At 39.1% G+C, this 144179-nt stretch overlaps 7 protein-coding genes across 20 annotated transcripts in view; 2 read left to right on the forward strand and 5 right to left on the reverse strand.

Annotated features, from left to right (window-relative positions):
• The first annotated feature begins 24186 nt into the window (after positions 1-24186).
• fz2 (frizzled 2) lies at positions 24187-81338 on the forward strand. 3 transcript variants are annotated; one of them, XM_066747279.1, is made up of 3 exons: positions 24682-24701; positions 25107-25208; positions 75717-81338. In XM_066747279.1, the coding sequence occupies exon 3, from the start codon at positions 75740-75742 to the stop codon at positions 78056-78058; it is 2319 nt and encodes a 772-aa protein (XP_066603376.1). In that variant the 5' UTR covers positions 24682-24701; positions 25107-25208; positions 75717-75739; the 3' UTR covers positions 78059-81338. The 3 variants fall into 3 exon arrangements, with proteins under 3 accessions (XP_066603375.1, XP_066603376.1, XP_066603374.1); XM_066747278.1 differs by lacking the exon at positions 25107-25208 and having other exon boundaries at positions 24187-24701; XM_066747277.1 differs by lacking the exons at positions 24682-24701; positions 25107-25208 and adding an exon at positions 52207-52666.
• Positions 55015-58155, reverse strand: LOC136785892 (uncharacterized). Of its 2 annotated transcripts, none has more exons than XM_066747230.1 (3): positions 58052-58155; positions 55372-55926; positions 55015-55240 (listed from the first exon to the last, which is right to left on the reverse strand). In XM_066747230.1, the coding sequence occupies exons 2-3, from the start codon at positions 55678-55680 to the stop codon at positions 55151-55153; spliced, it is 399 nt and encodes a 132-aa protein (XP_066603327.1). In that variant the 5' UTR covers positions 55681-55926; positions 58052-58155; the 3' UTR covers positions 55015-55150. The 2 variants fall into 2 exon arrangements, with proteins under 2 accessions (XP_066603327.1, XP_066603328.1); XM_066747231.1 differs by lacking the exon at positions 58052-58155 and adding an exon at positions 57537-58045.
• An 11912-nt stretch (positions 81339-93250) lies between the features above and the next one.
• On the reverse strand, positions 93251-101186 carry LOC136785048 (uncharacterized). Of its 3 annotated transcripts, none has more exons than XR_010824534.1 (8): positions 100822-101186; positions 98881-99024; positions 97935-98196; positions 97579-97861; positions 96477-96665; positions 96133-96251; positions 94208-96002; positions 93251-94134 (listed from the first exon to the last, which is right to left on the reverse strand). XR_010824534.1 is itself a non-coding variant. In XM_066746068.1 (7 exons), exons 2-7 carry the CDS (start codon positions 98941-98943, stop codon positions 94483-94485), a joined length of 2436 nt encoding a protein of 811 aa, XP_066602165.1. In that variant the 5' UTR covers positions 98944-99024; positions 100822-101186; the 3' UTR covers positions 94207-94482. The 3 variants fall into 3 exon arrangements, 1 of the variants encoding a protein (XP_066602165.1); XR_010824536.1 differs by having other exon boundaries at positions 100788-101186; XM_066746068.1 differs by lacking the exon at positions 93251-94134 and having other exon boundaries at positions 94207-96002.
• A 486-nt stretch (positions 101187-101672) lies between these two features.
• On the reverse strand, positions 101673-103838 carry LOC136785769 (uncharacterized). 4 transcript variants are annotated; one of them, XM_066747021.1, is made up of 4 exons: positions 103713-103794; positions 103216-103277; positions 102944-103111; positions 101673-102860 (listed from the first exon to the last, which is right to left on the reverse strand). In XM_066747021.1, the coding sequence occupies exons 2-4, from the start codon at positions 103232-103234 to the stop codon at positions 102601-102603; spliced, it is 447 nt and encodes a 148-aa protein (XP_066603118.1). In that variant the 5' UTR covers positions 103235-103277; positions 103713-103794; the 3' UTR covers positions 101673-102600. The 4 variants fall into 4 exon arrangements, with proteins under 4 accessions (XP_066603118.1, XP_066603117.1, XP_066603115.1 ...); XM_066747020.1 differs by having other exon boundaries at positions 101674-102860; positions 103216-103294; positions 103713-103828; XM_066747018.1 differs by having other exon boundaries at positions 101675-102860; positions 103216-103572; positions 103713-103838.
• A 4517-nt stretch (positions 103839-108355) lies between these two features.
• Snrk (SNF related kinase) lies at positions 108356-121269 on the forward strand. Its single transcript, XM_066724985.1, has 8 exons — positions 108356-109322; positions 114262-114464; positions 115223-115375; positions 115658-115904; positions 116009-116360; positions 116438-116566; positions 116659-116764; positions 116908-121269. The coding sequence occupies exons 2-8, from the start codon at positions 114270-114272 to the stop codon at positions 119020-119022; spliced, it is 3297 nt and encodes a 1098-aa protein (XP_066581082.1). The 5' UTR covers positions 108356-109322; positions 114262-114269; the 3' UTR covers positions 119023-121269.
• A 761-nt stretch (positions 121270-122030) lies between these two features.
• Positions 122031-139691, reverse strand: LOC136772192 (choline transporter-like protein 1). 6 transcript variants are annotated; one of them, XR_010822419.1, is made up of 18 exons: positions 138608-138678; positions 127193-127344; positions 125846-125959; positions 125605-125753; positions 125404-125496; positions 125236-125326; positions 124968-125031; positions 124780-124888; positions 124439-124547; positions 124235-124354; positions 124023-124148; positions 123818-123924; positions 123473-123729; positions 123218-123384; positions 123044-123136; positions 122882-122974; positions 122671-122807; positions 122031-122596 (listed from the first exon to the last, which is right to left on the reverse strand). XR_010822419.1 is itself a non-coding variant. In XM_066724986.1 (18 exons), exons 2-18 carry the CDS (start codon positions 138633-138635, stop codon positions 122748-122750), a joined length of 1932 nt encoding a protein of 643 aa, XP_066581083.1. In that variant the 5' UTR covers positions 138636-138680; positions 139656-139691; the 3' UTR covers positions 122034-122747. The 6 variants fall into 6 exon arrangements, 5 of the variants coding, with proteins under 5 accessions (XP_066581083.1, XP_066581085.1, XP_066581084.1 ...); XM_066724986.1 differs by adding an exon at positions 139656-139691 and having other exon boundaries at positions 122034-122807; positions 138608-138680; XM_066724988.1 differs by lacking the exon at positions 138608-138678 and adding an exon at positions 130462-131011 and having other exon boundaries at positions 122034-122807.
• A 1634-nt stretch (positions 139692-141325) lies between these two features.
• LOC136772194 (uncharacterized) overlaps positions 141326-144179 on the reverse strand; it is a 15699-nt gene continuing 12845 nt past the window's right edge. Inside the window, exon 6 of the mRNA XM_066724991.1 lies at positions 141326-143678. Within this exon, the coding sequence (XP_066581088.1) occupies positions 143593-143678 (86 nt within the window). The 3' untranslated portion in view covers positions 141326-143592. The remainder of the gene's footprint in view (positions 143679-144179) is intronic.

The following is a 144179-nucleotide window of genomic DNA, read 5'->3' on the forward strand; positions in this document are numbered from 1 at the left end:
AATTACGGCTTGGTGAGTGCAAGACACGAATTATGCTAGCTCGCCGAATCCTATACATTACTATAGAGTATATCATGGCATATGTATGCGTACACATAGACACGGAGTTGGCATGTACAACACATTATAGCGTTGATATACGCACACTTCAAGCACTAACGCTCCGCTGATTTGAGACTAGGTTGATTAAAATTTACTATGCAAATTAGATGGCTTGCCCCTTCTCCCCCCCCCCCTCTCTCTCTTACACATACACCCACCTACACACTCGATGCATTCCTCACTCGTAACGAACGAACAAGAGTTGAAAAAATGACGAAACCAGCTCAGTTGAGCGAAAATAAAATGAATCAAGCCAAGATAATGGACGAAGCATTGATAAATTTTCTCTAAGACTCTGGTGGCTCGGTAAAAATATACGGTCCGACATCCTAAGTAGCGTCACGTCTCGGCTAAATTGCTGCTCGTAAACGCCAGACGAGCATCCACTCTGGGCTACCCTTGGCCAGATCTTGATTCTTTCGCTCTACCTCGCCTCGCCTCGTCGCGCGGACACGCTGAATCTTACACAAGAGTTTACTCTCTTATGAAATTACCGAAAGCTCTGGATTTTCCCCAGCAAGTTTCGTATATATAGTATATATATATATATATGGAGTAAAGCATATCCGCAAAGGCGTACCCAAGAGGAGCCTCGACAATGATGGAAAACGAGTTGTGTATTGGTTATATAGAATTGGTCTTTCGTTTCGAGAGAAGGATGTTGCTTTTTTATAGCTTTGAAAGTGCGATTGGAGTATTGTAAGGTTTTTCTCGGTTTTTCTCAAGTAAGAAAGCCGCGCAAGTTTTGGACGAATCGCTAGCTGCAGGAAGCATTGCGATCTTCGTGGAATGGAACGAGCCCGAGGGTGAAATTCAGCCCCAAGCATGTGCGAGCGGGGTTAGGCGAATTGATCGCGTTGGGGTAGAATCATCCATCACCGAGTGACAGTGCCGAGCTAACCCCTGAAAGGTGGCCCTTCTCGCGAAGGGCCACTGCCACTGCCAGTTGCTATTGCCACTGGGCTGAGCCGAGGGGATAAGGGAAGGGATAGGAATGGGAGGTAAGAGGGTAAGAGGAAAACTGTGGCGCCCTCCAACGTCACGCAACGTACCAACCTACCCCGCAACAATGCTCGACAGATCCCAAGAGACCTTCTCTCTCTCTCTCTCCTGCTTTCCCTCCCCCTTTTTTCTAACCCACTACTACCACTTTTTTCTCCCATTCCGCTCTTCTTGAATTCCTCCACGGCCAACTGAAGGCATTGGATTCACCGTTTACACCTGACACATCACACGAAAGCTTCCTCTATTTTTCCATTACTCATGCTACCAACCTCCTTTCAATCTATACATTTTTACGCACAAAGCTTTATCAGCTCTCTATACCATACCTACAGCACATATACCCCGTCAGATATTTGCGAACAATTTTCCTATTATCTAACTGCTTTGCTGATGCAATAATAATGGCGAAATCACCAATGTCGAAGCTACCAATCCACTATATATGACTCACCAATCCTTGGGGATCAAAGTTTCTCTTGTCCACGTGTTTTCCTTAGTTTCAAGACGATCATTTTTTGCAAGCTTTTCTTTTCTTATCGAGTCCCAAGATGGTTAGGTAACGCAGACCGAGTATTCTTGGATCAAAGTAGATTATTCGTGAAACTTTATCAATCTTTCTAAAGTAGTAGTGAAAAAAATGTAAATTTTTATATTACATAGGGCTTTTGAGTTTTAATAGCTTTTATTGTAATTATATAGAGACTATGAATCTATGGACCATTATGACGATATATTATAACAGCATGCCTCTTGCTACAGTTCCCTTTCAGAGAGAGAGAGAGAGAGAGAGAGAGAGTGATAATAAAATTACTTACTTGCAGCAAGATTAGAAAATGCATTATAGTTTCTACTACAACTATGACTCAGTGAAATATCAGCCGATGCATATATTTTTCATTCTATGCGAATCCTGTAAAATTATAATATAATTAATCCAGTCAGAAAAGACTGTGCCACATGATACCTTTCTATGTAATTAAATACAATTTATAACATAATTTGCGAAAAAAGATAATAAACACTATACATAATGTTCTTCTTCGCGTTTAATTCAAACACATAATTGCACAATATAGTTTTGTCCAGTTTACAGATAACATTCTAGATAATCCAACAATGTAAAAAAACTATAGGAGGTCTTCCCTATACTGATTTAAATATCTGACGAAATTAGAAAATTTATCCATGAAAAGGAGGTATCTCAAGTCGTATCACAAATTTTACAAAAAACTAAAGTCTGTTTCTAATCTATTTAGCATTTGTACAAATAGAAATTAAAGTATACTCCGTGGAAATATACAATGAAAATGATTTTCGGTTCTTTCTCTCTTGCAAAGCAACAGCAATTGGACTATTTAAACGCATAAAATGGTAATCAATTTCGATAGGTTAGTATATATATAGTTGGTTTACATGGTTGACTCGGGAAATCGTGAAAAGGAGCGAATTGGTAGAGATCGACCTTGCGTAATAGAGTACGTACGTACTAGTCGATCCTTTCCTATTCCGAAGAAGAGGTATAATACTGTTACCATATTGTCGTCTGGGGGTGCATTACGTTCCCGGGTAATCACGCCAGAGCGCTCGTTACCTCCCTTACGGAGCTGCCTCACTTTTCCTCTACGGCAATTTTCTTGATCACGCTACACCATGGACGGAAATCAATAATGTTCTACGCTCGAAGAAAATGTGCCTTAAATTGAGCGACAACCTTCCTCCGAATTCTACGCTAGCGGAAATCTCCTCGCATTGTATAATCCATAATGGACCAATATTTGCTCGTACAACTAAAACTATAGTGCTTAACTTTTGTTAGCCATAAGTTTTAACGACTCTCATAATTATTGCAATCCCGTCGTGCACGCTTCCGTTTAATTATATACCAATTGAGACTCACCAACACACACACACACACACGTTCTAAGAAACGACCTTTCAAAAGTTTCTCTCTATTTATAGAAAAGTATTTTTCATCAAACTATTGATAATTGAGCATTCATTTATTTTTAAGGCATTCGGAAGATTCTGTTGATATTGTCCTTTTTCCTAAATAAATTTTTGGAAATCTTATAAGGCGAAGAAAACGCCACATGCTGTGGGTTAAAGAGGTTTGTTTAGGCTACTTTGGTCTTGAAATTAGGTTTACCTTAAGGCTGGTGTCGTCGCAGGAGGTTATTATCTGGCATGTCCTTTCTAAACAGGAACACTTAATGTTCCCTCAGTGTTGCTTATGATCGTCCTGGAATAGTCGTAGTGTGCAAGTTTCGTTCAATTACACCATAATGAGGGGTAACGAAGCAAATGATAGCATTGCAGTAAAAGCATTTGATTCATTTATTATTCGATATTAGTGCTATGGTAAATGTTTTCTTTATTACACTTTATTATAGATAACTGTAGCTTAATTATAATACTAAGATAATTATATCAAAAGGCACTTTCTACGTTAATAAATTCAATACATTGCAATGATGAAGTTTATAACGAACGCAAATGGTGGAGAATTTTCTGCTTACGGTGATCCTATCCAGCAGCTGTGTAGTCTCATACACTTAAGAAACCATACAGCGTATGCTCGCTGGCTGTCATTATCAAGCTCTCAGACTCAACGTGTAAAGAGCGAGTATCTTCTGTTTAACTGGATGAATGCTATAGCTATCAAAAAGCGTCTTTTTATCTCAAACGGATTACTCGCAAATTTATAATTAAATAAGTATAATAAGTAACTTCTCTAATAAACTCCGCAAGCTCGTCAGGCAGTTTCCATATAAATTCAACCGCGGCAAATGAACTTTTAATCCGAAACTTTCCCTTATTTTCCTCCGACGCGACGAAAGTATAGTAGCCTCGCTTCGTATTTATATAATATCTTCCCAGCGTACTCTGGTGTTTGGTGATACTAATGGGATTTTTATTTCTTAGAATATAACCATAAGCTAGGGACTCTAAGATTTATTAGTGACATGTGTTAACGATTTGGGGCTGCTGGTGCTTTTTCACGTGGCGAGCGGTGAGACAGAAGCGAAAAGAATAATATTTGAAGCAATGTGTCCTTCGCCAATGGGCCGCCTCACTTATGTTAAATTTTTCGTCGGGCCAAGTATTTTTTCTTTCGACGAGCACCAGTATGAGGGGGAGACGATTACACGACTCTTTGGAGTTTCTTGGTGGGTGGGCTTTCTGGTGGCTGACTGGCATTATGGGACTGGCAGGGGGTGAGGGAAAGAAGACGCAAAAGGCGAGACAAGGTGAAGCGGGATAAGACGAGGCAAGGCATAAGGGTTGAAAGGAGCGTTGGGTGCAATCGAGTAAACACAGCAGCCCTCATACGGATTCCTCTCGTGCTGCGGATGGTACGCGCAAGCTACGCGGGAATGCAAAGCCGTCGTCGCAGCTCCAACCGGAAACAGCCTCCACTTTAGCCACGACTCACCTCCTTTCTACCAGAGAAGCACGCTTTTCCCACTGTTTGTTCACTTTATTCTTCAGGATATTTGCGCGAGTCTGCATCAAAACGCACTAACGACCTTAAACACAATATTATATATATACAGAACACATAGATTATAAATCTAAGCAAATTAATTATTAAGTTATAATACTGGGAAAATAATTTTCTTAATATTTCAAATACTACATTTATTGTCTTCTTCCTTGAAACAGTTGATCAGCGTGTATAATTTCATCGTAAAATGTTTGAAATGACATGCATCATTATTCATTTAAGCGCAGCTTTGATTATTTGATTTCTTAAAAAAATAAAGTTATTATATATTATCAAATGACTGGGTTAATTTATACACTCTTTTAATTAACATGAGCTTATATTTCTTCCCCTTTAGGTAGGTTGGAACATTTATGTTACGATAAAAGTCGTTTTGCCATGAATGATCGTGGTCAGTTAGCCACTGACACAATCGATCGAACCTCCATGGGTTTTGAACGCGAGAGAGCAAGCACCGTCACCGAAATGGGCAGTTAGTGGAGTCGTTACGTCCTTAATTTACGATAGGTTTGCACATGCCAGGAAATGGGAGTTCAATTTGTGCCGAACAAGTGCACCACTGCATAGAATATGCACGTCGTATTACCCACCTTAATGTCTATACTAGGTGCTACTCATGCCACGACCTTAACTTGCTAACTTATCTCACCGTATCTGGATCTCTTTGGGAACTCTAATTTACCTTAACGACCTTGAATTTTCCTCTACCGCTTGAATCAACTATAGATACCAGATCAATGCTTTTCCTTAATGTTAAAAGCATTTTATATGAACAATTTGAGTTATATGTCTGTATTCGGGTTCCTATTTTCGCGTATCGAGAAAGATCCAAATATTTCAATTTCTAAACACGTAAATCTCTCTTTAACCAATAATACGATTCTTCGTACCACTTATTTGTATAAATCCATTCTGCACGTTTTAAAGAATAGTCAGTAAAATCTTGCGCTAGAGAGGTAAACTATCATAAAAATTAGAGATAATCAGTTTATCAAGTCAACGGTGTTACACGACTTAAACGCTTAATAGGACATCATTTTATTACTGACTGAAAGGTCGTAAAATAGAATAAAAGCTTCCTATTATGTTTCCTTTCACCACACGGAGGCGCGATGACTGCCCCCATACTACATATACCAATGTTGTACCCTCGACTGTACTCTAGACACCCCGTTGCGATATTAATTTCCCATGCCACATCAATAAAACGGAATACTCCGGATGCTTCACTTATTCAATCGCTAATCTAATCCCAATTTATCTTTATAGTAATAAGTAGAACGTGCGATGTTATTCACATATATATACAAATATAAAGTTTATGCCAAAGATGTAGCATTAATTTAATTTAATTTCTACGAAGAAAATTTCAACTAGCACGTAAATAAAAAAATAAGTATTATCGTAGATATCCTATTACGTACTGTTATAATAATTAAACGTATATAGCAATCTTAAATTAATCGCCTTCACTAATTTTCTTTTATCTTATTTGAAGGATTTTTTTACTTCTTTGTTAATTAGTCAAATTTGAGTGCATTACGATAAACTCGTAATGATGAGTCCTGGTAGACAACCCCCGAAAGAAACGTGGCGTGGTATGTACACTTTAGGGTGCGAGTTTTACGAGCTTTTAACAGCCGATTTATCGCCCGTTGAAGTTGAAGCTAGTCACGATGAAACTGACGCTTGCAGAGGATCGCCAACTACTTCTCGATGTTTTGACAGCCAAGACACGCTGTCACGTGTCACAATAGCTTTCACCGATCTCCGGCGGTAATTTATTGCTTCCGAGTTTCCAAAGGAGCTCTATACCCGCGCATATTTCTATACGTGCCGTGCATCTCCAACTCCGCGCGATTCCTCGAATCCCACGGGAGAATTTTTTCTTCCTTGTAACGACTTTAAGTAGCAGCCGTTAGCATCCGGTCATTCCAGATTTTCTACTTCACACCTCCCTACAAACCACACACCTCGTTTCCATATTCTACGAAAAATGTACCGCGCGTATCGACATTGGAAAATTAATATAATGACAGAATTACTGGACACCTATCTGTATACATATATGTATATATGTACGAACCAACGAGAAAGTGTAAATATTTATTCTAGTAATACAAGGGACCAAAGTACGACATCTCGCAACGGATAAAGTTTGCAGAATCGGTTTTGGCTCACGCTTCGCTATTCACTAGTCCCTGTCTCTAATCCGAGGCTTTTTTTGTCGACCGCGGCAACACGACGTGGAGGAATGCGTGTGTACAGAAGCACTTCGACCACTTGACAAAGCGCATTCGTTTCCTCGTAATGGCTTTCCATACCTGTCGGGATTCGTGAGTAGGAATAAATTTTGGTCATGTTCAGTCTTCCAGTATGAATTTCTTTTCCAAAAGTCAAGAGAGTGACATATACGATACATGAAGAATAAATTGTTCTCCTGTCACTTGATAATTTTATTTTACCTTGCATTGTGCATGTGTACAAAAATAATTGTAAAAATAGCATTACTGGGAGATGAAATGATCGAGTGTCACACGCGCTCACAAAAGTAGCAAGTGAAATTTCACATATGCCACTTTTAATTTCGCAACAATGGGTAGCATGAAAAATATGTTCCCATTACAGTTACAGACGGTAGATCCAGAATAGTCGAATCAAACGAAATAACATTGCACTCGAGAAAAGCACTGTTATACAAAATTAAATCATTCTTTGTATCAATAAAACTATATTTGTTAGGATGGTAGAAATGAAAAGATTCAAATGTAGTTTAGAAAATTTATGGAACGCAATGAATTTTTCTTTTGATAAAGTAAAATGAAAAAAGATCCTGGTATCTGAAAATTTAATTAACTATCTGGGGCAAATGAAGAATATCGAACCGGGAATGAAAGTATAAATAAAAGATTATAAATTAATGTAAACACGCAATTGATCTGTGGTCCCATGCGAATAAAATTCATAGCAGTTGTACTTTAGAGATTTTTGTCGTTTGTGCTGATCGAAAGCTGTCAAGTTGACGGCCAGGGCAGGCTTATGCGTGGGATGTCGTCCTCTCGCTAGGTCGGTGGGTCGAGGAACGCTATGAAGACGTAATTGGACTGGCTGACAGTTCCCGAGCACTCATTTGACGTGTGACATGATTCAGTAGCATCCAGTCGTTGTCACGTCTTCAATTGCCTACTGCCAGTGTTCTGTTCAGCCGAGAACAGTAATCATCGACTCGCGAGAGAATCCCCATAGACTTTGCCTGCAGCTTCCTTTTTTTCAACACGCACTTTTCACTTCCGCCAAGCTTTCGAATAGAATAATAATCCAGTGATGAATAAGCCACTGAATCGTTGATGCTGCTTGGTGCCTTTCTTGTACAGTCCTATAACGACTCATATCCGATCTAAATTGAAAAATGTATATCCATGGTAGCTGATCACACCGGTTACATTGGCAAGGTTTTGTAGTGTAACTATATCTCTGGAGGTGTTCGATATGATATGCAAATCTCTTAATGAGAGAGAGAGAGAGAGAACGGAATCCACGGATAGATGGAAAGGGCTAATATGTAAGCTCAAGCACAGCAACAGGGCTGTAAAGAGTTCTTCCAGTAGCATGTGATTCCCGTTTACTCAGTGATTATGTTAATCGTTAAATCCTTTCCAAGAATTGATAACGGGATGCAGAAGCTCGGATGTTACAGTTTGCAAGATTACACCTGTTTAATTCAATGCGAAAATACAAGGTTCGCTTGAAACTTTATCCCACTTATCGACCATTGGCATTCCTCACGGACTTATCTGTTTATCGTTGCAGTATTTAATTGTAAACGTTAGTTATAGTGCTATGCATTAATTGTAATCATAACCTGCACATAATTAAACGTTATTGGACCACGCTGTAAACTTAACCCTACAGTTAATAAATAATTACTAACGTTTCTTTCGCGATTCTGCCTATATATTTATATCATGATGACCATTGCATCATACATTTATTAGCAGAAAATTAGTTTAATAATTAATGGTTGATAAGTTATTATATGCAATCCATGCGTATAATAATTGTATAGGGGTGGTAAAGAATTTATGTAAGCTGATCTGTTATAGATGAAGAGCCGAGTCTCTGCTTGAGATTTCTTGTAGTGAATTCTAATTGAAGTATCAGTAACGTTTTTCATTGAAGCTCATGAGTCAATTGACCCTATAACCTTAATTATCAGTCTTTACGCTTGATAGACAAGCGTATCTGTTTACCTGAACGGAAGATAACACATCCGTCAATTGCAATTTGTCATGTGATTTGCTACTGCATGGTATATTAAAATTTAATTAGTGGAACTTAATTATCGCATAATCTTATTATGCATTTACGAATGCAGTACGAATTTTATCCTTTTCTCGTTAGCAGCGTATTTTTTGAAACTACATACTATACTCGGTTATAGTACAATAATACAGCTATACTATATACAGAAATAATTGGAGCTGATATCGACTGAGCGATACAATTTTTCATGCTTCGGTTGTTGCTGATGAGCTCTCGTATTTGTTATTCGTGCATGCAACCAGTTTGGCCACATTAACAGAAGCCAAAGTGGAGGTACTACATTTTGCGTTACATCGATATGCGCTGCACTGTTCGATGATCAGTAGAAAATCAATATTTGTAGTGATTCATAGTTAGCTGAATAAAAGTAAGCCAATTAGATTGTGATGAACGTCGACTTGGTGATATGAATCGTATAACAATAATAAATCTATGCAATTCAATAAAATATCATGGAACACAATAATGAGACCCATCCGATTGTGTTGGGAATACAAAAAATATAGGAGACAGATATTTTAAAAATGTAAATAATCTTTTACTTTTCTTTTGTTAGTTTTCTGCCTAGTTTCTTTAATAGCATATATATATATATAGATGTAAACTATCGATAAAGATCATTAAGAGTCTAAAATTGGGAAAATAAAAAAATTAAACTAATAAATAATAATATAGTGTGTGTAAAAGAGTGAACTCGAGATGTAAGTTAATTTTTCCTTTAATATAATATTTGCTTTTCTATGAATCAGGCTGATTGCATTCTATATATAGCGGTCGAAGAGAAGAGGGAATTACTCTCAGTCAGTCGTAACTCGATTACAGATTCTCGAGTGTCCTGGCTTCATGGAATATTTCGCGGGTACCTTTTCCCTTTAAATGAGTCGAGTGCGCCTGCGACAAATTAATTTTCTCTTTCCACTCAACAAAGTACATCTTTCTCGTTATGCAAGTTTCCCGATTCTCATGTACTATATAACTATATATAATGTAGTAGTATATACAACCGACTGAAAAGAAAGAACTTGGAGTCTGCAAAAATTGGCTGGCTCGAATAAAACGACGTATCGTCGTCTAGTCCGCTCGATAACAGATCTCCGCAGTGGAAAATTTTCATGGCAACACTCACACAACGAAGTATCATTAATGGGCTCCGGAAATGTACGAGGAATCTGATAAAAAATGCTGTTCCTTTTTAAAGACAAAGTAAAAGCACGAATAGGACACCTTAATTAACAGAATAAAGAAGAACGTACACTGAGAGAAAATGTTGTATTACCAAACCAAACGTAGCTGGCTCTCAACTATGCCGTCAAGTTAATAAATATTACGGCGAAATAAATGTGGTGCTTTACTTTACCAACAAATACAGTTCAGAGATTCCGTTGACTCAGCTACGTAAATAAAGTAGCAAAATTTATTACGATTTAAAAGATGTTTTAAATATTTGAAATGAAATTAAAATAATTTGATATTGCTTCATAAATAGTTCATTCCAATGCTATACTGTGTTATTAATTTAATTCTATACTTGAGCTTCTATCAATGTAGTACAGAACGTAATAGATGTCGAAAATGATAATGATTCTTTTCAACGTGCAAATTATTCTAAAAATTTCATTTATAATTTTCCCTATGCTGCTATGGGATTTATTGAATTTATGCCCTGAATATTTCCTTCAGATATATTTATATTTTGTTTATACAATCAAATCACACGTTTGATTCAATTGAAAGCAAGTTAATGAAGAAAAACTTGACATTATAATTGTAATTACATTTCATTTTGTGCAGCTACAAATAAGTCTCAATTTTTCACGTCGCATTTATAAAGTGATTCTTCTCACTTAAAGCTTCATTTAAAAAGACACAAACGAGTACAAGTTTCTTTTTACACAATATATACATCCAGCGTTAAACGAATGAGTTGATTCGAATTGGTTTTGCGTACAAGCAGTATAGCGGATCTAGTTGCTTTATTGGATTAGCGACTGGACGCTGAAAAATATTACAAGTGGACGTTAAACGGTGAGAGGAGGAGGGTTGACGACCAAGCCAAGGAGTCCGGTTGGGGATACGATCGATGGAGCTGCGGGGTGTACGCTGGCAACAAATCAGCATGACAAAGAGTGGAAGGAGGCGGCATAATACGGTATTGCGAGGCACAACGTGTGACAGCGTCCTGGTATACGTTGCAGTTCACGGCTAAAGGGGTGTGTGGCTAGCGAAATCTGTCACCCGGTTGTCAATCAATATTTCGAGGGGTTCGCGATCGCCCCCTAACTTGCTCCATCACCCCCCCCCCCCCCTCCTTTCTCCAACGTATTACCCCCTCGTAGCCGTCGTGCGACGGTTTTATGCACGCGTGCAACAACAGCGTCCAAGCCGCTGCTCCGCATCACGCAGATCCCTACCGGTCATTAATTTCCACTAGAAAATTAATCAAGAGGAAGAATTCGACGTATGCCAACGCACAATGCCATTGACCCGTTGACAGATGCGAAAATAACAACCGTCCATAATTACGCGATTTACTCGTCCTATATATATATACATCCATACTCGTCAACGAACATTCATTTCCATAAAATCGAACTCACGTTCAACACTTGTGCTTATTAATCGCAATAACGGCGATTAGCTCTAAATCGGCCTAAATTTCCAGCCTCTCCAAGTTCACCAATTATAATAACTCGCTATAGACGTAAAGCTTCGTATTTATGCCAGAGTTAAGAAAATTTTATGCTTTAATCAGCATTTACTGGTGCAGGAGGAAACTTTACGAGTCTGCTACAACGATACAAGCTGCTATGGTAATTAGAGAAGCAAGAAAATGCTAAATTAATGCTTCCGCGTGGCTTCCACTGAATTTATTTCATTTATATGCGCGCTGAGAAAGTTTTGCTACCAGAGGATTTCAATCCCTGCAGTAACGCTCGTTCAAGCGTCACGGCGTCGACACTTTCTTTCTTCACACGATCCAAAAGATCTAATATTTTCCTACGCCGCGTGTCGTTATTTCGCTCCGCTGTTTCATCGAGAGATTCGTGCAGAACTAATATTTATGGATCATCGAGTAAACGCAAAGCGTCTAATTGGTCCGGATAGAGTCTTTGGGAATCTATAGCGAATGGTAGAATATATGTATCCAGTCATTAGAGATCGCTCGACTTAAGCAATCAAACAACGAATAAATTAATTTCTAAGGAGAATTTTCTTAACCTTTTACTCTTTATATATATATATATATATCAGCTACAAAGCACAGCTACTTTGGCTCTGTAAATATAAACATTCTTAACAATTTTCTTATCATAGAGATCATTCATATCACAACTGAATATTCTTAGCAATAATACTTATTCAAATAATTAAAAAATATTTGTACTTTACATAAGCAGAAATCATAAGACGAGAATGAAAATAAGAGAGGAAAGTAGGGATTTAAGACGATTAATATTCAGCGGTAAAAGACAGTTTGGTTGCTGATAATTGCGATCACGTGCAGATGTTTCGTACGTTGAAGATTGGTAAGCGGAAAGAGGGGAGGGGGGGGGGGGATAATAGGGTTGATAATGGGGGTTACTGTAAACTGCAGATAGTAATATAGTGATAGTAATAGTATAATATATATACATAGTAGCGAGGAGAGTAGCAGCAGGTTCTGGCAGGAAGGAAAAGCTGGTTCTCGTGATGACGAGCGTCGTTATCTGTGCTGCTGTTGGAGGAATATTGCGAAAAGGGAACGGTTTGCGAAGGGGGTGTCACTCGGGCACGTCCCTCAAAATGGAGTTAGTAACAGTAACTACATTTGGGTGCATTAATGCTGTGGAGAAGTAGGATGGGGGTGGGTAGCGGCGGCCTCGTCGGAATTCACGCATCGGCGTGCTTCTAACGAATCGATCGCGACTACATCCTCTCACCAGGCCACAAGGCCGCCTTCTGCACAACCAGACTCCCTCTTTCGACCTCGAATAACCACTTTAAAATTCAAATCGACCTTTCATCGGACATAGTCGCGTACGTTACTTCTTTCTCAAAGTTTTTAACGCTTCAACAATTAGGACAAAATTGGATTACTCTCGACTCTAAAAGCCTCGTGATTAACGCAACTTTTTACCTTTCTCTCTCTCTCTCTCTCTCTCTCTCTCTCTCTCTCTCTCTTTTCCTATAACATCTTGCTAAAGACGACAGAGGATTAAGACTTATATAAAGGTCTTTGGCAAAAGTATATTTACATTCCTATGGATTTAGTAATTATAGATGGAGAGCTTGAGAATTAAACTTAATCTACGTGTAATCAATTAACGAGGAGTAGTGCGAAATAACGGAGAGCGTGTATAATTTCAGGGGAATTTTCCAACTCTTCTTTCTTGGCTTACAAAAGGTAGCACGAAACAAATTAAAAGTAAACAAGCTGAAAGGAGTCGGCAGTGACGGTGCAGCGTTAGTTTGCAAACAGCAGCCACCAAACGGATCTTTTTCAGGTATTCTGCACCCGAGCCTTACCATCGGCGTTTAGAATTTCGGATTACATTCTCTCCCGTTCATTTCCCTCGATCCGCTCCTAAGAGGATTATAATATTATTCCTTCTAGTAGCGAGTCATTGGCAGCTGGCTCTCTCTCTCTCTCTCTCTCTCTCTCTAACTTTATTTCAAGGGAATCCCTCTCGGCGATTGTTACAACAATTCCTCCTTTTCTCGGTCATGCGACTGAAAGTCCCTAGTGGTTCTCCTATGTATAATCGATATATCGGTTGGGCCCATTTTAAGATGGTACCTATACCTACAGGACTCTCCTCGATCTCTCCTCCCTTCCCACAAAAGAATCATAGATATATTGTACGTCGCGTCAAGGAAGCGTCGCCTGGCGTCGGCAACGTAGCTTTGAGGGTCGAGAGTGCCGCACTCGACGTCTCACACGACGCCCTCGGCACCGGCGTAGTGTCTCTTTCATGGCCAATTGAAAATGCCCGTTTTCACTTGACGACCCTCCACATCATCCAAAAGCTCCTTTCGCAAACATCCTATTTTTCATTAAATATACAATCAAGCTTCTCGCGGATCCACCAACTACGCGTACATCCATTACTAATAAATATTCCAATAATTCGCACCGTTGAAATACTCAGCGTGATATAAATTTCAGGCTTGTTTTCAAGAATGATATAATATAGAATTGATATCAGTTGTAACGGTGTGAGAGTACCGAACACTGTGTTAAACGGAGAAGAGAGGGATATATACATAAAAAGAATGAAGGTGCGTAATAAAGAGGGAAACATAAGAATTGCGACGCCTATGCGAGAGCGCGTGGCGTCGGTAGTGAGCGAAGTCGATGAAACGTCGGTCTTTTCCCCTACGGCCAACCCCGGTTCACCCTGGCTTGTGAACGCACCCCCATCCCCCATTCTCGTCCCTCTGCCCGACCCTAGCGGCCTCCAGAACGGCACTACTTTGATCGCCACTCAAACATTTTTGCTACTCACCCCCCCCCCCCCTTTCACCCCACCTGCGGTATACGTGGGCGGTATAGTGTGTAGGGTCGTGCAGCCTGCCACCAACTAATTACAGTGCGGATCAAAGAATTCATCGACATACGCGACAATGTCGTCACGGTACGAAGAATTATGCGTCTACACACATACGAGTCTCTTTTGCTCGGCTATATTATACTATATATAAAAAAAACTCTAGTACCCACCCACTGCCAGAAGGAGAGAATAGTCATAAATAATCAATTTGTATGATGTTAACGCAAAGCACTAATTAGAGGGTTTGCCCATTACGCGATAAATCATTCGGTTTTAATTCCAGCTCCGCCGCGAAAATGCCTATTGTCTTTATACTAATAGAATAAACGGATTGAAAGGAGTGTTGTTGATTTTAGGGAACGAATTTACTGCTGCAATCTGATCAGTGTTATGTGTATAGGATCTCGTCCCAAAACTATTTTAGGGAGTTGATTGATCGGTATATATACTGCAACGTGTAATGTCTCTTTATCCTACAGCGCGTATATACGGATAGGTAGTGTGTATACCTGTCCCTCCTTGCCCCTGGCTCTAAACAGCGAAACTGGGAAGTTGGGTTAGCATCAGTGAATACCAAGAGACACGCAAATCGCCCGTATGATGTACTTCAGCAGCTCGTGTATCCGCCTAACTTCCCATAACTCTTCCATATACATATATGCAACAATTTCAATATCTCGTTGACCATAGGTAGACGGCTTGGCGGTTGACGTAGGATCAGGATGCGATTATCAGTTTGCTGCCAGGATCGATCGATTTATCAATCGATGAATATTTCTTTAATATTTATCGATTATTACACGACGCTGTTTTGAATATATTTGATTTTAATGAAAACTTGTCAGTCTAACGAATAACTTCCCGTCAAGTGAAGCGAGGCCTGATTGGTATATACTCGATGAATTTATAAGAAGCTTGAAAACGCAGCACCGTGAGTAAAGTTGACCGACCGGTATACTTAGAGTTATGGCTTACTTTCGAATTATATCGGAAAATTCGTGTATACTTGGGTTGTTGGAAGCTTTGCACGTGTCTCCTGTTTGGAATAACCTGGGTGAGTGTAGCGAGGCAAACTCTGCCAAAGTCTGCCCAACTCTGCTCAGGTTTACGCGTATTGACAGTTGCCCGGCGTGTGTAATGCCTCTTAAACTTGTAGATGTATATCCTGAAAGTGCTGCGCAGCGATAGTTCTGAGTTATATATACCTATATGTGTACATCTGCAGGTGCATACGTTGTAAAACTTTGCGCTGTAAGTGCACGGATACGTAGACTATCCAGAAAAATATAAAGCCACCTGGCGTAGAGTTGTGATAGGAGCTTAAAGCTTAAATGAATTAAGGATAACAGGAGTGCAACGTTGCGTTTTTCGCAGAAAATTTCTTACTCGAGCCCGAATATTATGGCATTTCTCACGATGATTAATCGTTCCATCGAGTTTTTCACTTCACAGGGCGACCTTTTCCTACCGTGAAACGTTCTAGTGTTTCCAAAGGTTAACGATGAGTCGCTAGTATGCTGGGAGTTTCTGCTTTTTTGGCCAGACCAATTTTTTACCTCACGACCCAGATTCGTCTCGATCGTCAAGCCAAAGTTCCCTTGTCTCATCCAGCCATATATATAGTAATACAGAGGTCTCTCTATAGTTGGCTGGGAAAGCACGAACGAGAAAGTTTTCCGTCTATAACCGCCATCTTTTCCTTACAAAGAAACTCGCGATGCGCAAGACGCGCCGCGGATAAGACGACAGTGTCACCCTTGGGAAATTCTACAGCCCCACGGAGAGCCGACTATCGCTAAATTACACGTGTCGTCCTTAAAAGCGTCTCCCTACAGTCTCTACTCGCCTACCGAGTAAACGCCATTCGCCACCGATTCAACTTTCAGCAGACACACACATTCGCCTTTTTCAACCACACGCGCGATATTAACATGCTTCGCATATATATATAAATGCTGTAATATAAAGATTGAAAAATATAGAATTTCTGTATTCTAATTGAAAATAAAGGGTGGTATTTGAAAGGAAATGGACGTAAAGTGTTTATATTCATTAATCGACTCATCGAGTATTTTCATTATATTCGGGACCCTCGCGCTCGAGTAGTAACGCGTTATGGCGGGCCACTCGAGGATCTTTTGTTGACAAAGAGTTTTCGACCAAATCCCGCGGCGCAGCGGCCACTCGTTCTCATTCCCCACCACTCGCTCGCACTCAATTTCTTTGAGCCTCTCCAGTGACAAGCAAGGAGGACTTTGCTGGCGCTTCAGAAGCTTCCATGTATGGGCGGCAAGTTCCGGTGAGGGAAGTCAAAACCGACCGGAGGCCGCACAATTCTAAATCGTAATTGGATTCGACGATGGGGATAGGACATTCTCGCTGCTTTATTCCTATATATATATATATATGTGTGTGTGTGTGTACTGTGTACTGGCCGATTCTCTGTCTCTACGTGACATCACAAAGTATGATATACAAACTAATTACTACGACAAAGCAGTACTCGACACCGGCCTCTTGGGGACCACGATGAGTAGCCACTCCCGCCATATTTTCTGCATACGCGAAACTTCTCGTCAAGCGGAAAGTGCAAATCGCCGAGAGAGAGAGAGAGAGAGAGGATCGCTGCACTGCAAGAGAAGTACAACGAAAACGGAAAAGGAGTCTTTGAAGGAAGAGTATATACTCGGTTCTGGTTGATTAGCTTGGCTTACAAGAATGCTACGTGTGCAATTGCGCTATCGTATCGCAAAGTACAAAGCGGACATATACTTGAGAAGAAGCACGGGACGAAATCAAAGCAGGCACCATCGTCATCCAGTACGATGACCGTTGTGCAAAGGGTTCCATGGAGAAAGAGCTGTAATTAGTCACTCGACCTCTTACCATCCATTTCGGAAACAGAATAGCGCTTTGACTGCGTGCTTTGCCTTGTACCTTGAAGCTTTTCACTCTACGTAGACCTTACCTATACCTAAGTACCATTTTATACCAGAATATTTCATGCAAAAACCGATGCAGATATTGTCTTTGAAAATCTTCAAGATACTTCGAATGATCGAGGAAAGATGTGAGCGATACTTAGTCAACGATGATCAAAGGAATACTCGACCGAAATCAAAGCTTTGATATATATTACACCGTCATTAGTTTGCAACGACCATTCAAAAACAGCAATTAATGGAATATCATGATAATTATATATCTATATAATAGGTACTTGATTTTAAATCATAGTTTGTTGGTAGATCATAATTTCAAAAATGTTGAAATCATCTGCAGTTTCATGTAAGTTTTTCAAACTCATCGAAATGTTTTAATCTTGGAAAAAAAGATGTTTCTGCAATAATGCATTTTTATGATATCCATTGAAAGACAAGTGGTAGAATGGTGCAATATATAGCTACTTGATTATTTAAAATTTTTTAAACGAGTTGTTTAAATTTGATCGCTTATAGTAATTTCCTCATTATAACTAATATATTAAAAATCTTTAATTTTCAAGTTAAATAAAACGCAATATTTAAAAAACAACGATCAAAGGGATGATTGTGATAAGCCAAATCTGTCATTCGTATTCAATGCCCATTCGGAAAGAATAATTAATATAATAATGATCCTATTCGCTATGTGCACACCTACACGTTGGCAGTCAGGTAAGAATGTGTAGCAATATACATAAACAAAAAAAGTCCGGCAAAAATGACAAAATTTACCGATAGTCAGCGCTGATATTATGCATATGCATCACTACACATTCTTACCTGACTACCAATGTGTAGGTGTGCACATAGCGAATATATCAATGACTATACCTGATTTTTGATCACGGGCTGTTGGTAGCATAAAATTTGTACGAAGAACAGCATAAGTAGGTAAAGTAGGCTGATATGGCTTATTTCGGATGAAAACGTTGTGCTGCCTTCGAGATCATTGGGGATTAAAGGGTTGCAAAGGATTCTTGTATGGATCAAAGTAAAAGACGCAAGAGGCTAGACCCTTAATGATCCGACATACCGGTAAAGATCGATCTTCTTTGATGATGAATATCAAAGTGGATATCAAAGCTACGGTGTCACCGTCATGCATAGCGAAGATCGTCATCAACGTTTTTGAAAATGGAAAAGGCAGTAATTAGAAGCATTGCCATATGGATACACAAAGCTACGGAAGATGGTACAAGGATATCAAACACAAGATCGTCGAATTGGAGCGGAATAGTTAGACATGATACACCCCAGGATAAACAGGTCACTGATATCAAAAGAATGTTAAGAGTTCCATTGATATTCAATTGCTATCGCTCCAATTGCATAAAAAATAAATTGGGGAAGAAAAGCACAGAAATGTTGGAATAAAGGACGAATTGCAAATAATGGTAATAAAAAAGCCAATAATTAGCTACTTGGTTATTTACCAAATGCACGACTGTCGATGGATTCAAGCCTCGTATCATTGAAGCAACGTGTATACTCAAGTATCTCCTGATACTGACTCGCACTGGAATGCAACTGAGTACTCTCTGAACTCTGGCAACCGAGCATAATTGTATTACATTCCGAGAAGTCCTGTGCGTGAGTACGGGATCGGGCTTCCATGTTAACGAGTATGCTCAGATAGGTAATAGAGATTAATGTAACACAAAGCATTTGGAACGAAGAGCTGACAGGGAAATTATTACGTGTATGAGACGAGTGTATATACCACAGCATACACACAGTAGTATGCCCAGAACCACGAGAGTCCATTAGATAATTGACGAAACGTTTAAGGCATTCGTCATTGAAAGTTTTAGAGAAAATATGAAGAAAAGGAAGAAAAAAAAACACGGGCAGGATGGGAGTAGAGTGTAATAGCGAGAGAAATGTTGAATTGGGATTGAATGGCCTAACCAGGAGAGATGAAGGAGGGAAAATGGAGGCTGGAGGCTGGGTATGATTATATTCCTCATTGACGAGATGAGAAGGAACGGAAGGGAAAGAGCCTTGTCGCAGATTGTCCTCCTCGGTATTCGAGCTTGGCCATTGCAATTAGAGGGGGAGTGAGAGATCGGCAACGCAGAGACTCACGTGCGAACTGCGAAGGCGTGCAGCCGAGGCAACTTCAAAGCAACCGAAAGGATTGTTCGCCAACGCTCCCGTATGTTTCGCGTCTTCAAGAGTACCGGGGCGTTTCGAGCGGGCTAAAGTACCCACGAATATACGCACCTATCCCTTTGATTACCTCGCAAGCTACTCGCCGTTTCTGCTTTTTTCTTCCGGCAGATTCGAGAAAAGGGTGAAGCTGAAGCCAGGACCGCATACACGCGTCGTAGTAAAATGCTTTTGAGAGCAGAGGAGGTGGGAAGGGCAGAGGTCTCTGAAGCCGCGCGAGTATGTAGCCGAGCTGCTTGCTGCATGGGCTCTGTCGTAAAAGAGCTCATACCCTGCTTGCTCCCTCCCAGAGGATGCAGAAAAATTACATGGCATAGGTTGGATACAGAGGCGAACAACAATATATACTTTTACGTGTTGCAAATAATACGTAAAAGAACCTGACGTCTCGCTGATGTCGCTTTCTCAATATTCTCTTTTGTATATTTATGCATATAATGAAAAATATCCAGTATAGGAGAGAAATTGAAAATTATTACGTGTACTAGAGTGACGATAAACGTGATATTATATTCTTTGAACGTTACGATATTCAGCGAGCTATTCAGGATAGTCGTTTCGATATTTTCGTTGGATTCCAGTAAATTTTGCCACAATGCAGCTTCAATTGGCATTCATTGGCATTTGATTCATCTGGAAGTTTCTGAACCGAGCGTAAAACGTCTTTTCATTTGGCAGGAACGTCTTACTATTGATACGTTGAGTTTCAACTGGAATTCTTAGTGCCAATTCTAAAAGCATTGTGGAAAATGCCTGGCGTACCCGCACTTATCTCCCTTCATTGTCCGACCACGCGCTGTTCAAAGTGCATCGTGCTTGCTTGCAAGCTCCTCCATTACCCGGGATAGCTGCTACTCCCAAGATTCTTTATCAAATGGTAGCTAAGATGTGTCCTTTCGCCTAACGAAATCAAACTGAACAAATTCACGATTTACCTAACCTATTTTCCTATTTTATTTCTTTGATTACTTTTCCTTTCTCGGATTCTCTCATTTCCTTCGTTCGATCCTTTTATTACTGGTAATAATTGTTATTCAATTTATATGCACGGAGATAAATATTATCTAATATATCAATGAAAAGGTAGATAAATTAATTAAATGAAGGATTCATTTAGAACAAAATTGATATGTGATTACGATTATCAAATGTTAATGATTCAATACATGATGGCTTACTTAAGAAAATTTGATATTAATAAATTAAGACTAATATAATTTCTGGAGAATAAAGAAAAACTTAATACAATTCTTACCGTTTCCCCTTCTCTTGATACATTCGTGTTCTCAACATCTTTTCTTTTTCCCTTAAAAAACGTATTTTTACGATTTATGTTAAATAACTCGTAAATTCTAAAGAGTCTTATCAGTAATATTTCTTCGGCGAGTTTTTACGACAACGTAAGAATGGTCGGCTATCGGAGGACTTTTAAAAAGCATTCCCTTAAAAATTAAAGCGCAAGGAGGGCGTAGGTAATAAGGTATCGACTGGAAGGCAGTAACTCACTGATCTTCATTCTTTGGTCGAGAGAGAGACTCATGCTACAAAAGTGGAACAAACCGATAGAGCACGCAACGAAGCTAAAGAGACGAATCACTAGCTGGGAGTCCAATAATCACAGCCAACAGCAGCTAATCTCTTCTCGAGTACCGCATAAATAATGCGACTATACATATTCGACTTGGCTTTTCTTTCGAATATCTCTATGAGTATATACCTTCGAACAGTATATATACTTATATTAGGATCGTGGATACTAATACAGTGATAATGAAGTTAGAATCAGTAAATTTCATACGTAAATAAAATAATTTAATTAAAAATAACAATATTTACATATAAGATATCGTTGATAATATACACGTACACCGACCACTACACATTATATTAAGATAATGTTACTGTGTTGGTATGCACAGAACTAATATTTTGCTTTAATTAATATTTTCATATTATAGTTATTTAAAATATTGTAATAGTTCATTATTCTTTAGCACAATATTTGTAATTAGATCTTTCAATACTTTCCTCTTGTAATTATTGCTTACATAAGCCGAGTTATCGACAAATTGTGCTTCTTTGCAAATTTTGCGTTCCTTACGTCACCATGCTTCTCTCACCGATGTACTTGAGGACTGTTAAGTACTCATTCTCTGACGATATAATTCATTCGGTATCGGTATATACTCAGAAACGCTCTGCTCCCGCTCGCTATCGTCGAGAATTACGAGCATCATTACCATTAACCGTGCAGTATAATACAGGATACTGCGTTTCTTCTAAACAGATATGATTCGAAATTTGAATGCACGCACCATGCGTAACTTCAAAATCAATCTCAGTATTTGTATTAGTATTATTCATTAATTTCGTTTAAGGTTTCAAATATGCAGGTCCATTATCCAAATATATATAGTATATATTTCAATGATTAATTGCTCTTGCACTATTATAATTTATTCATTAGTATCAAGAACTTTATGTAAACAAAACAAACTAATATAATATTTTACACAAAGGCTGTCATTGAACAAATTCAATGATCGCGCGTAATCAAAAGTTTCATTGACTAGGCTCTTATAGTCCTCTTAAAAAGTTATAAATATCTTAATCACGAAGCAGCAGCAGTTTTTGCCAGGCCGTCTGCCGAATTGATCGCACCAAATACCAATAAGACTATAAGACACTACTCGAAGCTCTTATACCGGCCACTACCAGATGCACGCTGCTATACAAATCTATTATTCCAACCATATCCAACAACTTTCCTCGCGGATATTACCATAGCTTTTCAAAGTTGCGAAGAACGTATTTGAAATAAGTGAAAGATAAATCAAGCGAGACTCGGCGGGCCAGGGTGTAATAATTCTTTATACGTCGACGGTAACGCAGGAAACAAAAGATGGTAAGTGTCAACTTAGAAAACCGTACGTCTCATGACTGTAGCAGAAATTTATTGCACCACATGGGAAAAAGCTATAGGAAGATAGTGGAATGAAAGTGAGAAGGGACGATCAAAGCAGAATATTGTCAGCTGTATGAATATAGCTTCAAATGCACTTGTGTGAAATTCTGCAGAGAAGATATGGTATTTTGGCACGAATCAGTCGGGTTATTCTTTTGAAGGTGGGTATGTATATATATATATATATGAAGCATGAAATTGGAGGCACGTGTCGACGCGGGCCGAAGGACGATAAAATATGCAAGGTGAAGGGCTCGTAGGAGCGATTGCTGGTGTTTTCGTAGTCACGCGTTCGCAATTATTAGACGTGCCGGCAGTGTAAATCTCGTAGGCGGACCGAGAGTCAACTCGGCGAGATAGCGCGGCTTGTTTGTAGGTCGCCGCTGCCTGAAAAGAACAAAGCCTTCCGAATTCTCACCGCCGGCATTCCCTTTGAATTACGCCAACAGCCAGCGTTCACCTATCTTTGCATGGGCTTTACTTATGCTCGGCTTACATTCGCTTACTGCAGACTCTCTCCCAGAGCCTGTACCACCGCGTACCCCATCCCATCCCCTGCACACCCAACCACGCTGCATCCTTAATTACGTAGATGCCCCACCTCTCTCCCCCTCTCATGGATTATCGAGCCTCAAACATTTACCCACTTTTCGTGTACTTTTCGCACCCGCGACTGATTTATCATCCACGCCTGGCTACTTACTGTTTACTCAAACTACGCCACGACGAACCTCGACTAACGATAATGCCGCTTCATTTGCACTACGATTTTCTCGCACATATCCTTATGGATATTTCTATCCAACAATTGAATTTTTTTCATCTTTTTAATTATCTTCAGTTTTTTTATATTTACTCAACTTTCTTTCGTTTTGTCTGGAGAAGGAGCAAGGAAATATTGTATATGGCAATCTTTAAATTGCTCTTCGAGTGACTGCACTTGAAAGAGGGAGTTTTTTCAGGAATTCGCGGGTTATCATGGGTGAGTCTGCGCATCGCGCGTATTCAAGGAATGGCAGAGACAAGCATGGGGAAGTTTCGGAGTGGAGTATAGACAAAGAAGAGAGAGCCAGAAGCGATACGCGTGCGCGTGTGTACATACGCCGGTATGCAGGAGCGTCGATAAAAACGAGCGCCGCGACGTCAAACTTGCATTTCTCGCGCGTCTACGGTCTCGACTACCGGAGTCACGTGGCCATCTCAATTTTCCATGCTAATCACAACGAAATCTTGCCTCGTTTCTCTTTCATAGAGCACTCTATAAAAAAAACCTTGTTCTTCATATTATAATCAACTATAATTTCACTTAATCTTCCTAAAAACTCTAAATCTTGTACACTTTTCATTTAGTCATATATTTAACGTATATTCCTTACAAACTATATTTTGAAAGTAAGTGAAACCTTCTGTGAAGTGAAAATCACCATAATATTGGTTAATGAAATATTTGCAAATTTTAGTCATTAAACAACGTACGCGTGAAATAACAGCTGATTGAAATTGCATTAATTTAATCGACTATTAAAGTATAAATATATTGAGTAAAACGCTTGGTAAATGTGATCGATTTATTCAACACTGAACTACCATAAAGCTAAATGAATGAATAGCATAGCATTGTCGCGAATTTCATAAAGTGGAGTTTCTTAAGAGGGTGTAAGGAGGTGATGACCGAAGAGAAGTTAAATAACGTTGAAGAGAAAGAGAGGAGGAGAGAGTGATGAATCGGCACGCGTGATCTTGGCGAATGTTGGAAGTTTCCAGTGAAGAAAAATAGCGTCGATTTAGTCTGGACCAAATAATCGGTGAAAAGTTCGACGACGGGAACCACGCGGATAAATCAACGGGGAGTGAAAAGGGAGGAGGGAAACGATGTAGAAGAAGAAGAAGAAGAAGAAGAAAGGGAAGAGAGATCAAAGGAGGAAGATTCAAGTTTGTGGGATTCGAGTTCGAAGCACATGCACAACTAGCTGCTTATCGTTAGCGATAAATCCAGAATACTCCAGAGGACTATTGCATCTTAATAAACGAACAAACTCAAGTGCTGACAACTACTAGCGCATAATATACAGTTGTCATGCAGCTGTTGACGTAATTTGCTCGACGCTGATTACCAGGTAACTAATCGTCAATGTTACATTACCCCGGAAAACTGTTATAATCTAGTCTTGGCGCTAAATCACTTTCTTCAATTTGTTCGCAACTCTTGAAACGCTTCTCTCTGCTTCTATTTTGAGATACGCGAGTGTATCCCTTAATCCCCGTCGAGAATCGCAGTAATTGAATAAATAATTGAATTTTCTCGAAAGCTTACCTATTTTTCACTGCAGGTTTAACGAATAAAAATTTCTATTTTCCGACAAAATAATAACGGAGAGATTAATAATGTTTTGTTATACATTCTGTATATATATATATATATATATATATATAGTATATATTCATAAAAACATTGTGATAGGATAAGAAATGTTTAACGAAGAGCCTTGCCGGATCAAGTTTTATTTCTTTGTCGAGTATAGAAGAGGAAAGAAAAGGGCTTCCCTATTGGTTCGTGGGCTGTCCCTCGTAACGAGGCTTTCAATCGGACACACTGTCACGTAGGAGCACGACATCCGTAAGTGGTGGGTTCGCTTTATTAAATTCTGCTATACGCCGGCAGACCACATTGTCGGCTACGCTCGTGGACACCTGGCAACCAGAGCACAATTCTGACAATGGTCCCTGCACCACCCACAATTATTCCACAATTATACCTCATTTTCCGCACACGCGAGATCTGTCATTCGCCCCATCCTGACAAAATGGAAAGCCACGCACACAAACCCACATATATATGCATTTTTAACAACTCCTATTGTACCATATTCTACATTTGGGTTCATTCAAGCCCCTTGGAAATTATTATCCATTAAGGTTACCTTATATATATTCTTTACACTTTTATTTAAACAGCCCATTCCTCCGTGATCTTTTTCAAGAAAGAACATGTCAGTTGACGATAACTTTGGAACTTGGTTTCTTTAAATTATTGTGTATGTTAATTTGCTTATTTCCCACACTACAATGGACGATTGCGCGATGAATCGATAAACGCGAGAGCGAGTGAGAACCATGTATATATATAAGCGTCTTTGAATTTACAATCGCCCGACGACTATTACAGACTGTAAAGGGCAATTGGGTGGAGGCGCAAATTAGAAAGGGCAGCTTGGTATAGGTGAGAGAATTAACCTATGTAACTGCAATTATTCACGAAAGCTGCTACCGCTTTTGCATAACAATTTGTATCACTTATCCCAAGAAGGAAAATTGAATCTCTCGTTTGTTACAAGAATTCCATTATAACGTGTAAATGACGTAGAGCAATTATCAGGATGATATCTCGTCCAACTATTAATTGCCAAAGTCGAAAGTTTTAATTATATTCTGTTGCCCTACGTAATATGCCACGACTGTTTTATTATTGCTCTAGCTATATACAAGTCGTATACGAGATTTATTATATATTCATATTTGAAGAAATTAAAGTCTATAAATAAATACACAAAATAGATCAAATTGGAAAAAATTGAGTGACAATAATTCCAGATAAATATAAAGTAGATAAGGTGGTTTTAGCTTGTTGAAAGAGGGGTGAGTATAATGGAGTAAATTAAGGAGAGAATTAGAAAGCGCCATAGACGAAGGTGGGCGAAGGAAGAGTCGGTGATGCAATTAGCCTCGAGCAGTGTACGACGATTAATTAGTAATTATATGTTATGGTCGGTAGGCGTGACCGAAGCGGTAAGGTAGTCTATATCTCTAAAGTCTTTGGGTGGAGTGGACCAATGTGATGTTGACGACGGGCGAGAAACGCGTTGCAATGTCGGCCGCCTAGCTTGGTCGTATCGTCGAGCAAGCTGACAGCCGGAAATAAAGGGCTGGCCCTGCATTAACGTCAACGGTCAAAGGGTCGCTCCAATATCGACCGAGACGCTCGACAGCGTTAAATTGCCATTTGTCGGCCGGGGAATGCTCCTCGTTAATGCTCACAGTATCGTCCGATATCACTCGTGCATTCTCTTTCGACACAAAGGCACCAGCTGCTCCTCGCCTCCTCGGGACAAGCTCCAATCGCCTCACAATCAACACCCACACGCACTCGCATCTTGTTTGCTCAGATTCGCTACTCTCCTATTCAAATAACGCTCGTCTGAAATTACTTATTTCATTCTTTCCTCTAGCTCGTCTTTCAATCCTATTGTAGTATACATATATATATATATATATATATATATATATACCGTGGTATGTAGCTTATCGCAATTCATTTGGCTTCTATATATACATACATATGTAATATGCAATAGTAAAAAGCTCCGTCATTGTGAACCCTTTAACGCGGTAGAAGCATGCATGGTAAATGCACCACTTAATCTCAATTCCATTATCGCGAAAAATCTCCCTGTGGTAAACGGAGCGAATCGTCCGAAAATTACTTCTCGCAGTCCGAATCGTGTTTCCGATCGAGTTGCCGGCAGTACGAAAACTCGATACGAATTACCGCCCGAGGCTGCAATATCGGCTATTCGCAGCAACCCCCTGGAATCTACCCTTCTCTTCCCACTGGCCCCTAAGCTCATCCCCCCACCCACTTGGCAGCCCTTCGTTTCTTCTCCTTGCTTCTCGTACTGTGTATTAAGATCCTGAAAGACCGAAACTCCACCGAGAAAACGTATACCATGTGATCTTCTTCCATTTATATATATGACTGGAGTTTCCCCTTGCCCCCTCCTTCACCCCAAATTCCAGTCTGTCCGAAATATATTTCTCTCTTTCGTTTTTGTCCTTAGTACAAATATTTTCCGTAGACTGGACAGAGCGGCGATATCTTTCAATCGGAGTTTAGTATACCGAAATGGAGTATTCGGTAAAAGCATCATAGCAAATACACACAGGTATTATTTATTAGTGGTGTGTAGAAAGTATAGAAAGAGGAAATAATGTTTTATTTAAAAATAAAAAAAAAACAGAGAGAGAATTGGAGCTTTCACCACGCGGACGTAAAAGCTTCGAGAGACAAAATATACCATAAATTTTCATGGACTGGTGACAGTATGAGAAATGTTGGGCTATGGGAAAAGAGAGACAGCTGTATTTTACCGATGCATTAATAAATTATTGAGCGAGATATAGGCGATTCGGGAAGCAAAGCGCGTTTGAAAATTTCAGACCAGATCAAAGCTGTACATAGATCGATGTCAGCAAACGCGCCATTCTTAAGCCCACGCGGATCCGCTGTCTACATACCACAATAACGTGGTAACCCCATTGAGTTACGGTGGTCGAGCACGCGATACACCGCTATCAAAATACCCATGGAAATCCCTGCCACTGAAAGGGCCCGACGCCGGTTGTTCCGTTTCACTGGCCTTGCGAGAAAATGCTCGCTTCTACAATAATGACACCCATCCAAATATTGCTGTCTATCGTTATAATTGGATTTCCTCCTGCGATTCAAAGCCATTTTGCAAAGCGTCCAACAGACTGAAGCGACACCCCTTCCCCTTCCCACCTGCACAAAAAATAGAAGATTTTAATAGAACAAAAAATCAGACGTAACATATTTAACTCGATTGTTTAATAGTACGAAATTAGAAATCGTATATACACGTATGTACATGAGGTAAGGAAGAAAAAAAATCAATTGGCTCGAAACAGATAAAGCGAACGGCGTGGCTTACTGGCGAATGCGCCAGTTCGTGGGAAATAGGAAGGATTTGAAGCCCCATATTCATCAGTCTTACCTCGACGCTCCTCTTTCTTTAAATCCAAGACGAAACGAGCACATCCTCCTGGAGTTTAGCTCCCCTCGCAACGGGTGAAGAAAAATGAAATAAAGAACGCCGATAAATATCCTTCCAGCGCGATGTACGTGCTCGGGAAAACTCTCGGTCCTATTATCGAGGATCTTTAAACGTGCATTCCAAAAATCATTAATCATCCGTCACGATTCCTCATAAGTATACATTGGTAGAAAATTATAGCATTGAAAATTTATTTAGTCATATTATTTTCATCGTTTCTTTTAGCATATTCCGTCGATTTGGAGGAAAATTAAATTGTTCGCGTATATATATATTTATATTGTGTATATGTTTATGCAGAGGGGCATAAAAAGTATTAAAGCCACTTAAAAGTCCGTTATCCTGACGTTTCTTCTTATCTAAAAAGGAATTTCAGCCATTTCTCTGCAGATATCCTTAAGGCGCTCGGTTTTTCAAAGGGCTTCGAGTCGCACGCGAAGTCTCCTCATCGAAATATCGCGCGGGCGCGGGGGCCAATAGGAAAAGGAGCGAGCCATTGGAGCATGTGTCTCGCGAAGCGGGCTTTTACGATCGGATATTCTCGGGGGCACGAAGTAATATTACCGGTAGTGCTATATTACTGCTCCATGAAAATGGGCGCGTTTTCTCGCGTGGCCCCGGCAAATCCGCTTCGACTGAATTGCACACGAGCAGATATCTTGCAACGGCCTGGCGAACGCTTGTGCGTGGGGATATTGTTAAGTGTATGAGACTGGTTAGCGAGGCATATGCATCAAATGTATAATGTGAGGTGAGATCTAAAACTAAAATAGTGCGAGGGAGGGGGGGGGGGGCGCTCCAACGCTCGTTAAAAACGCGGATGAAGCAAGTTGGGGAAAGCTCTGAACTGAAGGCTTTCGCTTACAATGGATTCTCGCATGAAATGGCTAGTGGGGAGGGTCTCCTGCATGATGCTGACTTTCCACACACACACGTCGCATCGCGTCGCGTCGTCACCCACCAACCATCGGGCGAGGACAGAATTCAAGAGGGACGCAGCGAGAGCGAAGAGAGAGGATCCGAGCCTTCGAAACTTTGAGTATTTTCATGCAAATTCCCTCGACTCCTACATTCTCTCTCTTTCCCTCTCTTTGCGCGTGTATGTGTATGTGTTTATAAGAGTGGTCCCCCTCTCGCAGAGACCACCAACCAAATTAGTATTCGACTGTCGCGTCTTCGGACCTTTTTTCGTATGCCACACGGAAGCACGCCACCGAAATACCACGGTAGTCGGTAGTACTTGGACTTTTTCTACGATTTTCATGGTTCTGGCTGTCCGACAATAGGAACGCGCACCTGAATGTCCCTTTGCGTTCCCAACGTAAGGCATGTGTACGAAGGATGAATGCGAATCGCAGTATCTTCTCTCGCATTACTATTAATCACGCTTCCAGTTACATCAAATCCTTGTGCTCCCTATACTTTCCATACTCGAAAGATTTCAATCTGTCAGATATTGACAATATTTTGTTCTTTCGAATAATTAACCAAAGAGATCCATCTCCAAGATGAGACGAAACGAAAGAAAAGGATAAGGCTCATCCACTCTCGTTCTTTCAGGTGGTTAGCTTATTGGTCCCTAGTGGATCATTCGTAGATTACGCCTTTACTTTTCAAAAAGAAGATTAGTAACTATATCCTTCTTTGCTTCGAGCTTTTCTGAAGAGTGGTAATACTTAAAAAAAAAAAAAAGTTGATCCCCGATTATCCGCCGAATAGTTTCTACTTTTATTCCACTGTTTTATCGAGCTTGAGAAATCATCTCTTTCCTCCGGTGTTGAAGAGGAAAGGAAAGAAAGAAAACGAGGCGTGGAAAATGAGGGAAGATTAGGACGCGTCGAAAGTAGACAAATCCTTGTCAAAATGCGCTTATATAAATAAGGCAGGAGCGATTCTTTAGAAGTTTATGGGGCAGGTAAGCCTACGATGACAGTTTTGTCACGCATTTCGAAGATCGTGAAATCTCTCTTAAGAACCAGGCAACTGGCTTCGTAAAAACTGTCGTTCGTCGAAAGTTTTTCCAAATATAATCAATTTATTGTACAAAAATTCAAAACAGTATAGCATTTAACTGTCGAGTCATTCCGATAAAATAATATTTAATACTAACGAAGTAATAAAATTATGTTGAATTATGAAAGCAATTTGTCAAATTGATAATCGGTTTAGCAATAAATTACATACACCGCGAAAATATCTACGATCTTATCGGCCCGAATGAGCATGCAAGTACCTATACGGTATACGTGTCAGGTTGGATATTTGAGACGAGGACGGTGCAAAACAATTTGTATATAGTCAGCATATGGTTGCAATTCGTGCAAAGAATCTTAAAGCTTGTTGCATATGGGCCCGTTGGAAATTTGATAGAGAAAATGGCGACGGATGTTCCGATGCGAAGAGCATTCACCGATGACAATCACTAACCGAGGATAAATTGGCATTATTTATACTCCTGTCACGAGCCTCATTGTCTCGTTTGCCAGGCAGCTTGTCTACGGCGTTGGAATAAAATAATAAACCTGCCTGTATACTCCCCCCCCCCCCCCTCCCTCTTCACGTCGTTCCACAACACCCTTCCACTCTCATCGATTACCGGCCCCCCTCCCCCTCTGTTTCACTCCGCGACAGAACCTTTTAAATTCACAGATTGCCCTCGTAACATTTAAGTTACGACAGCTTTGTAGTTTTGGATCGCGAAGAGAATCGGATTTACGCATTTAACCGTGCCATAACAATAGTTGTAAAGGACTGAGAAATATCACTGAATAGTACTCGTTATACGAATTCATTCATTTACCGATAAAAATAAAGAACGTTTAAACGTTTATATGTCCCTTGAAAGAAATTTATATGTGACGTTATACCTTCATTTTTCTGCGTGTGTGTGTGCGTGTGTTTGAATGAAAGAAAATTCATGGGATCGCAAAGTTAAATTTATGTATCTTAGGTTTTTATAAAACCTTAAAATAAATAAGTAACCGATGAGCCATTGAGGTAAATCATGTAAAACGAGGCAATATAAGAATAAATAGGTTTCCATGAAGCTCATTTTTAGCACGCACTAAATGGCTCTAGACTTATATGATAAATCATAAAAGGAAGCTAAAGTCGCGTTATACTAGAGGGACAGTCATGTTCCTGCGAGATCATCCGGAGAGTCATATGGGAGTAATTTCTATGCACTCTGCTCTTCTTTCTTATTTGATCGAGTGTGCCTCGCAAGATCCACGAGTCTCCTGGAGGATTTATAGCACAGAAAAAGATTATAATGAGCGTAGAGAGGGAAGAAAAAAATACTGACAAAGGCAGGGAAGCAATGGCGGTGTGAAAAACAAGTGCGGCAAAGTTTTAATTGGAAGACATCGGAGTACGTAGCGATCACGCAAAACAGATCTGTAAATAACAATTTATACGAGGCTTGAATGTATATCCATTATTAATTAATAATTATTGATATTCGCTGATGAACCACGCAATTAAGTCACGCTTGACTTCGCATATTAAGCGGGAACTAATTTAAAGTGGTTGTGGAGAATAAGACTTGTTGGTCAGAATAAATTTCGTAACTATATAGAAGCTGAAGAAACGAGTGGAGGGGCTGGGGCGAAGGAGAGAGAAAGGACGCGTTTGCAGGCAATTTACATTTATAAAGTTTTGTTCCCGGGAGTACCGTATTTTTGCAAGTTTCGTCGAGTCATTGAATAGACACGCCGCACATCGCAGAAGGGTTTTCTTCGCGAAACTCCTGCGATTAAAAAGAAAAACTCGTAGAATCACGAGCAACGACCGTTTTTGAGTCTGATCAGGAATAAACTTAATAGATTCTTAAGGAAAAAATGGCAGAAAAGTTTATGTACGCATCAGGAAAAAGAATAATTGAATGTACCTACAAATTCCTTTATCACTGCTCCGACTTATTTATTCGCAGCTCTGAATTAATTCCGGAAGTGGCGACGAAAAACCGACTTGATTTACGATAAGAACTCAACTTACGTTATTACAGTGTACGTAGTACGCTCCTTTGCTATCCAGTGAAACTCTAGTTACTTTCATGATTCGTTTCCTTCCTAGGACTTTGTTGTTTCTTATTATACTTTATTAAGTCTACAAGGGGATCTTATCACGTTGATAAAAGTTTGTTTTTCTTTTACTCTTAATTCTAGACGAGAAGAGGTGTAGTATTATAACGATGGCGGAACGGTAGTCAGGATGTTTAGGGAAGGAGATGGGAGTAGGAGCGGAATGGAAATTCAAAGAGAAGAAGAAGAGAAGAAGTGGTGCAAGGCTTCGGAGGACCCGTAACTAACGCGCCGTGAAATCCACTGGGCACGCGCCATTTCACTTAGCCCACGGCACTCCTTTCCTCAAGACCACTTCCACTGCTTCTTCATCTTCTTCGTCTTCTTCTTCTTCTCTCCTTCTTTCATACTAGCGAAACGACTCCTCCTCTATACTTTAGACCCCCGGGTCATTGATTCTTCCTAGCCGAGAATACCGCTTTGCAATAGCCTTGATCTTATATCTTCATTATTTAACCCCAAAAGTATACCAATTCCTGCATTATGCCGTTACCATTTCGAATCACGAAATCCAAACATTAATTCCATTCCTGCATCTTCATCTTTTAGTTATTTCGAGTGCATTCCAATTCTGAGTAACCCTTCAAGCTGCGCAGATTGTACAGTTTATGTTACGTTTGTCACAGAATTTAAGCGTTTTATGAGGACGTCGTAACTCGGAATGCTGCATCTCGTTTCAAATTAATACTTATGTCTTAGATATACCGGGTGTTTCAGTAAACTATAATTTAAGGAATCGTAAACGATTTAGTTTTGATAAAAGTTATTATCAATTGATACGAGATTAAAAATAGTAATATTTTAGAGAAATTGTAAATTTGTTCTGAATTTTTTTATTCGTATGCTGCATTTGATATTCAAATTTATAATGATTTAAAATTGAAGATTCCTTTGTAATTTTAATTGGATGTTTGTGGCTCCACCTTTGTTAATAAAAGTTGAATAAAATAAAAAGAATAAATTGAAAGGTCTAAATAACAATGCAATGTGCTAGGTGCTTATACAAAAAAAAAATTCTTTGTGAACTACATCTAATAATACAGCGTTCTATAATTATTTTGTTTATATGTTACCATATCTATATACTTATCATTTTTTATACTTGCACTACTCAATGAAGCAGCTATTATGAATTGATTAAATATAGACTTTCTTATTTTATCCGTTAGTATACTAATTACTGTACCGCATCAAGAGTGTCGATGCATATTCTGAAACTCGTCCATCCAAAAATATATACAAAGCGACAGGTAAAGTCATGTCAAAGCTATAAATTCGTGTAAACCGAACATAATTAAGAATATAATTGTAAGAATTTATTTTATTCAGCTTTAATTAAAAATATTATTCAGGATTGAAAATTCCTTACTTCAAAGCATATCCTATTAGTCCCTAAATTAGCCAGTCGATTTATAATTAATAGAAGGCCATCAGATAGATCCACGACTGGAAAGTCCCGGATTAAAAAGAATTTGTAATCCACCATAATTGTTTAATTGAATGATTAATTGAAAAATGTCTAAAAGAGTTTTTAAAATTAATAAAATCACAATTACTTTAATTCGTGAATTTAGCTTTGACGCATGATTTAATCGGACACATTGTATAGGTATAGCCATCGCAAATCCGTTGGGTTAGATATTGGAAAACGTTAAGCCTGCTCGCGTGTTATGCACCAATCTTTACTGAGACAAAACATGGAGTACACCCGGGAGGTACGCATAACTAAACGAAGCTCCCGGGTTTCACGCATAACTTATCATCTTTACGAGGATCCGAGACTCGACCTCCGCGTGTACACACCGACGTTTGCCAACTAAAAACTTTTCACGATAGAAAGTCGCGCGGAAATAATGCCTGGAAATACACACGGTGTGCCCTTCGCGTACTTTTCAAGATGCCTCCGCGCATCGGCCAGTGAACTGCCGTTACAGTCAACCAAAGAGAGAAGTAGAATAGTGAGTGACTAGTGTATGTGCACACGTGTATGTGTGAGAGAAAGAAACTCCCGCTCAATGTTTTCTCAGGTCCGCGCGTGCTACAGAATTGTTTACCCGCGGTTGCATTAACTAGAGTCTCGTATAAGGGGAGAGGTGGAACAATACACACCATGCAGCAGAGTCTAAAATTTCATAGGAATATAGCGAACGATGAGCGCTCTCGATGGTCAAAAATACCTCTCTATATAGTAATACAAATATGGCCTCTGTTTTCTTTCGCTGCACTATCGAACTGCTGCAATTAGTTGAAATAAGACGAGTATATATTTTTGCATTCCAACCTATCGTACCAGAGTTGCGGGGTAAAAAAGAAGAGCTTTGCAGACTCTTTTAAAAGTTTTTCCTCGATTAATTGCACAAGAGACAAACTGCTCGATCACCTACACCCCAGCTCGTGTCGAATATCACTACAAAAGCTGCACCCTGAAATTGTAGAAACGCGTCATTAAAAACGTGTGTAATTTTCATTCATCGGTTTTTATTCAAGATTCTATGGAATGAATAATTTTTCTTCTCCCATATAATATGGTGGAATTATTATACTATCGAGGTATTGGAATGAAGGCTAGACTGCATGGTATGGGATTGAATGCGATGAATTCGCATTCTTTGTGCCGCTTAATTCTTCCGTCACTTTTGCCCGGCACTCGTGACGTCTTCGAGAGTTCTCTGTGTGGTTGGTATGAGGTCGAGGTGTGAACGAAGAACCACAAGTGCTCCGGAGGGACACCCCTTTTCCGACCTGGTAACCCTATCTCCTCATCGGCGCGCTGCGTTACCAGCGAGTTTTACAACTTTTACACCGTTACGCGTTTCCTTCGACATCCTCAGCGACCTCTACACCGTCAATGTAGTCGCGAGTGTGGCTTAATAAGTAACGCTCGATCGGTTCGTAGGTTTTTTTATTACGACAAATTCACTTGTAAGGTTTCCAACCAACGCCTCCGTAACTGCTTCGTCCTCTCTGAACAAGACCGAGCGCTACTCATATATATATTAATTACCTCATCGTCGATAATCCAAACTTTCACGTACTACAACCGCAATCTTATCTCTATATATATCTATACCATATATGATCCGTATTCTCCTCGTCGAAATACCCAAAAATTATAATTGCTTATTATATTGTATATTCTCAATAAGATAGAGTGTGAGGTTAGAGCAAAACTGTAGCTCAGCTCCAGCACATACTTAACCTTTTAGGTATATCCGTTGACTAATCGTATCTCTATGGAAGAAATTACAGAGCACGGATCATTTGTCTTAAAGCTTGGACGCTTCGATAGAAAGCAAACATTACTCGTAGATAGACTTAATGCAACAAACTCGCGTAGGAAATACCGTTTGAGGGATGACGCTTAATTACTGATATAGATAGCGTGAAATTGGCTTTTAGCCTATTTTCTAGTACGATACTGAACGTGGGAGAAGCTGCGCGATGATGTTGAAATGTGTATTGAGAGAGGATAAGCTATTGCAAGCACCGTTAGAGTATATTATATGTGTATAGATATATACACATAGAAGGAATTGTAGTCCACTTTGGCTCGGACGCTGTACAAAGATTCTCTTAAGGAAGAGATTGGCAGCGCGTTATCTCGTTAAAAAGGAGATATACCACTAGCACAAAGCCATTCCTTACCATTCGATAAAACTCGTGTGTGATATTGGAGCTTCGATTCGCAAAGACGTGACTCCTTCGAGAGGCAGTAGTTGCAGCACAAACGATTGGAAGTATTTGAATACATGGAACGAATACTTACAAGACTGATTTTGGTATACGATTATCGCTGTTCTCACTCTGTTTTTGATGAGTTAATTATAGAAAACCTATTGAAGATCTTTCAACATTTTTTCTTCTTATAATATGAGAAAGTCTTCTATTGCCACTTTTTCGCCGCGTTAAATAGCATCGTGTCAAATTGATTATAACTTTTTTACTACTCGCTTTTTACTTACCTCAATATACTTCAAACAATATATACCTATATATAGTAGGCATATTCATTGTTATACTAAGATATAGGCTAAAGCACTTATGACGCTCTAGAGCTAGAATGTAAAAATTCATTTATCTACGTAACTTCAAGAGGCGTATATATAATATTATTTATAAGACCTCTTTAAATGCAAATTTATAAGGAATTAAAAACAGATCCTATGGTAAAAACTGAAAATTTATACCTATATAGTTAATAAGATAACATTTTCTTACATTTGTGCCTCTACGTCATGAAATAGGATATGTTAAGTGCCTCGCAAGAAATTGGAAGAGTGAGTATACGTCTATCATTTGGTAAGCTTAAACTTTATACACGAGTTTCAGTGCATAAATGCTTTCGGTGAGTTTAGTTATAGAGACGAAGCTACCGTATCGTGTATATATTCGTATTCTACGATCGTGCTTGCAGGAAATGACATGCTGAAATACGAGAATTTATTTTACGTTTCTGGTGGGTCGAATGTTTTAAGCGGGACGATAAACGCTGTTGTACAGATTGTGTTTCACCCGTGTTCTTTTATTTTGCGCATGTTTCTCGCGAATTTGATATAAGAATTTGATACTTTGTGATATATTAAAGCAGATTTATATATAAGTTTGGCGATTATACAGTTCCTATATATGTGGAAGCTCAAGTTTCTGTTTCTGATAGAGCAAATAGCATGTGATGACCGAGGGCCATTGCTCGTTAACAGTTTGAGGTAGGAGCAATATCAGAATAGGATACCGATATACGTGAATTGCTTCGCAGCCAAGATGAATATAAATTTATCTGATACTGCTTGGGTATATGCCATTATATATCTTTTCACTTCTTACAAGATGTTCGACGAAGACAAACCAGTGAAAATTTAGTTAGACGTTTCCTGACCAGAATTCTTAAACAACTGGAGAAAAGAAGGTAAAGCCGAACGTGCATGGATAAGAAAGACGTGTATATACATAAGGTGCTGTTTTCACTGGTAGCGCGATAAGCATCAGAATCAAAGTTCCTGGACCACTGATGCCCCGCGCGATCAGCACTCGCAGGTATAATATTCGAGTCTCCAAGGAGAAGCGACATTTCATGCTCGCTCGACCCAAAACGAACTACCAATCCTTTTCATAAATTTTATTAATTATTTTCTTACAAAAAAGCAACTCTCTCATAAGCGACTTAAATCGAGCCATGTTGCAACACACCAATATTTATATCCTGCTCCATCATCCTGATGCAAAAAAGGTCGATGTTAAGGGGTAACAGGGGTTTTCAACCTGCAAGATGATATGCATATACATAAGAATATATGTATATAATAATGGTAATAATAATATACACGAAGTTAGACATTTTGGTGGTTTGGCAAGTTTCGATGGGAATAAATCAATTAAGGAATTTTCGCCTGTCCCTGGGGTGTCAGCCATAACAATTTGGTGATCCCCGCAGGGTGAAGGGTACGTTTACTGGACATCGTCGTATATCGACCCGCATGCACATCCGTCATTGAAATTTAGGAGCTTCGCAGGTCTCGCCTTATTTATTCCATCAATAACGTCCAGTCTGACATTCTCGCTCGCCAAGCACGAGTATGCTTAACGGTAACGGTACCGAATGTATCGTCCGATCGGCTAGCTCCATTGCTGACTCATTTCCCTCTTGCTATAAGTATACATTTATACCGATAAACAATAATGGCTACACGAATTAGCGATTCAATCTGTAGGATGGCAAATCTGAAGCAATAAATTCTCAATAGACGTCTAATCATAAATTGCCATTGAACGGCACTGGCACTCTCTCCCTCCCTGTGGCTTCTTCTTATTGCCGGAGAATTTAAATAAATTGTACAGGTCTGACCGGGCAGGAGCCAAAGATCCGGTTTTGGTTGAGAACCAACTTCGCGTCGGCCATCATAAGTCACTCAGCGTGTGGCGGTCGACCGACATGGGTCCAGCCGCAGGACTTACTTGTCGACTCTCTACCCCCCCCCCCCTCCTCCTCCTCCTCCTCCTCCCCCTCCCGCTTCTTCTCTCGCAAACTTATGTACTTGACTTATCCTAGTGGCACACACCACTCCCAGCATTGGTAGGACATTGCACCGTATCCCGCTGATTTTCAGCGTTGAATCCAAGTGGATTCTGCAGGGGACGTTCGCTTTAAAAAATCCTTTCTCTTGATTATATTCTTCTCCAAGAAGACTTTGCCAATTTTACTCCGGCTATAAGAGACGCTTGCGAGCGAATAATGGACACCGAGATAATTGATTTTTGCTTCGTGGGAGAGACAGGGAGGAATAATATAAATAATCTTGGCTAATTTGACAAATTGGAAGTACGGAGTAGCACGCTCTGGACAGGTGTCTCTTAGGGGCTAAAATGTATACACGGTCGAAAGACCAGCAGGTATAATTTTATTATTCCTCGAGTGCTTGCTCGTCGGCTGGAGCTTCCTTCATTCGTTTTAAAGCCAATCGTCTCTGCAACCGCAGTTCGTTTCTCTTTGTTTCTTCGCCCAGATTTATTAACTACACGAGGAAATACATTTAGTTCTCGCACCAATGACAGATACACTACATATCCTATCTTCGCGTACAATTATATTTATACACTTCTCCGGTTGTACTTTAATTTTTACGAAAAATCCTAATAATTATCGGCGCGACAGCTTATTTCCGAGACGAGTTAAAGGAGTCCAAAAACTAATTTAACAGGGCTGGACGAGTGCTGCAGGAGCGTTGCGATCGATTCTTATCGTTAATTGCTTTTGATAAAATGCGGGTATTTATCATTTTACTCTCTTTGCAGCTGTATATATTTATCGATCCAAGTGACAAGCAGTAGGCATGGGAAATGATGTTGCTGCTTGCGTTAAACTCGATGATCGAGTGGAGGCAGCAGAGTTGATGTTTTCTCTCTGTCTTATGTCTTTTTATTTCATTTCATTTTTTAACTTTTTTTAGAAAAGAAGAGAGATTTAGGGACTCGTAAAACGCGCTCAGTGAATATCTGCACGGAGCTCCGGCACGAATCTCAGATTTCCGCTTTCGAAGAATATTTCTTTGGAGGATCCGCTACTATATAGGTAGAGCTGCGGGGAAAAATATTCCCGCGTGGATCAACCTGGAGGAACGGCGTGGCGTTTCGTGTCGGTGTCGTGTAACAGTTTATTCCACCTCTCGAGTTTCTCGACAATATTTAATCGATCCCTTCGCGCGCGTCATTTTCTGGAGGGAGGGGGTGAGCCTCAAGGGCCCTTGGCTAGACGGTACTACGTTTCTAGAATTGTTAATCAAAACCTCGATCAAATGCCGATGGGCACCAACCACGGCTACGTATTTTCCTCTCTTCCAAAACTATTTCATACCAGGAATTTCGATATTGTATATATATATATATATATATTTATACGAGAATCTCGCAATTGAATTCTGCCTTCGTAACTTTAATAATAGATTAATTTTATAATCCAGATGTGCCAATTTCGCTGCAGAATCAATAGGAAAGAAATGATAAAAAAAATCGTGCATTTGCGCGATCGCGTGTCTCATCAGGATTAATCGGGATTATAAGCTCAAAGAGGCTTCCGCTGACGAAACAATCTCCTCGTTGTTCATCGTGCAGCTGAATCGGAGTCTGCGTTTTTCAGCTTCATCGACAAACAGTCGAATATACGTAATTTATACGCGCGTGAAGTAAGACCAAAAATAGATTCGGCCAGGGAGTAAATTCAACTTGAGACGGCGGCGGCACATGCTCGCCCCATCTGACACGGATCAAGAATAAAGGAAGCGAATTTCTCGCTTGTTCTCTTATTTTACTCTCCCACCCCCTGCGATTCTTTTATATCCAGCGGTGGGCGGCGCAGATAGCATCAGACTTGATAGAAACTTTTGCCATTTTCGACAAAAGTAAAAACAAAAAGAAACGTAAACTCTCTCTCTCTCTCTCTCTCTCTCCATCCCCTTTATTAGAGTGTAACTCCTATATATATATATACACATACCACCAATATTTCATTCGTATCGCTTCTGGATATAAATAAATTTCGCAGCCAGTTAATATTTGTTCAATGATAAAGCTTTTATTGCGGTTACGTATATACAAATAAAATCTCGGTACGATTCACTGATATAGCTACATATATTTCTATACGTTATATCTAAAAGTTTATAGCTGCATTATTCGAGAGCAAAGAAATTTGTCGTCGAAGAAATGTTGGAGATTGATGAAGAAGCTGATAAGATTTAAGAATTGGTTTAAGGTGAGGTGGGAGGGATGGGTGTGGAAGTTTGTACGTCGAGAGTTTCGGATTAAATTGAATCGTTGAGCGTTGGCAGTGGAATTTTTGCGGGTGTCCAATTGAGAGGGTTTCGAGTTGAGCATTGCTTTGTCTGTTGACGAACACGAAACCACCTACACGCGGCCTACTTGTTTTTGTTTTCTTAGATGCTTTTACGAAGAGGCTGCTTCCGCTCGGCGCTCTCCAAGTCAGCTTGGCGACCATCGAGTGAGAAAACGCCGTGCCGGGGCACACAATGTCTATTCATCGCCGATCGAGGATGGACGCGTTCTCGCTTCGCAGGAGGACCTGCTGCCTGGCATGGCTCGCATTTGAATATGAAAATATGCCACGAATTAAAATAACACTGCTGCCTCGTGCCTCGCGATCTTAAATAATTCATGTGGCTTTTTCACTCCCGTGACTGCATCCTGTAATTCTGCAACGCCACCCCACCTTTACTCGCCCTTGCATTCTCTCTCTCTCTCTCTCTCTCTCTCTCTTGCACGCCTTTTAAACAAGAACCAGTTAGGAATTTATAGATTCCGAGACGACATTTTCCAAATTAAATATTTTTCTCAACGTACTATACGCAGGAGCCTGAAAATTTCATTTCACTCGACAATTTTATTATAGTATATCTGATAGAAAAATATATATATATATATATATATAATAAAGAGTAAAAAGCGAGGATTATGAATCGCGCAAGTGTGTAAAATTTCATCTAGATTGACGTGGAGGCAAGCGTTCGTAGCGGCTTATCGGCTCGAAGCTGGCGAATTTCACACGCGAGCGACACATTTATTTGAACGTAACGCGATCATTAATTATTGCAAGTTATCGCTTTTGAGAATTTAAAAGGAAAGGGCGGAGAGTCCGTGCAAAAATGTCATGTAGAATTACACGGTAAGTGAAACGAGCGAAAGGACGAGACGTTTTTGGAGCTTGTTAAAGGGGAAAAAAAGTAGAAAAATTGCTCGTGCGTAATGTGTCTCGCGCATTGCGATGACCCAGTCCAACGGCCATACTGGGATAGCGGCTTAAGTCCAATCCTGGCTTACGCTCGTTCAAATATAAACGCGTGTCTAATTGGCCACAAGCGGCGAGAAGATACACTCGATTAGTCAACCGTCACTGCCAAGCCATAAATAATACAGTCTATCCATAAGAAAAATAAGCATCATCCACCGCTTCTCCTTTTCAAAGAGATGTCTATCTTTTTCAAATTTTACTCTACAGAGATACCCCAATACTCTATTCATCATTACAGTATATTACATAAATATACCTATAAATACGCGCGTTCAAATATTGCCAAGTACAACGTTAGCTCTATATATATATATATTTTCCTTCAATGTAGCTGTTAGCTTCCATAGTTCAAGATAGTAAACCTCCGAATTGTCTGGCAGCAAATCACTTTATATTGGCTCGTTATGAGGAAATCTTTATGACGACTATAGCTACATTATATATATATATATATATATATCGCTATACTTTCCCCCTGAGTAATAATAACTTTTGTACTTGATTCATCTCCCTCATTGAGTCATTACTCCTCATAGATATAGCCCCAGCCGGACAACTATTGTAACATTACCACAAATATTTTTGTATATACAAATTGAAGTAGCTAAGAGACGATAAAACCGAATCTGCGGATCAACGTTTGCGTTTGTCGCTACTCGTATTCAATTTTGATAAGGACGTTATCTGCAGAACAGCAGCGCGATATACCAATACTCGTCGCTGTTACACACCCTTGACAGAAATATTTCTCTTGTAACAATATATATATATATATATACGTTCGTAGGCAGAATAATTAAAATTTCTATCTTGCAAAAACAATTTTCTTTCGGATTATATATCTACGAGTGGCAAAATCTGGCAGGTACGTTGTTAAATTTAGCGAGAATTTCGGTTATGAGAGGGAAAACCGATACAGGCTTTTATCACGTAGCTTTTGAAACCCGAGTTTCGAAAGTCAAATTCGGTAAAAACATGGCGATGTTTGGCGAGATTCGTGTGGAACGCATTAACGAGAAGAGAAGGTTGTTACGAAATAGTAAAAAAGTCTATAGCGTTCCTTAAACTTAACATGGTATAGGTAGGTGGTAAGGAATGAGCGAAAAGGGGAGCTGCATTTATAAGAGAATGGCACGCCGGTAAATTTTAACTTGATCACCGGACACGGCTTTACGACAAACGAAAGAGCTGGCAGTGCCGTAATATTGCATCGAATTTACGGGTTGGCACGATACGACTTTATTATATGAACACCGCTACCCGCCGACGCCGATATGTCCAACTCTTCGATGTTTTATTGTAATTCAAGAATTTTACGAGCCAACGTAGATCTCTCGAACTCGCAACTCTCTTTTCCAATCGATAAATTTACCTCCATTGCGACACGCCCTTCCCTGATGACAGTACGTACTACCAACGATTCTTTATCTCATATGTGCTAACGGTAGTCGCAGCTCTTGTGCACGTTTGCCATATCCACTATATTTTCCTCCCCTTGCATATAGGTATCTATATTATATAGATACACAATACATCTCCACCGCTGTTTTCCAACTAGCGTATATAGGTATAGAAGAATTTATTCATGGTCAATCGTATTGTCAAATGCATCCATTAAACGTTTCAAGAAATTAATAATTTAAAATATACATACTACACGAACATAAAGAAGGATTGATTTATGGAAAACTGTAGGTTTGACACGAGACACGTAAATATTATCTCGGTTATGATCCGTCGATGTCTGGGATAACCAATGGCGAGGAAATATTTCAAAAGCTAACTATAGTAGAACAATGAAAGTTTACAGTTGGATTGAGTTGCTTTATATCAATTACATCGATTTGCTTTTGAAGAATGGGGGAGGGGGGAGGGGGAGTGAAACAGGTTAAACGAGTGAATGCGATCAGCACGGTATAGCAGGAATGAGAGAACGGACTTTGGATCTTTATATGAAAATGGGTATATCTTTGAAGCAGTCGAGTTTTCTCTCGGTGTAGCGAATACAAAAGAAATGCATTAATTGGAACGGACCCGACGGAGTGACGGAGAGGTGGAAAGAACACGAGGATGGTGGTACGTACCCGACGATGTTACGATTGGAATAAACTTAGCATATTTTTCAGTGGGACAGTTGAGGCTATTAAATTCTTTGAATACAGCTATAATGGACTCGTGTTTTACCGACACTAAAACTTTTCGGTCGAAACGGAAGAACTTTCGAGTGCCTATAATTTATGTTGCCTGTCTTTATAGTAAAAGACCAAAGTCCAGCGTTAAATGAAGCCTTTTAAATGTTACATTCGGCGCACGATACATGTCTCATTACTGTTGGATTATAAACCTGATGGAAAAACATCTGCATGGAATTGTTGGAGAAATTTAAGCGGGGAATATAATAGTAAGGCAGTTGAAAGAGGGATTTTTTGCCGAGACTTTGGCGAATGTATAGATCCTTGGGGACTCGTTAAAGATGGCGAGGGGAGGCAAGGGGAGGCGAGGGATGGAATTATCGAGCGCAGTCGACGAAATCCGACTCTTCGTAGGCGGTTTTGTGGTGCTAAGATGTCATCCGTCGCCTACCTGAGCTCTCTCTCTCTCTCTCTCTTCAGCCCTCTCCACTGCTGCTATTTATTAAATCTCATCCTGGCATCGGCTGACTCCTTCGCGTGGCTCCGGTTACCCCTTGCAAGTGTCATGCCTCGCACTATATTCAAGGATGCCCGTTTGCTTCCTAGATTCAATGTAAGATCAGCTCTTGCTCGTTCTTTGTCCCACGATTTGCTGCACATATTTTCTCCTTGTATTCTTCACCTGCAGCTGCTTCTAAAATATCTGTGTATACCGGTATATATATGTATATACACTAGGTACCATTCTCGTTCAATGATATATAGCAAGCGAAACACTAGCCAACCCTCTTATTGTTTTATTTTCCAAATAACCATAGAAATACACACTCACACATCGTTCGTCTTTCACCTTTTATTTATCTTGCACTGCATCGACAACATCGCAATACCACACGCACATTTCCCTTTTTGCAGGCTCTATATTTTTCGGACAAATACGCTATTGGATTCTTTTAAAAGGGAGATGTAATGCGATTTGAAATGGAACAGAAATATACCGCACACTGTAAATAAACTGGAATGGAAATAACGTACGTGATTTTGATGGTATTTTCAATGATCGAGTTTTTTTTTACGCTCTGTGCATTAACCGTGTGATTTGAAACGCGTTTCTCTCGAGTTCCTTCGTAGAAGCGAGAAGATATCTCAGTCGCCGTCTATGAAATCGAGGTGCGACGAGATCGGAATCGAGTTGACAGAAAAATAAGGGAGAAATTCTTCAAGTGTGCCACTCGCCTAAGTCTCCTGCGAGTCTCTCGAGATATCGCAAATCCGAATTAGTTTTCTTTAGGAGACGGTGCGCAGAGCTGTTTTCGCGCGTCCAGGAAACAATCCAATACGCGTATATCCTATATATATATATATATATATATACACTTATATAGCTTCCAGGAATGAGCGTGAAACTCTGAAACGTTTTATCGGAAATGGCTGGCTAGACGGATGCATCGAGATTGGAATTATAATGAGAGATGACCTATCTACAGGAACGCGGGACTCGGATAGGTATGTCCGATTGGATGTGACCGGGGCCACAGCGATTCATCAAGTAACCTCTCGTTGGCGATCCACGATCCTATCGATATACACCGAAGATTAAAAGAGACGGCTGTATATACATACATATATATATATATACTACACACCTATATGTATATCTATATATATATATATATATATATATATATAAAAGTAGACGAAATTCCGACGCGATACAAGAGCAGACGGATGTCGTCAATCATCCGTGTCCGGCGAGACACGTGCACGCGTTTAGTCTATGGATGGCTCGAATGTTTGCAAACTGTCGAGAAACGAGCGAGCTCATGGCGCGAGCGATGTGCTGCTTGCTCCCTTCCACCTTCCTCCAACCAGCAGAACAATGCAAAGGAAATCGCTTCTTCGACGTAAGAATGGCAAAAGGGTCCTTCTTTTCTCACTCAAATACCCACGTAACTGCTCCGTGCATGCGTTTCTCTAACCTCTCGATCCAACACGCCCGCTGACCATTCCCGCATGCTACACGACGGACAGACCCCCGACGGAGACAATGTGTTACCAGCTCAAAAAAATTCTCTCTTCTTTTTTCCAAATGAACCCGACCTGACAGTACACAGATGACTTTCCTCTTACTTCCAAGAAGCTCGCTTCCAAATCTTTATCTTTAGCATCGCAATATTTTACATCACACTCGTGCCTCTCTTTCGCTCGAGTGTCTTTAACATGTATATTATATATATATATATATATATATATATATATATATATATATATATATATATTCTGCATCTCGAGTATGTTTCGATATTGAGGTTGGAAAACTTGTAAACATTTTTCAGTGTAGCAAAGATGATCCAGAAAAGACAACGTTTGGCTGGTAATGGACGTAGATAAGGGGAGAAGGAGCATCGAGGTTTTCCATTGAAAGGAAAAATTTTACAGAATTTTACTTTACACCCGTGTCACTTTCGAACTCGAATGTATACATATACATTCTGCACCTCGAGTGTGTTTCGATATTATAAGGTTGAAAAAGTTGTAAACACTTTTGAGGCAACACACGGATGATTCAGGGAAAAGTCCGTTTGCATGGTTGATATATAATAGAAGTATAGATAAGAGAAGAAAGAGGACCGAGAGTTTCGAAGGAGCAAAAGATTTTGCAGAGTGATTATATTACCGACAGGAGATTATCGTTCAAAGACAACACAGAGAAGGATGATTTATCGCCTGTTTGGTATTAGGATCGAGGACGAGCCTAGCTTTTCCACAGGCAGATTACGACTTCCTGTTGGCTATCACATGCAGTATCCATTGTGCACACTAGACGTATACTGGACTGTCTGGACTCTCCGGAGGCCGGGTGGTCGAGCCTAACAGATAACAGACGCGTATCGTTGCGACAGCGACCATTCCAGGTGCGCTCAGCCTTTCGTTACAAGAGTTTTTGCTCTCAACTCGATGACTCATATTATTACTTTGGTATTCTAATGTATCATATGCTGCGTTGCCTACTCGATATTTATTATCTCCCTCGTTCGAAAAATGTCTCTCTTCAAAACATCCCCGTGTCGTCACGGAGACGTTGACAAATTCCGATCTTTCGCGATAAATCGTTCTCGCTGTCCTAGATAACCAAGCAGAGACTTATGTATATATATATATATATATACATTGACTGCACTTTCGTGAAAATAATACTATACTATATAATTAGATTATTATTTAGAAGGCGATATTACAAAGTACTTGGGTGAATCGGGAAGGGATCGATCCGGAAATTACAAGTCTCGCGTCTATAAGCTAATTTTACGTCGAATAAAAGCGCCTAATGCCTTGGCTTGGAGGGAAAATCCGTTTAGCGTCGCTCCAGCTTCTCAAGATAAATTGGTTTCGGGGGATTTCTAAAGCAGGTCCTACGACTTCGGGCTGCTGGAGGGTACAAGATCCTTTGTGACGGAGGGCCTCCCCCGAGAATCCTCGGCTGACTGCGCGGGGTGGACGCCGTGAATGTCAACCATGACCCAACAATGGGACCGTGCAAGACACCGCTCAACATCCATCCGCAAACTTCAATCATAGCTGGAAACTTGCTGCTGCTGCTGCTGCTTTACTGTTCTCCTGTTCCATTCCCATAATAGTAGTATATATATATATATATATATATATAAAGTACACAGTCTCTAAATGGAAGATTCGAACTCCCGCACAATGACGACTTCATCTTGAAAAGTAGGACTTGGCCGTGCAGCCGCAATATTGCCATTCTTTCTAGCACAGCAAGATATCGAGGCTATCAATTTCCAAGGCGCCAGAGCTCGGAGGAAGAAAACTAAGTGAAATACATTACATCTTATACCATGGAATAAATTTAACATCGAATCCACATGCAGCTACGGAAATTGTCCGAGTATATATACATATATCAAGAAGATTGCTCGCAATCTTTCTCGGAAAGTTTTCTTATTTCCAGCGGCGTACGTTGGAGAACGCCGTCGGGTCTTAAAACGTAATGAGGCAACGCGGCAAAATGAGCAACGTCGAGTGTAATAAAGCTAAGAGAGTCGAGCGAGGAGGATATGCAGGAGCGCAGGAGGTAGTCTCCTGCAGGGACACTGGACGAAAAATGCTTGGGCCAAAAGTTGCCAAGAGCCATCCGACATACTTTTACGCTGACTTAGGAGGGTGAGTTTGCGTTCGTCTTCCTTGCTGCTGATGCAGTTTATCGCGAGCTTTCCTCGTTGCAGACTGGAGGAGTTTCCGCACACAGTCAAGTGTTATTATGCCGCGCGCAGGGAAACTTTCTTCTCGAGCGTCCGCGCTTCGTCGAGCTTCGCTCTCGTGGTATACCTACAGCCTTGCGTCGAGGAAGCCCCGAATCTACGAGTTTTACCCCATAATAAACGTTTTACACAAGAAATCAGCCGGCAAAACGACGCGCAACGAACGATCAGCTCTCAGCTTCGCCAACTTTCCCCGATCGATCTACCGAAATCTGCTCGGTCGCTTGAATTATTTGCGCTTCCAAAAGAATCCCGAAGGCTTGCCAAGAAAATGCCTCTTGACCTCTTATGCTATATACATGCAGTAGCATGGCCATCGTGCCTCATGAATTCCGATTTCCTGTTAGCATCGATGGCTCCATTCGATTCTCCGCGAAAAACTTTCCGACAAAGTTCCTGCAACTTATCAAAATTAACCAACCTGATTGGAGCATCAGGAATAATTCCATTTCTATATAGTTTTCTTTTTACCGTCGATATTAACCGCTGTCAAGAGTAGTACTTGCTTGGTCGAGTTCCTGGAAAACTGGAGATTAAGTATATAGATCGATGGAAAAGCAAGAGAAACGAGTTTTGATAAAGTCAAATTTTTCATTTGTTCCACCGAGGATTATTAGTACTTACCGCTGCACCATTCTCGTTTGGTATATTAAAAGGAAAATTACACACAGCTTATAAAAAAAAAGTGAAAACTATAGCATATAATCCGATTCCTTGTTTCTTCTCTCGAATATAAATATACCAGCGCGCATTGATAAAACGGTATAAAAAAACGAATTTTGATAAAACAAGAAACTTGTCGTTTTATTAACTCGTGAGTTAGTAATATATACATATAAGTATCAAACCAAACCTGTTCGTGAGAAAATAGCACAGGGCTTATGCAAACTAGTCTATAATTCGATTCTTCTTCTCTTCTTTCGAAAATATACTTATGGAGCAGCATATATGTATATATAGTATAAGTGTGGTGAGTTTTGATGAGGTAAGCTTGTCGTATTAGGTTATACGATGTAATTAGACGCGTTGTACTTGGAACAGCCAGAGAGTGCGCGTCTTTACGGGAAAGTGACACGCGAGATGATAATCGGAAGGACCTCCCCCCCCCCCCCTCCTTCTACCCTGTTCGTTCGTCATTGCTACGGATGCGGCTGCCTCTAGCGGGTTAAATAGAGGCCTGGGAAGGTTGGGTGAGGGGGAGGGAGAGAAGGACTGTCCCTCGCTCTCCTGGTTATTCCGGGATAAACGGGGAAAGCTCGGAGCCCTCGGGCCGTCCCTTCCTTGGTACTGCCGTGCCGAGGACATTGCATTTACGAGACACGATCCATGAATGCGAACGTTCTAAGGAAAAAGAACGCTGCACCGAAGGGGAGAATGACTGACGGCTTTAAAGCACATTGAAGAAAGAGATTTGAACGGAAGGAAAACTTTGAAGGAGCAAAAAGACCGAAATAAAATAACAGTAGCATTCACGCCATGCAAGCAGATTGAAAAATAAACATTGACGCGTTCTACTTATTAGTTACAGTCAACCTATACGCTTGGCTAATTTAAAGCTACCGTCCACGGTTTTCGCAACTATAAACGCGAGCAAGCCTCACGCTTCTCGAGAAATAATCTTGTATTTATTAAGACAAAAGTGGTCCAAATATATCAGTGTCCTACATATATATATATATATATATAGATACACGAGCGCGATCGATATTTACTCTGTGATTTTTCTATAAGTAAACATCAAGTTGCTTGACTTTTAATAGGAAGAGATTCGCAGGTGCGTTGCAGCATTTATCACGAGTTTCTCGCTGTCGCTCAAGGCTCCACTTTATGTGTGCCAACGACGGTGCATATAGTTATATGTATAGGTAGAACATTTTTATAGGCGTGGAGCATTGCTTCCATCGGTCTTTCACAACTGCGGGAAGGAAGCTTTGAGTCGCTTTTACGGTGTCAACAAAATTGAAACTGCCAATCCCCTTACACGTTAATCGACTATAGCATTCTCCAATCCAGTCATCTCATTGATTTTCCTTCCTTTATTGCAATATCTCCTGCCAGCCAGTCGCAATTAACCAACCACCCACTCGATTACAGATCGAACGAATATTCGCCTGGCTTTCCTGAAAACGTCAGTTGCGATGCTCGCACAAAATTAATATCTTTTCTAAAATTACCCAACCAACTATCGATCAATCTTATGAAGCTTCCAATGTGACTCCTGCCATGCGTGTGTGTATGTTTCTGGCACGTTTATATAGAACGTAACCTCCAAAGCTACGGGTCCTAACGAACAAGATGGATACCGTGATAGCGAAAACGTACCCTTTCGACGTTGTATCGAAGAGTTGTCGTGAGATCGTCCCTTTTGATTCCAATACGAAAAAGAAGCAATTTTATTCACTGCAAGAATATCACGGTACACGTGACATCATTAACGCCATTAACGACCCTTAAACCCACGGACTCCGATCAAGGTAAAACACACAAAAGTATAAAAAAGAAAATAACCAATTTTCTTTTATTTTCTATACATCCCTACATTTACAATGCAACGATGCTCGAAAGCTCTTCGAGGCTGATTCCCACATATCCGTGTAACGCGATTCTATAGAAAAATTACTTTTTTACAAATTTTATACTATTGTACATATAAAGTATATGAAATATAGAAAATACAAGGAAAGCGATATTTGCAATATCACCTTGTACAGTTGTGTGTAAATCGAGCCTTGTATACTCACACTCTTTATTTCAGTGTGAAAATATTCTACCAACGATTAATCAGTAAGAGTGCAGAGAAAAGGAGGATTCACGAGGAGGACCGGGCAAATATTTGCATGCAGGAGGCAGCATGACGAATGAACACGACCTCGGCGGTGGTTGGAGGTTTCGTCTTTTTGCTCCTTGTGTGCGAATGAAATCGCGGTACCCGAGCATCCTGGGTACTACGAATTTTAAACCGGTACCGATCACGCCGAGTGGCCAGATACGTGCATGGTGGTGGTCCAAAATGAGGATAGAAACAGTCACGGGACGATAATTAGCGTTTGGGAAAAACTGCGATGCAGAAGGCGAACTCTCTGCTGCACTGCGAGGCATCTCGTTAACCGTGCATGGCGCCCTCAGTGACGTCATAGCTCCCTACCGAAAGGATAATGCGCAGCACGCGCACACAAACACGCCCGAACAGGTGTGCGCGTACGTGAGCAAACTGCACGAACCTACCGGAGCACGAACACTATACATCAAAAAGACAAGAGCACGAGGAACAGAGCAGAGTGGCTGGGCCCTTGCTGCTGCCTTTCTTTCTGCTCCAACTGTCTTTAGCTATAGTCGGGAACGCGCAACATCATTTTCTTACTCCCGCTTCTCTCCCTGAATTTCACAAACCAATAAACAATTTCAATGTAATAAGAAATGGAGTTCTGATCATTTTTCAAATTTTGTCTCTCTCTCTTTCTCTGAAATTTTGCTACATTCAACAATCGTATTTAGTACAAAAAGCTTCCAATGCTATGCTCCTCACTGTACATGGCGCACATCATTGATTACTTTTCCATTGCTGAATATACCGAGCTATTCTAATCATAAATATCTCGAATTCGCTATTTGATGTGGTGGAGTAAACTGAGGCTGTGTGTGTAAGATATATTGGAAGGCTTAAAATTAGTCGAAAATTGTTATTCGATGTAAATCCGGCAGGCCTTTTCTATTTGGAATATGCTTTCACTCTTGGTAAAGAATATTAACCAGGCACGCTGTTACGAGGGGCAGAGATAACTATGGTTCAGACTTCAGCCTGTGTGGAAGATAAAAGCTACAGGGGGAAGGGAGAAAGCCGAGCGCAGTCGAGTTTACTCGGAAAGGGCCGATCCCCACCTTCGAGTTTGATTCGAGTCTCTCCGTGTTGCCGTCGATGGCCTCCGCTGACTACGCTACTCCGGGGCACTCCGCTAGTTCAATCGCGGCCGTCAGTTCAGTACTTTGCCGCCTGGCATCGGTGTGCAGTTGTCTTCCATTTTCCATTCCCGCACGTGCCGTATTAGCCAACTACCAAATTAAACCGGAGTTGAAACCCTATCACCACCACTACGCGTGCATCTCTAAAACTTTGTGCAAACTGCAGTGTGAACCTTTCTATCGTGGAGCTTCGCTTGGAAATTAAACCACAATATTCTGGAGTAATATTTCGTGACGCATACAGGCCAGAGACCATTTACAAACCTGATTTAGTGCCGTGCTCTCTTTCTCTTTCTCCCACTGTGCACTTGGAGCCAGAAGGGGAAAAAACAGTCCGGAAGAAGTATAGTGACCTGACCCTTTCTTATTCAGTTTTTTCCCGCTTCTGTCGCGATAATGGATTAATTGCGTCGGAGTAATCTTCCCGGCGACTACAGCTGTAGCAGAAGATCACCGAGAAAAACGCATGCGATAAGTCAAGGTGAGGTCTGGCTTTGTTTTCGTCGCGCGAGTCCGAATATACTGGCACCTATAAATAAAATAATTTGCGACCATTGACCAGAGCCCTTGCTCTGTATATTTCTCGTAAAAGTTTATCTCGTAGCGTAAAGCGTTCGGCTACGTTTGAGAGATTATCTAGAGTCCTCCAGCGCGGTTTCTTTACCCAAGTACATCTTTTATTAGAGTAAAGTGTAGAGGATTTTTTGGTAGTTTCTAGATAATTTTATTGACTCGCAAGGCGGCTGGATGGAACACTCGTCCTTGTCCTTTTTCACATGACCAGTCCTCGATCCGTATTCTAAACGTATACAGCCTAGCCTGGTCCTCTTCCATTGAACGGTCTGCGAAAGGCCCTTTATCCTTCGCCTTTTTCTTTCTTCAGCTTCTTCTTCGCCTTCTTCTTCTTCGTTTGACCAAGGCAAGGCGTTCTTCCTCTCCCGGCCTATCTCGTTTGCTCGCTTCGTTCCCGGCTGCAAACGGCCATCCACAACATGTAGCATATATATTTTGTGTGCCGGCTAGCTAGAGGGACCGACGTGGAACACATGCACGCGAGGCGAGCGAGCCCTTCTGCATCCGAATGCCGAAAGACTTGGCCCCTCGTCCGGCCAAAACTTCAACTCCTCCTTTTGCAATCCTTATCCGTCTTTCTATCTCTATCTCACACAGCCTGAATATTTAAAGACGATGCATAAATACAAAGTGAAGCTGGAATTTAGCAAGTCGATACTGTTCGCAGGGGAAAAGCACTGTGCGTGCTTGTGTTCTAATGTGCCATTGTGCTGGAAATTATCTGCCGCTTAATGTACCTGCGACGTTATGCAGCCAGGAACGAATACGTCCTGCCTTGTTTGTGTGGTACACGCTGCTTGCAAATCGCTCCTCGGTGCATACTTTAATCTACTCGGAAGTACTTTGCTAGCTACGAGAATAGCGGATTTGAATTTCTCTATGATAGACCGGTGCTATTGTTTTCACGATGCATTCTGTGTCACGACTCTCGGAGAGGATGGAAAACTTGTCTTTGGTACTATTGGACAATAATTTAACGACGCGAATAAAAAGTATGATTTAACGGTAATGGATGTAGATGCATTGAAAGACAATTTTAACGTTTAAACTTCATTTCATATTGAATATATAATGAAGCAATCTTTGCTAGCCACGAGACGTTGACGAAGTTTCTGCGCCAAGTACACGAATAGATCGTTTTTGGCTATTTTAGGGGCTAGAATGATTACCCGGCGAAAATTGAACGTTATTCCAAAAATAGTATCGCACAAATTTCGGTACAGTACGCGTCAAAACTGGTCCGCTTTTATTGCTCCTTGCGAATAATTTAGTCACGGCATATATGTTCGCCGATAGATTACTGGGTGAAAATGAGTCGCGGAATGCAACGTCGATAGATTAATTTTGGAGTTTAAGCTCCAATGTTCGAGTTACCTCTGATAGGATTATTACAGAACCAAGCTATATATATATATATATATATATAGGAATTACAAATAATCCAATAGGAGCGAGTTCATAGACACTAAAATGTTTATAGTTTGGCGTAGAAAAGAAAAGTGAAAAAGTTTGAGAGAAAAAGTTAACTGCGAGAAGCAGCGCTGCAGATGTTGAAGGAAGGTTCGTTGAGGAGAAAACGATGACAAGTGAATTTTAAGCAGTCACTCGAAAGTCAGAACCGACGATTCGCTAAAGAGCCGTCACGTCCATTTACCTTTATTTACCCAGCAGAAAATAAACATAATGGAAACATTCTGCGAATGCTCCAACCCGCGAAAAACCTAATTGCTCGACCCTGCAGTATTAAGAATCTTAAGAATTAATTAGTGCTATGAGCAGCAATTATTCTTGCATCGCGAAATTAAGTAATTGGAATAATTTTCTCCTCTCGGTACCGAGGCCTTGGCTTCATAATCTCGCTGAGAAACAGAAATGAACGTTTATTCGTCGCTCGGTTTCCCTTATAGCGTGACTGTTGATTCGTGGAAAGGCCGTGCACGTTCTTCCCGCATTTGCCCACTGGCCAGAATTAGTAAGGTTTATTTGAACGTGTAAAAAAGTAGTTGGCTCACCAGAGGATCCTCGGAGCTGATGGATCGAGACCTTTCAAAGGTATCCAATCAAGTATTTGACGGCTTCTGGTCAGTGTTGCTGTAACGACAAAGCATATGTTTAATAATCGTTCGAATAATTAATTGGAGCAGGAGCTGTTATACTAGGTTTTGTTTCATAAACTCCAATTATTGTCAGTGGATAAATTCTCTGATCAAACTTGGGCTTTACATTCATCAAATGCAATACATAATAACTTGGAAGTATCTTTGAATAATACGATTAACAATTTTATTTCCTATCTTCACTACAGAATTAAATTTTAACAACCAGTTTCTACATTATTTTGCCCGATAAACTAATTTCCCGATAATTGGTCGACCCAACTACTCCACATTCATCAATTGTAAACAGTTTTAATTCTTTTGAACGATGATTTTATCCTCGGTACCCACTGCAACTGGTCGGAAATAGCATGGTTCATGAGAATCTGTAGAAGAATAAAAATATCAAGTGAAATATACGATGCTCCAAAAAGAATGCTTTTAATTATTCGCTAATTAGCGAAGCAACTGTGATACACATTGTCCCGCTTGATCAATAGTCTCGAACGAGTTGTACCTGGAGTCGATTCATGATTTGGAATAGCAATGGCGTAGCTTGGAAACGTCTTTGATTCGTTGGAACGAGCTGTCTGGGTTTTATCTTATCGCTGCGCGACGACCTCGTGGAAGGTCCGGCCGGGCAGGCAGGCAGGCGGGCATGCAGGCGAGCAACTTTAGGTCTCTCAGCGTGAGAAATTAGCGGGAGCACGCATGCATGCATCCTCGCACTAGAAACGCGCAAGGAGTAGCAAGCCAAAGTAAGCCAGCCTGGGACTGACTGGCTGGCTGACTCTCCCCCTGCACGCGGAGGCCGGTAATTAGTCATGTCTCTCCGTCGCCGGGGAATAAAAAAAGTCACTGCTCGTTTGCCGAGATATATTGTCTTCCAGGTGGGCAGTGTCTGCCTCCGCCGCAACCCCCAACGTGTTCAGACCCTTTTGGATATTTCAGGCAACGTCTTCCATCTCTCCTCAGCAACCTCCGACGACACGTTCAAACGCTTTGTAACACACAAACCGCCGCTATATCCCAGCCCTGTGACTGCTTCCTCCTTACTCTCTTTTTCGTTCCTCTGTAACAATTATACCTTGATTAGTAAGTGATTAAAGAACGTAGAATCCATAAGGAATCTTTAACCTAATGCAACGTAGTTGTTCAACGATTCTACGTTGAACAGGTATCTATAAAGCTTATTTTGACTTTCGGAGCCGATCGATTGGCCGCGTCGAATAATGTATACGCGGTGAAAAAAGTTATCGGGCGAGAGAAGTCTGGCGGGAATAATCGAGTGGCGTGTCAAGCAAGTACGTAAATAAAGGAAACGAGTAGAGTGAGAGAGGAGGGGGGGGGGGGTGGCGACGACAAGCTTGTATTTTCCGTGACTCGTCCATAGATGGTGTCTGTGGCTAGCCATGCTTGTACGTCGCGATACGTATATACGTATACTTATTTATCGCGTTCATTACGACGCGTATGCAGCTTCTCTCATTTCCGACGCTTCCACTGAAAGGCAACGTGCTAATTATTCATATTAATATTACTAATTAGCGCGCGCACCTTTTCTTTTATACACACTCTGCGCTACAATTTGTTATAAATCTCTCTCACCTCCCACCCCTCCCTTCCTTGTCCGCTTCTGCACTCTTTTATCTCCAAACAATGCGAATATTAAAAGTACAGCCCGGTTGACATGTACAAAAGAGAGGCAAGTAAGACAGAGAGGCAAACAGTAGACAATACGGTACGCGCAATGCAAGAACAATGTGTTAAGCTCTTTAATCGGGTTCGACTCTTTTTACGTTGCTCCAGGCATGAAAATATTATATATAGTCTCCGGTGGATTAAAAATCACGAAAACACAACGCTTGTATCCCGAATCGATTTATAATCGGACTATAATCTTTCGACAATCATATTCAAGCTAACGGCGAATTCTCATATTTATTTGTAGCATTGATCACTCGCTCGTCGAAGAGCTCGCTGTAGCGTTGTATTCCGCTGAATAGATTAGAGAGTAACACGCGGTGTCCAAGTGTGGTATAGTTAGAGCGTTCATAACGGAGGAAGATGGAAGTAAAATGGAGAATTGAAGATGCCTGGGCATAACTTACACGCGAGGCGAACAAGACTTCTGCCAGTATTGTGGTTAACCGAATTATTTTTTAACGAGCTAGCATTATGCCAAGCTACAATGCTGCGTTCCGCGGAAAAACCTGACAAATTCTCCACTCCGACTCTTTCTATTCGCTATCTCGCTCTTTGTTTCGTTGAACGCTTTTCAGTTGTACACACGGCGAGCTCTCCCCTGCGCGCCTGCTAGCAGCCCTACAGCACCGCAGTCGTTTGCCGGTAAATAGAGAGAAGCGAGAGGAACGTGACACTGACGCTTTGTCTTTTACTCGTTTCTCCGTCGAGGCAGGTGAAGCCGCAACAGACGTTCTACCTGGCCGTCTGCCTTCGCTTTATTCACGATAGCTGCATCTCTAGACACTCTTCAGTCTTGTCCAACGATTGCCCTATATATTTTCTTAATTTCAATTTTTAACCTTTCCTGTGAACTTTGGAAAATCTGACAAAAAGAAAGAAAATCTTGCAGGCTAACCGACCAAGTTGGCACAACGGTTTATCCATCGAAAGGTACGATTAAAAAAATAGCTGACAATCTTTCTTTACATAACCTACCTTTCTCGCCTATGATTTCGTTTCGCCGAGACGCGAGAGCTGGGAAATTCGTAGCTCCAAGAGAGGACAGGTACCAAGTGATTCAGCCAGCTAATGGTTAATTTCTTCAAGCGTACTACCAGCAAAGACGCAATTCTCTCTACGTGGTAAATTGATTCCGCGAACGTTTCAGGAAGATTCCTGCGACACTATTCGTGCTAAATATATTACTTTTCCACGCGACATCCGTCAAAGAGGATTGGTTAGTACGCGCATTTACCACATGTGCACTATCCCACGCGTTTCCTACTACCAACACGAAGCCCACTTTTCATCCCAATTACGCAATTCCGCATAATTCGTGCGGTTCTCGAAAGTCGCGCAACAGCAGCTACTTCACTGGTGTTTAGACTCGCTTCGTAGCATAGAGCGCGGGAATATCTACATAACGGGAAAGGGGATAAAGTCTGGAGAGAATGAGCGAGCCGAGAATCGTCGCTGTTAGTTACAAGCGAGTTAACACAGGCAATACTCACCGAGGAAGAAACGATTGGAAAAAGAATACCAACTTCTCTCCTCCTTCGCTTCTCCGATAGTTTCACTCACTTCTGTCTCGATCGCCATGTTTTCTTCTCTCTCCTCTCTTCCCTCTCCAACCGTACCCCCACCCCAGCCCACTCCACCAACCGCGCGCCACGCTTCTTCCAATCCAAGCTAGTTTGGAATTTGCATCCGAGGCAACCGAGGCAAACGGACCACCGGGAATCGCACCGAGATTCCCGATTAAGATTCTCCAACGAATATTCCTGCCCTTTGTTTCTCAGAAACGTGGCAATAACTCTCGGAAGCTACCATTCGATACCTGCTAATGCTTTTCCTCACGGCCGACAGACAGACGGAGAGAGAGGGTACCCGGGGTTTCGTACAATTCACGTTATTTCGTAGGAAAAAGTACGCGAAGCCATCGGACTGTTTACATCAGCTTCGGCCTCGATTGACCTAAACTAACCTAATCTGGTAAGCGGCGATTCTGTTTAAACCCGGGCGGCTTTTCTCGAGTACAGCGTACCGCGATACATACGGCACACTTGTGAGAAGCTTTTCGCAGAATTGGTAGAGTCGGAGATTGGTCGGCAACACAAATAAGTTTCGGTAGAGCACGAATTCTACAGAATTATTGACAAACTTTTACAACGTATATAAATTCATCGAACCATCCAAAATTTACTTAAATATTTCACCGGCTTTCTTGCAACTGTTGTGTTAATTAAATTCGGAAGATTGAAATGGTCGATGTCGGTTCTTCCTTTTTATCTTCGTACAATCAAAAGGATGAGATGAATTGGCAGATTGAAATTTCTATTGGATATTTTTGATTCGAGTATTTTCTGGCCTGGCCCGATGCGAGCGCGTTTAGACCTTAAAGTGTTCTATGTCGTCCTCGTGGGAAGCTGTTGGGTCGATAATACTAGCACGCTCGGAGAGCTCCTGAAGGGGAGCACTAGTGGGTGTACGACGATTACTAGTAGTGGTAGGAACACGCTGGTGATGGCGACCCTATCGACCGTATGGCAACGCGAAACGTCGTCACTAAACCATAAGATTTTCTCTACCCACAATCTTCTTTCACAACTTACAATGCTTACCAACTATCAAAAACTCATCAGGTTCCCGAACAATATATAAACCAGATAGAATACCGAAGGTCTCTTGGTAAAAATATCGCACACACTTTTAAATATACGCGTGAGATTAAAGATTACAAAAGATATGCCGAAACCTTAACGAAAACCTATCGGTCTAATCTAATGCATCCAGCTATATCGAACGTTGAATCTCGACAAGCACAGTCTTAATTGAAGCTTTCTTTTCTTTGATTGACAAAAAATAAAGAAGAAGCGAAAAATGTCGGAGCATGCTTGTGCAAAGCAAGAGCAATTTTCAAAGTGCTGAATTGGTTAGCGAGGCAAGGCTCTACAATCAATTAATCCTTGGTCGATTCGATCTTTGCGGCTCGATGAAATAAGATTTCCGAGCTGTGAAGAGAATTCCAATTGCGTACGCGCATGCGTAGCTACGCAAAATCGCCGCCGCAAGACGAGTTTTTGTCGTCCGATTGAAAAAGCAGTCATTACCTTAAGTTACTCGCCAAATGATTTTGTACTCTCCAGCAGTGTATATATATTGGTATAAGAAAAACGAGCGTTTAGCGCTGGACCGTTACTGTGTAGGGAATTTGTCTTTTGAAAAAGGAACAAGAATAGAAGGAGCGTGTGCTATCCCGATGTCCACAATGGGGAGCCGATTGATGTCTCAAACTTATTATTATTACCTTATTAATGAAAGAGTTTATATTGGGGGTAGATATAAAAATCTCCAGTCTCTTTTCACTGAATATGTGAACAACTCCGTGCCTTGTTCACGGCATTATTTGCATTCCTATCGTTTTATATTTATTTTTTACGAGCTTTCCTGATAACGCCCTCCCCTACCGTGCGATACCGAGTCGAGCAATAAAAAAACGTGTACTCGCATTGCAAAATTATGACGCTATAACGCCTGAAAAATTGCCTAAGAAAAAGAGGATGTGAAGAATATAATAGGGAGGAATGAAAAATATCGTTGCGATAGTTGAGTGTTACTCGTAAGGTCCTTAGCTTTGCTTTAGTGTGCGTGCGTGGGTTCGACATATTCGTATTGGTCCCGTATGTACGCGGCCTCTTTCCCCCCTCAAGGTTCGACGAATCGGACGAGCGGGACAGTTTATCGAGAAGCAACGGATGCTTGACAGCTCGGTGATGCATCGGTAGCAATCTGCATTGGCGTCACCACCAGATAAGCCTAAATAGACATATGTTACCTTTACCACCAAACGCAATTTTTACCGACTACGCATCACTCGCTTGTCACTGACAAATCGCCCTTCGCTTTAACTTAACGAATAACGAAGCGAGAGAATCATTAAAAAAACTTTAGCAATAATAAATCATGAGCTTTACTGAAACGTATATATATATAAACACGCTCCAATTGATTTCAAGCGTGACCACGCCAATCGAAAGAATTCTTTTCTCTCGTATAAATTCTCTCTATGACACAATTCCTCTAGGATAATAAAAACAATTACAACTAACTCGCGCGTATTAATTTACTTATCCTCGGATCTGTGTGGTGCGCGCGTGCATCCACCTTTACCTCGCCTAACCAAAGCGCAATATTTACACTCATCACTCGAGCAACCAGTGACAAATGACAATTCATTCTAACTTTAGGAAAAAGGGCAATGGAAAATCGTGACGAAGCTTTAGCAATGGGTCGTGAGATTTACAAAACACACAAACAAGTGAAAATTGATTAGCCGCGTGTCCACACAAATCAGAAGAATTGCTCGGATATCAATTGATTTTACCAGCACACACATAGACTACTTGATTTACCGCAGTTGGCCGTGTATAGCAATTGATATGGTCAATGTATACACCAACTGATTTGAAGAACTCGTTTGATTTTTAATCGAGCTGGTGGCCTTATCACGCGCTAATAATACGATAAATTATCTAAAAGCAAGTAAACCGATAAGAGAGCCGTGCGCTGCATACTTTTCAGATCATAGCGATATCTTCGAATGTTATGCTTGTTAGGCTCTCAGCTGTGCAAGGAGGTGCAAACTAGCGCGATAGTCGTGACCAACGCGCGAACGCAGATTCCTACCGATAACTTTGCCAATTCGTCTTGCCTGCGCCGTGGAAAGCGCTTCCCACGCGTTCCAACTCATTTACTCACACCAGCAGCTTTCCAACTCGCTAAATAATTGCATCTATTTTCAATATTGCTCCTCCAGATCTGACTTGGTAATAATTTGCACCTCTCTCTCTCTCTCTCCCTCTATCTTGCGCGCGCGCGTATTTATCATTTATTTATACTATTTATTATTCGGCGCTTCGCACTGTTTTTCTCACATCGCTTCTTTCGCGTTCCGTTGTAACCCTTAATTCCTAAGAATAATTATGTGACAACGAGCCAGTTAAGAAGCTTGTAAACACGTAGCGGCCTCGCTAGTTTATCTCCTCTACTTATCGTTAACAGATCTCATATCCTGGCCCATAAATCCGGGATCGTCTGGCCCTTAATTAAGGACACATGTGGTAGGCGACACCTTGGTCGAATCTCCACTCGTTTTCAGGTATATGTATATATATAAATATATATACTGCAGAGTAGAGTCACGGGATCTCTCGGAGAGGCTGGTACATTAACGAATCCCTATATACGCGATCGGATAGTAGCGTGTTGCTGCTGCCGTTGGAGCTTCTTTCCGATCCCTGTGTCCACCCTGGGTTCAAGGCCAGTCGTGCGTTGGCGACAGATCTCCGTAGATAAGCAGAGACCACGAGTCCCCATGCACTCACACCAACAAAACGCGAAAGGCCCTTTCTTACCTTTATATATGTACATATACACCACAACTGTACACCATCTCCAACTAGTTTATACGATTAAAACTCGGTTAAAACATTTTATACAATCGTCTTTTGTTCCAGGGCTCACGTTACACGAACAGGATCCTAATCACTGCTGATGCTTCCAAATTTTTACGCTACTGACTCGCTCAAAAATCCTGCTATATAACAGTATACGTATTATCACGATACTCACAACCGGTTTAACCTAAATTAATTATGAAAAATGATACGCTCGATTCCATTGAGTTACGGTTTATACTACATATAGTATATAATATTCATAAATTGCCTACCCAAAGAGAGACAGTCCCTTTATATATATTTGCCTTTGTAAAGCCTGGCTGCTATAAAAAATCTATAATTCAAACATTCTGGCCGATTTCTCCGTTTCGCCAGTCATCCTCGGTTTTCGGCTCGAGTAAAACGATGATTTACGGTCTCGGTGGCCTTTTCGACTCCTCCGGGATGGGAACTTCTCGTTCTCGCTGGAGAGATGCCGAACGGGGACCCTGCACACTCGGCTCAGGCATCTCTCTCTCTCTCTCTCGTGGAGAGAGCAGGTTTTCTCAAATGACCAGTAGGGTTGCCTGCCCGTGAAAAGTAAACAACTGACGTGGTAACGAGTCGCTCGCTCGTTCGTTCGTTCATCCAGCAGCAGCGCGTCATCTCCTCGGCAGTTGAGCACCCGTTACACCGGCTCGGCCCCCGCTTCACCTCGCTCGCCACGCCACTTGTAATACACAGGTAGCCTATTCACGGAAAACCAGGGACGAGTAAAAAACACGCGAGCCCTGATTCATCCTACGCTTATTTATCTTCCATTCGGATCAATTTCACCTGATTTTTACAGTTCTATAACAGTATTATTTTACAGATAGTACATTATTGTCTATTGTAAACTTGACATTTGACTTAGCAGACATGAAAAATCAGAAGTAAATTTAAAAAACCTGAACATTGCACACCTCACCTTACACTTATTCGTATTTATAAGTCCGCATGCGAATAAATTGAACGTAGTTTCAAAATCTAAATTTAATTCTTTCATCGACGTTGCTGAAGATTGCACAATTTCTTCGAGAGTGCTGTCTTTTGTGTAAAGTTGAGATCTGATTTAGCAAACATGGAAAAGCGGGGAGGAATTAAGAAAACACGAAGCTTGTTTCATCCTGCACTTACTTTGTATATTACACTACGTTATTCACGCGTTGCACGCGAATGAATTTCACCCAGTTTCAAAATGCAAACTTAATTGTTCCATATAGAAGCTGCCTCGTTGAGGATTGCGCAATTTCTTCAAGAGTGGTGGTGTCTCTTGTAAATTTGAGATCTGATTTAGCGAACATGGATCTGACAAGAGATACAGTCCATTAGAGGAAGGCGCGCGAGAGAGGCTGCACCAACTGCGCTGACTGATATATGGGACTAAGTTTGCGTACTGCGGGCCTGCCCAAAGCCGATAACAAGTAAATTATGGACAACGAAATTGTCTCTCGGGCATCAGTTAGAAGTGTCAAGCATATATCGTATACTGCCACCGTCGCCGCGTCGTCCTTGCAGGTTATGGAAACGCATCGATATCGATTTCGGCAATCCAATTAACAGAAACAGCAATTAATCCATAATTCATATTCTTAATTAATTAGTAGGATGGTTTGGAAACTTCGTTAAATAAATGATTCACGTGGAAAGCTCTGCTACTCGAGGGACAAAAATAAAGAGAGAAACGTTGAGTTTAATAAGTGACACGTAACTTTGCGGCATAAATGAATTTACATCGAGTCTTTGCAAAGTTTCCGGTTGAGCTTTGGGAAATGTAGCAAATTAACTTGTCAGGGGAGTGAAGGATTTAATCGACCAGCCTTTAATTAACGAAAATTTCTAGCTGCATAGTTCTGTGGTCTGTATATATATATTTAAAGTGTAGTAAATCATGTATTAGCTTGAAAATAATAGACAATGGACAAAAGGTTGGCGCTCCAACGGCAGCTGTGAATCGCAAGGACAAAGAGGCAGTTCACGGACAAATTCTGCCTCCTATGTGTATATATATAACACACGTTCACTTAGCGAGAACAGGATCCAGCCAGTGAGAAAACAAACACGAATTTGGCTTACGGCCGTGGATATTAACCGCGTGGCTTAAGTGGCTTCGGGTAATTGCGGGCTCAGCCTTTGCTACTGGAATAAAATCAGCTGGAGAAGCCAACTTATCCCTGCAACGTCTCGTAATACCTTGCAGCCAACTGTTGGCTGGATAGCTGATTGGTTCCAGCAGCTAAACGCTACATATACACGCTTGGAACGTCCGTACCATCATCTATTCGCTCCAGTTACTGAATTATCACCGAGTTATCCCTTCCTCCCTCTCTCTCCATTACAACATCCATGCACTTTTCTCACTTTGATAAAATCGCAAATTACAAATTCCAATTTTACTCGATTCAACATAACCTTTATCACACTTTTCAATTTTCAATGTTACACCAATGCATTTCTTCTTACTATAGAGAATTCATTCTAATATTCTTCAACCTTACCTGTCTCTTCCAACGTTCCGTTATTCCTCACAATTCTCCCAAATACCTATACAAGATTCTTCACAATTTGAGATCCATTAATATTCGAGATTCTCTCAGTTGAGCTGATAATGTAAAGAGCTAGTATAAAAGGTAGATTTGTACAATAAAAAGGAGTTTATATGCAGAATGGCTTAAATAAAAGTGTAAAAAATGGTCCAGCTAAAATAAGTAACAAGTGAAAGGATTCGGAGAGACCGCGCGAGAGAAAGAGAGTTTCTATTCTGGAGGTTGTTTCCTTCAGCTATATATATATATAGATAGGATAACAATGAATTATCTTTTTTTTATGGCTGGCTGGCAGCCTTCAGCGTTGCTAATCACTGATCGTAGGCTGGCCAATAAATTAGCTACGTCTAGAAAACAATAACTACCGTCGTTTGCCTGTCCGGCAAATAAAGTTCCAATGTTCTATTCTCTTTGTAGGCGGATAATGGGAATATCACGCACACACTGCACCATTCGCTTAAGTCGTTAATGTACTTAATGCATCTAATTATACGCATCGTAGTTGTTAGGAAAAAAAGGAGCGTTTACTATCGGCCCACCGCAGGAGAGAGAGAAGATTCGAATAAGTTATAGAGTTATTACGCGGTCGTGCATGAGGCAGCTTGCAAACGTATAAAGCGCACTTTATAATCGTATAAAGGCCTCGGGCACTCGCCAGGCGTGAATGCGTAGCGCCTAGGGGTGCTAATAAATAGTTCCGGTTATCGGTCCTTTCGCGAACTCCATTATCTCTCTTTCTCTCTTTTACTCCCGCTCACATTACCTTCCTGTTAAAACTCTCTACCGTTTCCTACCATCTCTCGCTGCCCCCCCCCCCCTCCCTCTCCCTCTTCCTACACACATCTTTACACCAACCACAAACACCGCATCTTTGTGCTAATAAACTTGTTCCAATCGCTTACTCGATGTATAGGAAAAAAAAACACCTTTGTAAAATAGAGCAAAACTGTTACATTGAACGTGAATTACATCTACGATTAAATACCACGAATTGCATTTTCGAGATTTACAAAAAATTGTTAATTTATATTTAGAAATCGCTCCGGTTGAAAGGAGCAAGCTTCAAATGTTCAGTCGCGATAGAACATTTATGAGATTACTGTAACGTGTCATTTATTCATGTTTGTAACATGAGAACGTAGGCTAACCGCTTGATAAACCAATCTCATTAGAGATCTTTAGTAACGTCCATGCGATAAATACGAGTCTTGGTGTATATATATATATATATATGTACACCCAGCTATTTCCCTCATTGTAACGCAATATACGAGAATCTTTAACGTTCTGACTAACACGAATGATTAAAATCAACATTTAATATCCATCCTTCTTATTAAAGAATTGTAATAAAATCCAGTATTTTATTTCTCACCGTTTCACCTTTACTTATATATCAGTGTACTATCATTTTTCTTCGCAATTTTTATTACGGAGAATAATTTACACTCAACAGCTATAGAGATTTTTTTTATACTTTGGATAGTGTAGTGCGTTGACCGGGATTTTTTGAGTAAGGTGTTGAAAGTCCAATAAGAATAAACGAGGAATTTGTAGAGATTTTTGTCACTGTTGTTGTATCACGGCTGAGGGTTTCGATTGCATCACATGGAATTTGTTGGTCGTTTAATAAATCCTCTTATGGTCTGGCGCGACCAGCCACTGGTATTAAATCGTACGTAGCGCGTAAATTATAATGCCTCTCGCCGATTGGTCTATACGCTCCATTAATCATGCTTCCATTTATCACGAGAGCTGAGCCGCTTTTCCTATCAATAAGAATCTCTCCAAGTGTAACCGCGCGCGCCACTGTCTATCGCTATATATATATATATATATATATAGAGGTGTGCACAGTGCGTTTTACCATTCCACGTGTTCACAGTCTGTAACAGGTCACCAGCACCTATACATTACAGCTTGGTCCATGCTGATTCGATTTAGCGAGCTGCGCCTTGATCGCAGCATCGATCTTCAATTCTTTAAGTGAATTCCCTTTTCTTGGATTTTCGATCAATCTATCGTGTCAATCAACAAAATACGAAGGGGAGTATTAGGGACTTGACACAAATATTGTAATTAATTTAAAGACATTAATATGAAGTCTAAAAAATTATAAAGGTGTGGCACTCAAGATGCCTCAGAACATATAGCTATGCAAAAAGACCCGTATCTCTTCAACTATAAGAGATATTCAATTTTTGCATATAGCCTTTGTGAAAGCAACTAACAAGAAGCTTCGAAAAGTTCCTATGCAAAAATTGAATATCTTTTTTATTTAAGCAGATATGGGCGTCTTTTTACATCTATGTCTAGGGCGTCTTTTTACATCTATGTCTAGGGCGTCTTAAGTGCCACACCCTTTATAGAAGTGACGTCATATATGAGAAGCTCTACGAAGAGTATCTTGCGTATACGTAGCTTTTAAATCCTTTCATGGCAAGTATACAGAATAAGATTTTCTACATTTCTGAGGTAAAAGTTCATATTATAACAAATTCCCACTTGGCCCCCCTTTCATATTTCCACTATTCGTTGCACTACTCAGCCTGCGTTATTGATTCGATTTAGCACACCATGTCTTGATCACGTGAAATTTTGCTGAAAGAAAATTCCTTTCATGAATGCTAGATCAGTTTATTAAATCATTGGAAATAATATATGAAAGAGAGAATTATTTAGGTTCAGAAACACATATTGGAGTTTATTATTGAATATTAATAAAACAGAAAATTATATAGAAGAGGCGTCATCCTTCAAAAGCCATATACAAAGAATGCGATTTCTTAAATCCTTTCTTTTCTTGAAACTATAGAATATAAAATTTCTAAGAGAAAATTTGATAAAATGAGCAATTTGCAGTCAGTCTCTCTCATATACTTCCATTATTTATTAATAATTCGATCAAGGTTCATTCGATTTAGCACGCCCATTGCAACCTTGATCACGTCTAATTTCGTTCAACAAATTCCCTATTCTTGGATATTCGATAAATCGTAACGTTTTAAAACTCAACCTCCATATAATACCGTTGTCTAATTTGCATTCATGGCTAATCCATAAAGTATGATTTACACGATATATGATAGATCGAATGGTACACAGGTTTCTCTAGAAAATTCTATTGAAGGATGCAGCAGAAATGCAACAGCAGAGAGGAGCGCAATGACTTCCAGTTCTCAATTCACGCGTAACGACTCTCCCAGCCTATTTCCGAAGGCCGTATAGGAAGTCGATGACACGTCATTGACGTCGCTCCTTAGTCTGAAGTATCGTCGATAAACCAGCCAACCAAGCTAGTCGATCCATATAGATCAGAAGAAACACGTTTTTCCTTAGAATAAAGCACGCGTGCCCTCATTCCTCGCTCTCACCACTGATCCTCGTATCCTGCACGATCTACAATATCTATCTATTCCTTAGAATTGTTCAAATGTCAGAGAGATCCAAGCTTTGGGCTACTGTTGGCTGCCTCGCAACAGGAGCACCAGTGATTCTCATCCACCAGATTTATTATTCCTTCTAGCTTGATAAGCGACCCTTTGTTGATTCAGTCCTGTCCACGGCAAGTGAAAGCTGTAAAATCGATTATCGAAGAGTAAATATCAAATATAATAAATCTGTCGAGCAGCATATGTAGCTCGCTTCGCTTCTTGATAAACAACTCTGACTCTATATACATTTTGATGTACTTTTTTTTTAAAAAAAGATTCAGATTTTCGCAGAATGAATTTGGACACGACAAATATGTTCGATTCTCGAAAATTAAATGTCAAATATAGTTAACCTTTATCGATCATCTATAAAATGGTTTCTCGATAAGTAAGACTAAGTGTATAGAAAACCTGGCGCAACATTTGTAAGAAAATTCAGATTTTGTCATAATCACTGCTGCCATAAAAATAATGAATTCTCCAAGACCGTAAAATTTATAAATTAAGTTTCTTGTAGAATTTGGGTAAAAACTGGAAACCCCGAGAGGATCATTCGTCAAGAGATAGATATCTTGTCAAGGTAGATCCCTATCGTTACAAGGGTGTAACGAGACTTTCGCTGGTGCATATTTCTATGAATAATATATCATAGAAGGAAGTGACAGCTCTCGACGCAGTGGACATTCTTGCAGTAACATCCAGAAACCAAGCAACGACATTTCCATCCAACAACATGGACATGTATTGTACCTACTACATGATATATACATATATATCTATATGACATTGTCAACTATTCGTGAGAAGTGTCAGTCTTCTGGATCCACAGCGCTCAGTAATAATATACAAGCGCTGAAAATATTGCATCAGCCATGTAAACTAAGCAGTATAATTAAAATCGCACGTCAGCTTTGAGCATGCAAATTTATTCATCGTATAACCCCTATCGCTACATCCACGTAATTCCCCTTCGTGTAAATATACCATTAGCTAGGAATAAACAGCATTTTTGAACATCGACGTACACTAAGACCTATCCGACTATTTTTTTTATAATCTTGATTTTGTCAAGTAATTTCAGTAAGCTCAATTCCACAGAGATAATTATTCGTGTTGATTTAAAATTACGATGGACGGTGGTAGGTTTGGACTGATTTGTGGATTACACTCGAAAGGGAGAGAGAAGTACATTGAAAGAGTATCCGTACACACCATGACATGCCTCGTTTGTCAAAGGGGGTTGCAGATTTTAAAAACCTCAATTCGACGAAAATTTAGGAGGTCAAATTTCATAAAAAATATTCCAGTATTTTCCTCACTGGGATGAATGTTTAATTTTGCAACTCTTACTCAACGCGATTGCACAGAGATAATTATTTGTCTCAATTTAAAAGGAGAACGCGCGCGGGTATATATAGTAGGAGTGTAGAATTGATTTTCGAATTCGAAGGTGAAGCCACAGGTATTTCCTGAGTAATATTACGAGGAAGGATGAGCGAGACCTCCCGGGGTAGGGTATAATTTATGCGAAAACATCAACGCGTCACTGAGCAAGGATATCTGCTTGACGAATAAAATTTATACTCCTCTCTTCGTTTTCTTCAAAAATGACTCGACGTTGCTAGACTTTCTCGCGAAAACTTGTGGCCTTTCTGACCAATCCATCATATTCTTCGTGTCTACACGCGAGATATTCTGAAATCCAGCACGTCATACCTCTCGTATATTTCCATCATGCATCTCTACCGGAAGTCTACGTCGCTTTAAACTGCAAGGATCGCACGAGCAACAGTTAATAACGCAACGTCCGTTATTAATACTAATTACCAATTATCCGAAAATGCATCGGAAAATCAACCCATGATTTGCACTTTATTAGAAGCTCTTTATGCTATACATTCATAAAATAAATTAACTCTTATGTTTAAAATAATCTCATGTTTACACTTTAGCAAGCTTCATTTCCTGCTAATAATCGACTTTGTGAGAAAATTTTTTATCCAAACTCTCATAAAACTATAAATAAATGTTTTCGTTTAAAGAATCTAATGACGGAATCCGATATAGGTATTTTCACTTTATTTAATCAAGAAAAAGAACTGTTTTTGCTAATTCAAGGTAAGGGTGATTTTTGTAATTTAGCAATTAGTTCACAGAAGACAACACTATATATATGAATACAGTTTACAGTAATAAAGTCGTTAGAAGAAAGTAGTATCGCAATTACTGTCAGCAAACGGCTTGCTAATAAATGGCGTTACGAGTTGGTAATGTAGGCTGACAGTGTTATTTTCAATTCTCAGCTCGATTATCCATCGACAGCAATAAGAGATTCTTTCGAAGATGTTACACACGTGCCAGAAGGATTTCTATACACGAGGGAGCGAGATTTTTCTAGTTGGCAAACGCGACGATGAATTCGTGATTAACGTCGGTAGGCGGAATTTTGATATAAAAGCCAGCACACTGATCGTTGTAGGTTTGCCAGTTAACGAGGGAGTACGGCGTGTGTTGCGACCTTATCCATACCTCGACATAAATCTCTTTGCCGCTTTGATTTATGCACCTTTGGCACTGCACCGTTGCAAAGGAACCTTCAGATTTCTTTACGCGTCTCACACCGTCTTACGTGTTTGCGCTTTTACGAGCTTAGCACGGATACTCGCGGGCTTAACAGCTCTTGTCATGGAAAAATCCACCTAAGATACTATAAGCTACCTCGCACTAAAACCTAAAGCAGTTAGCTAGATGTCAAAGGCCTTTAATTTAACTTGTTACATATGTTTATATATATATATAGATCGTCTCACAAATGACTTAAAAAATATACTACTATTTTTTTTTCTTTGCATATCCCTCATGAATTGGAAGCGAGTTTGATAAGAATTTGCAATAATTCTACAAAAGTCTAGCACTATTACGAGCCATACTTGTAATTAACACGGTGAAACTTTTTCTACCCTCGCAAATGCTGCGTTTGGTTTCCTTCGCATCGAGAACGAGCGTGGAACATTAGTCAATCAACGTCCAGGGAGAAGAGTAGCCGGTATTTTAGTCTGCGTTAACCGATGTACTTTTTTTCTTCTTCTCCACGCTCTTTGCCGTTTTCATCAAGCCCGTTGACGAGAGACTCGCTCCTATACTACAGCTCTTACAACTTACGCTTGTTTTACTCTCGAGTGGTACTGTAAACGCGTATTTTCTCCGCAAGCATCCAACTTTGCACGATAAATCGCAGAGACATTATACTTCTCTTGGTTAATATAAATGTAACAACGAAAGGATTCACCGAGGAATGGTGGACAAAAAAAATAAAGAAACGATATTTATGGAAGGATGCTTGCGAGAAGAATGATAAATCGTCGAACACGAGTATACTCATACGTGGCAAGTTTAATTTTATTAATCGCTCATGCTTCGAGTTATTCTCCAAGTCTGAAATTACTTGGAGCGTTTAATTAAGATGGGAGGTTAAGAGGAAATAGAAATTAGGTGGGGGAGGGGGGATGAAGAAGCCGAAGAAGAAGAAGAGGAGCAAGGACGAGGAAAGGAGGTGGAAGTAAAAAAAGGGGGCAGGATTTACATACAAGAGGAGTATATCATAAGGCAAACAACGCTGGCAGCAGTCAGCGTATTCCTGGCAAGGGGCGAGGCCTTAAAACTGATTCATTGCCAAGAGTGAGACCCTCTCTTTTTTCGACGAGTCTTTGCGGACCCTACTGTGCCACCCCCTCTTGCTTCACCATCGCAACTCCCTCCCTTCCGTCTCTTCACGAACAAGCTTCCATGCCGAGCCAAAAAAAGGGCCTGCGAGAAATTTCACCCTAATGGGAAGTTATTGCGAAAGTATCTATACGCGCTGGATGTTCTTCGTTTGTCGGAGGGAGCTAAAGATTTTAAGCCTAAATGCGACCAAAATAAGAGGTTACTCTTATTTTCATAAAACTCTCCAGACCAATGTAGCGAATACGAACCACTCGAGTGCTTATATTGCTCCACTAGCCGATACTCTTTCATACCTAATTAATCAATCTCGGCTGAAATAAGAATTTATGCGATAAAAGCAACGAGATAATGCAATATACTTAAAAATGATATTGCTGGAATATTTCATATCTGGCTCGCCTCTAAATGGATAAAAATCATTAAATATCCTAGCAGCGTGTATAAAGTAAAGGATATACTCCAGTTTTTTACTCACGTGAAAAATTACAGTACGGCTCGTATTCGCGAGTCATATAATATTATTACTCTTACATGTACACATATTGTTAATTTTGCTATTTTACTACTTGACGAAAGACAGACACTCCACAGGGTCTACTGATAAGCTAAAATTCGTATTACCGCAGTTTATAGCCGGATACGTTATAGGACTTTATCGCGAAAAATTAGCAAATTCTGCGGCTCGTTTGATTAATGTATAGCATTAACTCGACTGGGTATTTTTAAATTATTTCATGAATAATTATACTAATTGTGGGAAGACATTAGCAACGTGGCGTATGAAGCTTGTTTCATGCAGCTAATAAGGGGAGGTTTCTTAAGTGGATGCAACGATACTTTTAAGAATATAGGCATATAGGAATGCATTATACACCTTGCTCGTTGTTAATACGCCAGCAGTCGTGTTTCGTAAGTTTAACTTCAACAAATCGTTTGTTTCACGAGTGGGTGGATTGAGAGGCGAGCGACGTAGTCTGAAAACTCGTTTTGCGCCACGCGTTTAAAGATTTTTATCGAGGCATAGAGTACGTGCAGCGTCGTTTCAGTCTTGTCGGAAGACCAGCAAGCTCTGCATTAAATTGCAAGCAAACGAGGTGGCGAGCACCGGAATCCGATTAGAAACTCGAATGCCGTCGCATCCGCGCTTGAAACGCGCAGTAAACTCTGATTATAATAATTTCTTGATATCTGTAAAATCGAGACAAAAATTCTTTCGGTCATTTATATATGGCTAGCTGGCGCTGTAAATATATAGATATGGGACTTGCTTTTATCGGTAAGTGTTTCACGCTTCGTTTTCATTACGAAACGTACCAATAGGCTATTTACGCGAATCGCGACTCGTTGTCTGGTCGACTTGGACCTTAATCTATTCATCTGTTGAAAGGAATCGCTCTTTCGACCACAAAATTTCACTCGAGTTTGTAATATTCATAAAAATAATAATAATGCATACTTGTATTCCTGGAAATTCTACTGCTTCGTGAATCTCTCCTCTCGAACGAATCGCTCTCGGATTATAACTGTAACTTTAATAATTTAATCTCCAGTGCAATTGCAATTGTTCCCATAGTTGATTTTTATTCGGAGAAATACTTTAATCAAGTATTTAAACAAATCACCACTCGATATTAAACAAAGTGTAATGTAATTACAATTACAAGAACTGTTTTAATACTCTATAATTTAAACTCAAGAAACAAAAAATTTAACTTTACTTATCATTTTTATTCAAATATACATTTAAATCGCATAGTTTATATCTGATTTTCTCCTTGTTATTGCAGTTTTACGCATTACACGTACAGCAATTGAAAACTTCTTATAATTATAACTACAATAACATTGTGTTCAATATAGTTTTATGCAATGTTTAATTCATCAGAAAAAAAAATATTCCGTTCGATTAAAAATAAATTTATGTTTATTCAAGATGACACTATATATTTTAGCTATACGTATATAAATAAAAGAGTGCTATTTTAGATTCAGAGGACACTAAAGTAAGGAATGTTATAGTTTTAAATTTCTTCATATAGAAATCGTTTTAAGATTCTCAACTAAATCAATGCTAATCGTATGGCTAAAAAATGCAGTATCGCTGCAACTCCTGTTAACTTTTCTTTCCGAGAAAATCCCTTGATCAAGTACTGCAACAAATTGCGGTCAGGTTTGCCCGAGGCCTCTTGCTTGTATATATTTCGTATCGCGTCGAGTATCATTGCAGTCGCCGCTAAATTGTCTTTCGAGGAAATACCTTGATCAAGTATTGCAACAAATCACGACTCGTTTTGCACCGGGCGTGTTGTATATTTCGTGCATTGTATCTAAATGGCAATACAAGAGTGGTCGTGCTAGCTCCGCAAGGGAGATCCAACGGCGAGTCACGTTTCTCAGTTTTTTTTCTCTCTTCCAGTACTTGGAGACACGAAAAGTCGAGCATTTGCTCGACGACAAAAGCCGGGTTAACAGATCGTTCACTCAATATCGCGCGTTGATTCAAAGAAAAAAGAAATAGTCGTGAAGAAGAGTCGGTCGACACACTGGCATTGCGACTGGGCGCTCTCTGCAGTACGTATATATATATAGGTATAGAAGAAGGGGGTGCGCGCTCGTGCAGAGATCTCTATAGAGAGCTGTGCGTGAGTGGGGGAGGGGATCAGCGTGCATGAGTCACGTATTTCCGTGCAGCGACGAAAGGTACAAGGGATACCTGTATATGCGATGAACCCTGTCAACCCTCGTTAATAACTCGCCTTATCGCGCGAGAGATCGATTCAACTCAGACTTTGCTCGTTACGCGACTCGACGGCCATGAATATTGCATCGGTTTTCCCCACTGTGATGACCTTTTCTCCTATTTCAATGAGCTCCTGGATGAGCATTTGTTTGTCTCGACCGATAACCTCTCTTTCCAACTTATTTTCGTTAATCGTTTCTATGGATACAATATATGTATGTATGTGTGTGTCATTCAGCAGAGTTATATCGACCCCTGGTATCGGTAAAAATAGGATTTTCCGAACGGAAATAGCAGAAAGTTTTAAGACCAATTAGGCCGGTCTTCCGTTTGCACGCATCCCTGCAGTGTAATCCTTCCTTGCCTCTCGTTTGATGGACAGGATACGTCTGTCTCTTCCTGGTCCTTACGAAACGTCGAGTAATAATCGCCGAGCCACACACGTAGCACACTATAGTCTCCTCTACATTTACGCATATATATTCGTGTATACGGGAATGCAATTTATAAATAGCCGGGCACCAGAGCCTTAGCAGTTAACAAACGCTAAAACTAACACGGCCTCCTACAATAACATTTCGCTCCGGTCACGTGCTTTCTGCGGCTCGACTATTATAAGATGCACGACTGCCACATTCCCTCGGCTATCTTCCACCACTACCTCTTACCCTTTAAAACCCCCTCCCCTCTCGTATCCCGTTGCCTATCGCACCATAGGATCCCAGCCGCGGAATGGCATAGCCAGCCACCATGGTGCGTGCCAATCGGGCCGATGTTTCTTCATGCATACGCCGGAATCTCGCTACGATCTACGCCCAAGCTTTGATTTATATGCGCGCACTGCCCAGTCTTCTGGCTCGCCCTTGTGTTCCTTAAGGTCAGCGAGAGTCGCATCTCTCATCGGCATCTTAATAGCACCGAAGCCCAAAAGCCCTCTCGTGTTCAACCATCAATTCGGTTACGCGGTCGCTCTACCTAGGTATTATATAAATATACACATGATAATCCAACGCTTTCCAAGAAAACGAGGAGCCACCAGACGCGAGACTTTTTAATTGCCATCGTAAAAAATTAGTTGGGAGTTTTATGCCAATACAATCAGCGTTCTCCTTCCTGGAATCATTTCGACTCGCCGATATAATGACACAGATTGATGATAGTATTCAAATAGAATGTGTATAAAACTGAAATTTTAATTGGAATCATTTTCGATTGACATTTAAAGAGACGTTTGGTTGTTTTTTTTGCAGGCCGGAGTGATGGTGGCACGAGCATGAACAGAGGGTCCTTGACGATGGGGCCAATTCGACTGACGACACTCTATCCAAATCGTGGAGCGATGACGTCATCGATGCTGCTGCTGCTGCTGACAGCGACGTTGAACGCCGCGCGACCGGACTCGGCTGTGAACGCTGGTAGCAATGTGGGATCGGTTATAGCCGGAGGAGGGTCATCGGTGCCCTCCTCGGTGTCCTCCTCATCGTCCTCCTCCTCCTCCTCCTCCTCCTCGTCGTCGTCGTCGTCGTCGTCGTCGTCGTCGGCGGCTGGCATCGGAGTGGCGTCGAGTGGCTCCGGATCGAGTGGTATGCCAAGTGGAGGGATAATCGGGAGCGCAAACGGAGGCGGACATTCCATAAGCGGCGGAAGCGGAAGTTCCAGCAACGGGAACCCCAATGGACGCTGCGAGGAGATCACGATTCCAATGTGCAGGGGCATAGGCTACAACCTGACAGCGATGCCGAACGACTTGAACCACGACACTCAAGAGGAAGCTGGCCTGGAGGTCCACCAATTCTGGCCGCTCGTCGAGATCAAGTGTTCGCCGGACCTCAAGTTCTTCCTCTGCTCGATGTACACGCCAATTTGTCTGCCGGAGTACACGAAGCCACTGCCGGCATGCAGAAGCGTCTGCGAGAGAGCGAGGGCGGGCTGCGCACCGCTGATGCAGCAATACGGCTTCTCTTGGCCCGAGAGAATGGCTTGCGAGAGGCTACCGAACAAGGGCGAGGACCCGGAGAACCTCTGCATGGACCAGGACAACGAGGGCGCCGGTAGTTCCGGGGCGGGATCCGGCGGTAGCGGCGGTGGGGCCGCCAGCAGCGCCCCCGTGCCAGCCGCGGCTCCCCCGAGACCCACCAGACCGTCCAAGGGCACGCAGCCGCAGCGTTGTAAACCTGGCAAGAATCAAAAAAACTGTCAGCATCCTCCAGGAGAAAGGGCGAGGGAGTGCATGTGCAGATGCAGGGCGCCTCTCGTGCTCCTGGGGGTGGCGGCTGGCTCTGGGCCGATAAGCAGCGCAAGCGGGGTAGTCATGGGGGCTGGCCTCGCAGGCATGGCAAGCATAAGTGGGGCAATCCCGGCTCAAGCAGCCCCGGGCATCGCGCGAAACAATATCCAAGCGATTGCTGGGATCCCGGACTGCGCCCTGCCCTGCCACGGGGCCTTCCTAACTCCGGAGGAACGAGAGTTCGCGGACGTCTGGCTGGTCCTCTGGAGCGGCCTCTGCGCCGTAAGCACCTTCATCACCGTCGTCACCTTCCTCATCGACACACAGCGCTTCAAATATCCTGAGAGACCGATAGTCTTCTTGTCAGCGTGCTACTTCGTCGTGTCGCTGGGCTACCTGGCAAGAAGCGGTTTGGGCCACGAGAAGATCGCCTGCGACGGACCGATACTGAGGTCGGGTCCCCAGGGCCCCGGAGTCTGCATGACGGTCTTCCTCATGATCTATTTCTTCGGAATGGCTTCGTCCGTATGGTGGGTCATCCTGGCGTTCACGTGGTTCCTCGCGGCTGGACTAAAATGGGGCAACGAGGCTATCGCCTCCTACTCGATGTACTTCCATCTGGCCGCGTGGGTCGCCCCGACGGTCCAGACGGTCTGGGCCCTGCTGGCCGGAGGAGTGGCCGGCGATCCCATAGCGGGAGTCTGCACCGTCGCCCCGGAGGGCATAAGGAGCTTCATACTGGCTCCGTTGTTCGTCTATCTTCTTCTGGGAACGAGCTTTCTGCTAGCTGGATTCGTCAGCCTCTTCAGGATCCGATCGGTGATAAAGCGTCAGCCGGGGGCGAAAGCCGACAAGCTCGAGAAGCTCATGATACGAATCGGCGTGTTCAGCGTTCTGTACACGGTACCAGCGAGCGCCGTACTGGCGTGTCACATATACGAGTCGACCCTGAGGGACGAGTGGCTGTCCTCCCTGGCCTGTCCATGCCAGCCGCGAGCGAAGCCACTCTACTCGGTGCTGATGCTCAAGTACTTCATGGCACTGGCGGTGGGTATAACCTCGGGCGTTTGGATCTGGAGCGGGAAAACGCTGGACTCCTGGAGACGATTCTGGCGACGGATGTTCGGGGGCGGAAGCGGAGGCCACGGGGGAGCTGCCGGAATGGGGGGAGGAGGCATGGTGGCCGGAATGAGCGCGGGATTGGGCAGCGCCAGCATCAAGGGGGTGGTGGGACGCGTGGGGATGCCCTATCCATCGGCACCGGGTCCTGGTAGCGCCTTGCTGCCCCCCGGCAGCGTCGCCAGCGCCTCCCAGCACCATCTTCACCATCACGTGCTCAAACAACCGCCACTGTCACACGTATGACGTCACCAGTCGGCGGGAGGCGACATGAGCACCGCCGGTTGCGAGCAATCCTTGCAGCAGCAGCAAGAGAGGCCCTCAGCTCTGAGCAACTACGGACCCATTTAGCCCTTCGCCCCGGCCTCGCGTAGGCACACGCCGCACACGGCACCGCACACACCCCACTCGGCGGCCACCATCTACTCGCGAAGGTCTCTCGCGTCCACCACGGGGCCGCTCACGCCGGCTCACGCTCTCGCTCCGTCTTACACGCAAGCCACGGAAGTCTGAGAGATGAGCCTCCTTCGGAACGGTTAGGAGCTGCTGCCACGGATCGCACCGATTCGAACCGCTCATTCCCAATTCGCTGCTGCACCTGCCTCTTGGATTTACCCAATATACGTATATAGTATATATATATATATATAAATATATATGTAGTATATGCTAGAGCTCGTACGTCTCTTGTACGTGAAGAGAATGGCTGGAGAGGCCTCGAAGGAGCTGGGAGATCACTGTCTCTACGAATTTTCCAGAAGCTCCTATCGCTGCAAGCAACGGAAACGTATAGTGTCGCAAATTTATCGATGCTCTAACAGACTAATCCTTTTCTTCACGATCATCGATCAATCATAGTCGCGTACGACCAACACGTGCAATATACATATTATTATATATTATTATGCTAATCTTACAAATCTACTTATTGGTAGATTTTCGTACGCCGAAATAACAAGGGATGCTCGTTCGAGGCTCTTCGGTTTTCTGAAATTGTATAATTTGGGGTGTCAATGGTGATGAATGTGACGAGTGTACGAATGCTCGACGAATAACGAGTGCATGTATGATACTTTCCTTTAATATTTGTAACTCCTTCGTATAATTATTATACTTGTCTTTATCGAGCGCTCGTAAAGTTCGCCTATCCGTCTAACGCGTCTCGTCTCGTATATTTATCTAATTAAGTCACATAAGAATAGGTGAACAAAGCCACACACCCGCACACACACATACACATATTAATAACGTAGAAGGTTCTATTTCGACACTATAGTCCACTCGGGCGCTGATTAAAATTTTCTACCGCGCATCGCTGTACGCGTGTAATATGCAGCAAGCTTGTACGATATATAGCTCTTCTTCGAGACTTATTGAAAGTTATAAAAGCAAGAGTGGACTATCGTCTCGATGAATATCACACCCGAGGAAAATGTATAAAATTATTGTCAAAATAAAACGAGACACAAAACTACTGTAAATATTATCATATAATTTTAGGCTAGATCATACGCTGTAAATAATTAACGATCATCAAAGCTAGTATCGATCGACATCGACGCTGTAGATTATAGATTTATATATAAAATAAAGAGTGTTCGCGATCGTGGCAGGAGGGCCGCGATCCTCCGGTTCAGCATTGCAAATTCATGCCTTGGAACTTGATAATTCCGTCTCTGACCAAGCGTATTAGAATTGAGAGATTCTTTTCGACTGTCGCGTATCAACTTTTATTCAAGTACAAGCGTTAATATAATAATTGGGCATCGATCAAACTCGAAAGATTTTTCAAGGAGCCGCTAGTCTTGCCACGGACGAAAATACGTATTACTTGACGCGAGCGTGATCGAGTCGCGCGCAATAAATGTTTTATATAGGAAAGAAGCATGAGGGACTCGCGCCTTCGAATCTTTAGATACGACAAATTATCCCTTATCATTCTTTCCATATACTGTAATGCATAGACGCAGAAACTTATATACGTAATTACATACTTGAAGTAGAAGCCGAAAGGGGCTGTTGTTGTACACCCTTCGATCGCGCTATAATCTGTCATTCGCGTTGAGCTTCGAGAGGAGCTAAGTCTAGCACACATACGTACACGCATATACATACATGAATTTACATGTTTAGAAAAGAAAAATGAGTTGGATGTAACCCGAGTATGTAGCACGCTGTCGCGTCTCCTATCTAAGTCCACACAATTTAGAGTAGCTGCTAAACGTCGCGGTACCGAATACACGATAAATTACCAAGTACATATATATATATATATATATATATATATATGTACGTGTGAGTAAATGACGAATACATGAATATAGTATACATATAAATCTAGATGTACCTACGTATTATAAAATACGTTCTAGCTGAAGCCTGCTCGACTGCTGCACAAGGGTCGAGCGCGGTTCGGCCAGGATCTCGATATATTTCGCATTTTTTTTTTTTTTTTTTGTTCTAATCATTGGTGTGTCAAGGATGAAGGAACTGATTGCGAACAGCACGTTTTTCGGTTGGTAGCCTAATTGGAAAGCACTTTCAGTGGATCGCGTGATTGAAAATTATGGCCTGTCACTTGCACCATCGGCAGCAAACTCGGATTACGTATGTGAAAACTATTATTAATGCCGAGGAGCAGTGTCATCCGCTGCATGAATGAAAAGCGCGATCGTCACGAAGTTCGACTTAAAGATAGAGACCAAGCCGAAGAGATGCGGGGAAAAGAGGACGAAGAAAAGAAAGGACTGAAAACGAAAACTGCCTCAAGCAAACTTAAAACGTTGCCGTCGCGTTTTTCGACGGAATTTCTGCCAAACGAAACATACACGTGTATGATGTTTTAAAGTAGTGAGAGTAAAGAATCTTAGTGTTACATATCACGCCAAGCCGTAATTGCAAGAAACGGACTGTAATCTCGCGGTAATGAGACAAACGAGCAAAGACAGAAATTTAAAACTGATCAAATCAAAGCCCCTGTATAAATATTGTAATCCTGAGCGAAGAATCATTGTATATGCTCGGCGTAGTAAAACAAACATGGGGGAGATATTTGTAACGTCTATTTGTAAGCCACTTTTGTCACGAGGATTGTCAATAAAAGAAAGGAAAATAATATATGTAACGAGTGTATTTCGAAATTTTGTCGTTGTCGTCGTTATTGTTTATAGTAGTTGTCATTATACAGTAGAGTTACATCGCCAAATATCAAAATATATTCTGCTGGAGACCATCGGGAAAGCTTCACTGCCTTCATTTTATTTTCAATTTTTCGCACAACTTCCACATTTAGCTTTTTCGTTCATTCTTACGGCTTCTACTACTGTAGGTACTACTCCCCAACACGCCATGATCTGGTTCGCGTAACCAATTTGTACCATTTTTACGTTGCCATAGCATTAACGAGTAAAACCGTCGTCAATCACATAATATTATAAATATAAATATAAATATTATATATATATATATCTTAAAGTATATATATATATATATAAAGAGAGAGAGAGAGAAAGAGAGATATCGAAATCAAAATTGTATACGATTTTTAATACATTTTATTATTATTTAATTTCGTTGTTCTTATTTTATACCCATTTCCCTATCCTAGTAAAATTTGTAATCCATAATTGCGTAAGCATCCTAATCAACGTATACGGAGAAAATATTAAAGTAAATTTACTGCAATGTGTGCCCTCAGTTGTTCTGTCATATCTTTTCATTTCCAGGAAAGATGATTGATTTTCAGATGCATTTACTTCAGTGATCGCACAGTGACTTTAGGTAGATCTAATTTCAATCTTTTTTCCTAGGAACGGAGGCAATACAATTGAAGTTACACTACAAAACTTACCTTAGTATTTTCTCTGTGTATATTGTCATTTATTATATTGATTCTAATTCAATTTCTGGTCCTGTGAATCGATATCGGTTGATTTATCGATAAACTTATCTGTTTGGTAATGCTTCGTATCGAACATATACGATTTAGTACAATTTGTAATCCATGTCGATCAAATAAATTTTACCAATAAATAGAAAAAACCGAACTTAAAGAAAAGGCAATACCTAGATATAATAGTCTGTAGAAAATTAGCGACGAATTTAACCCAAAGACAAGAATCTTTCATTCGTTCATTCGTTAAACGAGACAGACTATTAAGATAATTTCTTCGCAATTTCTGACGACCATATAAACCAACGAACAAAGCAAAGCCGTTCCAGCCAATTACGGTGAAAAAAAAATATTTCTTAAGAAATAAAATGTTTTATAGATTTATGTATATGAATAAATAAATATACTCGCTATTTTAGAGATTCGATATGATTATTTGAAAGAAGGAATGTTCAGTATTGGAGTAAAGTTCGATGAAACATTATTATTGCTAGAAATCAATATCTAAGAGAAATGTATATGAAAAGGGGCTGATATTATTTATAGACTGTGTTGAAAACAGAAAATATCAGCAATGAGGTCAAGCGGAATGACTTGGCTTGGTTGACAGTCGTGCATCGCTTGCGTTAGGGTTTTCCATAATGAGACTAGGGAAAAGTAATTTAGGAAGGAAGGAGCGACAGATATTGCCTTATGTTTGTCAAAGAAACTATGGCTGGAATTTCATGGCTTTAAAAATCTCTTACTCTCGCATATTGTCACGAAACTTTTCTCTCTCAGTCTGCAGTTGAAATAGCCTAACCTTACCCTTCAGCAATTCTCGACATTCCCGGCCATTTAACATTGTCCGGGAGCTCATTCGCGATAGCTGTGAGATTCGTATTAATTAATCTAGCATTTTCTTGGAAAGAATGGCGCCGTTCAATAAAGCTTTATCATTATGAACTGGAGACTCGGACTCTTATCTAATATCAACAGCTCGTTACTTTTACATGTGCACCGAAGTGATTAGTCTTTATAGTCTATATATTAAATACGTGGGCAATCCTCAGCTTGCGGTCAGAGGTCAACCGAAGGGAGACGTAATGAATCGCTTTTGCTCTCTGAGAAATCAATCGGTAGCTAAACAATCATCTAAAAAGCTATAAAAGCGATTGCGTGCGTTGATAACTGGTATAAATTGAATATACTCCGCGCGCGTTTGTTTCATTTGTTCTCGATTGACTCTCGGGGTCATAAGGTAAGCACGTGACCTATATATTTAAAAATAATTCTCTAACGTTCTGACATATATATATAATTATAAAAATAAAAATGCACACATAATGCAGTATTATTATTTCACACATAAAAATATGTGAAGATGATAATAAACTGCAAGCACATAAAAGGCCCAGTCGCATTTACGTCTATAAGTGGTAAATCTAATATTGAACCAGCAATTTGCGTTTTACCTTAGAAAGCTTCTGCGGTCAGTGTCGAGCGCTACGCAGCAAGAAGCAATTTCGAGAGTCACTACCGCATCTTGTCATACGCTGGGATCCATGCATAATACAGCCACGCAAGCAAGAAAGGGCATTCGCTGGGTCTCAATGCCATTCAAATTAGATTTCCTTGTACCGTTAATCTCTCTCTCTCTCTCTCTCTCTCTCTCTCTCTCTCTCGTAGTGGTAACAGCTGCATGAGGTAAACCACGCTCGAACGTTAATTATTTACGTCCTCGCAGTATATATACACTATAACACACGTGCACATCCAGCGGGTTAAACGAACTGGCACACGAATATGAAAAGCCGTGCCATATCGCACAAAGTATACTATATATTATATATATATATATATACCATTGATAAGAATCTCTGGTTTTTATAAAGCACATATTTTATTAGATCTGATTTGCGGTGCGTCGTAACTTGATATACCGACCCGGTGAAATTTGGGACGTAGGACGGAAGAAGGTAGATCCTCTAAATGGTAAGCTACGCGAGCAAGATCGTAAAGCACGCTGGTCCTCGTGTGTCGTAAACGTCGCAGGGTATAGGTACATACAGGACTTTTATTATAAGCGAGCTAGTCTCCATATAGTTAAAACGAGTGAAATATTGATTTCCATTGGTAAGCGATAAAATATGTGCATGCTTCCAAGGAATAATTAATCAGATGATGGTGCGAGCAGAGTGAATTGCTAGATATATGGCATATGGAGAAAAGGTGGCGTATAACGGTGGAGCGATGCAGCTCGGAGGAAATATAAAGGCCGCGAGGGATGTAAAAAATTTTAAATAGAAAACGCTCGAGTCATGTCGACATGGAATCGGGCTTATTCGATCCCACATCACTCGGTCCTGGAATAATAGCGAAGCCAGTCGTAAAGCAGCGCGCGTTAAAACAATATTTTTCTAAGGGCGCCTGCCTGCGTTCACCCCGTGTACAGTTCTATACGAACGAACCTCGCGCGATAGCCTCGCTTTTATGATATCCTTGCTTCCCGCTTGATGAGTCGCAGCCCTCAGATTGTATCTTCGGCATTCGCGATTATGACCGATTGACGTGACTGATGAAAAATATCTATTTATAAATTCCTACGTCGTACACACACGTCGCGCTTAACCGTTTCTATATATCGCGTATACATATATATATATATATATATATATATATATATATTTAATCAGAGATTTGTGCTTGGAATAATTCATATACTGAAAACGAAGGGGAAAATGAAAGTTTATTAATAACGCAATTTAACGCGTGTTTATCCTATTTCGTGAAATTGCTCTTCTTGGACTTTATTTTTCTCCGCAACGTTTTTCGCAGGTCGTTCCGTAGCGCCACTTTTTCACCGCCCATAAAGAGCAGGAAATTTCTGCGAAGGTCGTGTAACATTACGCTCCGCTCTATGAAATTTCTTAAACTCGGGGATCGTTTAGCTGTCATCGCGTTAAAACATGCGCCTTGCAGAAGTCTCCCACGAAATCTGAACGTCCGGAACACCAGACGGACCGGAAACAGTAGACTGAAAATTATTGCTCCTTTAAACTATATTAGAATTATACTTTCTAAATTTAATCAAGACTCTCTTATGTATATATATATATATATATATACGCTTCGAGATAAATCTCACGCTAGCATGCATTAATAGTTATTTCTGTCAATTTCATCACATTTTGTAAATAATTCTGTGAAAATCGAGAAGAATGGTGCGTTGTACGAGATCACGCGTTATTTTCGTTCAGTAGCACGTACGTATAAAACTCTAAAATTTATAGCTGCTCCACGACCTATCCAACATTGTTTTGTCTCCGCGCGATCCAGCGGGCCCTTTTTACGATCGTGCATGAACTGTATATATATATATATATATAAAGAGAGAGAAAACGCTTGCGTTAGGACAAAGAGTCACAAAATTCCAGACCGAAAAAGTTTCCGTCAAATATTAATCCATATATACATATATAGTTAAATCATTGTTTATCAATTCCATCACGACTCTCGCGTAATGAATCATAAAGTTATATCGTGCAATTTTGCATTTGACAAAAGCTCGCATTAGAAAAACAGCTCTGTACAATACCGAATAATTGAATTGTTTAAATTCAATATCTTCGTTATTTTTCTGACATTCCTCGCAGAGATGATAAAATGTACAGCTTTCACATTATATAGTGGCCGCTTACGGTCGAGAGACAAATCAATCAAATTTCAAGACATTGCATGGGGAAAAAGTGTATTTTCATCAAACTGTCAGCGTTGTCTTGGTCCCTTTAGCAATTACTCGCGGTCCTTCCTCATTTCTTGCCATCCGACCGGTTTGGCCTCGAGCCATCGTAGGGTATCGCTGACCATCCCAATTAAAGAAAGTGCAAGCATGTAACACTAGACGCCAGAATTGCTTCGGGCTGTAGGAGCCAGCTAAGATTTTCTAGGCTATTCCCATGTGGAATTGCAAATTGCATCGCTACGGGCCAAAAACCTCGAGATATTGTGCTCCTTTATTTCATTCGTTGGAAAAATTGTGGTCTAAATCATGAAAAGGACGTTTAGAGCATATGGAATGTGTTGAATGTCGCGAGGCGAAAGATAAAGTCGCTAGAATTGCGTTGAAGATCGAGCAGAGTTTTGGATATAGCAGGGAGTCTCTTGGTTGGAATTCCTCGTTGGAAAGGGTGTCGGCCTTATCGATCGTACTACAGCACACGCAATTTAAGCTCTAGCCGCGAGCAATGCAGCTTTAAACGTTCCAGCCGCAATTAGCTTAGCTTAGCCAAATGCCTTCTAAATCAATCGATCCGTCGAGCTGCATGAATCACGCGCTTTCTCTCGAGGCTTGGGATTCAAAAATAATCTAAACAGTTGACGGCTGAAACGCTAAAATTGCATACACGCAACGCTCAACTCCATACGGGTGGTCATCGTAAATAAGAGACTTGCTGCTCTATCGTCATATTTCCTGCCAAATTACACTACCCATTTCCGTTATGACTCGCTGGCGGAAACTACAACTTGCAAATTCCTTCCCTTTTAGCACCCTATTCGCCTCTTTTGCAAATCCTCATTTTCTCTCTCTCTCTCTCTCTCTCTCTCTCTCTCGAAAAAAAAAAAAAAACTTTCATCTTGCATAATTTGGCGGAAAACTGCTGCGTATAATACATATATGCTATACATTTACAGGATATGAAACAATTTTATTGCTTACATTATATATATGTAAGATAATAACACACAATATTTCTAAAAAACAATACTGTATTTATTGAAACGAACGTGAGCTTTAAATAATTATTATCTATATATGTACAAGTAAACACCGTTTGTCATAATAATGGATGATGTTGCAATCAATCTAACAGAAACGTTTTGGACACGTGAATAATATGTTCGGTTTAGAATTTCGCGCGTTGCTTCAACCTGCAAGTAAACGTGTGCATCACGAAGATAGCAAAACACTCTCCTGGGGATCCGTAGCAACTTCGCTCCTATACAGTTTCAACCCGTGCTAATTTATACTATACACGCTAATCATGTAAATTTAATAAAAAGTTTCAAGTAATTGGCTTGATTAACGTGGTAGTTTGAAGCGGTAAATATTTTGCAATACACATTTGACGGAGCTTTAGCCCTTTCGGTTAAGCTACGCAGAAGGAATTTTCAATAAGGAAAGATAATCCTATTTCGCGTAGGCATGAACATGGCCAAAACGTAGGAGATCGAGTCTGTGTGTGTGCGTGTGCTCGTATGCGAGAGAGAGAGAGAAAGAGAAAGAGAGAGAAAAGGTGGGTATTATCGAACGCGACGCCTGGATTTTCACAGATTCATGACTTTGCGGCACACACAACGCGTTCCTTGCCAAGCGATAACGCGGTGTATCTATATACGGTGCGTGGATTATCGAGAATACAGCGTGCACGCCACTTTTTCGGCTTACCCCCCTCCCCACTTTCAGACAAACGAGAAACATACAGACGTAAGCGCAAAATACCCATGAAAACTTATAGTCTCGTGGTATAAAAAAAAGAGCGCACACCAGATCCCTGCTACTTCTCCCTCATCCTCTCCCCTCACCCTCCAACCGACTCGCAAATCGCGCAAATCAAGAAAGACACATTGCCAGAAGGCATGCATGCACCAACTAATCGAATCGCGAACCGCTTTCCTCCGCTCGAGCCGCGCGCGCCGGAAGTCGTAGTTTATTTTCAGATACTGTCTTATTCAGTCCTCCTATAGTAGATTCGAGTCTTTGGAAAATTAAAAACTCGCAAAAGAACGGATATTAAGAAAAGCTTGCTCCAAATAAAAGATCCTGCATTCTATATTTATAATTAATAAACGGACGGCGATATTCGGTGCTTGTCCCGATGACGTCAAAACTGAAGAATAAAAATAGAGAGAAAGAGAGTTGTGCTAAAAGCTCGGTTTGTTCTTTGCACTCGGTGAAAAAATAAATGAATCTCGGAGGCACTAATAATTCATAATGCACTTGTGAAGGTATAGTATACATAAAAGGACGCGCGAAGAAAAAACCGTGGTTTATTTATGATCGTCGAGGTTCTTTTTGCGCGGAGTATATAGGCATCCAGCATGTGCGCCATTTCATGTTTCCATTTTTGTCCCCTTATGAAAATACACCGGGCGTAGCATCCGATCGCACGCGCGCTCCGCTTTCGTTAAGCTTCTGCTTCTCATTTCACGAATTCCACAAAAAACTGTTTTTTCTAGCAACCAGATAGTCGAGTATCGCCTATAAAGCCGCTCGGATAATTTCCCTCCAAATCCCTAATTAAAAACTCGCCTACTCCATCTTAACGAGCGTGATGAAAGGAACAAAAGTATACACACCTATATATATATATATGAACACGATGACAAATGTTAATTGGAAAATTAATGTGTGAAATTTGAAGCTCGAATAACTGGAGAATCTCAGATAATCAAGCTGATCCGGAAAATCATGCATCAAGTGGTCTTTGGTCGGTGTGTATACCAACAACGAAATAGAACTGAGTAATCCGACACTCGGTTAACAGTCGACAGGAAGCGAGCGAAAGATGAGAGGAAACGCTACCGCGACGACTGATACTGGTCGTTTCGTACCTCTCCTATGCTGACTCGAAAAAACGAGCGATTCAACAGCGCGTTACTTACAACACCTAACGATCCCTGCTGCATTATTACTATTACAGCCTACAAAAGCGTGAAATCCGATTAGCATTCTCGCGGTAAATAAATGAATGATCAGACATTTTTTAATTATGAACGAATTTCTCGCTATGTCAAATGTGCAAATTAACACGTAGTCAACGATAGTGACCTATGCGGCGTTATATTTCTGATATAGCTTTAATTGTTCTCTCTGAAATGCCACCACTTAAATAGAGATACGAAACGAAATTAAAGAGTTACATCTTTTTTTATATCAACAAGTGTGCAATTTTTGTCATATTTTATATTGAAATTCTCACATCTTGAGATCATACATATTTAAAATGAAATATAGCATTAAGTAATAAAAGTGGAAAAAGTGTTTATAGTAAAGAGCCGTTGCTGGAATTTTTTCGAAAATTCGGCATGACTCTGTTTCAAAAGGATATAACGTGCTTAATGTTTATAAAATTCTTAAAACTTGACGTTTTACTCTTACTTTTCTCTGTAAGCTTAAAAAAAGGGTTTAAAGGGAGGAGAAAGCAAAACTATTAAAAATAGTTGTAGAACAGTTTTTTAATACGAAACTGCTACGTTGAATTTTCAGCACAAATTATGTGTGTTCTGACATCAAAGAGACATAATAAACGCATACAGTCTTATTATTTTTTCCATCATTATTGGTGAGAGGGTAATTAGTGCAGCAATTAGAAAATCAACAATAATACAATTGAAAGACAAATAATAAGATACTCGTCGCTTTTCGTGTAGGGGCTATGTTGAAGCGAAAAAACCAACAGATCAATAAAACGTTACTTATTGCAACATTAACGACCCCGCAATTCTATATTACCAGCTACAAAAGAATGAAACTTGAAAAATGTTCTTAAAATAAATATAAACGATCCTAGATTTTATATCTATAAAACAATTTCTCGTTACATTGAAGGTGCAAATTAAGCAATCAACTGTACAATTCTTTATAAGAACGTTTTAATGTTATCATTTTATTTATTTATTTATTTTTTTATTTTTATAAGAATATGTAACTGATCCAGTAAAGCGAAACTCAGCAACAATAGGGTCGAAAGAGCAACAAGTATTTCTGGAAACGCAACGATTGCTTATGTACGCTCGATTTGACTAGTACGTAATCTAAAAGCAGCTGTCTTGAAGGGAAAGAAAGACCGAACGAAAGATTAATGATTCTGATTACCTGCAATAAAGAAAAAATATACACGCGTTTACTTTCAATCGGAAATACAAAATCCTTGTTAAGATCTGTTTTTTTGATTAAAAATGAAAGAGTTTTTCCTTTTCCAGCTTTCGCGGATGTAATTCTACTGTGGTGATAGCAAGAAAGGCTATTATTGGTTTGGATCAAGATCATTTACGAGCTACGATCGATGATCCAAAAAAGACTGAGTGACCGAACATCATTATTTATCGTTAATTGGCATCGTCGGATCACGAGAAAAACTACCAGGGTTGACCTACCTACGTTTCATTATTACTTCATAAAATTAACGACCGATTTGAGAGACTTGGTGTAAGAACCGTGTAGGTGCTCCAACATGACTCATTTTATATCCATAAAGCTTTAATAGACCATAGATAATTATATTTGAGAAAACGAAAAAACAATTCCATCTAAATCATCTTTTTACTACTATTTCATTTATTTTCAAATATTTTTCCTGTTACTCCTGCCACGAATTTCCCAATTTTCGAAGAATATAAAAATAAATAAACTATAATAGTTAAATAGCATTTAAAACGATATTTATCTATTTTAATGAAGCATTGCTTGCACGTGAATAATAGATATCTTCATCAAGAGATAGAGATCTTGGATGAATATTTCTTAGATGCGTCAGCGTTATTAATGATGAAAGATGGGTGTAAGTGTATAATTAAATGAAGGGAAGACGTAGCTGCTCCTATATCTGAAAGTCAGAGAAATCGAGTGTGACGTAATATGCCGTTACGCAGTAAATTGTTGCTAGCGATCAATCACAGCGGCAGATTATACAATGCTAATAAGGATACGAACAGATATTACACCTTAGTGCAGACGATTATTCCCAATTTCAGCGAAATAATAACTTTTCTCGTCAAGTGGAAGAAATTGATCGTTTATACCAAGCGAATCTTTTCCTGCAGAAATTACAACAATTACAGCTACGGTACAGTTTTAACAAATTAATTAGAAATTAACGTGTTTTGCAGTAAGTAAAAGAATCTGATCGTTTATGCAAGCAATAATGGTTTATTAGCACTCGAGTACTGCATTAATTCAGAAAGTATTATCATTTGCCGGGGATAATAACGCGCGTGGGTCATTAGCATTTAGCAATTAATATGGAATCATGTACATATATACCTACTCTTATATTATACCTGCGTTCAATCCTTTGGAAAGTGTGCAACCGAGGAGTGCCCACACAAGAACGCCCACGTATATCCTGCAGAGTTTGCACCTCTCTGCTTTAATACAGGCGTGTTCCGTTCATTGTTCGCTTCACACTCGTATGTCATCGACGATAAATTCAATTTACCTCTCATCTATTGAAAGCTTTGTGCAACTTACGAAATATGCCTAATACCTGTGACGCGTATCCTTTTCCACATTTCATCCGACATTTTGTGAGAGCACAGTCCTTCGAATAAAATAATCACTTCTCCTATATATGTGTATATATATATATAAACTGGACTATCCTAGTTTAATTGTTATTAAGCATTTGAAATGGAGCACACAGGAAATACAGGACTAACGAGTGGGATATCTAATATCGCGCTGCTGGGATTGAAACGTATATATATATATATATATATATATATACATATATCATAAATTGAGTAGTAATACCCAAACATAAACGAAACACGTATTAATTTAGCATACGTATATATGTATAATACAATAATTTGGTTATGCTATTGAGAGACAGAAAAAAGGTTTTAACGGTCGATTTAGCAATTTTCATTTGCAATTCATCGTTGGGTCCATATTACCACCATAAAGATGTCAGTTGTATTTAGTGCTGCGGAAATAACATTTTGCATAACCGGTGCGATGCACTTTAAAGCTCGTTATTCCTTTTATGAAAAGCTGAATCGCGTGGTGGTGTGATTTATCTTAGGCGGCATGGCAGTCGGTATAGACTCAAATGTTTCCGTGAGGTGGCTGGCTAGCGGTGTGGAATAACAGAAGCTGCAAGTGGAATCCAGCGACAGATTTTACGTGTGTTTCATCAAACCAAACGAGGCAGCGACAGATTCCATCGTTTCCCCGCGTGTAATATTACGTAGCCCAGGAAAGTGGTCGCTGCTACTGTGGAACGTATGCGGGCATTAGCATTTAGCAATTAGTGTGAAGTCTGCTTCGTGACGTGCCACCCTTTCCTATATATAGTATGTATAGTAGTACTTGGTCTGCAGCCGACTGAGCCGACACGTGAAACGTAGGGGGAGAAAAGAGAAGACTGCATGGGATGGGATTCGAATGTGAGTCAACGAACGATGAGTCCTACGGGGTATCAAGTGTTGCATGAGAAATTTCACATATTCATTAAACTCGATCCTCTCTTCCACTCCCAATCTCAATATTAAATCCACATTACGTCAATGTTCAAGCAACAGCACTCCACTATTGCAATTATAATAATTTACAAAATTCAAGGGTACTACTTATTATTACATGATTCTCACAACTAGAGTACTATATATACAACTTTATATATTTCAACACGTGTATAACATTAGAGCTATACGAATCTGGCATTTGAATCTATTTATCAGCACTTCTTTAATTACACCGTTTAATTTGCCAAAGGCAAATATACGTGTGACCGCTATGTTTAAAATTGAAATAGCTTTTGCGAGAATAGTGATATTCGCAATAATCGCTCTTGTTCAATCACATTGTTCATTCATGGTGTGATGCATATAATTACTATATGAATCGACATAAAATAACTTGTTTATTCAACTCCATCATATTTATCACTCCATTGTTCGAATAATCTTCTGTATGAATTTTACACATACCTTGTTAACAACTGCATGTGCATGATAATAATTGTACTAAGATCAAATTGACACGAATGCTTACACGTTTCCATTTTCACAAACTGCAAGCTTATTCTCGTTTTCCAAGATATAAGCCCAACAAGAAAATTAGCTATCCGTAATTTGCTATATGATAAAGCGCGAGTTATTATGAAAGGTAATTAATAAGCTTAATATTAATTATGGTAATACCATTCTCGCGTGAAAGTGCTGGCCTCTGTTAACATCCAACAACACGGGTGTTGCTATACTTTGTCATCGGTCCAAACGTGGTGTGCGCAGATTATAAATAGACGCAGCAACATCGTTACTATAGCCGGGAATGTGTTCGCTCAATTATTTGGATCATGTAGCTTCGTATCGCTACTTTGAAACAAATCTTTTTGGAAGGGGATTTCGAAATGGACATCAAAGCCGTGTCGCATTAGCGTAACAAGGATGCAGCTAACGCTTCGACGTTATACAAGAGTGCATGGAAGTATTGGTCAACTATTATATATCTCCGATAAAGCGCGCCTTCATAAATTTTCATTCATACTTTATGCAGTCATAGCATCGTTCGAAAGTATCGACAACTGCATGCGATTTGCTGAAAAAACACATTTTAACTAAAAAAGGTAATACAAAAAAGAAAATAGTATAATTGTTTTGCAGAAAAAACTAATGAGGCGAAACTGATTTCATAAAGATAAATAGCAAATATTTTTAAAAACTTATTACTAGCTTAAACATATCATCCCTTTATACAAAAAAGAATTATTAAATAAAATTTAAGTATGTCACCGAATGAAAAATAAACAGGCATTGATAAATATTTATTTAACAAAATTCATATCGCTATTTCGCTTTATTAACAGACAAGTTTTATTATAATACGAATATACATAGACCTAGACTTTTAAGAAAGAATATAGAAACAATTATTATAATAAAAACTTATCCAGTATACTGTGCGAACCTACACTATAATAAATAATAATAACGGATTGAAGATGCAGAGGAAGAAGTAAAGTTGCAAAGACAACAGGAAATAGAATATATTATCACTATTGTTTCATCTCAGGGGCTATCTTGAAAGAAAACAATTTTTCTTATATAGCAACGCCCATAAATGATGAGAGGGGAAGAGGAGAGTCTTCTGCGCGCGCCACTCCATGAACGGAAAGTATTAAGTGAGCAGATCTGAAGTTTGTACCTGCTAAGCTTCCTAAAGTCGTTATGTATTCAATATACTATCAGATAGGTAAGATCGGTGTCAGAGCCCATCAAAAGGTCGCTTTGCACTTTAGTTTCTGTGCTACTCCCTCGAGTCAAAGACGGAAGTAATTGCGTCTCGCGCGCAATATACGCTACTTACGTATTTCTTAATTAATTCGTGCCTCGTTCTGCCCGGTAATTATTTCCATATCGCTAGTTCCCCTCTTTTCTGCTTTCCTCACCAACCCAAAGTAGCAGTTCAGTAATGTCAGCTTTCTCACCCAATGGAACACTGGTACACACAGGTAATATAAACCACCAGCCTCCCCAAGGATCTCTCTCTCTCTCTTTTACTCTTCTTTCTTTCCTCGCTACCTTTAATTAGTAGCACCGACGTCAACATTGATAAAGCTACACATCACTCTTTTCTATTTTCCTCTTTCTTTCGCTAGAAATCCAACCCAACGTTGAAAAGCATTTTCTTGTACGAGCATGGTCGATGTGTACCAAGATTTTCCTGAAAACAAAATATGAAAGAGGTATATTCATCCATGAGGATGAACGAATATAAACATATTTAATTGCCATACCTTTTTTATAAGTAGAAAATTATTCCACACACCCACGAATCTCAAAAATGTCAAATGACGATGAAGCATTAAAATATCCGTTTCCAACGGATAGTATATGATTCGAGGTTTTTTTTTTTATATAACAACGCTTCAATCACTCGGACGTATGTCGCGCGTATAAACATATATGTATATAGAAACGGAGCCTTACACGGTGGAACATAATTTCGCTGGTATCGCTTAAAAAATGTTTATTTACATTATGGAATAAGAAGGGATGTATCGGTGAAGTTTTAATTGCTGACCGATCTGCTGCCACTGCGGCTGTTCGAACTAGAACGCTTCGCAGATTCGGCTCTAAATATGACTCCTTGGGCGATTCCATAATGCTCGTAAACGTCTTTGCCATAAGCAAAGTTGGATTGATCGTCGAAGCGTCGATTGGGCTTGATGGAGGGTGGTGCGGAGTTGGGGGTGGTCTTCTTGGGCGATGACCTAGATGCGGATCTAGAAGGGTTGGTCGTCGAGTTTTGGACGGGAGCTCGTCTATCATTCTCGGTGGTGGTGACCGTCTCTGGAATTTGTGTGGGTGCCGGTACTGCCGGTGTGTACATCAAAGCCGAACCAGAAATAGGTTCTTGACCCGGCGAGCAAGAAGAAGAGGAAGAAGAAGAAGCTGCCAGGGAAGGTGGTACCGAAGATAGCGTCGTATTTATACCCTGCACCGAGACAAAATTTTGCATCAGCAGGTGATGCGAGGCGCCGGTTAACGGAACGGACGGTGCTCGTGATAGTTCAGGTGGAGTATTTTCCTTTTGGTCCGAGAGAAAGCTCGATTGATTTTCCAGCCGAGTTGCTGCCAAAGTAACTCCTGATTGATTATCCATCCGAAGAGCCGGTGATTGCCCATCTAGGTGGCTCACTGGCAAATTGGCCGGTGACTCCGCGGTTGACGCTGGCAAACTTGCAGCAGACTGGCTTCTTTTCGTTGGTTCCACTCTATTTCCGTTCAGCCCCGCAGAGCCAGCCGCTGAGAATGCTGCAGTTTGCGAACGGTGCTTTCTGGAAGGCGCTTGAGGACTTGTGGGAATTACTCGTCCGCTTTGCATTGATTCACCTCCATTATTGGTAGTTGGAAAAGTGGAGTTGAAATTATTATTGGCAGCCGAGGCTACTGGGATGCTATCTTCCGGCGAAACCTCGTTATTTCTCGTGAAATTCTTCAACTTTCCATTTGCATATTTCATCGAATTAATTTCACTTACAGTTGAATCACCGGTTATCTTAACCACCGGTGCACTAGAATAATCTGTACTATTAATGGGCTTGGAGGTAGCGTTACTAGCGTTGGCCAGAGCCAAGGTAGGATCTCCATTGGGAAAACTGGCGAATCGTGCAACAGTCTCTCGCTCTTCGGCTACCTGGGGAGCGAATGGAATCTTTCTTTCAATCGGTTTGCTCGGCTGCCTCTGCTGCTTTTTCGTCGTCGCATTTGGAACGTTCTTCTTTTTCGCGTCTGCTCTCTTGACGCTTGGCCGCATTTCCGGAAAGTGTCTACCCTTCATAGAGGGTGGTTCCTCGTCGTCCCTCTCGTCGAATCCCACTTCCTCTCCTTCCTCCGACTCCTCCTCGTTCTCCTCAACAATCGCACTGGATTGAATCCATTCTCTGATGCGATCCTTTTTTCTCGACCGATCGACCGTCGTTTCGATACCGTAAGTCGTCAAGGTGTACAAGAGCTGGTTCTTCTCTTCCAAGGAACTATGAAAACTGTACATCGACGGACATAATTCGTCCCTCTCATCGGCACCACCTGCATACAACATATTTATAATGAGGAACGATGGTAAATCATGCTGTGATAGCTATAGGAGCCGTTCATCTTCCGAGCGAGCAGCTGATGGTAAGTATATATTTATACTTTAATCTGATTCGATATTTACCATTCAATGCCTTTTCAACTCCCAGTTTAGCCAACCACCTGTCCTCTTGGTACTTGTTTATCTCCAGTACGCTCGTAGGCCTCTTTTCAGCTTTTGGGTCGAGCAGCCGTTTGAACATCCTACAAAATTGTCTGAGCAATGATTCGAGTAAGACCAAAGCAAAATAATCAAATTGTATTCTTAATAATACTATTTCGTAATATTTTAACCAATTACAAGACTATTATTAACAGTTTTACAACGGATCCTTTTAATTCTCAATCGTTTAACTCTATCTGTGCGTCGCACAATAATTAATACTGCATATGTATATATAAATGTGTACATTTACCGCTCAAACTAACCTCTGAGCTCTCGAACTGATCAACTGAAATAATTTCGGTTTCTTGGCGATGTTGAGCGTTGCATTGTGCCAGTTTAGATATCTCGCGTATCGCGGATCGTCCAGCGCAGCCTTTTGCCATGGCAAGCACCCCGTCAGGCAAACGAACAAAACAATGCCAAACTGCCAAACGTCGTGCGATGTCAGGGCTCTAAAAGAAATACATTTACCAATTCACTATGGAAGAACTATAGTCTCTATCCAATTAAATTTAATGGCGTTTATTATCAATGTGGCGAACAATCTTTCTACATGTTTGATTCGCCCGAATCAATTGATGAACCCGCATTATTGAATGGAATGACGCACTATTCGCGTGCAATAGTTGTAGAGTGGTGGCAGACGAAGGGACGTAAACCTAAATGTAATTCAAGATACGCGCAACGAACTTAAATAATGATAATGTAAGCGGATTGAAATAATTTTGAAATCAATACCCTGAATAGCACACAAATCAGGCAATATCTTCAGTATATAGTATATTGTGAAATGGGTGAATATCTTTGGAGCCTTGTAAGGATGTTTCTGGTAATATTTGTGAAATTGAGGTATGCTTACGTTGTTTTTTTCTTGAATTACGCCGAGTACAAATTAATTTAGGATTTCCACAAGGGTTTCATAAGCATGCCTCAATTATACGTGAGGCACTGATATGCACCCCCCACCCCTCCTTTGAAGCAATAAATAGGATTTTAAATGAGCCCAAACTTAATCGATACCTCGTATGTTCTATCTGTGAAAGCCATATAAAAAAACCAATATAATCCTAATTTTAACCTTTAACCTATAAATATGATGCCGAGGCATACCACAAACATATCCGATCAATTGACAACCATAATACTCGCACAAAGAGCCGACAAGGATTAATTGCCTGACTTATTGACATGGCTCGGATTTGAAAAATCTAAACGAGGGAACATCTATTTTAGCGAAAAAAGATCATATAATAAAGTGATACGAGAGTTCCTAAAAATTGTCTACGTTTACATTTTACGTCGACCACGTCGTTTCGTTACCACCGTCGTAAAAAAGATTGATAATAATCTATGAAATATAATTACTTGTAAGTGACATCAGTGTTGATCTGCAATACCTCTGGCGGCGAGTACGGAAGCCACTCGTTGTGACGTCGCACGATCGTGTTAACTCGCCTTGTCTCACCAAAATCGCACAGTTTGATTCTAGAAAAATCGCTCTTGAAGACCAAAATATTGTCGAGTTTAATGTCACGATGCACGAGCTCCCGGCTATGAATATGATGAATCGCAGCTGCTAATTGTCTGGCTACTCTTTTCGCGTGAAGCTCTCCCAATCCCGTTTCCGTCACGTTCGACGTTAGATCCCCTGAAAAACAGAGTATTAGTAAAAGCAATAACCCATTACCTCTGCCGTTGCTAGGAGGCTGCGTGGGTTTTACCGAGTGGCGCGTATTCTTGACTGAAAACATAGAATCCAGCGGTCTCAAAGGCGACGTCGTACGTTGTGATGATGTTTCGGTGCGCGGACAGATGCAGACCATAATGAAATTCTCGAAAGAAATCGGATATACTGGTGTAGGCTTTCGGCAGGGCTTTCAATACCATCTCGGTTTGCGTACTTTTGTGTTCGGTCAGTAGAATCTTGCCGAACCATCCTTCGCCTACGATTTGCAGAATGTCGAACTCGTCCACGAGGTTGACCTGTTCGAAAAGACAACGAGGAGCAGCAATGGATGAACTCGGAATGAGATTTGATCGGTGGCCAAAAGCCCGAGTGCTCGACGACGTGTGGCCAGGTGCGACGTACATGTTCTTTCGAGTTAAATCGGTGGTCATAACTATACCCGGACGACCCCGACCAGGCAAGAAACACTTCGGAATCTGCGATCCGCTACCACCAGACTAGCCCAAAGCGAAACATCTACTAACGCGACATTCACCAGTTCTATTTTTGAATCGACCACGTTTCGTTCCCTCGGAAAGCACCCATCTTTTCTCATCGTACATCCCATGAAAGATCCCGCCATTTTCTCTCGCTTAAAACCATCCCACATCAACTTATTCTACTCGTTTCAGTCGTATCGCGAGTTTTTTCCGTATTTATCAAGCACTTGAAACGACATTAAGCAGAATCAACCTTACTATATATATATATCCACTTGAACATTCCGCTCGAATATTTCGATGAATAGCAAAAGAAAAACATTTTTCATGCATTAATAATGACAATAATAATAGTTTGAACGTGCTTTTCATCAACAAGCAACTTTTCAAGCAAGCTGGTCTAATGCCAGAATAAGAGAAATAGTTTATTATACTCTATCGTTATTGTTATAGTTTATAAATATAAATGTAATCTAATCGTAGTGTTTCTTCAGTGTTTACCTTCTCCAAATCGAATTCACGTATTCTGTGGATGGATCCTCCAATAGCTTTTTTCAAGCTCATTTTGCCTTTTAATCGGTATGCAATTTATTTCTAATTGCACATTGCTCTGGGTTCTTCCACGGTGACTCGCATATGTATTTTCTGGAAGAAATGCAATACACTGAAAGTAGTATATATACACACATATATATATATATACAGAGCAGCCCGCGATACAAATTTTTTACTCCCAAGAAATATGCAACGATAAAATTTTCAATGAAAATTCCGTGAAGTAAAATCGGTCAACATCTTTGGAATGAGTCAAAGCGACTTAATACATTAAAGCTAAGAGACATGTAGTCTTGCCAAAGAATGCGCTTGTCAAATAATCTCGCGTATAGGTATATATATGCACGGCATCACGCATATAAGACTGAGAAAGATTGACCGGGCTTTTATTGTCGCAAACAGGTTACTCTTTTCGCGAGGCGCCGAGTGAAATGCGCCTGTGTTATGAATGGCAAAAAGTTTGCTGCAACGAATTATGTGTGTTACGACTGGTATTTCACCGTTGGGTCGCATTACCGAATGAATTAAAGCCGAAGAGAGAAAAAAGTCGAAGAGATTTGGGACGCTGCTCGTGAGCCCGAAGACAAACAGTGGGTCAACTTTTTCTCTTGGCGCAAGGTGCTGGAAGAAAACACAAGTCCCAAAAGGGGACTTTGCTCAAATAACTCTGCCATAATACGTGATCCGTACAGTAAACAATGAAAAATAACTCGTAAAATGGTCAATATTTAATACCGTCGACGATCAGTATAGCTTAATTATTATTGACTATATATTAACGATCGAGCTCGTTTCTTCAAACATGTTTAATTGATAGGAACGGAGCGAAAGGGAGAAATATATAGATATAGGTATAAAATTAGCATTGATTGACAGTAAAAGATTGTTGTGTTTGTTAAAGTCGATCGGGGAGCGGAAAAGTAGAGCGAGAGCACATGGAAATAGATACATAAGCGTGGTATTTTTCCATGGTGAGAAATACTAGGTGGAGGGGGAAATTATATCCCAAAGTGCATAAGAGAGCACGTGCCGAGGTCGTTGCGCCGTTAATGACCTAAAATCATAATTCGCGGTCGTGACTGGTCGATAGGTCGAGTTCGCCTGCTTCCAAACTAGCCACGGACTACGGAATTCTCGAAAAATTCTATAAATCGTTCCTCGCGTAATTCGATTGTCGAGTAACGGAAGTATTGATGATGCACGGGACGAGATTATACCGAGACAAACCGCGGACCGTGCCAATGCATGCGTTTGACGATTCGCAGAAAATTATAGCGTCACTTCATATACGGCAGGTGCATTTTGGCGATTCGAGCGAGAAGACGGAGGATGCCGATTGCCGAGGCTCGTTCGTGTCGAGCGTGAAATCACCCTTCGTGGAAGAACGAGCTTAACGAGACCAATCATATGTTTCCCTCGTATCTATATACACAAGAGCCTGCTATATACATATATAACCGTACTCTTAACGCGGCTATTAAACCTTGTTAAAATTACACCGTTCTTAACTGTTAGGTCTTTCCCCCTCCTAGCAAAATATATAATCTTTTCGTTCCAAGACACGACAATTTTTGATTTATCCAACTTTGGGCGAAACTATGCATGCGTCATTCCTACTCATTCCACGCCTATTTTAACTATCGCTGAAATCCGCATACCTTCGTACACGGACTACACCGTGTACTACACGGGCGCTCATGGAGGGTAAGTGTAATTATAGTGATTCGGTGCACGTAAAATACAAAATGTCTAGGAAGTAGGATTATACTCATAATTGCGAGGGAGTGGGTTAAGGGGATATCAGCGGTCTGCTACTTACTCATATTCGATACGTTAAGAAATAGCTATTATACCTTATCGCATAGTCGGGAACGTATAATTTCTTACTTTTTTCCACAGGAAGTTGCTGCACTACGCGGAAGTGGCACAAGTCTTTTTGGAAGCACCCACGATCTTTCGCACTCGATTGTGCCTCTTATATCCGAGGCACGATCTGATCGGAAAAGATCAACACCTGCCGCACGATGCTTCTTCTTTTTTTTTTTTTTTTTTGAACCCTTTTGCAAATCGTTGAATCCTTAACTGTTACCGATAGGCCTTCTTCTTGCGATTAACTTTGCGGCGGGCAAGCTCACGCACGGAGCAATCAAACAAAGCAGACTATCTTCCCCCCGTAAATCCGTGGTTTCACTGCAACTCTGCTGTTCGCTGCACTCTAGTCTCGTCTGCAGTATTTATAAAACACCGACCGGAAAGCAACTGCCGAGCTGATTTTGGCGTCGAGCCGGCTTGCTCGCGAGTCCCGCGACTGCTGTCATGACGGCGCCGCCGTTGGGCGTCGACGATGATGACGACGACCTCGATCTTCGACTTTCTTCTAGCAAGTGGAAACATACTCCATCACTTTTTTGAAACCTTATCATTCACCCTCTCATAAAAGATGCAACTATAGATATTATCATTTTTCAGTCTTTCTATGCGAATTATTTAACCTACGAAATTTATAGGATTTATATAAATAAATAGTAATTTATTTTGCTAAAATAATAATTAGTGATGCTTTTGTAATTTTGCTTTAATATTAAGGGTCGTGATTTTATTTAAACAGTAACAATAATAGGTTTGTAATTGTCAGACAGTAAGAGTTTTATTCAAAAAGAATTATATATTTACTGCTTTATATTTTTATTACGCATGGTAATTGATTAAATATAAAATCAACGTCCGTAACTGCATTTACGTTCGCACAGATCAACATGTTTTTTATATGCTGCATGGAAATATAAATTTTCTTATTGCAATGAGGAAACATTGGATTATACAAGAACCATCAAACGGAGAATAAGCGAACTATATTTCAAAATTAAATTTCTTTTATCGTCGCTAGGAACGCTAGCGTGCGATGCCCCGTCCACTGCTTTGACTAATTATTCATAAAACAAAACAAACGATAACAGAGAGGGAAATATGTGTAAGTGACTAGACACATAAGATATAGAGGTAGCAATTTTCTACGAACTTCTCGGAGAATGAAAGGAACGCTCTCTAAGCAGTTCCATTTAAAGCACTCTTTTCTCATTCGCAACAGTTTAAAGAAAAATGGCAGCCTTCTCTTCGGGCAAATAACCTTTGTATGCACTAGGCAACTCGCATATTCGCGTGTACGTAGTGTTTAATAATTCTACCTACTTTAACCACCGAAGGTATTGCAGATTGAGATATAGAAGACGTAGAAGCTCTCTACCGATTGTCACCATATTATACGATAACTGATAGTTTTTCTAAATAGATATATAGGCTCAAGGAATACTGAATATCATGTAAAAAACAGTTAAAGTTATTGATAAAATGAAATACAGATACATAATTTATACTTGTATTATTATTTATTTGATAAAATTTTTGAATATTTTATGGAAAATTTTAACAGGTAGTATCATCAGCTTGCTATATTTCAAAAACTATAAGGATTTTTATGATCTATTGCATATACCAAAGCGCTTACCACTCTCTATATAAAATATACTCAAGCTGTAATAAAATTGTAAACTGAATTTATGTATTTTTTATTACTGATTGATCTATATTTGTCTGTACGTTACAGTAAAATCATAACACATAATTAATTTTATAGTTTTCCATACTTTATTCTGAATTTGTAGGCCTTTATCTTAATGTTTTAACTCGGAACCTAAAACACACCTGTGCATTCTGGTGTTCATCAATCAAAGCAAATTCGATGAGAAAAAAAATGGGTTCGTATAGTACTGGTAAGACAAAATTATACGTAGCTGTACCATCTTTCTTCAAAGGACATTCGCCTTTAACCAAGCTATTACAAGCATCTTTCTGTGCGAATGAATATTCCGAAGGAGTGTTGAATAGAATCGCTTGTACTCTTGGTGTCAGAGTTCTGGTGTCAGAGACTGCAGTTAAAAGAGTATCATGCAAGAAATATATAGATCTCAAGTGTGATAATGCAAAAGAAATGAATTATTATTAAACTAACCGACTTTGAAGTCCACGTATCCAGTAATATTGGTGCTCTCTTTAAAGAAGCAATGAAATTCATGACACCCTACGATTCTCAAATCCGTAGGTATCGACTCTTCGTTGCATCTTTCAAAAGGAGTCCACTGTAAAGATCCGACAACACAAAATGCTGCAAATACGTAGGCTGAAATTGATTTAAAACTTATATGTATCTATATTTTATAATAGCACATAATTTTAAAAACGTAAGAAGTAGTGCAACTTTGATAAAATATTTTTAAATATTACCATATAACAAATGAACCATTGCTGAAGTGGATTATGATGAATACAGCTCGATGAAGAATGCACTATATATACAAATTTGCTGTGAAAACAATGTTTTATTTGCTGGTAGTATAGTCTTTAAGCCTTATAGCCTGCCTCACGGTTTTATGTAAGACTCGAAGCACTTTTCTAATTGAGCGTTTACCAGTATAGTTCAGACTAACGCATATTTTACTCCAAATACGTCAATAAATATGCTGTTCGCGCCGGATTCTCCCAACGTGACCGACGAACGAGCAAATTATTAGCCTGATCAAGATCCAATTTTTAAAATTATAACTCCTAGATACTGGTTCTGATATCCCAATATAATATAACCTATAGTACACACAAGTGTATGGTAACTTCCTGGCTGAACCGATAAATTACTCGGCATTTAGAATTTATTTATAGCAGTTTACTAATTCTCACGAATTACAACGTTATATTACGTCGGATTTATTTCGCTGGCGACTTACTCTATTTGTTGAGAATCCCTTTATGCCCCTGCAAAGGCCGATTTTGCTGTTTAATCCTCAGCTACAGCAATATATTCAAACTACCATCCTACAGTATATATACGTTAACGTAGTCTGTCGAACTGCTAGAGTATTTTGAATTGCATTTATTAATGTAATGTGTATCAACTATGAACTATTATTTTTTATTTTAAACACTAGATAATAAATAAATTAGGAATACGTAAAAAACTCTCATTATTTTCGTTCCATACATTTCAACATAGTGATATTAAGGTAATAATGTATATAGTAGTGCATGCATATTATTATTGCGTTATCTATAGGTAATTTGGTCATTAGGAGCGGACGTTTTTCATTTACATATATACAGTTATAGATTCTCACTTTATTATGTTTGTATTAGTGCGCACGGAGTCAATAAATATACTTTAGGCATTTGTTAAAATGAATTTGAAAAAGTCCACATTTTCAAATAAACGAACATGTTTGGCTACTGCAACTCAAATGTACTGTTGCTAAAACCAATATTGTCTCATTGTTTTATTATTTACTAAATAGTACATATTTCAAACAGCAATTTGAATCGATCATTTCTTCAATTGCGCTCTTTATTATCATAAATCGATTCTTAATGAATCTAAGAAGCCTTCAAAGGTTAAAAACGAAGGTGAAATAATCTCGTAATTTGAAAAGTCATTTTAACATTTTGGAGATATTTAATGGTTCATTTTCATTAATCTCACTATTCATTATAAAAGTAGCAGTGAATGTGATAGATCAAACTTTGTGCTACAGCTTATATACTACACTACTTAATTTTATGCCGATATAGGTAGTGCCCCTTGCATACTTTACCTACCATTGGTCGCATGGTTATCGCCTATAGGATTAAAAGGTTAAAATTAATTCTTGTGTCATTCCGATAGATAACGCTATCCAAAATGATATTCTGCTCCTCCCTTCTTATCCAAAATACAAAAATGTTGTCTGCAAAGAAATAAATGGCGATTTTAAACAGAAATTACAATAAAAAATACACTGATGTCATTATTTATTTCTTTAAAATCTAATATAAACATGTTTGGGTCCTATTCCCGAAATTCTGCCTCCTATGAAACTTTAATTTTAACCTAATAACAATTCCTTTTGAAATAACTATATACATTTTTGATCTAATATTAAATTGACTTCGAAGATATTCTCTTCTACACGTAAAAATTAAACTTTATATGCTACATTGAAGTTTAAACTTATTTAAAACATAATAAAAGAGGAGACTATTGTAAAAAATGGAGTAGGTGGAGAGTTGGCGAACTATTATTTCATAGGTTGTGTTCGAGAATCCACTGCCAGTATTCGTATTGCTATAGATGATGATCGTTTTTACACAGGCGTACTGCATTTTTGCAGAACCACGATGCGTTTCTGACATCTCTCACAAATTTTACATTACTTTCTACTACCATTACTAAAGCAATAATGATAATCTACCTGCCAACTTTTAACATTTTAAAAATTTCGATATATTTATGACTTTCTAAGTCATTTATTACTACGACTACTGTGGATAGTGTGACTCGAAAGATATTGTAGTTATATACACTATACAAACAAAAGCATCCAAAAGACAAGTAAAAGGGGTTATATAGACGCTATATTCCTGAACGCAGCTAATATAAAAATATTTTTTGATCGTCATTTGGGACATTAGGTCCTTAAATTTCCTTCTTTTTGTTTATTTGCTTAGACAAATCTATAATTGTTGTATTGTAGGTAGTTGAAGAGAGTGTGTGGTTAACAAGAGACTTAATGGAATATTTTAAAATAGAATTCAATAAATAATAGAGGTTTCGAATAAAATAAAAATGTATGTAGATATATAATTTATGTGCTATAATTTAATTTTATCGTACATTTTTTATGGAGAGTTACTACAGAACTATTTTTAACCTGTTGTATTTCAAAAACTATATAGATAATACTCTTTTTGATCGATCCATATACCAAAATGTTTACGGACCAGTAAAACATATTAAAATTGCAGCAAAAGTAAAGAGTCAAAAAGAAAAACGAAGTATTTGACGTAAAATTACCTATCATATACTTTTCTGTGCATGCTTAATATTAATTATAATCGTAATACAACATTTATTTCACAATTTTTCACGATGTTTTAAGTCTCATCACTGTTTTCTCAGTGTTTTAACTTGAATCCTAAAGCAAACCTGTACCTTCTGGTATTCGTCAATTACAGCAAATTCGAGAAGAAAAGGAAGGCGCTTATACAACGCTGGTAAGGTGAAATCATATGTGGCTATTCCATCTTTTTTCAAAGGACATTCGCCTTTGACTAAGCCCTTGCAAGCATCTTTCTCTGCGAACGGATATTCCGAAAGAGTACTGAATAGAATTGCGTTTACTCTCGGAGTTAATGTTTTGGTATCGGAAGCTGCAATTAAGTGATAATGGAGAAAGAATTATACAGGTATTAGGTGTTATAATGATAAATAAATGAATAATTATTAAATTAAGCGACTTTAAAGACCACTTGTCCAGTTATATTAGTGTTCTCTTCGAAGAAGCAATAAAAATGATCACATCCTTTAATTATTAAATCCTGAGGCGTCAGTTCTCCGTAGCATCTTCTGAAAGGGGTCGATTGCAAGGATCCCACAACACAAAATACTGCGAATACGTAAGCTGCAATTCATTAATGTTTAAGTTTGTTTCATAAATAAATGATTAAAACATAAGAAATGATGCAGTTTTAAAGTCACATGTGTAAATACTACCATATAGTAGCTGAGCCATTGTATATTAGCCGATGATGACGAACGCATTGCGGTGAAAGAAAACAATATGCGAAAGTTTGATCCGAAGACAAGTATTTATTCTCTTTTAGTATCTAATCAATCAAGTACCTGCTTGTCAGATAAGGCTCGCATATTTATGTAACACTTGAAGAGCCTTTCTAATTAAATATTTAATAGCATAGTCGAGACTAACGCATGTTACTCAAAATAGGCTAATAATTGCGTTGTTTGTGCCAGATGCTCCAAATGTGATCGATATGCGAGCAAATTATTAGTCTGATCAAGATCCAATTTTTAAAATTATGACTCCAAGGTTTGGATTTTGTCACGCGATAAAATGTATAGTTCGAGAAGTGCAACTTAATTGCTGATTCAATTGACAAAATACTCAGTATTTGGGGTTTATTTATAACAATTCACGAATTCTAGAATTACAGCGTCATTTACCTTCATTTAATTGTTTCGATGGCTTATTCTATTAGTTGAAAAATCCTTTATACTGCTGCAGACTTCTATTTTGCTGTTTAATCCTCAGCTCCAGCAATGTATTCATATTACGATCTTATAGCATATAATTTGGCTTAATTTAAAGTAGGAAAGCAATTTTTAATTAAGCATTTATTGATGTGACGCATTAACACTTCGAAGATACTCTTATTTTTAATTAATACATATACGCTATAAATAATGAGGAAACAAGGAATAGGAAAAAACTTTATAATTTTTATTATATATTCTAGAAATAGCTAAGTTATATTTTGTAAAAATGAATTAAACAAAAAACTACATATTTTAAAAATACTAAATATGCTGGATTACCGCAGTAAAAGTAGTAGAATAGAGTTACTGTACCAGAGGGACAATTGTCTATCTCTTTAATTATTAAGAAGCAAATATTTAAACAGATTTATTCATTTTTTAATCGAGCTCTGTAATTATATAAATTGATTCTTAATGAATCAAATAAGCTTCTAAAGAATAAAAATTCGACGTAAAATATTACCATAATCCAACTTTGTGTTTCGTAAAAATTTTGTCAAAGCATGCAATACCCAAACAAATTTTCACTAAGTTTATCTTAAAGCATTTTATTGATTTAACATTTTTCAGTATTCTTTAAATGAATAGTGTGAAATTTGGGGGATTACGCTAACCCATAGCTAATGAAGGATTTTAATTCATTACCTTTTGTATACTTACCAATTGTTGATAAGTATTGCCATCTATGATTAAATATTTGGTTATTTCTCGGATAATTCCGGTAGATGACGTTGTCACAAAATGATATGTTTCTCTAGGGAATTTCTCGATTTCTCTATACACCTTCTCTCTTCGGAAAGGAGGGAAGAAGAAAAATGATTATCTTTCCTAATTATACCGAAGAATGAAAATTCTCATGAAATTTCCATATAATGCTACTATTACCCATAACGAGGGCTTTTCGAAGTACTTTGAAGAATAGTGCTGAATACCCTATTGGTGCTGATTACAGTGACAGAAAACGCAACTGAAATAGCAAAAGTGTCACGTAATATGAGGAATTCAATACAAATTTCTATGGACAATTCATCTGAGAAAAGAAACGAGAAATGAAGGTATGCTTTTTTAATAAAGACCCTACTCCAGCCAGCCAACTGTCCACAACCGCCCGTCCAACAGCGACCTGCCATTGCCAATGCTACCAACGGCCTTTCAACGAAGCCAGGCCAGGCCAACTGAGGCCAACTGGCCTGGCGCAAGCGCCATTAAACGACCGAAGCGATCCACGCGGAGAATCGTTGAATCTCTAATAGGTCGGTCGATCCTTGTTTTCTTGGCTTTCTCGTTCGTGCGTGTGTCGTGTCCAATCCAATCGTAGTGTCATTGTGATTGTGTCGTGCGGGTGTTCATTCACGACGGCATTCGTCCGTCCCGACTTTTATCTAATCGTCCAAAGCAGACAAAATTCCTCACGCCAAATCTATACCGGCCGAAGAGTCTTTAACGTAGCTTATGGCATGTCCACTGTAAAGAAAACCGGAAGAGTCATCGGTTGAGGCCAAACTAGAACGACCGAGGCTGTGCAACAAACGAGAAGGAAGGAACTGATGAGAAGGACAGGTATACCAAGGCGAGAGTGAGATAGAGCTATGGGAGGAAGACAAAAACATTGAGAGAAAGATAAAAGAAGCGGACAGAGTAAACGAGGAAAAAGAGCGAAAGAGACAAGTATTTTGGAATTTGGACGAAAGCTGACGAGCGTAAATTTGATTATTCGTGGGAAGCAGAACTGCTGATGGTACAGAGAGAGAGAGAGAGAGAGAGAGCTGTGTAGAGAGAGTTGTGTAGAGAGACCAAGAGGCATAATTCGGGAAGGAACGGGAATTAAATAAGAGGGTGTATACGAGTACCGTTGGAGGAGGCTAGTTATGTGAATCCTGCGAGGAAGGAGTACTACGTCGTGAGCCAAGAGCAGAGTGAGAACGATAACTAGATAGAAGGGAGACGGGACGGGACGAGAGAAGCAAGCTGGGATCGTAAACATATCTGATATCCTATGTGCGAGTAGTGTGGTGTGCACGTCCATCTCAGCGGAGACGACGGATCGTCGTCGGCGTCGTCATCGACGTCGATGATCTACTTTCGGCACTATTGTTGGCCCATCTAAACTCGAACACTTTAACATCGAAACGGAATCGGCATAGAAAAGCTGCAGCGTATACAAAACCGTTTACGAAGCTGCGATACAAATGACAGTTCAACGATCCGAAGGGTGGTTAAGGTGCTCGCTGGATTCTTCGGTCTAGCGAACAAGGTAATTTTCTACTCTTTACAACTGCCATTCTCTACATTTCTCTATAACGTCTCAAATATTCAATGCGCCAGTGGATTCTTCCATAAAAATGGCCTCTGGTATCTCTTTACAGTTACCATCTACATTTTCCTCGCACCCACGCCTCATTTTCGATCCAATGCAAACGGTCGCTGTACTTGTACGGCTACCCCACTCTGTGCACGTATTATTATATATACATACGTAATATCACTCGAACCTTCTTCATTTCTACCAGTTACAGCTAGCAATGATTCATTGAGTATAGAGCTATTATCAAGTAAATTGCGAAGGTTATAGGCATCAACTTGGTTAAGTTGGTTTATAAACATTCGCGACCTACCCCTTTGTGATATAAATATCAGTCTATCGATAAAAAAAGTAATGCAGGATTTCGTGACACAATTCTTAATAGCTTATAAATATAATTTTACACCAAGTGTGTATGTGTTTCCGCAATTAAAGCTCCTAACAAGCTTCTATTTAAAATTAATAAGAACATTAAAAAAACAAAAGGAACAAAACAAATATTTTCTTCATTTAATACCGAAAATAGTTCTACCCCTAAAGTTTCAATTTGCGGGTTAACGAACTACCGTTGCGTGCCCTTCGAAATTGTTAACGTTCTCTCACCTCTTGCGTCACGTTGGCTTTGCTTACTTGTCTGCAAGAAAGGAATAATGACTGCTGAAAATTAAAAGTGACTATACCTGGGTCCAGCTGGGTTTCTGATGAATATAAAGCCCTACTTGACCCCTCTATCATATATACATATATACACGTATATGTGTGCGCGCCCACACACCGCTTTGCACCCGACGCCATTTTTGCGATTTTTTTTTGCGCAAATGGAAAAAGTGCATGGAATATATATTATTATTACTGCGAGTAGGGGAATACCACGTAAGAGCAAAATATAGTTAATGCGGACGCGCAAACCGAGTAAAGCCGATCTTCGGCCACGTGGAGGAGGAGGCGAAAGGAATTTTAGTAACGGTACGCGAGCAGTACCTGTTACCTTATACATTTTATGCCTTTTCCTTACACTTGCGCGTTAGGGTATCAGCTATAAGATCGCAAAACTTGCAAAATTTGTCCACGCTTTCGAGTTTCTTGTTTCACGATTTTATGTTTCTGTTGTATACATTATATCGCGTAAACGATATAGTGTCTCATCATCGGCCTTTGAAAATTACTTGCCTCGAGAAACTGACAAACTAACGTGTCTGATCACGATTGCTTCTCAGCTTTATAACAACGTAGAAAAACATAAAACTATTGTATTTTCGCTAAAGCAATTTTTTATTAACGTGATTTCAAGAGAAGATAACGTTATAGTATAAAGAAAATTTTCTTCTTTTAACATTTTATTTTATTTACAAAGCTAACGTAAGTTTTTATCTTTTACACGTGTTTCAGAAAACATGAAGAGATTTTCAAGAATTTCTTTCTTTAAAATTGTTTGGCATAAAGTTTGTCAAAGAGAACTAGCTACTACTCGACGATCAGAGAAGTCTCACTCATTTTATTTTTGCTTTACAGTTTAGAAATATTTTCTTCCTGGAAATAGCATATACGCTTGAGTGACGTTCTAAAGGGTAAAATTCCACGTGGAAATTCGCTCTTAATATCTATAAGAGCCTTCCAGATGTATATGTTGCTATAGTTGATCACAGTGGCAGAAAAATCTTGAAAGAGTGTTATTTTTCAGGTGGCAGAGTGGCATTACACCCTAACAGGATTTATTATCACTCTAACGTTAATAAATGCACTTGTCTTCTCGTCAAATAAATAAGCGTAAATTTATACTGGCTGGTTGGCTGGACGATAGTGTGTAGTAAGATATATCGATGCCAAAGCGGAAAAGTCAGTTGTCGCCTGCGTAGGTGCCGACCTTTTTGCAATCTCGCCACGTTTTGTTCGCGGAACTCGTTTTTCACCAGATAATAAGAACAGCGAGATTAAAAATTTCTTCTTATGTCAATTTCAAGCCTGACAGTCTTTTCTGAAAGGATGCCTCGTCGTGTTGTCTTGTACACTTGATGAAAGAAGGACGGAAATCAATTTGCTTTGTGCACCAACAACGCCATTTTTTAATTTCTCTATAAAATTTCTCAGTGATGGAGCGAGTCGAGACCTGTGTGACCTATTTTACTTGGTTAATATTAAACAAGCCTTGTTGACCTTGAAAAATTCATGCAAATATTGCTGCAGGCTTCTTCTTTATAACATTTAATTAGCCTGGCATCGTCCGCATTACATCAGTATCGTTGTTGGTCTCACCTGACGAATATCCACCAGCCATACTTGATAAAATTAAAACTCTTTAAAACTTAGACTTAGGAAATTGGTTTTTGCTTCTTTGCTTAGGTAACTATTACAGTTATCAACATGTTTAAAGTGAGAGAGTTGAAACTCGTCAAAACACACAGGAAAACATTTATGTGTGTTTATCTTCGTAACTATTACGAAGATAACAATGTTGTACAAGGCTTCTTTGAATGAAAGTATTCAGAGGATTCCAAAAGGTTGTAAAAAAGTATTCCATATTTCTCTGAATAGTTACGAATAAGATACACGTCATCTTGCATCCTTGCCTTGTGGCGTTTTAAGTGGCGAATTCTGTACAGAGTAAACAAACATAAATCTACTTTGGATATCTCTGCGAAATCCCTGCATGCACTCTCACACTTTTTCATCCGTACAATATTGCGTTAGTCTATTACTGCAATAATTCTATTGTTCTCTAATGCTCGCGACTTTTTGAACTCCGAGTGTGCCAGGATATAAGCGAGCAATTAGCCCATTACGTTATTATTACATTTTCTAAAAATACATGCACTCTCTTTTTCTGCTTCTTTATAATCGTTAGTTTTTATCGACATTTGCTTAAGTGTTATAGCATAATTAAGAATGTTCCTCGTCGGTCCAGTAGCCGCACGCTTCAACGCTTGCAGTATACTTTTGTTACGTCAGAATTAAGATAAAATGCCATCGCCGCGATACACGTGTAAGCAAATAATTGTAATTTCAAGAGGAATCTCGATCATAGTGTCTTATCAGGTATGCATGGTCAAACTTGTGCAGCTGCAATGTGATTATTGTATAGAATGAAACTGGGTCGAACGAGCGACGAAGACCGCCACCACCGTAGCACGCCTATGCAGGTAATTCTCAAGGGAAATGTTTTATCGACGAAACGTCAACTCCAATCAACGCTAACAAGATATATCAGGAAGATATTGGACTTTTGAAAATTAATTTTTGGACGTGTATCGATGAACAAAGTCACTCTCGTTTACACCAAATGGGATATATCCACCCCGTTCGTCTCTTTTCATAAGAAATTTCCTATTAATTAGTTTTTCAAAATAATCTGAATTTTAGTATTTTATATTGCTTCTACACTTTGCACTCGTTCGTTGATCTATGATTGTTACATACAGCAGGAAAAAATGATTTGATATAATGGAAAAATTTCTATCAATGCCAGTGTTACTTATGTGAGATGAACTGACCTCGAAGTAAGCTCTTCTTCGATATATCCCCCTCGAGCTTTTCTTAGACACATAGTAGCTTTCTATGTGGTCGACGTCTGTCTCTACCGAACATAAACTACACCGCGACACGTATGCTGTTAAATTGCTATCTCGCTATTTTCTCTCCTTCGTCCAAATAAATTCTTACCATGGAGCATAGAGTTTAATAAATATCGCACGAAACGTGCGCATTCCTTGGCTACTGAGGATGGACGGCGAGCGCGCAAGGTTTTTTGACGTAAGCAATTTTCGAATGGCGATTATATCGATGAAAAGTCACAATCAACAATATATATGCGGAACGAAGGTGCTACATTCGAGAAGTGAAAAACTAACGATCAATAATTACATGCATTAGTTAGCAATATGGATAATTTTTCTCTGAAAAAGAAACAATGTAGCTGAACTTGATGTTACTCTTGACTATGACACTTGGGCATTTTGTATTCCAGTTTAATTTAGTATTAAACGATGCGATCGTGCTAAATCAATTAGTTAAGGGAATATGGTAGTTATAATCAGCAATAAAGAGGTTATCCAATGAAAATGGTGGAAGATTAATATTTTTAATATATATTATCAAACGTGATGATAAAAATGTTATAAAGTCAAACATTTGGAATTTTATGTTTTGACGTTAGAAAACTAAAGAATTGTATAGAAATTTTATTTAATAATAGTATTTTTAGGAGTTTCCGAACTCGGTTTGTCTCTGTTCTCACCTCATGCGTAAATATACGAGTGGAAGAGCTCGCTATTCATCTTCTTTTAACATTTTAGTTGGAGTATATTGAAAGACACTTCTATATATATATATATATATATGCATTCAATACAAGTGCTCTTTTCAGATATCATTTGGACCGGATAGATTACAATGGTTAATATATTAAAATACCAAAGAAACTCTAGCCACTGTAAAATACATACACGTCCATATCGATCCTCCATTTGAAAGCCGCATATTACTGTAAACATAAGTTTCTCAAAGGAAAGGCGTAAACTTTCTAAAATCTTTTTAAGGCAGTTTGAAGAGTGCGTCCTGAAAATCACTGAATCTTGTTAAAATACGAGAGCTAGCAGCGAAAGAGTTTCGAATGGATTTTCAAAGGGGCAGATTGCATGCATCATAATAGGGGCCGAGCGAATAGCGAGAAAGATGGATAACGAATATTTCCTAATGTGAAAAAACAGTTGATAAGGAACACTTAACGCCATTTGAAACACGTGTTGATAATACCTTTTCACTCTCTAGCCTTGAGTGGCGATTTTGATCGATAACTTGACAAATATTAGTGGTAGAGGAATGTGTGCGTTAATGATATAATTAGTAGGTCGCGGGTCGATCAAATAAACTAACTCTGTTTTGTTTTCTGTTCCAGCGGGCGACATGCATCGGAGGGTAGGATACAGCAGCTACGATGGAAAGATCGCTGGCCTCTATGATCTGGAGGAAACTCTCGGTCGTGGTCACTTCGCTGTCGTAAAGCTCGCACGACACGTTTTCACTGGCGAGAAGGTTGCAGTGAAGGTTATCGATAAGAGCAAACTCGACGAAGTCTCGAGAGCCCACCTTTTTCAAGAGGTAAGGATCGAAAGGGCAAAATTAAGGGTAAGCGAGTGTGGCCGGAGAAAATGGAAGAATGAACAAGAGAGGGGCTGCTTATCTGGGCCAATACTCGACGTATGTACCTGCAGCGTCCGCCCTCCTGTCACTCGCGATCACGGATATTCGATTGAGAGATAGAGAGAGAGAGAGAGAGAGAGAGAGAGAGACCTTTTGCACGTGTTTTAAATCCAGGACGAGCGACTCATCGATTTATCAAGGCAACGCGTGAAAATCGCCGTGCGTTTTCTCCGGAAGCATCTCGCCGCTAGAAAGTCTCCTTGCCCGTCGTTACTTTTAACGAATCTTCCAATTTTTCAAAAGCGAATACTCCGACTTGAAAAATATCTGATAAGAATCGAGCTGAAAGCAATATTGGAGATTACCAATGTTTATTCCTTTATTGCCGGCCGCCGTGCTGGCATATCGCTTCTACAGCAGCGATTGTCGTGTACCCAGATTCTTTGCTAACCGTTTCGCGATTTCTTTATCGGTCGATATCCGTTGCAGGCATTAGTCGTGCTATTTACGTAATAATAAAAAGTCTCTTAAGAGCCGGGAACGAAGATTGTACAATTGCTTGAAATTACGCTAAGGTCAAAGAGATAAATGCTCGCGAAGAAGAAAAGGGCATCTCGGCGTTGTAACGATGATTGATTCATGTCAATATGATCATCCTTGCGTTACCTCAATCAACGAGTTTTAAGAGTTACTCCAATTTGTTGAACCTTTTGCAGGTGCGATGTATGAAACTGGTGCAACATCCCAACGTGGTACGCCTCTACGAGGTAATAGATACTCAAACGAAGCTTTACCTAATTCTAGAATTGGGCGATGGGGGCGACCTCTACGATTACATAATGCGCCACGATAGCGGTCTCAGTGAGGAGGTAATGCTGCGTTATTTTTCATTAGTCGATAATCAACAACTGCATACTTGTCGTCAATACAGTAATAAAATAAAAACACTATAGCATTTAAGCTGTATTCACCTGGCGCTTGCATTCGTTGATTACACCCTGTGTCCTCTTCTATTACTGTAATTTTTCATAAATTTCCTGTAATTTTACAGTACTCCTGAATCTATGATCAATTCCACTGGAAAATATAGCTAATTTTAGATTATATCACTAAAGAAGCTACATATATATAATTTCTTTAAACTTTTTCAGGTGGCCAGGACTTACTTTCGGCAAATTGTTAGAGCCATATCCTATTGTCACCGATTACACGTTGTACACAGAGACCTGAAACCGGAAAATGTAGTTTTCTTCGAGAAACTTGGTACTGTTAAACTCACAGACTTTGGTTTTAGTAATCGATTCTACCCTGGGCAAAAACTTGAAACTTCGTGTGGCTCTTTGGCATATTCCGCCCCAGAGATTCTATTGGGCGATAGTTACGATGCTCCTGCAGTTGGTGAGTTTTTCTCTGAGATTCTTATTCATTTTATACTAAAAAAAAGTAGATCTTTTATTTATAATTTTAGTACAGCACCTTTATTTTCTAACAATGCGTTTTAGATGTTTGGTCGTTGGGAGTGATACTGTATATGTTAGTGTGCGGTCAGGCACCATTTCAAGAAGCTAACGACAGTGAAACACTTACAATGATTATGGACTGCAAGTACTCAATTCCGGCTCATGTTTCCGATGGGTGCAAACGGCTGATAGCTAGAATGCTTGTTAGGGAGCCCGAAGGAAGAGCAACGCTCGAAGAGATAGCATTAGATCCATGGCTATTAATTGGTTCAGATTTGGACCCTGTAGAAGCTTTACCTTTGGTTTCGAGACAACAAGTCTCCGACGAACATCATAATCTCATAATTACAAAAATGGTGAATGGCAATATAGCCACCAAAGAAGAAATATTGGAGTAACTAACATTGATATTCATTATTTTTAACACTTATTTTCCAATCATTAATTTGATATTCGTAATTTTATTTGCAGAGCTCTAGATAAAAATGAATACAATCATATAACAGCTACATATTTCTTGCTTGCGGAACGAAAACTTCGAGCCCACAGGCAAGAGCAGAGACAGTCCAATCGGCCTGAAGTTCTTGAAGTATCAGCAAAGTAAGCCACGATATAAAATGCAAAGTTCTTCGCTTATATCAACATGGATAATACAATCATATGTATCTTTTGTTATTATCTTTTATCTTTAGCCCATCAATCGATGTCACGACGAATCTGCGAATCGATCCGAATACTTTAAGTACGGTTAACCAGTCACTACTAAGTGTTCCACGAACTCCTGGAGATGCTCCCCAGGTAAATTTTGCATGCCAACGACCTAAGAGAGGAGGAGTTACAAATCGACGATAATTATGAGATGTTTTTAAGTAATGCTTAATGTTAGAAAATAAAAAAAGTTAATCTCATAGGTGAGTTAATATTATTAAATGATGTTACAGAATTCGCGAAGACGAAAATGTAGCATTGTCCAAGAAGAAGAAGACGAAGATGACGTGTCTTCTTGTTCGGGTCGGGACGATCGTGGCAGCAACTCTGCCCTGAATTCGTTTAATCGACGCGGGTCTCGCTCAGAAGGAAAACTTTCACATATTCTGCAGGAAAGGCTTGGTCAATTACCGGAGAAACACACCAACACTCATAAACCGGTAACGACTCGCTCGACCAATCAACAAGATATCGTTTCTGTGCCTTCAAACCATAGCGAAGGGTTAAAATCTAATTCAAGGAATGGAAAAGAAAATCCATCGTCATTATTGACAAAGCAAAATGTTATCAGTAGACAACAAACTGGTGCTTCTCTTCTAGCACCAGAGAAGGTACCTGGAATCAAAGTAGACGCTTATAATGAAGAAAGTTTAAAGAGTAGATTTACTTCATCCTTGACCCCGACGACGAATCAACCTAGTTGGAAAAAACCAGCTACAACTGAGGGTAGGCCAAAATCTGTGACAGAATGTTTGAGATCTACCGGCCCCCTACCCGTTAATAAATGGCGAATGGGCTCTCAACATAGATCACCTATGTCCACAACGCAATCCTTGCCAGAGTCGAGTTCGGTAAAACCGTCCGAGCCAGCTCCAACGACTCCAACGACATTTCTCACGGAATCGTTGACTGTTTCTATACCGATTCATCCTGCTAATGATAACAAGCTAACTCTCACGCCTAAGTACAAGACTATGCCATCTCCAGGAAGTACAGACACGGTTCCATTAGCATTGAACGAAATTTTGGAGGATGGAGAAGCCGTACAAATGTCGACTGTGCCGGAAGCTACTGGTAATCCAAAGTGCCGTGTGGTAAGAAGGACCGGGTACGAGCAAAGAAGAACAAAGTTCCATAAAACAAGAACAACTTCCTGCTCGAGCTCGGATGCCAGTGACGATGACAGTGAAAGCAGAAAAAAAAGGGCGCACAAGTTAAGTGGATCCACTGGAAAGCCTTTGCCACCCAGGAGAGATAGTCACGACGACTCCAGTGACTCGCAAGATCCAAGTGGCGGACCTGGTGCCAGAGGTGGTGGACTGGGAGGTGGAGAGGAGCATACGTCCGAGACTCCGTCTACCGATACTAAAACTAGAAATGACGGTGGCAGCGGTAGTAACACAACAACTACCACAACAAATGCTGGGGGTAAACATCGGTGCATGGATAACCAAATAACTTTCGGTAGGAGACATCGAGCGGGACGAAGGAGAGCGGGTGAAACTCGCCTACGAGAAAGTCAATCATTAAACCGAATCACTGAAGTTCAAGAAGCTGAAGCCCCCTCTCTAACTTGTCAAAATCACAATCATCTTTCGAGAAACTCTGTATTGGGCGCTCAAAACATTTCTTCTTCCTCATCTTCCGTTTCACAAACCAGTATTGCATCCCAAAATACATTTTCACAGCCAGCTGCTACAGTGCAGAAAGCTAAAGGATTTGGGGCGAGACTGCTACAGAGTTGGTCACTTGGCAACGCAAAAATTGTATCAAATAATTCATATAAATTCCCAACAACACCCAATGGAAAAGACTTAAAACAATCTAATAAGCGTGCCGATCAGACTAATAGCTTAGACAGCCAAAACGCTAACCAACGAATTGATACGAAAAACGATAAATGCAAAGAACAAAATGGCAATTATATGACAACCCCAGGATGCGAAAAAGAAAATCGGGCCTCTAACAATAGGAATGACTATAAAAGTAGAAAAATGAGATTGTTAAGCAGATATTTTGCTGTTCATAAGAAATTGTGTGTTCCGTTACCAGGCATATTCGGCAAAGGCCGATTGTACAAAGCTCGATCATGCGGAAGTATCGCACGTGATCGCGTAACTCCTCCTTCGCCCAAATCAATTTTACTCTGTGCTGATGAAAAATGGCGAGACCATCGTCAATGGTGCAATATTAAACAACATCATCGTGGGAGTGATGGTGATATCAATCAGAATTTGGGCATCTCGCATCTCGTACAGGATACTGTTTTAAGAAAAGACTGCAATGGCTTTTCCACCTTCTGTCACATTCACCTTGGCGATGCCTCTAAGTGCTGTAGTCTTTGTTGATGATAGGAATCTGCCTCTGTGCACGAATAAAGATATTTATTAATGCACGAAGGTAGGACTGTGCCTGCAAATTGGCATTTAACAATTACAAATCACTAATAACGTTGTTATATTGATGTCACAATCACTTAAGGAAAATGAGTAAAAAATTCAAGCATTCAGCACAGTTATTACTCCAGAACGAAAGAATCGAATGTAACCTTATGGTCAAGATTTAAGAATACGAAAAGTAAAAATTACCATTTTATACTGGAAATCGTTAAGAGCAACCAAAAACTGGAATATAATAATGAGTGTAATACATAGAATTTCAATATTGCACAATTCTTGAACAGTCAGTGATGTTTCTAAACGTATAATCACTGCACGAAAGAACAACCGAATATTTAAGTTAGCTTTCGCCGCTGAAGTAATGAAACTGAGGTATCAGCTAAATCGCACATATTGACATCGCTTACAAAGTATACGCTTATTTTAAGTGTGGCGATATCTTACGCGCGCTAACATAACACGGTCTTGTTATCTAATACCTTGATTAAGAACGGTCCATGCGCGCATATTCTCTCTTGTTATATTCGGATGGCATATCGTTTGACGCTTCTAATGTGCATTGATGAACATCAGGGCCAAATCTGAATAGAAAGTTAGCCAATCGCTTTGTTAGAAAGCGGGAGATGTATCTAGTCCGTATGAACAAACCTGTATTAAATATTGCAGAGTTTATTATTATTATTATCACACATTATTACATAATTATTATTACTTTTATCATAGTCATAATCATCATCAGAATCATTTACCATCAACTTTATCACTACTAGGATTGTTAATTATAGATAATTAGTATAGTTATTAATGTAGCAATCGAGCATAGCGTTCCATACATAAAAGTTTACAGAAACTTTTAACGTTGAGTCGCGCTTGGTCTACTGTCGGTCTCAGAATGTTTGCCTTACAGTTTGAAGGCTCCTGCTATTTTTTCTCCTTTTATATTTATCTCTTCCGCGTTTCCTCCTTGGAAACAGCCAATATCTCGTTCACAAGGTGTCAGTTTTAACGATCGCATGATTTCAGAATGTAACCATCTCGCATAGATAAGACCTTTGCTAACTATATCTAGTTGCGAAACTTTAGCAATCTGTTATTCGTGGCCTCATGTGATCATTAATGAAATGTATGCTGCGTCTCACATTGCACTATAATGTAAATGGTACGACAGAAAATTGATGTGAGCTTTCGCTGTAAGAGGAAATAGTCTATTTTCGAGCAATATCATCCCTTATGTTTTATTTCCTCGTTAACAACCTAGGATGTTAAATGATTTACTTCAAGTAGTACCGGCATAAAGTTTCCTTCTCTCATAGGGAATAAAACAAAATGTCCCTTCAGTGATAAAAATATGATTAAAATTGTGGTGAGGCTAGTCGAATAAGCTGCAGCTAAAAGAAATAATTAAAAGTTAGTGCACAGTTAATTGTACTGTAATGAAAAAATATCATAGTTTGGTGATAAATGGAGCAATACGTATATTTGATAATTCAGTAAGCATGTTTATTACTATTCAGTTTTAATCATTTTTTTAATCAACATGTGTGTTATTCCCGTCCTTCTGTTCATCTGTACTATCTAACGCAGCTCTATTGGGTGAACATTTCATCGCAAATGCCATAATCTTTATTGTGAAAACTTTAAATATCAGCTGTAAATCGTTCAATATATATATATATATATATATATATATATATATATTTATTCTTATCGTAGTTGTCGGTTTAACTGAATTAAGCGCTCAGACAAAGAAATCTTTACTATTATACATGTATTATACATAGTATATCCTATGGGTGCGGTGCTAGAAGCTGTTTTAAAATGATAGGGGGAGAGTTAAGTACGATATTTTACGCCGACGAAAAAAAAGAAGATATATCGCGTTGATTATGAACGGTGTAGGGTGGAGTCGCGTTATGCCCCGTTAGTGTCTGTATTGTATCAGCTTCGATGCTCGAATGCTGGTCATTCGAAAAAACATCGAACTAAAACTTTCGTTAATTTTAAGGGATATGCACGGAACAATTTTTTCAACCCCGTCCCACCCCATTTTTTATATGTGTCCCAATATATATTCCATATCCGACGCATAACCCGAGAATGTTTGTATGTACCTCACGTCGAATGTATGAATCTACGCATATAATGTATGTACCGAGCCAGACGTTTACAAAGTAATACAAAATTTATTTATTGTAATGTCGAGAGACGATACTTTTCAATCGTCACTGCCGACGAGAGTCGACCCTTTCTTTTCCTTCTTTTAGATTGTCTTTTTAAGTTTTATTAAGAAAGACTGAAATTTTATAGTTATTGTCTAAATAGTATTTCAACATTTTTGTTGCAATACTCGAGACCAAACAAAGGTAAAAAAGAATTTTTTTGTCTTTTGAATTGTGGCTAAGAAAATAAGAAAGACTATCGTTGGAAAAATGATTCAGATATAATACTGCAAAGTATACTTATTAGCAATTGTAAACAACCATATTGACCAAAGTCCAACATAACATTATTGAAAATATAATTACACGTAGATCGAGAAAGAGAGAGAGAGAAATAAATGCAACTTCAAATTGAGAATTTTTTAGTACATTTTCGTAGTTGTGTTTTCCTTATTGACAATATATCGGCTTATTATTTTTTAACGAACTCTCTTTAACATTAAACCTGATCAATTACTTTTAAGTTTCCGTAAATTAGTTACTGTTACACATGTATCAAATTACATAAAATTATAAGATATAGTTCTTTGGGACAACGTGATTGGATTACATCTAGACTATAATACCCGACTCGAATAAACGAAGCTAAGAAAGTTAAAATTGTTAGTAATGATACTTCGCCACAAATTTCCTAATCATAGTCTTACCTCTTCCGCGTCCCTTTCAATTAGTGAATCTCTATTAAAATAATAAGGGTAAGTATAAATTGATATAATGATTTTATTCAAAAAAGATTATATAAATCATTACGTCAACAATAATAACTAAACATATCTTTTTTTTTAATTAAGTAAATATATTACGCTGAATACAAAGTCTTAACAATTATAATAAACTTTTAATGAACTCTGCTTAACTAAATTTGGGGGAGAAATACATTTACTTTCTTAATTACAAAAAAGACTAATAATACTATAGGTATAATTTTAAAGTAAATGTAATTCAATTATAAATACAAATGTAAAAAATGTTCTTAAAGCTTAGTAAGTCCACTGTACGTAAAAAAAACTATGATAAATATATAATTATATCTCCAGTATTTAAAGATGTCGTGGAAAAACAGCCTCTGCTTATAAAAATAAGTGTTTGCAAAAGAATAATAGATTTGTTGTGCAAACACATTTGTCACCTGTTAACTTTGAGTAGAAACTGGAGAATGGTTCAAGTCTTATTATAATTTCAATTCTTGGAAAACGGAAGCTTAAACAATAATCATTATTATATGTAGTTTTAGTAGAAAAATATCAACTAATTTCTCTACTCCAGATCGTTATAAATGTTTCCTTTCAATTCGCAGTAATTTGCTAAAATAGCAATAAACTTCATTAACTAAACTTCAGGAACTTTTAAGACAATATCATCGTTGCCTTTTATCTACCTCAGTTGAAAATTGCATTTAACGCTACTGGCACATTTAAGCATTCGTGTTTCATTGAAACGATTGAAGAAATGTTACTATGTTCCATTTCGTGTTTGGTCCACTTTCAGAGCTTTTTTACTATTGTTTACGAATTCCTGAAATTACATATAAAGATTTTATAGTACAATAAACTTGCTTGCGATGTGATTATTTAAAAAGGAAAACTTACCATTAAGCCTCTACTCATGAAATAAGGCCGATTTACTCCATCATTTTTCTCACAATCCTCGCAGAAACATAAAAAGATAGAATCTATTACCATCTAAAATATGGTGAGAAAAGGTTTAGTCTCGTTAATAAAATTTTTAATGCCACAATTAATAGTTCTTACCTCATAAACAGAAATGAAACAGTGGGCCACCAAAAAGGCAAAAATTCCAGCCAAAGTTATTGGTACCCATGGGTGATTGAGTCCTTCTTTCTTCTATTGAAAATAGCGATAAAACAATCCATTTACGTTCGTGTTAAAGTGTTAGTAATTAACGCAAAAATCAAGCTTGTTTACCTGAATGAGAAAGATACCAGCAACAACCGTTAAAGTAACCACAAGAACTTTCCCCAAAAACAGAACAAAGTCGCCAACACTATTAATCGCTGCAACTCTCAAAATATTTTGTGACAATGCAGAGAAAGCTTTTCTTCCTCCAGCACAAAATCCACACCCATAAATCGCTAAAACAATCAACAAGAGAGTTAAGATAAATACGATCATTATCCAACAAATAAGTTAGGCCTATAATGAAATAAATGCTTTATTTACCTGTTTCGATATACGCGTTCCTTGTCAGAAATTTCAAAGCGCACTCAAAACACCATAGGCAGCATTGACAGCACCAGAGCAGACCTTTTGCCAAGTCATTATTGTATGACTTCAGACGTTTCTGAACAAATGAAAGAATGGCCCGTACTATTCGAACCAGCCCAATCACTAGAGCTCCAAACGCCACTGTGCCAAGATGGTACATCGTCAAGTAACTAAACCCTTTTAGTACTGGCAAAGACAATTGCTTTTTGTCCCTATTCAGTTAACAATGATTTATCGTCCGTTTCGTCGATCACAAGTTGATAAATACTCATGGCTGCAAGTACAACGATTTTATCTTACCTTGTGAAGAACCATCGCGAAACAGAGAGCGCTACTACCATATGTTGACATCCCATGAAAAATTCATATAACACAAAGTAGATGAATATGTTGTACCATCTAGTAACCTGTGAGCATTAAAACAATTAATCTTTATGATAAATTTTGTATGATGATTTAATGTGATATTGTATATAATGTATTAAACCTTAAATTTATTACTAACAATAATAAGAGTATCCTTCCTGTAGTGGAAATGGTTTTTGGTATTTTTATAAAGCGTTCCAGCACTCTCTATCCAGAGTATACAGTAAATCCAAGTGATACTTGCTAATCCAATCAGTAAGTAAGTCTAAAAGAAAATATCAGGTCATGTATTAAAGTTATAAAGAGTATGACAGAAAGAGGAAAGTTAAATAATATTATCTATGAAATTACATATATTGGTTGCAGGAGAAGAACTGGCATCGAATACACAGCTTTTCCAGCTTCTCTGAAGAGTTGCATAACGAGAGCTATTCTTTTTCTCATTACCAAAATTATAAGGAGTATGATTACCTAAAAATATGTCATATCTTTTAATTTCCGCTTATTACTGAATAAATATAAAATTTGTTTCTGATCAATCAGAAACATTCTTACGGTAACAACAGACATGATGATGGCATAAATGAAGTATGCTTGAGTACTGGAGTCTTCGTCGAATAGTTGACCACTTTCGACAGCTTTTTTCTCGGCACGCCATGACAACCTAAATAGTAATAAAATGCTTTAAATTTATCAAGGGAGAAGTTTTTATTTGCAATGATTAAAAAAATCTTGAGCTGTCATTTTTAATGAACGACACTATATCGTCAAATAGCGTAATGTGCCTATTAGGGAGAAGTGTTTCCTAATGCATTGCGATAGCATCAGGGCGTTCACCGAAGGGAAAGAGAATCGTTCAGCGAAACGTGACATTCCTTTGTGTTTATTGCACTCACCACAGGTACGTGGTGCCTCCGATACAAGCAATAACGACTCCGACTAGAACGATGTAGATGACCCATTGTACGATGTACCGAAAGGCGACCAGGATGCACACAGAGATTGCTAGAAATGGACAATTATACGAAGCTTAGTGAAGCCAACGTTGGAGCAAATTCCAAACCGAACTATTCCAACAATTTACCTAGAGCAATTAGTAGAAGGTAGATCAATTCTCGCCATGCGATTCCGAGGTCCGTCGATGCCTCCTGCAATATCAAATTAGATACCCAATAGTATGAATGATGGACGATATCACTCTTGTAAATTATCCTTAACAATGCTTATTGTTGAGAAATTTACAAACAAAATTTAGCACAAATATGTCATAGACGCGACGCGGGCTTCTCCCACAATTAACCAACTGTTTGAGCATATCTCAAAATTCAATCGTTTCATTCGATATTGCTTACCCTGAAGAAGCTTTCTATTCGTATTTTACTGAGAACGGAGTTTGCTGCGTCGGTTATCTTTTTAGGTATGCAGCGATTTAGAAAGACCACTCTGTAATAACAGCGTATTAGTTAAATCAATATATCATTTTATAAATCTAGAATTTAGTAAGTTAACACAAGACTCACTTATCTTCTCCTGGTTTGTCAAAAGAGGAGCTACAATTGCCTACGCATTCTCTAGACTTTACACCCTTTTCTCCTATCTTTACCAAGAGGTATCTTGAACAGAAAGGAAATTATATTGGAATCAACCGGTTGAAAGAAGGATAAAATTTTTTTCCATGCATCTACCGCAGTTACTTCCATCAAGCTATAAAAAATACTTACGGTTTCCTTGTCATGTCCCCTCCCTTACAAGCAAATACTGGATCAGTCTCGCCAGGAGTAACTCGTCCGCAAACATTTGCACAATCGTCATATCCATATACTACACGAAAGATATCGCCCTTCTTCACCGATGTTGCTAGCAGAAATCCCTTAAGAAAAGAGCATCCATCAGAATTTCGGTCATTCCCGCAATGAACTTTCTCATATACACTCGCAAATAAAGATATTTTTTACTACTTACAAAAACTACTAGCACAATGAGAAAGACGATTGCTGCTAAAATATCCGTACACGATCGTTTCCTCACGAATATCTCGTCGTATTGACTGTTGAATGCAGCATCGCTTTCAGGAGACTGAAACGATAAAAAATATATATACCGAAATATTCATATATATGTATATGTATTTGTGAAGTAGGTATATAATTTCACCACCATTATTATGTATAAAGCAATGAAATGGTTAAATGCAAACCGTTTTTCTTTAATTTTTCATAAAATAGCTGTTGGGAGGGACCCTGGGGTAAAATATTTTCAACGAGGCTTTACTGCGTATATCCGTATTATATCGTAGACTTTTGATTAATCGTGGTTGAAACGTGGTAGCTGTGAATTACACAAATAGAGCTTGAATAAAATAAAAGTCACTACCATAGCATTAATCTGTATTCAAAGTGCAGAGGAAGCGTGATGGGTTGAATGCACGAAGGATCGATAACAGTACGTCCTGATATGCATAAAGCCGAAAACCTGAATGAACAAGTTTCCAGCCGGCGAAGAACTTTGCAGTACTAGGAGCCCCATATTAGCTAATTGCAGCATCAAGAAAACTATATCTCTAATTTAATTATACTATTATAAATGTGTAATCCATATAAGAAAATGATCACTAATCAATTGTTAGAGCATTAATACAAATCTATATATTATGCACAATTGTTCTATTCGACGACTTCCTCTATTAATAATGACAATTTTATTCTATAACAGGCATAATTTTATTCGAATGAGTAATTTTTGCAATAAATCTCGAGTAGCTTTAAAATCGATAAGTAATACCCTTAGTAGCTTCGTACACCTGAATAATTTAAAGGTTTAATGTATAGCATTCCATCATGTCCAAATGATTCGTTCGAAATCTGCACATTCACAACATATAAGTTTTGAAAGCTGAATTTAATGCATTTAGTTACTAGGCAACCGTGCTGCAATTTCTAAACAATCTATCTAAACGGTTATCAGCAGCTCTTTTCATTACATTGCCTGCCTGCCTACCCGTTATATAGTTTGCCATACAAGAATATATGCACATTGACGTTATACTTGACATTGCTAGATATAGCTAAAACGGTTATTCTTAACGTAGGAGGAGCTATATTTCACATAAAGCAGTACATTAAAATAATAGTATAAATTTTGTTATTAATTTTTCAATAAAGAAGAAAAATATAGAAAAATTGAGTTGTGAAAAGATTACGTGCAAAAAAAATCTGTAGTGCGTCCAATCAAACATTTCAAAGGTGCCAATCGAAATGTGTAAAAAATGTGGTTCCTACGTTAAGCGTCGCGCATTAGCTTATCCCTTACCGTGGGTTTTACCTTTGACGAAACATCGTCGGAACATCCACAGCAACCCATTATCGTGCAGTCGGGAGGGTCTGATGGTCCTAAATACTTTAGCTCCTTCTCTCCTTCGTCCTTGGAAAGTCCCGAACCCTCGCCTACTTCCAACCCGTCACCTTTAAAAAAATATTATATTCTTATATAAAAATACTACCATCACACTCAATCACTAAATGGTTATTATATTTTTCTAATTTCAATTTATATACTGTAATGTGGTATAGACAAAGATACAAATTTCCGGAACACCTTTCAAAATCTTAGAAAATATTGATATATATAGTATAGTACAACGTTGTAAATAAAAGAATAGAGTTTACAAAGAGTCTATTAAATAGTTAAGTTGCTTTGACCTTGCGAGGCGGGCTAAGAGCCATATAAAGATCATCTGGAATTTTTAAATCGTACTCTTTAATTTTTATTGCATATTTTCGTAGCTTATTTCAAGAGTCTTCCCGAAACTTATTTTTTTTATCTTTTCATCCAGTCATTTAAGAAATTTTTCGATTTGAAAATTCCATAATTATGAATTTGTACATGAGGTAGTGGATGTTAGTCGCTATGCGTTCACACCGCGCATAATCGCTCATTTACGTTCAATTATATCAAACAGAAACATTTCGCAAACGACTGAAGGAAATGAACAAATAAAAATAGCATTGGGCAATTTTTTGAGACAAGCTACAAGAATATGCAATGAAAAATGTAGGGCTATATTTTTCCAAAATAAATTTTACCCTCGTTTTACTTCGTTTGACCCTTCAAGATGAAATAAATGCCACCAAAATATTATTTAGGACAAGTAAAAAAACACATTTTTTTCTTTTCAGAAGTTAATCGTCCTGAAAAGATAGAAGGGTGAGCTTTATGAAAACTCTGTACATGTATTTATAACGACAGACAGAAAAACATTGTAATTAAGGGAGTAAACATTACACGGTATCTGAATTAGCTATTACAGTATTTTCATGTTATTTCCTGTTTGAAAGCAAATATTTCTCTGAAAGCTTGGCTGCACGTGGCAATTAGGAAGAGCGCGTATCAGGATATGTATTAACGGTGCGTTACATCCGTTAATATGAATATTTCAAGAGGCTTCCCACATTAGACTCCATTACATTTCAGAGTAAATTGCATTTATGCGATTCACGAGGATATTTATGAATATTTCGTGAGTTAGTTTCCACGTGTAAACATTGGTCGATACAACCGTTCGTTTTGATGTTAAAAAAGTAGCGGGTCCTGTGTGGTGATATATAGGTTATTCTACATCGTCAGAAAGAAAATTTAGTTGCCTATATGAATAGCTTACGGGCATAAGTCGTGTTTGAAAAGCGCATAGACAAATATTTGCTATATTCCTCGCGAAATTAAATAAAACGAATGTTGCATATACTACATGTGTTCCGTAATATGCGATTGATTTATATTTGTTTCTTTTTTTTTCTTACAAAAGCCGACTATATTGGAGTGAGAGGTATTGAAAAAAATTCTAAGGAAAAATTTATCGAGGGACTCCAGTCCTTGCGGGAAGAGAAAAAACAAAGTGGAGTTTATCGAGCGACATACATTCCAAGTTATTGGTACACCAGATAAGAGCGAAGCGGGTTTTAAGTAAGGTCTGTGGAAAAGCGAACGTAATGTTACTCCTACGAGGAAGTCTCGTGACCGCGTCACTTAGAATTAGACCAAGCAATTTTGTTTAATCACACACACGGCACTCTCTATGTATAATACCGTATACTTTACCCCAACGCGAATATAGGTTACAGTCATTGCACTTTAGACTATATTTTATATTCGTTAAATCTTTATGTCTTTCCGCCATCAAAAATTTACTACGTCAAAAATTATATTGATAGCTCGCTACCCAATTTTGCCCCCCCCCCCCCCCGTAAATCTTGTAAAATGATAAAACTGACAATTTTTAAACAGCCACACTTATCAGCTTGAAGAACGATATTTTTATCTCGCAGAAGAATCAGGCTCTTAAACTTTATAGTATCAAGATATATGTATATAAAAAGGGGAATAGGTTCATCCGAGGGTTCATCACATACCCAATAATAAAGTCATTTCAATTAGCGATGGCTACGATGCTTATTAAAATTTAAGCATCTCTCAATCAAAATAACGTGGATTTCGTACACATTAATTTTAAGAGTTTATTATTGTATTCGGACTACTATTTATGCGTTGATAAAGGATTTTTATTAATAACCGATAAATTAGCTTTGAATTTAATGCAAATCCGCTAGGTTCCATGCAATATTGTGCATGTCTGAATCGAGTAATTGGATATTTTCTACCATTTATCTATAACATATTCGCAATTGTTATCTTCCCGTTTGTCGTTATATCTAAGCTATCTTGAACGTAAAAAGTAATAGGTCATATTTTCCTCGTACAAATGAGTAAATCTGCTTATAAACCAGTTTTTAACACAGATATAAAAATACGATAATTGCAAAAATCAACTTCAATTTAGCATAATTATTGGCGATAAAAGTAAAAACTTAATAGTTTTATTGTTTCGATCCACGGACAAATTGATAATTTATTCGTTTATCAGATAACGTTTACCATCTACAAATAACTTACATTATGCTCTTATTGAAAGGAATCTGCAATTTGCAATAAGTACGTATCGATGTCTCACTAGTTTGCACAAAGAATTATAGGTTATAGGTATTTTATATACAATAGATTGCAAAGCCGATTACTTCATCAATATTACATACGTGTAACGCAAGAGTGCAAGCTCGGTTTTTCATAAACATAGTTGCAACAGTATCTCCACTCACATAGCCTTGAAAATATTAATTATTTTGATAGATACAATACACAGGGTCAGTATTTAATTACAGTATTTTTTACTGTTTGTTGTACCGGTGCGTTTGATATCAAGCGTATACGTGGTTGTAAAGATTTTTCACAAGTAATTATATGCTAGCTATTTTATTACTATATATAAATACAAAAGTTTCACGCATACGTCAATTTTTCTTTACTCTGCATGGAAAAACGTAATTTATATACTTCAAACAAGTAGATTAAATAATAGATATTTAAGGATCTATACATTATCACTATGTAAATTTAAGACGGTCGTTCGTTGGTTCACACAAGGGGACACGAGTATGGTGTCCGGATGTGGAAATTTCTTGCACCAAAGTTTTATATACACAGACGCATGAAGAAAATGAGAGTTATACTGAATTATAGCGACTCACCGCTCATCGTCATTGCTCGTAATAGGTTCCAGCAAAAAATCTGATATTAGGTATTTATACAGAATACCGGGATTAATAGATTGCGCGCGATATCCAATACAAGATCACTTATGAAGTTTTCGGAAGTTACAATAGTCGATAACACACTGATGATAAAACGTTGGATTTCTAATTACTTTGATCTTGAGAAATATTATACCAATGAATCAGGCGAATAATTATCAGATAAATAGATATACACGTGTACAACTGTACACGCGTGAGTAAAGTTTTAGCAAGTTTGCAGAGCGTTTGAAAAATTCAAGGAGGATTAAATGTCGATGTAAACATAGAAAATCCGAGGCCGGTGCTCCTTCAGCGACCTGAGCTAACAATGAACGGGATTCAGGGATCGCCGAGAGTCTCGAGGCTGCTTTGTCGCCTGTTTTCTCAGTTAACAAAGAAGCCCACGGAAGCCTGGGCACCCCAGGGAAAAGCGTTTCTTCTAATAAAACAATTCCACGTCCATTTTTCACTACACCAAGCTCGTATCGACTGCAAAACCGCCTACGGAAACGCCACCATTTACCTTACTGCCATCCTCGCCAATGCGTTTTAATCCTTTATAAAGTTTATCGATTCTTATCTATCGTTATCCGATAAGAGTAAAACTTTGCTGCACTTTTTATAGTCGCACGACTGACGAACACTTTTGCAAAAAGTTTATTTTACACCAAATATGGGAGATAAATATATGCGAGGCGTACAACTGATAAGCGTCCAGAAAAATCTGAAGATTTTCCACAACTTTTTCAATCGTTTTTAACGAGAGAAAATTTTAAGAAAGTTTTTGGAAATTATTAAGCTATGTACCGATCTCGAACGGAGAACGAGAGTGAAAGTATATAGCGTGCAGCTCCTGGTCTGTGAAAGAAACGAGTGGTAGAAGGTTTGCGACCTGCGGCTAGAATACCTAGTAGCTGAGGGTTGAACGCACCTGCCCTCTAAGCTTGATTTTACATTCCACCCCCACCTCCACAACTTACCTGACCCTTATGACCAACACTATTTAATTGAAATTATTTTAGTGACCCTGAGTTCCTCCTTCTTTCCTCATTTCAATCACGGACAACCGGGAAGCAGTAATACTATGTTCTTTTTTTAGATTTTTATTCATATCTTACTGTCGTTGATCGAATTATTAGAAAATACGTAATATAATTATAAGATTTTGCATACACACAATCTGTACCATAAATGATTGTTAGAAATAAAAATAGAGAAGGGCTTCAGTTGCTTTAATTCTTTGTTTCTTTGTAAGAAGAGTTACGAGAAATCTAAACTTTTGTAATAATCTTTCCCTCGTATCTTTTGCCACCCCCACAAGGGTCACCTGGATCCCTGCTGCCCACATTATTTAACTGACCCTGTACTCCTCCCTGATTTTTCACTTATTTACATCTCATTGTGAACAAGGAAATGGTATTTTGCCACTTTCGTTTTTATTAAAATTCTACTATTGCCCGTCAAATTCTGATAATGAATGATTTAATCTATTCGAGATACATAACAAAGACTTATACTTGAAAAGCCGTCTGTAATATATATTGCTAAATCGAGGGAGGGGGGCTTAAGTTTATTTCATTATCATTTTCTTGGGACGAGAGTTTCTATAGAACTCAAAAGTATCGAATGATCCTTGCAGAAAGATACTGAGAAATAATGACTAAAATGAAGATAAGTATAGCGATAAGATTTAGTATTGTCCAACAGTAATTATGTTTGTGTATTTTTAACGTATGCAATAAAATAATTGATAAACTACGCTGCTTAATAATTTTATCATAAAAATTTTGAACTTGTTTAAATTCAGCGGAGAGAGTACAAATGCTTCCTTTTAAGACAGTTTATTCTGGTCGCTCAAGTGGACTGCAAATGATAAGAATGAAAGACGTCTCTGATACGTCTGAGAGCTTTCTTTCATCCAAATTACAAGACAGCGTCTACATGGAGAATCATAGAAATTAAGAAGAAAAAGAAACAAATTAGTTCATCTGATCGAATACCTATAGGATCTATTGAAAGAGCAGAAAAGCAGCACTTAATTTCTTGTAATTTTGTAACATTATTACAAAAATGGTATTAATTGTGTTGGAAACTACTCGCTCTTAATTGTTTAATTAAAAAATGGTGCCATTATATAGATGTGGAAAGAGCGACAAGACCTAAAAAAAATGTAGGTTGATGCAAGTAACAGTGCTCATCAAAAAACAATATAACAGCAGTATTATTAACGTATACATTAGCGAGATTAAAAATTCTGCGCATGATTGAGAAGGATTGGTATGAATGTTTTTAAGTGTGTTGAAGATACTTCATTGTTTCAGAGAAGCCTCGCCTTTAAGTACGGCTCGTTGTGCGTAGGTGCTAAATCGCAATATTACACTTTACACCACTTACAACTCGAAGGTAATGGTCGTCATATTTGTAACAGCTAACAAGACAGTTGGCGCGAATTCTCAGGAATGCTAGAAATAAACCAAGGCTTGAAAAAAAGCTATGCGATTAGATGATTGATAAATTTCTTATAAAATAAAAAAAAATCCTCATAGAAAACTTTGCCCAACTTCTTCAGTGAAAACAATGTCTTATGTGGAATAAACACTAGCAGTCTCAAAAGGGAGATGCAATAAATTGTTTGGCGAATATTTTGAAGCGCCAATTAAAGATCTTTCGATGATATGCTATGGTTTATTTCACAATCATTGTTTAAGTGTTACAAGGGAACGAAAAACGTGTGCTCCATTATTCATATGGTGGCCAACACAATACAGTGTCCTTTGATAAGAAGCATTTGTGTATTTTGGCATCTACAAAGTTTTTGGGACAAGGTCTTTTCGATTGCTTTCACTCTCTGAACAATACCCAGCATTCGTAACGTGCAATGCTCAGGGTTAATTCTCGAATCTATAATTATATAAAGACAGTTATTACTATTATATTGAAGTGTTCACAAAAATATTCTTCGCTTTACTCACTGTTGAAACTTTAAAGAGAGCTTGTATTAAGTATTTCATTATTATTGATTTATCATGATTAGATTATACGGTTATTATTAAATGTAATTGCGTAATATCGAAAATATCTTTTCGAAAAATAAGTCATAATTAATCGAATAATTTCTTTGGATTAACATAGTATTTTATTTCTATGATATTGTAATTTAAAGTTTGTTGTTTAGACAAAATGTGAATAATATTAAATGACGAGTAGATAATACGCATGTGCGTCAACAGACGGTGAAGAAATAAGAAAAATACACAAGTGTTATAGTATTAAGAAAAACAAAACGAGTGCATATAAGTTAAGCGAAGAAACGGCAGCAGAAGGTATAGTTCTGGCGCATTTCACTGGTCTTTTTCTTCTGCTCGTGAAGGAACAGAGCATTCGTTGACCCAGCTTGAGACTCCCTGGACTTGCGCGCGAGCTCAATTGGATCGTGCAAATTAACGGCGCGCCAGAAAACACAAGACGAAAATTTACGGATTCTTCTACACACTCAACGGGGCAGTCATAACAGTCCAGTATAATTGATTAAAAACCAATTGCGCTTCTCTTGCGAAAGTACTGTCTAGACAATTCCGAATCTCTTCGATAATAAATTCTTTGTTAAAAAGCGATAGACGCTGCAAGCAAGAAAAATGAGCTTTAGCCATAAATTAAATCCGTCCTGCAAATATTCTTTCAAAGCTTGTATTGAAATCGGACGAATTCAACGGGCAATAAGACTCGTAAATCGTAGGTATAGGTTGTGCGTGTGAATGTCGTACCGATGACACGTTTGTGGAGCATGAAAAACGGACATGTGATTGTCAGTGGCACGCCTGCTGGAACCAGTTTCCATTATTCGTCGACAGAGCAGAAGATGCTACGGCGTTACGCCAGTAGCTTCCCCCCCCCCCCCCCCCCTCCCTCTTCACGTTTGCGAAAGGTCAGGCACGAGCTGGAACACGCGCGAGATTCGAGAGAAGCAGCGTGCACGAGAAAATATATACAACTTCCGACGATAAATAATGTCAGCGGGACAGCAGCGAATCTCCGTTACTGATCCGATTCCTGCGGAAAATCAGAAAATGCCAGGTTACGTTACAAGAAAAGTATCGTATCGCCAAGATCAGCCAGATAACAATGGGATTGACGGAATGAACTGTCGAAATATACCACGCGTTATTTTCCATGAGATTTTACACGTATCCGATGACAGCCAATGATCTCGAATATTCACGAAAAAAAAAACTACAAAACAAATTATCTTTTCATTATCCATTGACTCGAGTCGAATGGCGAATAAGCGAGGAATAACACTCTGGCAGATACCCGATGCTGAAACGCCTGTATTTCGAAATAGAACTGTTTATACTCGTGCCCAGAATACATATCTGTAAGTTTTTACAACGCAAATTAATGCTTGACCAACCACGCTAGAGGACAGTCGAGATAAATTTAACGTTTTCTCTTGCTAGGTTTTCTGCAAAGAGTTTCACTAAACACCAACACAACGTACGTACACAATATTGTACTACTACAAGAGTACGTAATGTGCGATAGTAAACAAAGCCCTTGCGCAATTCTGCTGGCATTTGTTTATCCAGGTTACTGTAAATAGTTTGTCAACGTACTTTGCTTTTACTCGTCTCACGTGTAACATTTCAGAGCACTGTACGAGATAAATCACTTTGGTCAAGATTTTTGCATTTACAGCCGCCACATCAGCCACTACTCTTTATGCGACGATTGAGAATTCGCGATGAAGCGCACTGTTTCGATGAAATCTTGAAACTTGATGAAATCATCGCTGTGACTTACCTTGTAAGAGCTAGGCGATCTCCAGTGTGGCGCTAGTGCAGTTAATACCAAGAAATGTTGAATCAGCTATGCACGAGTAAATCTGCAAAGCTGTAAAAGCTGTGCTGCTTTAACTTTCACGGGGTCATTTACCCTTGGACGAGGCGGATCGCCCATGGATCGGGATGGTCCGTTCGAAAATATCGCGTGCAGTTTGATCGATCGATCGAGAATAGGAAAATGAGAGTCGCATGTGGAAGGAACAATAAGAGAGAGAGAGAGAGAGAACACTCGTCGCTATTCCGTACCTCCGATACTAACTTGTTACTTACGAACCGTAAGAGTCTGCACGTTGGAGAACGGCCTTTTGTCTGTCGGTTAACGATACAACCGTATACTCATCCCTACTTCTCATTCCAGTCTCCCCTTCTCCTTTTGGCCTTCCCGCTAGCTCTCTGCCTCCTTTCCCTGTCCCCTCTTCTTTCCTTCTTTAACGGCTTTCAGCTCTTTTTATCCTCTCCCCACCTCTCTCAGCTCCCTGTGTTATCCCTTCCTTCCTTCTTCCTGCTCAACATTCTCCGCGTTTCGCTTCTCTCCACTTCTACCCGACATTAATGCACGAACTATTTTCTTTCATTTTTTTCTGACTCACGTTAGTATTTCAGCTTCAACTCGGTCGCAAGTACTTTAACCTTTGTTTACGTCAAATCCATCTCATCCCAGATATCAGAAGAATTCGGTTCAGTCTGAAAACCGGTTTATTCTTTTTATTAGATGAATTTCTCAGTTTCGACCTTCGCCTTATATATATGGTACAGATGTATGAAAATACCAGCGGATTGCTGTTACTCGAGTGATCTTAAAATATGATTAGATTGCATAACTGCTTTACGCATAAACGCTTTATGGAGGAAGCTAAAAATATAAAAAGGCTCGTGAAGAGAATTTTCATGGATCTCGTATATTTTAAAATATCCATCGTATGCTCACCTGGTTTTTTAACTGAATTCTTCATGTCGTTAACATAAATTAATAGACTCTATACCTATACTATAAATAAACTAATCGTAATATAAACATTGAACCCTCCCGTTGATTATAATATATTAATAAAAAAGTACTTTGAGTAGTTTTTAGCGTAATGTCAGAACTCTTGCATTCAGAATGTATATCTTATTTTTTTAATGTTCAGTTAGACCACCTACATCGACCTTTCTTAAAATACTTAGCCCATTAAGGACCTAACGATTTTTTTGTCGGTGAGCGCAAACACATCATTTTAGAATATTCGATCGCTTACGATTGTCATGCTATATGCTCAGTACTAAATTTTGAGTCTTGGTTAGATTTTCATGAATTTTTTACATCTTTCTGAAGGTTTATTTCCATTTTTAACCTGTTTAGACAGTTTAGTAACAGACCTTTCGATATGTTCGAACGAGCAAAGATGCGGAAACTTTAAAATATCGATTTTCTCTTTTATCAGTTTATCCTTATCTTACAGATAAAATGGTGTGCACATGTGTATATAACATTCAAATTACAGGGCACATAAAATGTATGCTCGTAATACTCAGAATTTAATATATATTTCGTTGCATCTATCAAGCTTTATTTGTTTCAATTTTTTAAATCAAGCTCTTCAAAATGTTCGCCTACAACGGGACGGGTCAATGACCTTTTCGAATATCTTGATCAGCGTAAATAGCAATTAAGCAGCAAGCGTGATACCAAGTAACGATCGCTACTTCTTGAATTTTTAAATCTATACTGAAATGCTGCACGCATGCATATCATATGCACGTTTAGGTATGATAAAGTCTGCAGTATTAAAAAAAGGAGTGAAACAATGAAACAGATCGTTCAAGCGTTGCGACCAAGGAGCGACATAAATAAAACGTAGGACGTACTTTGAATTTGTAACCGAATAAACGATATAACTGTCGGTAAAAGATATTGAAATGCTTTTGTGAATCGAGGCTCTTTATAATACGCATATATGCGTATTTTAACGATTTACAATTTTAAGGAAGAATTGATTTGTCTTATCAAATATGACTCTATTTAAGATTTCTAATAGCTTTTATAACTATAAATTAATGTCAATATTGATTATTGACTTAGTCTTTTAATTAATATTTAGCAATCTTTTACTATAATTATCTACTTGTATCTTTAGGAAACTGTGTCGATCTTCGGTTGTCAGAAATATACGAAAATACATAGGTCGCGCGTATTGCTCGCATCTCGTAACTGGCAACTGGTAGTAAACTTGCCAAGCAAAACATATTTAACTACCACTGTCTAAAATATTATTATATGATTGGAGTTTTATTTACTATTGATATTTTTATCGTACAAAATACCCAATTTTATATCATTTTTTTATTATATCGTTTTATTTTATAGAAAAGAGTATGGAACAACTGAAAATATTGATTTTGAAGGTAACTTATGCTTAAAAACTCGTAGATTTTGCGATAAAAGTATGGCAGACAATATGACTGGAAGCCAATAGTCACATGACTACACGTGAGCAGGTACGCTGGATTATGATCGATGTACCGGGTAAATGATTAACTTTGCAATATTATACATGCGGTGCGGAGCCTCGTACAGCATGCGAAGAAATGCTGATCCATAAATCTTGCAAGTCAATTTGCTAATGGATTATCAAAAAATACGTTCATTCAATGGCCACTCAGTTAATAGTTATAACCGAGAAGAAAAATATACTTGAAAGAATCTGTAATTTATATGGATTTTGCTTTGAAAAGACAGGACATTTTTTAACTATACTAAATTATACTTATACTATTTGTAATAATATGTCATAAAAATGAGTTATCTTATGAGCTCTCTTTTACACCGAATGTGTCAGTTCGACGTAAAGTAGATTAGAACGAGTCCTAACACAGAATAACTCTGTAGCGATGACATCTATTGGTTGATTGCTGAAACTAGTGTACAGTGCTACTCTTGATAACTATATATTACATTCGTTACTTGAGCTCAACAATTACTGTATTCTACTACTACACCTTAGAAACTTGCACCAAAGCTCTGGCTCTTACATCTGTTTCTTTTTTTTTTAAATGACATTTGACAAATTGATAAACAATAGTTGAATTTTATGAGTTTCTAATAATGTGTAAGTACTTATATTTATCAATATATTTGTTAAAATGATAAGTATAGTGTACTTTTGCATAAAAGTTAAACGAGCTTGGATTTAAATATGAATTTTTCTTTTTTATTCGAAGCAAAGTTTCTGGTTATTAAAGCGCCGTATAAATATGTAAAAGCTTTTGTTGTAACTTACTATCCTCGTCCATTGAGCAAATCTCCATGGTGATTTAGGCACTATTCCAAAGTTTCTGCAGGCGAATTTTGCACTTGTAAATAGGAACAAAAGGACCACGTGAAAAGTCGGTATTTCAATTGGATTCGTGCCAGGAAGCTTCACTATCTGGCACATTAGTCATCAAGCAACTGATGTATTGTAATTTTTAAATTACACATGACTAACTACTGTCAGAATCAAGCGATATCAATAATAATGGAAAAGCAATAATAAGTTACTAAAAAATATTGATATCTCCGCAAACGGAATTATTATATTTAAAATTCCCTGTCTCAAATATAAATTAGTACAGTAAATTGTATTTCATGGTTTTCCATCAAAAAATCCTCAATATGAATCTGAATGTGATTCTGTTCTTAACTCGATGAGTTTTTTTTTTTAATTTAAACAAGGGAGTGTGACGTGATGGAAAGATTTGCAAATTTGATTGGAACTTTAAAAATAAATCTTTATTAAAAAGCAATTATTCGAATCCACAATAACGTGACATGATTCCTGCGTGTCTTTAAAGCTAGCTCGTAACAACCTTCGTACAACAGCGGAAAATAGTCGTTCGATTTACGATTTTTGAAAAAGCAACGTCAATTTGAATAGACTTCCGACTAAAATTTAGATAAATCTTTAAAAGTCCGAAATACCGAGTCTACAAATATTTATTGTATGGTAAATTTTTTGTAGGCTTAATACATTTGAAATGAGAATCATGAATCAGCTGGCTTATGCGATCCGTATATGTATGGTATATATATTCCACACATTACCAGACTCAACACGACACAATGCGGTATGAAATGGAATTTAAATGCCAAATACATCTGCATTACAATGCAAGACTGCAATGACTGACTGACTACCAAAAAGCGACCGATCAGTTTGAGCAAATAAAAAAACTCCGATATAAAAGCGTTTATCGTCGAAGGCTGATCGTAAAATGTTATCGACCACTGATCACAGTTGTCTATCATCTATAACGCGTTTTGGCACTGAAAAAAGAATATAACATTACCCAATTTTTTGTTTCTTCCGCTCAAATAAAGCTGGTCCAATCATTAGTGATGCTCGAAAGAATTTACATTTAATCGATACTTGCAACGTACGATGATAAAATCTGACAATTAAAAATCAATAAAATGACTCAGCATATAATATATTCCATACGTATATATATATATATATATATATATATATGTGAGATAAATAATGATGAAAAGTGTATCAAAAATCGCGCGGCGTATATCTTAAAATTAATGATTTGGATAATGTGAAAGAACTATAAAGAATAAGAGACAAAATTACATATTTATAAAAATTATCAATATAAAATTACATATGTATATATACGAATAAAGCAGTGGAGTAGTGCAGGATGGATTTACGAAAGTCCTGTGTACTGTACGTATATAAATGCATTTATGACGATGGAGCGTATGTCATGAGTTCTGCATGGGAATAAGATTAAATGGCATGATACGATTTTGTTGGTGCAGGTTTTAATTGGAAAAATGGCAAGTTTACTTGAACGTCGAAAAGCTTGGTGGCAGACTCGATTATCTTAGGGGAAAGTCACGAATTTTCCGAGTGCAACGCGAGTCGGATGCAGCCACCGTTAGGGTCGGAACTGTGCTTGTGCCTGAATTTTGCTTCATCCCCGTACTCCGGTTTTTCCGTCTCCAGGCAACGGATTCTGCGTCTGTGTTCATGCACGGCCACTGTATACGTATACGCTTACCAAACCAGAGTTGCATCATCGATTGCCTCTCCGCAAGGACGATTTCCTTCTCCGCTTCCAAACATCGCGCGCTCTGTTTCATTATACAGCTCAAAGAATACATTTTTAACTACCCTTTCTTAAATAGAGCATAAAGCCTTGTAACTCACGATTAACGTAAATAAAATAAATCTATAAATGTACTGGATAATACTGTGACCATAATGCCAATTTGAAAGTTAACTATAGACCATTTCGATCTAAAAGTAAGTTACGTATAGATAATAACAATAACAAGTTTGGCTCAAGTCGAAATAATTAGTTTAAAGTAGAGATGTGCTCAGTGAACGCGATTTAAATTAGAATTGCCACAGTTTCATTCTTAATCAACATCAAAGATAGGACGCCAGTCTTGTTAAAGAGCCTTAATCGAAGAAAAAAGGGTTTGTACCGTTTCGAAATCCAATTTTTAATTAAAGACTTATTGCACACGGAGTGGAGAATACTTCATTACGAATTATTCAAGAAATTTCTGATTATTTACTTTTAACTGTGTTTTATATAGGATCCCGCAAATATTTTCTGGAACCGCAGAAATTTCATCGATAATTTTTTTAATTAAATATTAATACACATTGAAATAATTAAATCTGTAGTAATTAATTTGCTATTGCAAAAATTTTAAGCTCGAAATGAAATATTATGTGAGGCTCCAATTTCAAGCAAGTTTTAATGTTTGATCACGTTGAGAGTTGAGTGTTAATAGCTTTTTCATTAACCTTTCGGTTGGATCAATTTTGATGCTTCGCTGTTTTGATTTAAAATATACGGCTATTGAAAAAATATTTTTTGCCATAGTTTTGGATACTTTTTGGCTGGCATAGGATATTTTACGAAGCATTTTATATTACAAACCGGGTTAGCAATAATTGAGCAGCGCTAGCATTGGAAAAATATGAATCAGCCACCATTGTGAAAATACTGGTGGAATAGCCTACCAAAATAGATTGCGAATAATGCATATAATTATGCTACTATATGTTCCAGGAATAATAAAATATCTTTGAACCCTCCGGTGTATTATGATCACTGCATTATTATTATTTCTCAGTAACGCGTCGATCGTTGCATAACAGCAATTTTTATCATTACCGATAATTCGGAGAATAAATTTTGGCCACATACGTATACATATGAACAATATTCATGCACGCATCGACGGTATTACTCTAGATGGACGATAATAGCTTATGGCGAATACATTATATTTTCATTAAATCTCTCGTTATTCTTCGAGAAAATGAAAACAGAGCAGCGCGGTGCTGATAACACAATTTTGCATTAAATTTCATTGAACTATAGGAGCTAGAGCATTTTCAGGTTGGGCTGGCAATAAAATTAAGAGAATATTTGCTGTCTTCATTTTTAATAGATAAAAAATATATTAAATGAACGAAAAGAAAGAAGTTGAATTGCATAACGTTTCTCTATGACATCAAAGACTTCCATATAACATCATATTGTTATTTTATCGCCATTCACATATTATAGTATATACGCGTTTCACCTTGCGACAAGCTGAAAACACAATGAACGAATTCTCGTTAAATTATAAAATCTTAATTACACTTTTATTTTATTATATCACACAAAAGGCCGATTTTTTCGTAACTTTGACGTATATGTATATATATATAAACTATTGAAAAAACGCATCCAAGAATATCTTGAATGCACAATTTGTTATTCTTCCGACGTTGATTAGTACAATCTGTATGTTACTACCGTGCCTTATATTATACTACCATCTCTGATTCTATATATATACTATATATGTGATAGAAATGAAAATTGTTTCAAAAATATATATACAATTATTGGAGAATCAATAGAGTTTTTGTTCAGTCGTTGCAATAATTCTTAATTAAAATTACCTCTACACACCTCGTCTAGTACACAATCATGTTACGTCATTATAATGAGAAAAGTATTGAAACTTTACAGAATCGATTATTACTCGTAGTATTCCCATTCACACTCGTTTCGCTATATATATATATATATGACATCTTAAAATTAACGTATGTAGACTAAAGCGCGTTGAATTATGCGTGAACACAGGCTCTGTAAAAATTTGGGAAGTGACCTATGTATACATGGATAAAACTTAAATAGATTTGGCGAAGAATGGCAATAGTTTCTTATATATATCCTTTGAAGAATGCTTCGCGGATTACTCTCGAGTTACTCCAACTAAAATCTTTTCTACTTTTTATAAATAAAGTGGGAGGAAGTGACAAATATTTCTCTCGATCGACAATCAGTTACTGTTTCGAATACCATGGACAATTCTACTACTTAAAGAGATTTTCCGTTAAAGATTTCTGTGAGTATTCGATTCAGGTACATTTCATCGCACAACATTACAATAGAGTACTTAGGCAGATCGTGACAATTACGAACATTTTCACTATGAAGGTATATATATATATATATATATGATGTTGATGATCATACAGAGATTCGGTATATTCAGGCTAGCTTATAGCGTTTCGAGTTATAAAAGTACGAAAACAAAATATATGTATGTATATAGTATGTATGTATAGTATATATCCCCTGTGAGAGAGTGTACGCGTTAGTCGTGACACCGTACATACGACCGTATTAGGTATACACACTGCAAACACATTATCCTCTGAAAAGAAGCCATATTTCTGAGGCTAATCAATTTTTTCTCAACTAACAACTTTTCACGTCACCATATCCGGTCATAATTTGCTTTCGCTTTTGCTTTTGCCTCTCGTTAATCCAGCAGGATCAATTAAGCGTGTGGGCAGAGCAGTCCTCGCTTTACACTAAACTTTCCCACTGCAATTTCCTACGTCCTTTGACCCAATGGATGGCTGTCGCTTCCTGTGTCAGTTCAACCTCCCTCGTCGTCTATTTTCCTTGGCCACAATTGTTTTTCTCTAATCCCCACTCTTCCTCCTCGTGGTCTCTCGATCGCTCAACTAACTAAACTTAACTCTTACTCGGCCATTGTTTACTCCTTCTCTTTATACACAATCAGGAGAATACAATACGTGCGTCAGCTGTCCTTTTCAATGATCGAGGATCTCCTTAAAGGCTGAGGTAACGCACACCATCTCAAATTTTCTTACAAGCACACGTCAATTTATTATAAAGAGCCCCGAAGCACGCGTATATATAGTATATATATGGTACAGTATGATTAACGAATGACAATTACGAGTAACGCAAACAATTCCAAGACGAATTGAAGGAACGGCCGCAACTGCGTCCCTGACGATCCAAGCACTGAAAATAAAAGATAGCATTGCAGCATTAAAACGTGACGGATAACAAATCGTGACACGCGTCAGTTTCCAGTCGAGTTACACATCTCACGTGACGTTAAATACTATATACAATTTGATAGTTTCCACTTTTTCGTGTAGGGAAAAAGTGAAGAAGATACAATTTCGAACACAACCACGGACTGACTTATGTACATGTATTTGTCATCTTCAAAAAGAGGTAGATTTTGTAGGATTCCGAATATTTCCATTGTACGAAATATTCCTATGAAAGAAGTCCTAGTTCTTTCTCTATATATATCTGTTCTGGACTTTCGCATTGGCTCAGCTAAATATTTGTGTCCTTGGAAAAACGTGTTGGGAAAAGTGAAATGCTGGCAGAACTAGGGAAGAAGTGAGATATTCTCGTATAAAAATTAATTTCTTTTAAAAATCAACTCCTTCTTTACAGCAAAGTGGAATTAGCTCATCCTCCGGGTGTTTGAACTTTTGTGATTTCGAC

This window comes from Prorops nasuta, unplaced genomic scaffold (genome assembly GCF_024137725.1).
Source record: "Prorops nasuta isolate Cenicafe-Biocafe unplaced genomic scaffold, Cenicafe_Pnas_1.2 PNAS00003, whole genome shotgun sequence".
NCBI classification, from domain to species: domain Eukaryota; kingdom Metazoa; phylum Arthropoda; class Insecta; order Hymenoptera; family Bethylidae; genus Prorops; species Prorops nasuta.

Coding starts and splice junctions, on each gene's coding strand:
- LOC136785892 (XM_066747230.1), bottom strand. CDS start 55,680: ATGACTAATTACCGGCCTCCGCGTGCAGGGGGAGAGTCAGCCAGCCAG. Junction 55,241..55,371: donor AAATCATGAATCGACTCCAG/GTACAACTCGTT, acceptor ATTCTTCTACAG/ATTCTCATGAACCATGCTAT.
- fz2 (XM_066747278.1), top strand. CDS start 75,740: ATGAACAGAGGGTCCTTGACGATGGGGCCAATTCGACTGACGACACTC.
- LOC136785048 (XM_066746068.1), bottom strand. CDS start 98,943: ATGAGCTTGAAAAAAGCTATTGGAGGATCCATCCACAGAATACGTGAA. Junction 97,862..97,934: donor TCAAGAATACGCGCCACTCG/GTAAAACCCACG, acceptor TCTGTTTTTCAG/GGGATCTAACGTCGAACGTG. Junction 96,003..96,132: donor AGTTGAAAAGGCATTGAATG/GTAAATATCGAA, acceptor TGTTGTATGCAG/GTGGTGCCGATGAGAGGGAC.
- LOC136785769 (XM_066747021.1), bottom strand. Junction 102,861..102,943: donor ATACGTGGACTTCAAAGTCG/GTTAGTTTAATA, acceptor TTTTAACTGCAG/TCTCTGACACCAGAACTCTG.
- Snrk (XM_066724985.1), top strand. CDS start 114,270: ATGCATCGGAGGGTAGGATACAGCAGCTACGATGGAAAGATCGCTGGC. Junction 115,905..116,008: donor TTACGATGCTCCTGCAGTTG/GTGAGTTTTTCT, acceptor AATGCGTTTTAG/ATGTTTGGTCGTTGGGAGTG. Junction 116,765..116,907: donor CTCCTGGAGATGCTCCCCAG/GTAAATTTTGCA, acceptor ATGATGTTACAG/AATTCGCGAAGACGAAAATG.
- LOC136772192 (XM_066724986.1), bottom strand. CDS start 138,635: ATGGAGATTTGCTCAATGGACGAGGATA. Junction 127,345..138,607: donor TTGCTCAATGGACGAGGATA/GTAAGTTACAAC, acceptor ATTTTTTTAAAG/GTGACGGGTTGGAAGTAGGC. Junction 125,327..125,403: donor GACAAACCAGGAGAAGATAA/GTGAGTCTTGTG, acceptor CTGTTATTACAG/AGTGGTCTTTCTAAATCGCT.